A 134974-nucleotide genomic window follows, 5' to 3' on the forward strand; every position below is an offset into this window, starting at 1 on the left:
CCCCCCCCATTACTTTCCTGGAAAGGGGTTACAGTGGTACCTTGGTTCTCAAACATCTTGGTACTCAAACGCCTTGGTACTCAAATGCCTTGGTTCCCAAACGCTGAAAACCTGGAAGTAAGTGTTCCAGTTTTCAAACTTTTTTCGAAGCCAAATGTCCGGTCGGCTATTGTTTCCAGGTCACCTGCAGCAATCAGAAGCTGCACCTTGGTTTTCGAACATTTCAGAAGTCAAACGGACTTCCAGAAGGGATTAAGTTTGGTGCTTTTGTTTTTGCTATTTATTTTGCATTTTTGTTTTTCAGTTTTTTTCTGCTAATTTGTTTTTGTGACTGTGTGGAACCCAGTTCAGCTACTGGTTGGTTGGTTGGCTGAGGAAATAGATAAAAGCCCCCCATCCAAATAATTTCTTACCTGCAAACAGTTGATTTTTGTCATCTACAATACTGTCTTATTTATTTTATAGTACAGTACATTGATTACTGCTTTCATTTTATGGATCAGTGGTCTCGTTAGACAGTAAAATTCATGTTAAATTGCTGTTTTAGGGGTTGTTTTCAAAAGTCTGGAACGAATTAATCCGTTTTCCATTACTTTCTATGGGAAAGTGCGCCTTGGTTTTGGAACGCTTTTGTTTTGAAAAGGGGTTCCGGAACGGATTAAGTTTGAGAACCAAGGTACCACTGTATTTGCAACCAGGCAGTATTCTCATGAACCTCTGGGTCCAAGGCTTTTTCAAGAGCAGCCGTGCCATTGCCCATACCCCACAAGTGTCCCAGTAAAACTGGAACATTCCTTTTTTGTGAGAGAGTATGGCAACCATTTTAGATGCTGTGATTTTGCCCCAAAAACCCTTTTAGGGGGGCCGCAACCTCACACAGTGCCCCAAAACACACTTTTTGCTCTCATACTAGAGCACACCCCCCAAAAAAATGTATTTTTGTGAGCTCACGTGGGTCATGTGACTCATGGGGGATCATGGCCAATTAGACCCGCATCCTAGTTTTGGGACTCAATATATTGGCGGGTATGCGTTGCCTCTTTCAACATGGCAGGCATTGTTGCTCTATGCAAGGGGGCATTCACCACACTGCAGATCCAGTTGGGGAGAAATTCAATTCAGTTAGCATTTAAAGGCAAACCTACCTGATTTGCACTTCCTTCTTTTCTTGAATAGATTTTTATTGGGTTTTAGACACAGTAGTACAGGAACAGTTCTCACTTCTGAACATACAACTTAGAAGAACATATATTTAATAACAAAGAAAGAAGAGAAGAAAAGCATGAAGGAATATAACCAAAAAGGGTATCTTAAAGTAACATACCATTAAAATAATAAAATATCGGACTGGTGTAATAAAACGGGAAGGTTGAGTATGGTTGCAAGCATGAAATAAAACCATACCCATTACTGCCGTGGACAGATTTAATATTGGAGGGGAAATAATATAATAACACAGATTACTGATTTGCACTTCCTGAAAAAATACATGAGACCAAACACAGCCATTTTTTGAAATGTGCACTTCTCTAAGTTTTACAGTGCAGTTCACCAGCAAAGGAATGTGTACAAAAATAAAAATACATATACATACATCCATTGGTGAAAATGGCATTCAAGGATGCATTATTTTTAGTATAAATTGCGCACAAAAATATCTATATCAGGAGGCATTCACACACAAATGCTGATGAATTTTCAGGAGGACATTTTAAAGAAAAGAAAATCTCAAACTGATGTGGAAATGTAGAGAAGTGAATTTAAGATTGGACAAATGAGGAAGTGAAATTAATAGAGTCACCCATCCCTAAGGCTCATGATTTTCTGGCCAAAATAATTTCAGTGGTGCAATAGAGGAAGCAGACTTCTAAAAAGAACCAGCAAATACCCTAATTCGTGTGTGTGTACAGCATCATTACAAAGCGGTTATATTTATTCTAATTGTTGCTGACTTCACAAGTGCCTCATATGAAGATAGTGAACAAAAAGTCAGTCAGCTTTATTTGCTAAAAAGAAACCTCACTGATAATTGCAACAACTACAGCCAAGATACTATTTCTAAAATGGAGGATATTTTAAAATATGGCAATTTGAAGTGCTAAGGGAAGGCCAATTCAAATTTTAAAAATGGTGACATGGAAAGCCTGCCACGAATGGCCCACCCTTCAACATCTTCATAATTGCTAAATAAATAAACAATTGGGGACTGAAGTCCCGACATGTTCATGGTACTTCCTCTACCTGCCATATATGTCTCGAGCCAAGTTGGTTTTCCAGCTCATCAGTTTCATTTCAGCTGTGCGTCCCGCAAGGGCTACCTCAAATTCTTATGCCTGCCCCTGCCTCCATATCCAGTGTCTTGCAGGCTTCAGCCAAAACTTCCAAGTTTCTCTCCTCATCAACCGCTGCAGCTTGAATTCCCTCCAATTTTGACTAAGCATCTGTCTGGCTCATATTTGTGGTGTTCAACCAAGCGGGGTAGAAAATGGAGACAGATGGCAATGGATTAACTCTAACATTTCCTTACTACACGGCAACCATTATAGATTTCTCCATTATATTTGCACAGCGTATTTCTATTGACAGTTCCATTACGCAGATTGTGATAAAAGAACTGCTTCTTAACATTTATGAATGCCTTAATAAGGATTTGTTCATGCTGAGCTTGTTCCCCGGCCATGCTTGGCAAGTTCACCCACACAGTTGAACGTCTAAGGATCCTGCCTCCTGCCAATGGCACTGCAGAAGGCCGACTGCTTTTGTTGTTGCTGCTGCAGCGGCATTTTATATACCACTTGGAGATTTCTAAACAATGCCATTTTTTCTAGAAAACCATAAACACCTCCCTTGTTCTCTTATATAATGGCAATGGAGGCCACTTGAGAGGTTCCAGAGAGTTCCAGCTGGAAAAAAAGTCCTGCTTCTAAATACTAAGTAGTCGAGAAATGTTCTTAAATAAATAAATAAAATAATGGAAGCGCCACATGCCTGTAAGCTCCTAGAGGGGAGGACTTGGGACCAGCCCTCCACCAGACGGGCAGCTAGCAAGTTTGCCATCATCTTGAAATGGTTTGCACAATTAATTGTGGTTTCTCCTTTAGACTGTTGTCTTTCCTCTCTTTATCCCTTCTAAAATATGGATATGGGGATTTCACCATACAGTGGTACCTCGGATTACGTACAGTACTTAATTTGTTCCAGAGGTCCGTTAATTTGTTCTAGAGGTTAAGAACCTGAAACTGTTCTTAACCTGAAGCACCACTTTAGCTAATGGGGCCTCCTGCTGCTGCCCTGCCACCACCTCACGATTTCTGTTCTCATCCTGAAGCAAAGTTCTTAACCCGAGGTATTATTTCTGGGTTAGTGGAGTCTGTAACCTGAAGCGTATGTAACCTGAAGCGTATGTAACCCGAGGTACCACTGTACTCTGTTATTTCTGCCCATTGTCCAAAGACTGGAATGAAAACTGGGAAGGTTCAACTGGGAGAAAACAACCTGACTATCTCCAATGCCTAGCTATTTCTTAGATTTTGTTTTGTTTCATTCAACACTTTCTGAGACCAATACCTCATCAGTTCCATAGGAGAAGCTACTTAGGAGACACCCCTCTCCCAGAAATAGGGTTTTTTTTAATTACAATAGACTTGCAAGTTTTATGAGCATAACTTATGCACATGCAGCTTTCTGCACTTGGCAAAAAATAAAAAATAGAAAGCAGGAAATGAATAAAAGAACTACTATTATGCAGAGAGGAAGAAAACTGCTGCTTACTGGGAGAGAGAAGGCAAAGAGCGAGGCAGTGGGGAGGTCAGCACCTGCTGGTCCAATCTGGCACTCCTGCTGGTTTGCTTGCACCATGCTGATCTCTCTGCCACCTTGCCCCTCTCACCCCCAGCAAGCAACCCCAACTCAGCTGTCAGGAGGTCAGGTAAGTCCTGCTTCCTCAACGCTGAATCCAAACAAAACTGTGTGGCAGGTCCCACTTTTTGAAGGAATAAAGTAGTGTTGTCGATGAACGGGGACAAAAGTGATAAAAAAAGAAAACCGCGGACACCTCCTGGCTTCCATCCGCGCATTATCTTCCAACAAAACATTTTTTTCTGGCTTTTCAGTAAGCTGGTGGACCTCGAGTTCTTGAATGTCCAAAGTAGAAGATGCCCATTTATGGTCTGTTTCAGTCATTCCTTAAACTGGACATTATTTTTTTTCATATTCTCTTCGTTGTACACAGTTCCTTTGAGTAGTCATTGTTTGGGATACAAAATCCTTCAGTCACCTCCCCGGTAACCTATTTCATTTAGAACATAATAGATGTATGTTATAATTATCACTGGGTACGCGTTGGTTGTAAATTTGTAATGATTCCAAACTTTGGGAGGCTAACGCTTCATCATTCTCTGCAAAGCGTTTTTCTCTTTTGCAGAGCTGGGGTTCTGCCAGGAAGTCTCTCTCCCCTCTCCCAGCATCTGGTCCCCAGGTTCCCTAAACCAAAAAGCAGACAGGCAAAATTGAGACAAGGAGCCTGCAATATTTATGAAGTTCTTTGTGTGAAAGCATAACTTCCTCTGTCTGCCGGCCGCAATCTTCAGAAGTATCTGGTTGTCGGTTTATCAAAAACCGTGAAAGGAAATCAAACAGAGCACAAGAATGTTGTGCATGCCTACTTAGATCAGTATATCCCCCTGAATGGATCAGAGACTCAGCTGCTCCCATTGAGTAATTTAAACAGAGTCCCTGCTTTACATCCACAATATAATTTCAAGTGCTAATGTATGGGAAATTGTTTAATCCTTTGGGATTAAACAAACAGTGGCATTTCAGATCTGGAATATGGGAAGCTGCTATATACTGGGCAGAAACTTGGACCATCTATTTTTATCTATTTATTTATAAATTTCTATCCCACCCCTCAAATAAAATTTTCCAGCATTGATGGAATGTGGCTACAGCTTGGCTTCGTGTCATAGACAGGGTTCAATATTGCCTTATTTAACTGAGAGTGGCCCTCCAAGGTTTCAGGTCTTGCCCTCATTTGCCACCTGACCGTCAGGGACTGAACTTTCGGCACGCCCCGCCAAAAGAGGTCACCCTCTTCTACTATATATTTTGGGGGGGGGGATTGTCCAGTTGTTTCCTCTCTATGCATTTGGATGCCTCTTGAGATATCATTGCCTAACTCAACTCCAGAGTTCCTGATGTGGGGGCAGTTGTTTTCATTGATGTTGGGCCACCAACTGCCATTTTGAATCAGGTTGGTGGACCAAAATATCACTTTGGTGTGACTTGCCAGGTTTTGACCAGAAGCTCTGCTGCCTCTCAAGATATTGTCACCAAACTCAGCATTTTGGGATGAGGGTGGCAGTGCAGTTATATAATTATTATTATAATCACCATTATCATTTGTACAGTGGTACCTCGGGTTACATACACTTCAGGTTACAGACTCCGCTAACCCAGAAATATTACCTCAGGTTAAGAACTTTGCTTCAGGATGAGAACAGAAATTGTGCAGCGGTGGCGCAGCGGCAGCAGGAGGCCCCATTAGCTAAAGTGGTGCTTCAGGTTAAGAACAGATCTCCAGAAAAAATTTAGTTCTTAACCCAAGGTACTACTGTATACCACACTCCATCTGATGCTCACAGGGCAGTTTGCAACATAAAAATACAAAAGGAGAACACAAAATACATAACAAGCAAAAAACGATAACCTTTAAAAGGCCTGATTATATATAAACATTTTCACCTCCCTGGGGAGTCACTGCAGAAAGGTCCATTCTCATGTTGTCCCTGGTATGTACTGAAGTTCTCACCCTGGGCCAGCAGGGGGGTACTGTAGATAGTTATGCAAATGAAGGATCGAAAGTGATGTTCAGTGATTGGATAGTTTTAGAAAGTTGTTACAGTAACGTGGTACTGGAGCTCTATATAAGCAGGCTGACTGAGCCCTTCAGTTCAGTTCTGTTCTGGCCTCTGAATAAACAAGAGCTGTTTGAAGAATTGCTGTGTCGTCTGATATGTTCACCCACGACTTAACAGTCCCCCTCTAGACCCCTTGTGGAGAGCAAACGTGAAAAAGGGCCTCAGATGATGATCACAGGTTTGGGTTGGTTCATATGGAGAGAGGCAGTCCCTGAGGTATTGTGGTTCTGACCGATCTAAGCATTCTAGAGCAAAATATACACCAAGAGGCTTAGTTTGGTCACAATACACTTTGTCAATTGTAATTTCTCCTCACTCTAAATGTAAATAACTAAGCAGGAATAATTAGCCATGATGCCATAAAGTCCCCCCTTCTGCCAAAACATGTTCTGTATACCCAAAAGCTGGTTCGTCATCTGTGTTCTTGAGCATTCCCAACTTTTCTGAAGAAAGTTACCTCTGATTTGAAAATGTTCCTGTTTGTTCTCTGTCCAGCAAGAAAGAGGCATCTGGGTCCTTCCTTTACATCACCACTCGCACCGATAAGCTTAACTTGTCTTCCGAACCAATGATTTATAGTCTTGTTTCATGACATTGCAGCTCCCCAACTCTTATCTCACTTTCTACAAACAGACCACGGAAGGCTGGCCATGAGGCTGCTATCCCCAAAAAACACAAGCCCAGCAAACTTCTACAACGTAAGTAATTTGTTTCCTTTTTTCTTTTTACCAGACAGGCCAACAAACATATCATCAAAAACAAATTTGACCAGGGATGCGGGAGCAAAGAAGGCTCTCGATTCAGTCTCATATTATGGTGCACGTTTGTCAGCTGAAACTACACTAGTGACTAATTGCCTGCCATTCTCAGAGTGACTGACCTTCTCACTTTCAAGGGAATACAGCCACTTTGGAGTATCCATACTTCCGAATGTTTCCTAGCAAGAAGGAAACATCAGGCCAGGGCCCCATTCTAGTCAGTATAGGCTCATCTCTTTGGGTGAAAGGGGCACCTCAGTCTGCCCTCAGCCAACCCTGCCTGCCTGCTTCCTTACCTTCAACCAGTCTAGGGGGTAGCCCTGGCTGCCAGCTCCCTCTGGCTTAGTTGCCTTTGTAGAACTCCGAAGGGAGGAAGATGGCTTCCTTTGAATATATATATATATATATATATATATATATATATATATATATATATGGTTCTTCATGTTAAAATTTTACAATCACATATACAACATAAAAACAAGACTCCAAAGAATCTCCTGGACTTCCCTCCTCCCCTTTGTGGGTCCTATTATAAGTCATTTCCTCCTGCGTCTTTTATAAGAATCCAAATCTTTGACATTTCCATTATATCCAAAATTCACCATTAAACTACAAGTGTTATTCCAATCCTACTAACAATTTTACAACGATTTTTTACTAACAATTTTTCACAACGGTTTTATAAATTTCCCCCATTCCTTATTAAAATTTTGCTCTTCCTGATTTCTGATTCTTCCGGTCATTTTTGCCATTTCAGCATAATCCATCAACTTAATCTGCCATTCTTCTCGGGTCAGAACTTTGTCTTTTTTCTGGGCCAATAACATCTGGGCAGCCGCAGTCGCATATTGCTGTTGTTGTTGTTAATATTCTGTTGGGAGCCGCCCAGAGTGGCTGGGGAAACCCAGCCAGATGGGCAGGGTAGAAATTGTTGTTGTTGCTGCTGCTGCTGCTGCTGTTGCTGTTATATACTATATCAGGGGTGGGGAACCTGGTCTCCTCCCATTGTGGTTGGACTCCTGCTCTATTCATGGCCCATGACCCATGCTGGCGGGGCTGGTGGGAATCCAACAACATCTCAAGGAAGTGGGAACAGTGGTTCGGCCCCAGCACAACTACAAAGTGGGCCAAAAGAAGAGCGATCAAAGGGTGATAAAATTATGTGATGCACTGCTCTGGGTATTTTTAGAAGAGTGGGGAAATAGTAGTAATATAGTAGTAGTAGTAGTAGTAATTTCTCTTTTATTAAATGTATAACAAACAAGGCTAGGGACTCTTCCACCAGCCCTGTGCCTAGAATGCATGCGTCTGAACAGTTTTGCCTTTGGCATACCGCTTTCCCCCAGAAAACTCTCTCTTTAGCACTAAAGCAGAGCAAATGCCAATCTCCGGAAAACTCGACTGACACTTGCTCAGGTTTTCCCAGGGGGGAAGTGGAAGTGAGCCTTAACAAAGTATTCCAACAGTTCAAATTTTAAAAAGAAAACAAGAATAATAAATTTTATTTGTGCAAGAGAAATTAGCCTCCTTAAAAATACCATTTGTGGCTCTTACATAGCTTAAAATCAGATGCAAAATCTATCCTAATGTGGTTATGTCTGAGGATGGAAGGAGGTTAATAAATTAGAACGCACTATCCATCAGCATTGGCCATTTCTAAAACTCAGTCTTAACTCTTGCTGCTGCGGCTGTTTTGAGTCTTAAAGAACAGAGCCGCCCTGATCTCTCGTGCATTTCAAAATCTTTAAACCCCATTGGAAAAACGGTGATTAGGTGGTGCATGGGTGCCTTTAAGTGTGATCTGGATTTAGCGACTTTAACCAGCCACTCGACTCCGTGAGCTATCCATTACCAGTCAGCTTTATGTACTAACAATGTGGACCTTCAAATAGGCTGCAAATACATCACAGCAATAGTTCAATTTTTCCCAGACTGAGTCAACTTTTTTGTTTCTTTTGGTGAACCTATACACCATGGTGGTGAGGAACGTATCTCTCTTTACACAGATGGAAATGCCAAGGACATGTTGTGGGGAAAATATACTAATGAGGTGCGCCAACCAAAACTCATGTAAAAATGGGGCCTTGCAACTGGAGTCCTCAGGGCCAAATCGGACCACTTGAGAGAGGTCAACTGGTGGTGTCTGAGAGGCAGGCCACATTACTAAGAGTTAAGGTACTTGCCTACCAACCCTCACATTGCTGTCAAGGTGGCTGCTTAAGAGCCCTACATGCTAACTAGTCCTTCAGACTAGGATTGTAACCCATGTGCAGGTAAGGCCAGTTAGAGACCTGCCCCAAAGGAAGCATTGATTTTCTCCCACTTAGGTTTTAGGGATGAAACTGGCTTTTTTTCATTTGGGACATAATAGCCTCCATTTAATTATTATGATTGTTATTGTTATTATTTTATTATCTATACCTAGCCACTCTGAGCGGCTTACAACATATCTAAAAACATAATAAAAATATCAGTCCTTAAAGACTTCCCTAAACAGGGCTGCCTTCAGATGTCTTCTAAAAGTCATATAGTTGTTTTATTCCTTGACATCTGAAGTGAGGGTGTTCCACAGGGAGGGCGCCACTACCGAGAAGGCCCTTTAAAACAAGGCTTTACTTTAGAGATGCGCACACACACTATATGTTTTTAAGCACACACACACAATCATAGAGCTACAATTCCGATTAGGTAAAGGTAAAGGGATCCCTGAGCATTAAGTCCAGTCATGGACGACTCTGGGGTTGCGGCGCTCATCTCGCTTTATTGGCCAAGGGAGCCGGCGTACAGCTTCCGGGTCATGTGGCCAGCATGACTAAGCCGCTTCTGGTGAACCAGAGCAGCACACAGAAATGCCGTTTACCTTCCCGCCGGAGCGGTCCCTATTTATCTACTTGCACTTTGACATGCTTTCGAACTGCTAGGTTCGCAGGAGCAGGGACCGAGCAACGGGAGCTCACCCCATCCATCGCGGGGATTCAAACCGCCGACCTTCTGATCTGCAAGCTCTAGGCTCTGTGGTTTAGACCACAGCACCACCCGCATCCCACAATTCCAATTACCCATAACCAACTACATTTCCCAGGATTCCTTGGGAGAGGTTCTTTACTGCAAAGTGTGCATGCAGCCTAAAAGCAGGAACCATGCCCAGGTGGGCTGTATAGACAGATGATAGACAAATACAGCAGTGGTGGCAGCTCCTATTTCTTCTTTCCAGGGCTGGAAAATGGTACTGCTCCCTTTCCACCTGCTTGCCTAAGGAAAAGAGTGGAGGTAATAGAAACCCTGTTTTATAAAATGCCAACGGGTAATGAGGGTGATTTCAAGCTGCTCACAGGCAGACGTTCAGCCCCAGTAAAACTCAGGGACTTGTGCAGGTTGGAAGAAACAAATATTCATAAAGCCAGCATCCTGGCCTCTACAGTGATAAAGGTTTGTGCTCCGCACAGGTGCCAACAGAACAGAGAGAAAAACTAAGCAATTTGGTGGTGGCTAATCCAGAAAATGATGATAACAGAATTTACTGTGGTCCAAATTTGGTGACCACTTTCTGCACTCCAAAAATCTGCCATTTCCCTTTCCCTCATAGTGTGGCTCCTCTATGGAAGAAGAAGGAATTTAATCCACTTTTGTCTTACTCCTGGTGCAAGGCATGTGGAGAGAAGAGACGTGACCTTTCGGCAGTCCTAGAATATTTAAATGGTTCCTTTCTTCTTTTGAACGAGCCCCTTGCGTTTTTCATAGAACAATGATCTAATGCAGGGGTGGGGAACCTGGATTCCATTTCCCGTCAGTCCCAGCCAGCTTGGCCATTGATCAGGGATGAGTCCAGTAACATCTGGGGGGCCATTGGTTCCCCAGTCCTGATCTAGCTCAGTGCCTCCACTGAATGGACTGGAGAAACCGAGAATTGTCTTCCATAAAACAATGCAGATTTCAAGCCCCATCTCTTCGAAAGACGTTCGTATAACCCACAAATTTGTGGCGCAGATGGTCCGTGCTATATAGGAGGTCACAGAACATAACTATTGGGGTCCTTTCTGTCTTAAAAATCTATGAGCCCTTTTTTCTAGCCATTACAAACTTGGAAAGTTTAACTATTATAGCCTAACGATGTTGTAGGGAGAAAAACAATGTGCGAATTTTATTTCTGTTTCTTTTAAAACTGTAATAGTTATAAAGGACTGAAATGAAGACCAATTCAGACTAATAGGGAGTTAAATTATATGGGGGATCATCAAATGTTAGATTCCTTATCTGGTTTCGAAAGAGCTTCATGCTCCCATCTTTATTACACAGCAAATTGGCACTCTTAAATTATATTTGCATCCCCCCCCCCGCCGCCGCCTTGTTACAGGTTTTAACTTCACTCTGCTGCTAGGGTCATTTTTCTGAAGTGGAAAAGAACAGGGTTCAATTAGTGACTCCTGTGCCATAACTGAAAATTAATATTAGCGCTCTTCTTGTAAATAACATTTGGATCATTTCCACAGATCACAGAGCCGGCCCTTAATAGTTCCATTGTGAGATTCTCTAGGGTCAATACTGTAAAATCATCATCATCATCACAATCTACTGTAAAATGTAAAATATGAAATCATGAGCACTGTGACCAAAAGATGAGCCGAAAGATGAAATCCTTTAGATACAAAAGTAGCAGTGTGCAAATAGAGTATATTCTCACCTGCATCAGAGCACCCACGGAGCTTTCTATCAGGGTGCATTCTGTAATCTCATGAGTTCTGTAACTGAGCTTGTGTCACAATCCGTAAAACTAAAGTGTAAAATATCAGAAATAAGCACAGGAGTCTACTTAATTATGGTCTGGTTGCCTGTTTATTGCTTTTATATGCATTGCAGAATCCTACAAAATTACTGTTTTGGAACAAAACAAAACTATGTCCTCTCTTTTTTCTTGACTTGGTTTCTTGTCTCCCTCCTGCCATAGAAAATTACAACAATTTCAACTTTCAAATTTATATTTTAAAAAGCTTATTGGGTTTGCAGTTGTAGAGACAGAGACTGACATTATGCATTCTTAAAATGTGAAGCGCAACAAAGAAAGTTCAGCGGGCTTCAAAGCCCACCAAAATCAATGGGAATTGTGAATTTAATTTTGCATTATTTTTCCCAAAGGGATGCAAGTGAATTTAAATCTATCTGAACTGAATCGAGTATATGCGAAAACCAAACAAAAACACTGAAGCGCATGGTGAATTCTAGATTGCTTGTCCTTGTTTTTATGCTCAGTTTTGAGTGCCACTCTTCTTAGGATAAGTTGACAGGTGTAAGTAACAATAATAATATACAGCCATGTCAGTTAGATATGAACCTGATAAAAGCCCCTTCCACTGAAGTGAATGAGCACATCTAACTCAGCTTTTGTTCTGTTCACTCATTTGCAAGAATGGGTTTGTGCTTTTCCCCATTATTTTTTACAGCTAAAAGACAGGTCTGTTAAGCAACACATTTCTCATCCAGTCGTCCAGTGTACTTGATACATGGGGGCACCACAAACATGCCTAGCATAAAACTGAAACCAAAGTCCCAAACTACACATTATACTGGATGCATTATTGGATATAGTATAGTTTGGGGGAGCAGGTGTTAGAAGTGGGAGACCCAAATATCAGATGCTGTGGAAGCTCAGACATGGTGGGTGATCCTGGCAAAAATATATGCCCATGAGGACGGAAACCTCCCATCAGTGCCAATGGGTATGAATAACACATTTGAGATTGGCATGCCATTGGGACCAATAATCCCAATAATTCAGTGAAAAGAGCATTGGCCTTTTGCTGCCTGCAGTTCGTCAGGAGCGACTTGTCGTGTGAGATTATAGAGCCATCAATGGACAATCCAAGATAAACCATGCCATTTAATTGTCTACGTGCTGAGACAAATAGTGAGCTAGCCTTAAGAGGAAACCTGCATTTCTATGTTCATCTTTCTTTCCATATACTACTTCAGTGAGTTAATGGTGATTCAATCTATTCGGAGCTGGAAGCTACTTCTCTAAGCTGGAGCATTTGAATGAAAAATGGGCAACCCACCCAGCCAAATCTCCCTTGGCCAAATGATCCCATTTAATCAGTGTTATTGTTTATATCTAGACAGGGGCTTTTAATCTGAGTATCTATCTACTAATTCTAACTAAAGGAAAGGAAATGGCGGGCAGGGAGGAGGGAGACAGAGTGTAAGTATCATTGCTGAGTCAGTTTTTCCTTTATCTATCTATCATGACAAACACGGCAGCAGGCAGGTGCGGCCCTGACTCCAGAGGAGTCTTGCTTTCCCCCAGAGGATTCTCATGCTGGGTCAAGGAAACATCTGCTTCACAATTCTGAAAAGGATTCTCTCCCCCTCCCCGCCCGACTCTTCTTCTGTCTGTGTGTGTTCTCTTTTTTGCCACTTTTTCTTCGGTGTGTACATAATGTCTGGCAACCTAATCAAGCATGCACGGTAAATTCTGTACCTAACAATATCCACTCCTGGTGTCCTTTAGATCAGGAATAGCCAGTGAGGTGCCTTCTAGGACTACAACTCCCCATCAGCATCAGCCAGCATAGACAACGGTCAGGAACAACGGGAACCCTGGTCCAACAGCATCCTGCCTGTTGTCTGATAGTTGAGATGGATCTACACGCATGGTTTTTAACATTAAGGAAGGGTTAATGGATGGTTTTGATAGCACAGACAGACACATGACGTCCTGCTTTTTATGTTCCTAATGCGCTATTACCTTGTCTTTTTTATCACTTCATTTTAAATTGTTTTATGAGACTATATCGGTGAAGCACTGCTCGTATATCCCTATGTAGTGTTTTACCTCTTTTTACTGCGTTCAAACTGCAACCCCACCCCTCAAATGGTATCCAAAGGACAGTGTTCAGGGAGGAAGAATTCAAATGTTACACCAGAGGGCGGGGCAGAGCAACCAGCAACCAGTAGCAGAAAAGAAACAGCGTTTTGGAAAATGGCGTGGCCGGGTATTACTGTACCTACAAATGACGAAAAAAGCCAAGGTAAAAAAATGTTTTCATTAACAAGTATGCCCTGTGACATTTTAGAATGACATATCTAATATCATTCTAATAGCAGGAAATAACGTTAAACAGGTCAGTGTAGATCCAGCCTTGGAAAACTTTCCAAGGCCGCAGTCACATGGCAATTTATTTCATTTCATGTCATTTCCCTAACTGTTAATTTCTGCATTATAGTTGAGCTTTCACGGGAAGTAAAAGCAATTTCTGCAACTATAGTGGAAGTATAATGGATTAGAGCACAGCTTTGGAACACATTTCCATTATTATTTGCTAGTGAGTTTTTTTCTGGAAGCAAATAACACAGAAATGAGCACTAAAATTGCACTAAACGATCATCACAATAGGGGGAAAACCTTGCAGCTATAGGTATACGGAGAAGAAACGCTCACTAAAATCCTGACAAGCTTTCACAAGGACTTTTTTAAATATGAAAACTGCTGCAGAAAAGTAGAGAGCTGAACTTAAGGATGAGAAAAAGATGAGAAACCAACATTTGAGAGATTGGTCCATCCCTAGGTGTAAACAGGAATGAGCTGCTTACTACTGAGTCCTTGGTTTTCTAGAACTGTCTTCTGTGTTATTGAGTTGAGTGCGTTGTCTTCTACTCCCCAGTCAGTGAAGGGGTAGAATTCATTGTCATTCAGAGTCATTTTTCTTAAGAGGACCAAGCTCCTGAGGACTTAGGCTGCTATTTGTAATGTAATAATGGGGCCTCCATGCAGCCTACTGAGTGGAGCAGGCATCCCCAACCTGCGGCCCTCCAGATGTATTGGCCTACAACTCCCATGGCTCCTAGCTAACAGGACCAGTGGTCAGGGACGATGGGAATTGTAGTCCAAAACAACTGGAGGGCCGAAGGTTGGGGATGCCTGGACTAGCGCATACCCTCCAATATTCGTCAGATGAAAATAGGGACTTTTCTCATTCTCCCGCAACTGACCCTCCCATTTTTGGCCCCCTTCCTCTACTGTCACAGAGCATTTCCACTACCACTACACCAATGGGACACAGCACATACACCCTTCACTGTCCTGAGAAAACCCCTTAATCCCAGTTTTATTTTATTCTTTGGTAGATTCACAAAAAGAGAAACGCACACCAATAAATAAAGTTGAGAAAGGGGCAAGATTAGACACGGATGCACAAAACATTTCAAAAAAATAAACAGATAAATCAAGACTCCTTGCGCTCTGCTTCTCCTTTCTTCCTGCCCAGGGCAGCCCTGTCCTCTCCCTGCACCTCAGAGCCGGTGTGTCATGTGAGACTGGACCTTAGCAGTGGCAGCCAGTGTGGTGTAGTGGTTAAGAGCGGTAGACTCGTAATCTGGTGAACTGGGTTTGCTTCCCTGCTCCTCCACATGCAACTGCTGGGTGACCTTAGGCTAGTCACACTTCTCTGAAGTCTCTCAGCCTCACTCACCTCACAGAGTGTTTGTTGTGGGGGAGGAAGGGAAAAGGAGATTGTTAGCTGCTTTGAGACTCCTTAGGGTAGTAATTGTTATGTACTGAAGTTCTCACCCTGGGCCAGCAGGGGGATACTGTAGATAGTTCAGGTCCACATATGCAAATAAGGGATTGAAAGTGACGTTCAGTGATTGGATAGTTACAGAAAGTTGTTACAGTTACGTTGTACTGGAGCTCTATATAAGCAGGCTGGATGAACCCTTCAGTTCTGGCCTGTGAATAAACAAGAGCTGTTTGAAGAATCGCTGTGTCGTCTGATATGTTCACCCACAACTTAACAGTAATAAAGTGGGATATCAAATCCAAACTCTTCTTCTTCTTCTTCCTCCTCCTCCTCCTCTTCCTCCTTGCCCACTCTCCAGCAGCCACTATGAGCAGCGCAAGGGAGCAGGCTGGCAGCAGCAGCCATGGAGAGGCAACGGGATGCTCCCTCACAGCTGCCACTGCCGCTGCCTGCTCATCCCCCTCCCTAAACTTGGCTGCAGTGGTGCTGGAGGCAGGGGCAGAGCAAGGTGGATGCAGTGGGGGCGGTCCGCCCTGGGTGTCATCACCTGGGGGGGTGACATTCGGCGCGCCATCCACCCACGACTCCTGCCTACCCCAAGCCGTCGGGGGAATAGGGCGAGTTGCGCTGCTTTGCCAATGGCCTTCCCCCCTTCCTCCTTTGCTTTGTTTTTTTTTTTTATAAAATTTTTATTGGTTTTTTAACACTTAATAATAGACAATACAAAACAATACAAAAACAAACAAACATATAAACATGTATAATTTCTTCACATTTTTTCTTAAACCTTCTTTCATCGACTTCCTCATACCTCCCCTTTCTGCATCCCTGTTTTAAGGTTTTCCAGCAAGCCCCAATGTCAACTTATAACACTTTTTTTCCCTTTAAATCCTTTTTCTCATATCCAATTATTTGTCCCCGCAATTCTGTTTTACCTGACCCAAGACATTTTAGCACTCATTAATTTTGCAACAGTTCTTGAGATAAACTTTAAATTTCTTCCAATCTTCTTCCACCGTCTCTCTCCCTTGGTCGCGGATTCTGCCAGTCATCTCCGCCAGTCCCATGTAGTCAATCACCTTGATCTGCCATTCTTCCAGTGTGGGTAGTTCTTGTGTCTTCCAGTACTTTGCTAGAAGTACTCTTGCTGCTGTTGTAGCATACATAAAAAACATCCTATCTTTCCTTGATACCAATTGACCCACCATGCCCAGGAGAAAGGCTTCTGGTTTCTTCACAAATGTGCATTTAAGCACCTTCTTCATTTCATTATAAATCATTTCCCAGAAGACCTTAATCCTTGGGCACGTCCACCAAAGGTGGTAAAAGGTGCCTTCAGTTTCCTTACATTTCCAACATTTATTATTGGGCGTGTGATAAATTTTTGCAAGCTTGACTGGGGTCATGTACCCTCCTTTGCTTTGACAGTCCCACGCTCCTGGGCTGCTGTAGGAGGCAGGCAGGCAGGCAGGGAGATGACAGGAAGGAGGCTGGTGAGCAAACAAACGTAGGGTGGAGGGAAGGAGAGAAGCAGAAGCTCCCTCAAGTCAGGACCCAAACCCTGTAACTACCCAAAGCTCAAAAACTTTGGTGAACCCTCCCCTGAAAAAAGCTCAATGACTTTGGTCAATATCCTTCCCTGAAAAAATGCTTAACAGCTCCTGGCAAGGACAATGGGTAGATCACAGCCAGTATTTTTATACTGTGAGTAGATCGCAGTCTCTTGGGAGTCCAACTAGATTTCAATGTAGGGGATGACAAGAAAGTTTCTGCGCCGGGTACCACCTGACCTTGCTATGCCACTGGCTGGAGGAGGAAATAGGGACATTCAGGGATCAAATCAGAAGCCAGGATGGATTTTGTGATTCTGGGACTGTCCCTGTAAAAAAGGGACACTTAGATTTAGGGCAAGGAGTAAGATAGAGATGTAAGATGTCATTAATATTAGCGTATGGTGAAGTTCATCAGACATCAAAAACAGCTTTTAGTTCAAAGCAGTGATGGGAGAGTACAACATTGTTCCTGATCCTGTTAATAATGCTGCACGTGTAGAAATATGTCCTACGGATGCTTTGTAGGCCTTTGGGACATTCACTTCCACCTCTGTTTTTAAAAAGAGTTCCATGGACCAGAAAAGCGAATGCAAATTTTGCTGAGAAATTCTTCTGCTAAACGTTCAGCTTCTGGTTGCTGTGCTTAATGCTGCTACCTACCGTCAGCTTTTGTTCTCGTTGCTGCATTTTAAAATATTTATCGTTTAAGACCTGCTGCTTTTATTGGTATTATAGCCATGGTGTGCTGCCATGGGGGCTCGTATTCATAGGCAGAAAGGCAAGAGAGAACTGTAAGGAATAAGTAAAATAAATAAATGCAGACGGAGAAAACAAAAGGAGAAACCAAGAAAGCACTTCTGTTAAAAAGTCTGTATTTAAAGCTAATGAGTGCATCCCCCTAAATATATGGTACCGGTTTATCTTCCCCGAAACAAGACAGCAACCTAGTGATTTTTTTAATTTTTACTTTTTTATTATTTTGTTAATCTAATCACCAACTTCTGTGCTAGCATGTATCATCAAATAATAATCAGGCATGCCCCCTCCCTCAAAAAGAAAAAGGTTCTATTAGCACCAAAATTTGGCATTTTCTTCTTCTCTTTGCTTCTTGGAGGAGTGAGCATGTGAAGCACTGCCTGTGTGGATCACCTAAGTCAGGTCATTCATGATACAAAAGAGCTTTTTGAATCCATTAATAATAGCAAAGACAACTGGAAAAAGCTCAGGTAAATATGAACTCTGCCACTGGATGATGTCAGTTGTCCAATAATTATATGCTTAATCACTTTGCCTTGCTTTAGTGTCTTCGGAATCAGTTCCTGCGGTCAAAGGGGAAGAAATTAGCATCTTAACAGATAAGGGTACAATGCTAGGACAGCAGAGAGCTCTGAGGTCATATCGGATTTGAGCAAGAGTTGTTTTGCAGTGAAAGTGTGGTGATCTCTAGAGACCAGCCTTCAGCTGAAAATGATTTCCCTGTTTATAAATATGCATTGCCTGACTTTTCTCTCCCCAACCCCCAAGTTATTATGTTTTGACAACAGCCTCAGCTCCCAGGAGTCAATGGAGTTATTTAAAACGACAGGTCTCCTCTTGAAATTGTCTGCATTCGTGTGGCTTTCCCCCCTTTTCGTACCATCTACAATTAAAAATTAAAAGCTAGACATTTCATCGGGATAATTTAGAGATTTAATCCTTGGCTATCAAGGCTCTAAATTACTATCAAAAAATCTTATTACTGGATAATTGAGCGTTAATTGCAAGGAAACAGCCAATTTTCTTCTCAACTGTTGATGGTTTGCATTTTCAAAATAAAGCAACGAAAGCAAAACTGATCCTGATGTTCTTCTGTAGCTTTCCGTTAGCAATCATTAGAAGTAAAGATTCCACAATTTCATTGATCAGAGTCAGCTTGCAGATATGCTGAGACGCAACATGAAAACAAAAACAGATTTGCCAGATGTCTCCCTGTGGAGGTTCTGGCACACATGGGGCTGTGCGTAGGAAAATGTTACTAGCTTGTCCCAGCAGACTGGTTCTTTCATCATCTGTCATGCCACAAAGTCCCTGCCATTCCTCTAACTTCCTCAAACTCTCCATGACTATATGTGCATTAAGACTCATTTTGGTCTAGGCCCTCCAAGTTGCAAGGATCACCTCCTAACTACCAAGCCTTTATAGCTTGGGAGTACCTGGCCTGAATTTTACATTTTCCATCTCTAACACTAAATCAATGCATAGCTAAACTCATATGACATTGAATTCAGGTAGGTAGCCGTGTTGGTCTGACGCAGTCGAAATAAATTAAAAAATAGTCCAGTAGCACCTTAGAGACCAACTAAATTTGTTCTTGGTATAAGATTTCATGTGCATCTGAAGAAGTGTGCATGCACATGAAAGTTTATACCCAGAACAAACTTAGTTGATCTCTAAGGTGCTACTGGACAATTCTTTCATTTTTTTCATATGACTTTGGTTTGCCTATCATCTTCTCTATGCCTGAACTTATTTTCTGTTTCGTGCTCGCTTCAGCAGCACATATACTAAAATTGGAACAATACAGAGAAGATTAGCATGGCCCCTGCGCAAGGATGACACGCAAATTTGTGAAGCGTTCCATTAAAAAAACAACTTGTTTTCTGTTTCCTTTTCAAAAATATTTCAAAATTTTGCTTTGGTTATTGAGAAGTTCTGGTCCAATCCCATAGACACACCCATATACTTGACCTCATGTTACTGCTGAGATAGATGATAGATAGATATAGACAGAGATAGATAGATAGATGACAGATACATTAGATAGATAGATAGATGATAGATGATAGATAGATAGATAGATAGATAGATAGATAGATAGATAGATAGATGATAGATAGATAGATAGATAGATATAGATAGATGAGAGAGAGAGAGAGAGAGAGAGATGATAGATAGAGAGAGATGATAGATAGATGATAGATAGATAGAGATGAGAGCACATGCTCTGGAAACAGAAGATCCCAGGTTTGATCCCTAGTTGGACTTGGAAATACTTTGGACTGAAACTCTGGCAAGCCAATGCCAGTCAAAATAGGGCAGGAAAAGTGGGGGACCACTTTGATATGGTAGGCTGGATCCCAAAGTAGCCACCCTTCCATAGGTCACTTTTGACAGATGGGCAGGACTGCCTACCTGCCCATCACCTGACATCATGTTCCATGCCTGCTGGAAAGCTTGCGTCCTGTTCTCGGTTTAAATGCAGCACCAAATGCAAGCCCACTACCAAACAGAGCAGGTTCTAGTGTGGCTTTCCTTCTTGCTGAGAAAAAAAGTCTGATCTTTTGAGGAAGTGGTTTTCTTACACAAGAGCTCTCACTCAACTATAATTTCACAATCTGAGCTTGCTGGTATGTGAATGAATTTCCCCACCCACCCCGGAAAATAGTGACAGTCTGGAAACACCTTTTGGGTATGGTCATTGGTGCCAGAATCATTAAAAAACAATAATTTATATTTTATCAAGGTGACTTCAGTTGAAAAAAAAATAAAATGATACAGGGGAAAAAGAAGGAAAAGTGAGAGGGAGAAAAACAACAACAGAGATACATATAAAAGCAAAAATATAACCCCCAAAAAGGAATATACGATATTCCCATACATTCTTGTATCAATTGGTATAGTGTTATCGTCCTAGAGCTTTTGTAAATGTTAATAGCTTACTACATTTTGTATAAACACATGCCAAATATTATCGTATTTATCCATACAGAGCCTGCGTCTGTAAGCAGTCTGTTCATAAATTGCCAGTGATATCATATCATCAGTCCATTTACTGAAGGGTATCATTCTGACCCTGGCGCCAGACTCATATGACCATGAATGTTGCTGTGTTGTTGACTTGCACTTTGCAGACATAGCCTCTGCTCTACAACACTCTGTGTGTGTGTTTTATATGGCGAGAAAACGGTCTTTGAAGCTTGTGAGATATAAATAATATTTACTTTATTGCAGTGACTCTGCTGATCTGACCACCAGTGATGGGGCAAGGGTGGATAGGAGTATGGAGTTGAATTCCCTAAGCTCTTTTCCTGAAAAACAAAGTTGATTCCCTGCCCCCAAATACTAAATTTGGCCAGATGAACATTTGAAGCCTCCACCATGCTAAACCTTAATGCAATGACCTAAAAAGACACTTGCTTTGTCCCACCTACCCACAAGCCATCCGTACATTCTGCCAAGAGCCGAGGAGGATGGAGCTAATAGCTCCCCACCTCCACAATGGGCAGTAAAGAGACACACCCCAATATGTGTGTGTGCATGTACACACACACAGCCTGCTTGCCCAGAAAAACAGCAGCCTAGCTACGACCATCCAAGCAAGGGGCTAGGAAGGAAATGCACCCATTTAATTTACTGGCTCCGTGCCAATTAAGAGGATTGTTGATTTGCCTCTCTGTGCAAAAATCTGTTCTTTGCCCTGGTGCTCTTGCCCATCCTTCATTTTCCCAATGTATTTATTGAACATTTCATTGTTCTCATCACTGAATATTTTGTTTTTGTCAGCGAATTTTGACTGTTCTGACAAATCCCATTCATCAACTGATACTGAAACCAACTGAGGCTTAAAACTGTTTCCCAGTATTGCATCAGGCTTTCTGTTGGGGGAAAAGGAGTGGGGGGGTGTCTTTAAACAAAAACAAAATAAAATAATAATCCAAAACAGAAAATTCAAGCTAAATGAATACAGCCTAACAGTGCCTTTTTCCAATGAGTAAAAAAAAAAATTCTAAAAAGTGTGCCCTTGAAATATGGATGTGCAACAAGCTCACGACAAGTATATAGGATTCATTTTCTCTAGATAATAATGTATATTTAAGAGAGCCACTAAGAGATGTCAATGCTAATTTAGTACATCTATTCCATTACATGCTGTTAACTTTTGCTTCTTTGACAACCTCGTCCATTACGTTTGCTGCTTTGGTTCAAAATCTGATTTGTGAAAATACCCTAACTCCAATTTAATATAATATTATAAATCCAACTGCATCTAAGTGAATGCCTTATTACTTACTTTAGGCACATATCCTCCTTTTATAAATATAATCTTTAGAGTTCAATAACAAATACGTGACCCTTTTTCAAAAAAGGCTCAGAGAGTTGTAGGGTTTGCCCTGTAAAGGAACAAGGGATACTTACTGCAGGACGAGAATTGCTCTGCGCAAGCCAAGGGTGAGACAAACTAAACCGTCTTGAAAGCCTTATCCTCCGGGAATTGATCTAATCCTTTTTAAAAGGCATCCATGTTGGTGGCACTCATTACATCTTGTGAGAATGAGTTCCATAGTTTAACTTTGTGCAGTGAGAAGAAGTACTTTCTTTTGTCTGCCCTAAATCTCCCAACATCCAGCTCCATAGGATAGCTCTAGTTCTGGTATTATGGGCAGAAGGCTTCTCCCTCTTCGCTTTCTCTACATGGTATCAACAAGGTCATGACCAACAGATTGGGATGTTGGAAAATCAAAGGCTTTAGGTTCTAAAGAGGCCCTATGAAGGGACATGTCCCAGATTGTGCTTTGTGACTTCACAATGCTGGCTGTGAGGCTGTCCTGTAGATTCGCTATCCTCAACAGACAGGTGTCCACCATCAGGAAACTCAAAGGCCAGAAGGAGGCAGTCAATGATATCCTCTCCAAATATCATTGAACTCCACTGGTCCCAGCCAGAATGGACAATGATCAGGGATGGTGGTAGCTGTTATAGTCCCAACAAAATCTGGACGGCACCACATTGGCTACCCACATATTCAACAATGTGGGGGGGGAGGAAAAGAAAACTCAAGGGTGCACCCTGGAAAACACAGTGGTGTGCTCTTTAAGTGACTGTGAAGTAGAAATATATTTTAAAGACTGTGGGCCAACGGCGTTGTTTTTGTGCACCCTCAAGATTTTATTTCCCTCCTTTTTCTTTCCCCCTTGGTGCCTTCCTTCCTCTGATTCCCATCGTTTCCAGAAATGGCTACACTTCAGTGTCCACAAAAGCTTCCCAGAATGAGGCCTCTTTGGGAAGGAGGAAGGCAAAGCCTATTTGGGGAAGGGGAGAAACAAAGCAAGCCTCTCCAGATATTCTCCTTTTTTGTCAGACCAGCTCTTTTTCTTCTCTCTGGCAATAGATCTGTCTTTTTCGCACTGGAGAGGTTTCTACTGTAAGTCAGGGCCAAACCACATGTGAGGCAGGAGATTGATGATCAGATCGCCTAACCAGTTTCTTTCTTAACTGTAAAGCAGCTGTATGGGCTCTGGTTTTGATTGCACCAGTGGTGCTGGGGGAGGTGTATTTATTGAATCCCTCGCTACCGCCATGCCATTTCATTAATCTAAACCATCCCTTCTTTGCTTCTATTACTCATGCTGGGGTGGGGAAATACTGTATGTATATCATGCTGTATTTTTCCCCCACATCACAGGGTTAATAAAAAGCTTTGTGATGGTGATGATTAAGGCTGTAATAAGGCATTGTTTTTTATATTACCATTCACTGTATGCAGCATCAGTTCCATTCTGCTACAGTTCATTTTCTTTCCTAGTACTGAGAAAGAGCCAGTGTGGTGTAGTGGTTAAGAGCGGTGGACTCGTAATCTGGCGAACCGGGTTCGCTTCCCTGCTCCTCCACATGCAGCTGCTGGGTGACCTTGGGCTAGTCACATTTCTCTGAAGTCTCTCAGCCCCACTCACCTCACAGAGTGTTTGTTGTGGGGGAGGAAGGGAAAGGAGATTGTAAGCCGCTTTGAGACTCCTTCGGGTAGTGATAAAGCGGGATATCAAATCCAAACTCTTCTTCTTCTTCCCAAAATGACGTCAAAAGTAAAGGTAAAAGGTAAAGGCCCCTGAATTCAACTATGGGGTGTGGCACTCATCTCTGCTTTCAGGCCAAGGGAGCTGGCATTTGTCTGCAGACAACTTGTCAGTTCATGTAGCCTGCATGACTAAACCGCTTCTGGCGCAACAGGACACCGTGGTGAGTGCCAGAGTGCATGGAAACACCATTTAGCTTCCTGCCACAGCGGTATCTATTTAACTACTTGTGCTGGTATGCTTTAAAACTGCTAGATTGGCAGGGGCTAGGACAAAGCGACAGAAGCTCACCCCGTCACACGGACTCGAACTGCTGACCTCACGATTGGCAAGCCCAAGTGGCTCGGTGGTTTAGACCACAGCGCCACCCACGTCCCTCCAAAATGATGTTATTCATCACTGATCTCCTAATTATGGGTCGGTAATATAAGAAAGGAAGTTGCTCTGTGCCAGAGGGCAAAGGGGTGGGGTGGGGTGGGGTGGGGTGGGACGGGACCCCTCCCTCATCTGACTAGTACTGAGAAACACAATAGCCAGGGTGGTATGAGGGACCTCTTGTGGTGTTAATGCTGTCAGCCCCTCCATCGTAGGATCCAGTTGTATATATGTGACTCCGCTGTTCCTCATTCCACGAAAACCAGATCCTAGGTAAGAGCCTGGAACCCCTGGAACTAGGGAACCCCTAGTCAGAGACTAGGGCGGCGTTCAATAATATATATATATATATATATATATATATATATATATATATATATATGAATGAGAGTATGTGTGTCCTCTTTCCTCTCCACCACTGATCTCATACCACATATGGGCACATATTATCTTGTCTGCAAGTGCAAAAGCAGGCTGTACAAACCAACTTTGAGGTAGCCACCAACATATAGAGAGCCAATTATGAAGCCTTTTCCATTTTAGTTGTTCCACAGCAGCAACACGTTTTGGTTGACTCTAGCATCCCAATTCCACCGTCATATTTACCAGGGGTGTCCTCTAGGGGACAGTTGAGGAAACAGATGGTAGGAATCTCTGTACCCCTTTTGGTTCCTGAGAGAGGGGCTTGTGAGTCATTCCCCGTGCCCAGGCTCTGCTTTGTAGTTGACACATGCAGAGAAGGGTTGAATGAGGCTAATATTACTTTTGAATTCCACCATCTCCTTGCCAATTTCCTCAGACTTTCCACTGACGTCTTTTACTGCCTCACCAGCTTCATCCGAAGGGAATTTTTGTTGCAGGCTTCTCCTTCCAGAAGCTGCAGTGCACATTCTCAAACAAGGCAAAGTTAAATTTCTTGTTCCTTGAAATAATTTATTTCACTGCAATTTCCCCAATGCAAGCCAGATTAAAGAAAAAAAAGTGGGGGAAATCTGGGACTAAGTTAAAGCACATTTGTACCAGATGTCTCATTTGTGAGGAGAGGAATTCACCTCTGATCAGAAGAGAATGTATGTGTAGCAGGTAGAATGGGGGCTATAGGAGTTTGAGATAAGAGGCATGTTGGATTCATAGTTTCATCCCGTAAAAGGACAATACAGACTCCACTGCTTTTTATATTGCTTTTTATATTAGATGTTCAGATGTTTTTTAAAGGCAATCAAGTTGAAGCCCTAGGATTCAACCACCCTCGTGAAAAGACTGGCTGTTGTCACACATGAAACTTAAATTAGCTTTTGTTTCAAATTGTTTTCATCTAATATGAATGGAAGCCTGGGTTGTATGTGCATACAATTTTCTGCTGAAATCTCTCCTATATTAACAGCATCCATCATGCCACAAGTGCCCTTATGCATGTTTACTCACACATAGTTCTGTGGGACTTACTCTCAGGTAAGTGTACACAGGATCGAAGCCTTATAGCACAATTGTAGGCATATTTACTTGGAAGTAAGCCCTGCCCTGTCTAATGGGGCTTAGGCTAGAATCCTATGCATAATAACTTGGTAGTAGACAATTGAGCTCAGTGGAACTTCCTTCCAAATACACATGTATAAGATTGCACTGCGAGTGTCCTATAGAAAAACACCTCTGTAGTTTAATCCTCTACATACAGTACATACTTGGAAACAAGTCCTACTGAGATCAGTGGGACTTCCAGCACAATCTTCTAATGTCTACTCAGAATTAAATTCCACTTATTTCAATGGGGCTTACGCCCAAGTAATTGGATATAGGATTGCAGTCTTACTCCCATTTTAGAGTGCTTAGAACTGCAGCCTCAGTAAAGGGTTTTGAGTATATCTGGGGATTAACATATAAGGTTACCAATAAAAATAAGTAGTGCTATAATTGTTCCTCTGAAAGAAAGAGTTATCAGAATAAGTGATGAGGAAAACACACTCAAGCCAATCAATTTTTCTCAGGATATTAGCTGTTCCACAGCAGCCGAAGAAGGAAGATATCAGTCAATAGATGCTTGGATTAACTACTTTATGAGCAATAAGGCAAATCAAGATTGGCATTTTAACATTGCTTAAATCAACTGTGTTATGAGAATCAATGGAAGGATCGACTCAATAGGTGCCCGCGTTAATTCGCAGGTGGATATGACTTACATCTTTCAATTTTGAGCCACAACAGAGACAAAAATACTTTTGGCCACAATCCCACACAGAGCAAAGAATATTTGAAACTATTGAAATCAACAGGGTTAAGGATGCTTGACTATATGACCTTTGTCCATTAAAGGGCAGATGAGAATCTTCTTCCATTTGCCAGTTCATTATGTAATAGATTAGCTCTAGATCAAAGTCCATCATATTTCACACGGACATACTGCAAAAATTGTGTGTGTTGGAATCTTCAACCCAAACTAAACTTCCAGATGGTCAATGAGCAAGAGACAGTAAAACAGTGGCACCCAGAGGTGAATTTTTAATCACAGTTGAAATCAACAGCATTAATGATTATGTCACATTCTCTCTCCTGTGCTGCCCCCATAATAAACACAAATAGTAGAGACAACAGGGTTCAGAACGGCCCTCCTAATCCCTGTTGAAGGACTTGTTTATTATTATTTTCTCAGGCATTTTAAGTTGGCTATTCTGATTCTATGGTTAATTTTGACTGAGGAGACAGCCGCAGGTTTAAAGCAATCATTTCATTTTAACAGCCTTGGCTTCCCTCCAAGGAATCCTGGGCAGTGCAGTTTGTTAAGGGTGCTGACCTCTCACACAGCTACAATTCCCAGCACCCATAACAAACTATGGGGCAGATTCAACTGATGGGTCCCTCTATACACAAGAACTCTCGCCAGAGCAATGGGGCTTTCCCCCATCTCCTCCCAGCCCCCATGAGCTCCATGAGCCCCCCAGATTGGTTCACAAGAGTCAGGAAAACACCCATAACAGGGGGGGGGGCAGAAGACACGAGAGTGTTCCAACATGCAAGCAGTGGAGAGGAAGGGGTGGGGGGGTGCAGGCCACCCCGGGTGTCATTGGTGAGGGGGGGTGACAAAAAGACAAAAATACGAGTTTTTAAAAATCATTTTAAAAATTGGGCTCATGAAACTTTTTAGTTCAGTCAACAAATGTAATGAAATGTGGCTAGCACTGGGCACCACACCACGTGGGCCGGCACTTACCACACGGCCTGCAGCATGCCCGAGCCACACGTCTCTCCTGGGAGTGACATGGTGGCTTGGGCGCCTGAAATGGCAGCGCGGGACTTGCATCTGCCCACTGCCTCTCCCTCAGCCACCCTACAGCTGAGGGGGAGGCAGCAGCAGTGGCGTAGCGTGGGTTGTCAGCACCCGGGGCAAGGCGAGTAATTTGCGCCCCCTAACCCGTGGATTTGCGCCCCCTAACCTGTGGATTTGCGCCCCCTAACCCATGGATTTGCCCTAACCCCAGATGTTGCGCCCGGTGCGGCCCGCCCCCCCTGCACCCCCCACGCTACGCCACTGGGCAGCAGAGAGGCTTTGCGCAGTGTGCCCTGCCACCATGGGCGACTTGCCCCACCCCCAGCTGCAGGACGCACGCGCCACACTGCGCACCCGAGCGGCTAGCTACACTGCTGCCTCCAAGCAGAAACACACTCACAGAGCAATCTCCTTAGCGCTCCATTGAATTTCTCCATATAGTTCCCAGGTTTCTCCATGACTGTTAAAGTGGTAAGAGTATTTGAAACACATGGGCTGGTTTTATCCCTATTGTAACCTCCTTTAAAAAGGGGGGGGCCATTTTTTACAACAAAAATCAAATATAATTTTATAATAATGGTTTTGATTTTATAACAAAACCAAATACATATCCATCTAGAGAGATTTCTCTGAATCTCGAGATTTCCCCTCATGCCCTCCATGGGTCCTATTGTCAACATTTTCAACTGCATATTATTTCATAGTCTATATTTTATATCTGTCCATACTGTCCATAATATTTCTTACATTACAAGTGAGATTAAAATCCTGCTAATGTTTTCATCTGCTTACAATGGTCTCCTAAGTAAATTATAAATTTCCCCCATTCTTTCTTGAAGTTTTTGTCTGCTTGGTTCCTGAGCTTTCCAGTCAGATTTGCCATTTCCTATTGTAATCTCCTTGTACACCACACAGAAACTATGGTGTTAAGCTGTAAATCAAGAAATATTGCCCAGTGAATAAGTGTGCTTGAACTGGAAGGTTTTTTTTATAGAGAAAGAACAGCTTAGGGACCCGCCTGGAAATGCTGTCTGGGATACCCAAATAGTGGCTATGGATGGAAGCACATTTGACCAGCTCTGATTGACATACCAACGACACCCTTTCCTTGAAAGATCTAACCCAGTCAGGGTGACAAATACTTCAACCACCTTTGAGTTGGAGTCTTATAGCACACGCTACACAGGAGTGCCTGTTGATGTTTCCAGAAATTTCCACCGGTTCAGAATGAGGCATTCAGGATGCTAGTGGGGTGTTCATTTGCGGGAGCATATTACACCCATTGTTCAACAGCCGGTTCCCGTTTCTGAGTGTGCAATTTCTGAGCGTGCAATTCAAGGTACTGGTGATTGCTTTGAAAGCCGCAAGTGACTTGAGTTTGCAGCACCTGATATTAACAACCTGATCCAATACCAACGTGCCTGTTCCCTAAGATCTGAAGGGGCAGCTCTTCTCTGTGTTCTGATTATGGCCAAGGCAAAAGACTAGCTGAGACATGTGTTTGTGGGAAAGTTCAGGGTGGCAGGAGAGTATATATTGTTTATTAATATCCTTCCTAACTTGCGCCAGCAAGTTCCTTTACTTAGCAGAGTGTACATTCCCCTTTTATATGCATAGCAGATAGCTGGTTGCAGGCTTGTGTAAGCCTCTGACTATTATACATTTCAATCTGTCTTCAGATTGAATTGTACGTTCCTGGTAAATTCCCTTGATTCCCTCTTAAAAAAATAAAGACACCACAATCTCATTCAAAGTCAATACAAGAAGTTTACTTACATCATTCTAGATTCCTGAAGGCAGACTTAGTTACAAATATGTACATGTGGATCTACCCCATATGGGGGAATAATCCCAGTGCTTCTGCTAGCTGAGAGCTAGCAGAGCTGTCCTAGCTAGAAGCTGGTCAAACGAAGAAGGAAGTCAAAAAGAGGGAGGTCTGCTGCGTGACTTGTCCTTTTGTTACCTAGGCAGGTTAGGTCACGCCCGCCTTCTATCACATGCAAAAGGAAGGATGCTCCAGCCAGGAGGAACAGGAAGTTTCAACTGGCTGGACCAAACATTCCCTCGCATGTCTTCTCTAGCATTACAAGGAATGCTGTACTTGTCTGCCTCTCATGGATCACATCCCACATAAAGATCCTTTTTATAGTTTCCCCTGGATTATGAAACTCTCTTCCTCTGGACATAGCTGTCAACGTTTTCCCTTTTTTAAGGGAAATTCCCTTATTCCGAATAGGATTCCTCACAAAAAAAAAGGGGAAAGTTGACAGCTATGCCTCTGGAAGTGTGCTTGGTTTCTTCCTCCCCCCCTGTCTTCCACTGCCTAGTGAAGACTTAAAAAAAAAATTAACCTGCCTGGTTATGAAAGCTTTAACCACTGGTCCTATTATTTTATCGATTGATAGCCTCCAACGTTCCTCAGATGAAAATAGGGGGTTTTCATAAATAAATTTAAGACAGGAGCAAGAATAGACGCAGATGCACAAAGCATTTTCTTTTTAAATCCAGACTCTTTGTGCTCTGCTCCTCCTTTTCTCCCGGCCATGGGGGCCCTGCCCTCTGCCTGCACCTCAGAGCTAGGCCTTTCCGGTGGCAACCTCTCCTCCTCGCCTGCTCTCCAGCAGCCGCCACGAGCTGCCCAAGGGAGGCAGCTGGCAGCAGCGGCCATGGAGAGGGAAATAGGGACATTCCAGGATCAAATCAGAAGCCAGGATGGCTTTCGTAGTTCCGGGACTGTCCCTGGAAAATAGGGGCGCTTGGGGGATATGTGATTGCGCCTCTCTTTTACTGTTATTGAAGCTGTTGTGACAGTGTGTTACATTTGTTTTCAGTGATATAAATCTCCCTGGGTGCTGTTTTTGTTTTGTTTTGTTTTTACAATGGAACGATGTGATATAAATGGTATAATCCAAAGCAATTTGACGTGTTGTGGTTTATTGATCTTAAGGAAGGCTACTTTGGCTGATCAGCTTGCAATTCTCACTCTTGGTTTTTTTGCGGTGGGGTTAATAATTTTTATTAACTTTTAATTTTGCATTTCCAAATAAACATTTTACAAACTTTAAAATACCCAGTGACTTCCCTTCTTCTCCTTCCATGGTTCATTATACATATCATACATCCCTGCATATTTTACTATAACCATTCAAATCACCTTTCTACTTCTACAGCCATCAAAAATTATTTATTCTGTTGATTTTATCTTAGTGCTGCCAGCGTTTTCAGCTGTATACAGTTATTTGCCATATATTCAATAAATGTTTTCCACTCTTTAAATGTATGTTCTTCTTGCTCTCTTATTCTATGTGTTAAATCTGCAAGTTCTGCATATTCTGTCGACTTAAGTTGCCAATCCTCTTTAGTTGGGACATCGCTCACTTTCCATTTTTGGACTAACAAAACATGGGCTTCAGTTGTTGCATACATAAATAGGTAACGTAAAAGTAAAGGACCCCTGGACAGTTAAGTCCAGTCAAAGGCAACCATGGGGTGCAGCACTCATCTCGCTTCTCAGGCCAAGGGAGCTGGTGTTTGTCCACAGACAGCTTTCCGGGTCATGTGGCCAGCATGACTAAACCACTTCTGGCAGAACGAGACACCGTGATGGAAGCCAGAGCACACGGAAACACTGTTTACCTTCCCGCCGCAGGGGTACCTATTTATCTACTTGCATTGGTGTGCTTTCGAACTGCTAGGTTGGCATACATAAATAACCTTTTTGGACACGCAGGAGTTTCTGTCTGGTTTATTCCCAACAAAAAGGACTCTGGTTGTTGTTGTTGTTTTGGAAAGTAGTTTTAAACATTTTTTTTCAATTCATTATAAATCATTTCCCAATATACTTTTACCTTTTTACATGTCCACCACATGTGAAAAAGGTTCCTTCCATTTCTTTACACTTCCAACACGTATCTGAGTCTGTTTTTAAATCTTAGCCAACCTACTTGGAGTTAAATACCATCTATGAGCACTTCTCGCTTTTGGCCAGTAGTGGTGCAACAGCTAAATCCTTGCCTGAGATCTCTTAGCAGTCACCATTTCAAGATATACCCTGGGGCTGAGCCCTGCTGAGAAGCAGAGGACCTCTGTTACTATGTCATGTTGCTCACTACTGAGCACTGAAAACTGAGCACCAGATAAAGCAGAGGCAATCTCCTGCAGGCTGTTTCCACGTGCGTGGCGGATGCCGCAGTGTGTGCTGCCATTTCCTCCCAAACCATCATGTTAAAAGGGCAGGATAATTAGAACAACCCTGATGATCCCATCCTGGATACATTCTTGTGGCTTTAAGAGGAAGCTGGAAAGGACATGAGCAGATTTGTGATGACCGCAAATTGCCCAAAGACTGCAGAGGCTTCCTTGTAAGACAGCCCGGGATTTGCTCATCATCCCACTATTTTTTCTGACCAGAAAGAAAGAAAGAAAGAAAGAAGAGAAAGAGCTGCAACAACGAGGTGATATAAGCGCCAGTTATTTATCTCACCAAAAACTTTAATTAAATCCAAAGAAAGTGTGTGGCTCTCCTGCATCAATCTCGGAAAGGCACAATAAAATCAGGCTCATTGATTTTTAATTAAAAGGCTATACCTTTGCAATTAGCAAGGCGCGTGCCTGCACTGCAATCAAAGTAGGGCTTCGTGGCTGCGCTGAACTACAGAAAATGGCCAGGGCAGCAGTGTGCAGGCCTCCAGGAGACCCAGACGATGGCCGGATCCATGGTGAGGTTCCGCTTTAAAGCACTGCAGAAGCCTTAAATGGAGTTCCAGGCAGGAACAAGACTGTAGGGTAAGGAACTGGTTTGGTCAGTTTCCCTCGCAGACTGTTTCACAGTTGTATTCCTTTGGATCTTTATCCTCTCCTTCCCCCTAGCTGCTCGGAGTAGCCAGTATGCATGGTCGCCCTGCTTAATCATCACAACGACCCTGTGAAGTAGTAGGTTAGGCTGAGAGAGAACGACAGGCCCAAGGGCTGAGCAGGGATCTGAACTCAGATCTCCCTGGTCACCACATCACTTCTTTCTCAGCCTCAGTGTTAGGATAGCTGAAAGATCATCTTGCCTGCTTAGATTCCTGCATTGCAGGGTTTGTTTTGTTTTGCTTTGTTTGCTGTTTATGCGTTTTAAACAGAAAATCAAAGAAAACAGAAAGGATTGGAATCTCGCCAAAGCATCACAATTTGAATACAGGACTGAATCTGAGTTCATTGTCCTGGTCAACAGCACCAAGACTTGTTGTTCTCTGGAATTACTCTCACCCAAGAAACAAAAAAGAACAGAAAGAATGCCAGCGTGGCTGCAGGATCAGGCCAAAGGCCCATCTGGGCCAGCATCCTGCTCTCACAGTGGCCAACCAGCATCCTCCCCACCAGCAACCAGCATTTAGAGGCATATTTCCTCGAACAGTGGAGGCAGAAGATCAGACCCTCCAAGTGTCCCTGTTTTCTAGGGACAGACCCAGATTCACAGAAGTCGTCCCAGTTTCTGATTTGACCCTGGATTGTCCCGCTTTCCCTTAGGATATTCCTATTTTCATCAGAGAATTGTTGGAGGGTATGGAGTTATGCAACCTCCGAACCAAGGAGATAACTATACAACCTTTAGAAGACATCTCAAGGCAGCCCTGTAGAGGGATTTGTTTTATGTTTTATTATGTTTTTATATATGTTGGAAGCTGCCCAGAGTGGCTGGGGCAACCCAGTCAGATGGGCAGGGTATGGTTGTTGTTGTTGAATAGGGTGTCCCTATTTTCTTCGGACAAATGTTGGAGGGTATTATTATTATTATTATTATTATTATTATTATTCAAAGTGTTGGTGCTGACCTTTAAAGCCCTAAACGGCCTCGGCCCTCCATACCTGAAGGAGCGTCTCCACCCCCTGTTCAGCCTGGACACTGAGGTCCAGCTCCGAGGGCCTTCTGACAGTTCCCTCGCTGCGAGAAGTGAAGCTACAGGGAACCAGGCAGAGGGCCTTCTCAGTGGTGGCACCTGCCCTGTGGAATGCCCTCCCATCAGATGTCAAGGAAATAGACAACTATCTGACACCTAGAAGACATCTGAAGGCAGCCCTGTTTAGGGAAGTTTTTAATGTTTGATATTTTATTGCTTTTTTATTCAGTTGGGAGCCACCCAGAGTGGCTGGGGAAGCCCAGTGAGATGGGTGGGGTATAAATATTAAATTATTATTATTATTATTTATTATTATTATTATTATTTTGACATTGTGTCTAGTAGCCATATTGATCTGTGCTCAAGTGGAAGGCAAACCTTTCCCATCAGCTCCAGACAACCAGGCAGAAAAACTATAGTAGCAGAAGTTCCACTGTCTCTGCCCCTTGGATATCGCTTTCTCCGGTTCCTGGTGTTCCCCCCACCCCACCCTAAGATCTGGCATAAAGCAGGCTAAAAACAAGCCAATAAAGGCACTGGGCTTCTATGCAAGAGATCAGGATGTGCCTGGCTTCCCCCGCCCCTTCCCTACCCAATGATGGGGGTATTCAAAGCTCCACTGCAGCAATGCGCAAAGCCAGCAAATAAACGGCCAGCCTCATTATCAGCCCTGCACCGAAAGGCAGGGAGATCAGCTATGGCTGCAATATTGCTCTAATGATCTTCCTTTCCCTGCAATTGTATTGCTTATGAATAGGGTATCAGGCAACACCGAATTTATTGCAGGTTTTTAACAGGTCTTAAGGGCGAATATTACCCATCAGCAGCATTGATCTATTGAGCTGTTTCCGCAGCTTCCGAGGGGGGAGAGTCCTCTCCGTTGTCCACTTTTTCACAGGCGAGAGAAGGAGAAAGGTCAATACAGCAACCTGCAGCAAACAGCTAATGGTGCCACCCTGTGGCTAGAAAACGCACACGGCCTCGCCGGCTGGCCAATTGTTCTCTGCCTCGTGTCGTTATTGCACTGTAAACTGCAGAGCGCGTAAACCGAAAAATAAAATATCTAATCATACTCAGAAGTATAAGCCCCAAAATCAGCAGAAATCAGAGGACGGAAGCTATTAGGCTTCCACGTGGCTCATAAATTAATTGGCGCGGCAGAACGTCTTTTGCTGGGCCCAGCAAAGGAAGCCGCATAAAGGATGGAGACATGGAAATAATATCAGCAGAGCATCCCTGGTTATGAACCATGAAGCCTCTTAAACAGTTTTCAATCTCTCTTTTTAATGTTACCACATCCATAAAATATTGTATTTTATTATTGCAACTGATGAATGTGTGTGGCTGTTTATTGCTGGGCAAAGGGCTTAAGTTGTTGCAAGGCAAGTTGTCTGTGTGTTTTTAACAGTGGGAGTGGCGGAGAGGGGGGAGGCTTTGGTTCCCAGAAAATGTCATCGCTCCAGTGATCTACTCCTCTGGAAAGGAAAAGTTCCTCAGGTGCACAGTGGGAGGAGAGAACAGAGTTTGTGACCTGATTCCAAGAACTGCTGCATCAACCGGTGAGGTTGCGCTAGGCAGATCTGTGCAAAGCTGCCGTCACGAAACCTGACGAGAGGCCAGCTTACTCTGGGACAAGGACAAGGCTCTGTGTGAACATTGAGATGAACTGTGGAATGATTATCCATTTAAGTGAGATAATATTCATATGCATTAGATCCAAGAGAGGAAACCAGCCGTCTTTAAAGATGTTGTTGGGATTTTTTGTTGTTGTTGTTGTTTAGTCATTTAGTCGTGTCCGACTCTTCATGACCCCATGGACCAGAGCACGCCAGGCACTCCTGTCTTCCACTGCCTCCCACAGTTTGGTCAAACTCATGCTGGTAGCTTCGCGAATACTGTCCAACCATCTCGTCCTCTGTCGTCCCCTTCTCCTTGTGCCCTCAATCTTTCCCAACATCAGGGGCTTTTCCAGGGAGTCTTCTCTTCTCGTGAGGTGGCCAAAGTATTGGAGCCTCAGCTTCACAATCTGTCCTTCCAGTGAGCACTCAGGGCTGGTTTCCTTAAGAATGTATAGGTTTGATCTTCTTGCAGTCCATGGGACTCTCAAGAGTCTCCTCCAGCACCATAATTCAAAAGCATCAATTCTTCGTCGATCAGCCTTCTTTATGGTCCAGTTCTCACTTCCATACATCACTACTGGGAAAACCATAGCTTTAACTATACGGACCTTTGTTGGCAAGGTGATGTCTCTGCTTTTTAAGATGCAGTCTAGGTTTGTCATTGCATTTCTCCCAAGAAGCAGGCGTCTTTTAATTTTGTGGCTGCTGTCACCATCTGCAGTGATCATGGAGCCCAAGAAAGTAAAATCTCTCACTGCCTCCATTTCTTCCCCTTCTATTTGCCAGGAGGTGATGGGACCAGTGGCCATGATCTTCGTTTTTTTGATGTTGAGCTTCAGACCATATTTTGCACTCTCCTCTTTCACCCTCATTAAAAGGTTATTTAATTCCTCTTCACTTTCTGCCATCAAGGTTGTGTCATCTGCATATCTGAGGTTCTTGATATTTCTTCCAGCAGTCTTAATTCCGGCTCGGGATTCATCCAGTCCAGTCTTTTGCATGATGAATTCTGCATATAAGTTAAATAAGCAGGGAGACAATATACAGCCTTGTCGTACTCCTTTCCCAATTTTGAACCAATCAGTTGTTCCATATCCAGTTCTAACTGTAGCTTCTTGTCCCACATAGAGATTTGTTGGGATACAGCTCCTCTTATTTCCCAGCAGCCCATTGGCCACACTAGCAGCGGCTGATGCTGGTTCAAGTTCAACAACGTCTGGGAGACCTTGGGCTGTAAGAAGGCATCAATTTCTATTCTGACCTATGTTCACTGCATGCAGCAGTGTTTCCATTCCACTGCGGTTCAGCTTGCAACAGAACTACACTCTATATCTCGCTGCCGGCTGTGGATGAATTTTACATAATTATATAATTACATAATTAAGTATTCCACACCCTTCATCACAATGCAAAGGAAGCACAATGCAAATGGGGAGGACTCATCATTTGTGTATCATGTGTAGAATGAACAACAATAACAACAACAACAAATCATATTTGTTGGATTGATTTCTGTTCTGGACATGGGACCAACAAGTGAACAAAGGCAATTTCTGCTCAGAACTAGGTTTTAATGTGTGGAGGGATGGTAAATATTCATTCCTTCTTTCATCCAAGGAAATAAAGTTCATCTATGGGCGTGGGAGGGAGAGATATGACTTAGGACAGTGCCAGATTTAGGGTGGTGTGGGCTGTTCCCCTGCAAAGGGCACAGAGCTGAGATAGCACAAAACTGAGAAGATCCATAATTTAAAAGATCCATTTTGGCGTGCCAAATTTTGGCCTCACACGGGACGCCATATTGCAAAAGAATACCAAAGTCCACCCCTGCTTAGGGACAGTGCTGTAGGTCAGTGGCAGAGCATCCCCAAAGTCCCAGATTGAATCCCTGACATGTATCCTGCCCCTCATTTGAAGACTTCCAGCAGTATGGATGAGAATCATCCCATTTTATCCTCGTCACAATCCTTTGAGGTGGGAGGGAGTGACAAGGCCACCAGCCACTTAACGGGTATCATAACTAATCAGAGATTCGAACCCAGATTTCTTATATTCCAAGGGCAGCTCTAACATACAGAATAACCCCCATAATCTATAGCAGGGATGGGCGGAAGCTGTGGTCCTCTGGTTGACTGGCCATACATGGTGACCCAGCAGGGGATCAGTAAACATGCTTCTTTTGCTTGCTTGGGACTGCAAAACCAAGGGGTTGCCAAGCCACAGTGCATCTCTGGAAGTCAACAGTCACTTCCTGGAGGTCAGCGTTTCGTGGGAGAGATTCAAGCAAAAACCAGAAATTAAGGAAATTAATGTGGGTTAAAGTGCTCTGTGAACCAACAGAACTAATCCACTGAGGTAGGTTTGCCTTTAAATGCAAAGTATTCCCCCCCCCCCCCCGCAATCCTTTGACAGCAATGCTGGCGACTTCTTTTATAATAAAAACTTCTACGTTGGTACAAGTCTATGTAAGAGCCCAGTTACATATTACTTCCCCTCTGGCAAAAAAATGAATGGCATTGACAGCTAATTCAGCCATTACATTTTAATGATTTAATTTTTATAATCACTCCCATAATACAACACCTTAGTCACAAACCTGTAAAAGGGAAATAAAAATGGAAATGCCCTGCGTTGTAACATTCACCCCCTTTTTGCAGCCCACAGGATATTGCTGGATTCCAGTTTTCCCATCCACCCCAACCAACATGGCCACTCGTCAAGTGTGGTGGGATCTGAAGACCCACAACTTCTAGAAGGCCATAAGTTTCCCACCTATGAACTGTTGTATAGTCTTCTAACAAAGAGGCTGACTTATTTCTGACCTTCACACTCAAAGCAATATAAAGGCTACAAAGGGCCACATGTTGAATTTCAAGGTGCCCCATCTGTACTGGCCTTCCATCAACTTTTGAAAATGCACCCGTTTGCACAAGGGGTGGAGCTGTTGGCTAAACCACTGAGCCTCTTGGGCTTGCCAATCGGAAGGTCGGCAGTTCGAATCCCCGCAATGGAATGAGCTCCCATTACTCTGTCCCAGCTTCTGCCAACCTAGCAGTTCAAAAGCATGCCAGTGCAAGTAGATAAATAGGTACCGCTGCGGCGGGAAGGTAAACAGCGTTTCCGTGCACTCTGGTTTCCATCACAGTGTCCCGTTGCACCAGAAGCGGTTTAGTCATGCTAGCCACATGACCCAGAAAGCTGTCTGTGGACAAACGCCGGCTCCCTCAGCCTGAAGCGAGATGAGCGCCACAACCCCATAGTCGCCTTTGACTGGACTTAATTGTCCAGGGGTGCTTTACCTTTTTACCTGCTCTCTTTTTTAAAAAATAATTTTTTTATTAAGGATTTTCTTGAATTACAAAAGTGCATACAGCATCTCTGTTTTCTGTCCATAGAATCTTTTCTATTTGGTGTGGGACACTGATGTTATAGCCCAACAGGATAACAACAAGGACCCACCATCAGCATACGAATCAATATGGCTATCTTGACCCAACGAGCCCCTCCCTGCTCTCACGCATGCTTACAAAATTCCCTGCAGCCAAAGGAAATCAACCAACCAATTAACTTGGACTCGCCAACCTCTCTCACCACCAATGAAAACGTATAAACGAATAGAAAGAGAACTTACCCATGTGATGCTGACACAGAAACCTTGCACACACACTTTGTAAAAAATGAAATACTACCCCAACCTTCTCTCTCACAGGCACACTTTTGAACTCTCAACCTAAGTTCCCAGTTTTAATTGCTGTGATATTTTATTGTGCATTTTCATTACAGGTGTTCATATCTTAATGTCTGTCTAATCATTTGTAAACCACTTAGAAATCTCTTTTAGCATTTAGCAGTTTAGAAATTAAGAAGTAGTAGTAGTGGTGGTGGTAGTAGCAGTAATTCCCAAATTCCTAGTCACTTGCATCAGAGGGCATGTTTGTTATCAGAAATCCAGCATGTCCAGTAGATTAAGCGCTGCCTTTTAAATGTGTGTTCATGTCATGTGCTGATATCCTGCGATATATAAATTATCCCACCCAGCCGTTATAGGACACTATGTTCAGCATGGTGCAAATGCACCAATGGGAGCGCCAGGTTGGCTCTGCTGTCACATTTGCACCATGCCAACCTTTGTTGCCACCTGTCAGGGACTGGCTGGACGATGAGGAGTGGTGGGAGGTTCCAGCTGGAGAACCCCCTAGGGAAGCTTCAGAAGAGGAAGGCTCAGCGCCAGGGGAGTGGTGGTGGGACACAGAAGACACGTCAGAGGATGAAGAGGGTGGGCAGACTGGTTGGATGCTGAACAAGCAACAGGCTTGAGTGAAAGAGAGGAAGAAGAGGCAGAAAGCACTGCAGATGCAGGACAGGCCACTGAGAAGGAGGTGGGGGCTGAGGCTGCGACAGGTTCATAGGAGCCAGCTGGTCCTACTGTATTCAGCTTGCCTCCTCTCTTGTCTTCAAGGGCACAGAGCAAAGAGTATGTAGCAGAGCAAAGAGTACAGAGAGCCCCTCCCGGATGGAGTTTAAGACTGCTGGGAAAACAGGCCCAGATCATCAGTTCTGGCCACTACTTCACCAGGGTCAGTCTTGCCCATAGGTTTCTCTGTTTGTATTCTGTTTCCTTGAATAAAAATATCAACTTTACTGCTCCTCTCTGAGTCTCCATCCTGAGCTGCAGTTGAACCAGCCCTGACACCACCTCATTTCTACCTCCCGGTATGCAGCGCCAGTGACTTGACTGATGGGAGGTCAGAGGAATGCAACCCCCACACCATCCACTGTTGGTTAAGTCACATGTCATAGCTAACTTGTTGGAGTGGAAAACAAAATAAAGCTTCCCTTCTCTTATTTTCAGACATGGTCTATAGCAGGGGTCGGCAAGGTTAACCTTGCCTGGGCCAGTTCACTCCAGTGGAGATTCCTCCGTGGGCCAGATCACATGCACGCAGGGACTCACTGAGCGGGCGCCTCAGTTCTGCGGTGGCTCACGGGCCAGTTAAACAACCCCTGTGGGCCACTTGTGGCCCATAGGCCTTAGGTTGCCGACCCCTGGTCTATCGCTTCCTATATGCAGCCACCTTTCAGTAATGCAAACACTGGTTCCGATCACTCCCGAAATTAGAAACCAAAAGGCAAAGGGAAATATTCCCAAACCCTACCAAAGCTGGGGAAGTTTTTGAACCCCAGTCTCCTCAAGTGACCTTCCCATGCATATGCCATTTGTTCTCCCTGACAGAACTCAGGATATACAAAATGGAAATATTTTCGCTTCCGCTTGTTGCAAGCTGGAAATAAATAGTGCAGCAGGTCAGCCAACCCACTAAAGCAGAATAATAGCTGATTGAGCTCTATTAAAGTCAATGACACTTAGACTGGTTTAAACCCAAGTACTTCAGCTTAATTGGGTTGCGAACTGGACTGATAGTTGTTTGGCATGCGTGTTCCTAGTGATGTGATATCATCACCGGCCTGTGAAATGTCGAAAAAGCGGCTGCTTCTGGGTTTGGACCCCCGTCTCATGGCCTGAAAGCAGGATATGGCGAAAATACGGCAGGTGGGTACCAGAATGGGTCACAGAGAAATGATGCAGGATAGATTTCCCAGTCATTCAAGCCAGCACCACTACATGCTCAAAGCTGAATTTAAGTCAAGAAGCACCTTTGCTCACATAAGGAATTAAAAGCAGGGTTTTTAAGGAATAGCTGCCTATTTTCCCCCTCAAGACTTTTCTTTTGATGGCTGTTAGAGGAAGGGTTGTCATATTAAAAACGCATTAACTAAACCAGCTAAAATCATAAGGCTTTGTATTTGATGGGACTCCATAAGAATACACGCACACATACAATGAAAACTTATTAGGCATCAGAAGAAATCTGTCAAGCCTTCCCCTCCTGCTGCACAGGGCCATGTACATCAGTTATACGGCACATGTAAATTAATTCTAGTTCTATTACAGCTTTCGAAAAGGAAGGAAGACTCCGTTCTCACTTCTTTGCTTTCTAGCTCTACATAACATTTCTTGCTTCTTAATGCAGGTTTTGCTGAAAAATACTGTGCCATCTTTACAGAGAACGGGTGCTTTTTCAAATCCTATTTAACATAACATTCAGTGCTCTTTTTCAGCTCAACAAGGTGGCAGAGAGGAGGAAACGCTATTGTCCAAGAAATTTGGGATTTCCTTAAAAAACAAAATGCACCAGGGCAATGTGGAATTCTGGGAGGGAACATGTGGCGTTCTCTCAGTTGAGACTTTGTTACCAATTTGGAAGCATCCATTGTATTACTACAGCCGTGTTATTGAGCTAGTTTTATTAAGGCAAATTTATAGCAATGTTAGAAATTAATACCACTCTTATTTCCACCACAGCCTGGCTTTATTGAATGCCATGGGGCATATTAATCAGTAAAGCCAAGCAGTGCATGAAATAAAAGTATAAATTAACCTGTAACATGAATGTAAAAATGGGGTTTAATAAAAGAGAAATAAATAACACTTTAATGATAATCAAGCAGCCTGGCCTAACCATGCGTAGAGTGTAATAATGCTGAAAACAACCCACTGATACACATTTAAAATGAAGTTTAAAGCCATGACACAAACAAAAAAATAATAAGAATGAAATCCAAAGTTCAGAAAAAGGTTTGAATCATTTCACATTCAACCGCTGAGGCATATAAAAGAAAATATGCCCTCCGTGTTCAGGAGCAACATGTATGATAGTACTTCGTATTGCGGGTCTTCCTTCTATGACTACTGGTCAATAACAGAATTGACCGGTAGTATTCTGAGCTATTCCCACAAATAAAAGAACAATCATGGAATATTTCCTCATGGCTTTCTTAAGGCACCTCTATCCCGCTTTTCATCTGCAGCTCACAAAATACGTTTTTTAAAGCATCATCCTATATAAACCTGCCTCGGATGGTGCTTTATGGATCTTTTTCAAAGGCCCTTTTACGTATTCTTCCACCATTGGAAGTAAAAGAAGACCAGGTAAGAGACTAAGGAAATACCTTTCCCTGTAGCAGCATCTTAGCTATGGAACACCATCCTCAGAAATGTTTACCTGGCACCAGGTTTGCGCACTAAGTGGAAGCACTTCTTTCCCCAGTTTTAGTGCTCCTGCTGCTTTTATGGAATTTTATTAATCTGCAGAGGTTTGTTTGTTTATTTATTTATTAAGAACTTTTATAATCCACCCTTCATCTGAAGGTCCCAGGGTGGAGAATACATACACATTAAAACTAATTAATTCACTGAAAAGGATATTTCAACGACAGTATAACCAGTGCTATTTTCTAGGGAACGAGGTGCCAGAACTCACCATGACTGCCCTCCCTTGTTCTCTTAGAATGTCAAAGGTGCTGGAACCAAGTTCTGGTGAGTTCCTCCTAAAAAAAAAAAAGCACATCATAAAAATCACAAAATATATTGTAAATATTTACTTGAATCTGATTTTAGAGTGCCTTAACTGTTTTCCAGATGGGTAGCCACTTTAGTCTGTTCAAGGAAAAACAAAAGGTCTTGTGGCACCTTAACTACTAAGAAATGCACTATGCTCTCCAGATGATTTTGGCCTACAACTCCCATGATCCCTAGCTAGCAGGACCAGTGGTCAGGGATGATGGGAATTGTAGTCTCAAAACATCTGGAGGGCCGAGGTTGAGGAAGCTTGGCTGTGATCCACAAACTCTTATGCCATAGTTAATTTGGGCACTTCCAGAGATTGGGACTTAATATTTCAGACAGGACGTTCTAGATAGTGCAAGCAAGTTGTTGGCAACAGTTTGCCTGGGCGTGAGATATGAACCATGAAAAGGGTTGCCATATTTCAAGAAGTAAAAATCCGGACACCCCCAATTTTAGGGAAAGCCTGAAATTCTATGGACGTATGACGTATATTGGTTTCTTCAGCATTTTCACAATATGCACACAGTCGGAATATTCTGGACAAATTTAAAATAAGTTGGGATGGGCCTGGGAGCTGCTGAGTGACTGTCCATGTGTGTGCAAATTGGGGTGGAGTGGGGTTCCTTTATACCCTGCAGAGATCTCTCCACCTGTCATATGGTGCTTGTGAAGAGAAGAATCACGCTCTACATTTTTAATGGCTTCTATCTGTTTCTTAAATTTATCAGGTGCAAAAACATGTATGCCAAGCACACAGGATATAAAGGGATGTGTGTGTGTGTAGCAATAACTACGATCTCTTCTAAGCCATTTGTACCTATAACTGAGATACATTTTTTTAAAGCACATTTTGTTTGTTTGGATCAGCTCTTTTAGATAAATGCCTATTTATTTCTATGGCCCCGTTGAAACTAATTAAAGTATCACCTTCGTAATTCTTAATAAGGCAATCAGGGCCTAAATTTCAAGGCTTGCCTTTAGGTACGGGTTGTAAAGTTGCTGCTGACAGGTATCTTAAGGCTTGTTTTTAAAATGCAGCCGTCATATATTCCAAGCCTGAACGCAAACAAAAGCCCAGTGCATGAACATTTGACCCAAACCTTCCGTTATAAAACAACATGTGAGCTCCCTCTTCTGGACTCCCAGGAGAAGTTGAGTGACAAAAATCCCAACAAAACAATTTTCACTTGCCTGCTCATCGCAAACAAAAAGTGTAGTGTAAAGATGATGAGCAACCAGTACCTGCTGAATTCTGGCTGTATTAAAAAGCTTGAAGTCTTCCTCTAAAAAAAGAAGCTAAAATGCTACTCCGAAACAACCATACAATTATTAATGGCACTATTGTGAGGGGAAAAGTATATACGCTTTTAAAAAGGGAATTAAAAGATAGTGCGGCAAGTTGTATTTCGGGCTTTTATAAAGGTAACGTACTCTTGCTGTTTAAGTTCGCCATGTCTGCTACTTTTGATGGAGCAGTGTTACCTCATGACTGCCTTTTCAAAGTACGTCTTGGGTTCCATCGAAGCCGTTCAGGATCTGACTCCAGAGAAAATGTAATGATACTAAACAGGAGGCAGCCTTCACATTTAGTCAAGTGAGGTCCCAGTACTCTTTGATGCTGTTCACTGGGAGTTCTGTCAGCTAATGAGTCAAGCCATCTGCAGCTATTTCCTGACAGATGTGGCAAACCATACTGAGTTGCATCTCTTAATGGGGAACGCCGCAAAAAACCTCCAGCTCTTCCCTCCAGATTATAGGGCAGGCTATTTAACCATCAGATGAAGCAGTTTTCCCTAGTGCACAGTTTATTAGGCTTTTTGTGTGTGTCACAAAGTCTTCCCCACTCAGAATTCCTGGTACCATCACTGTGAGGGCCATCCACCGAGTGGTGGAAGGATCAAAGGATCAGAATGTGTGTTTTACCTGTGTGTGGCACCAAACCTACCATCCACCAACAACAGACAACAAACTGGTCTAGGAAGCTGAAATATACGAAGAGTCGAGTAGTAATTCCATGTTCTTTATTTCAGCTCATAGGAACTGTGATTACATTTCCCCCGAACCTCAGGCTTTATATACATTATTTACACAATGAGTACCATCTGATTGGTTGATTATGTTTCCCTCCTGGAGCCTGATTGGGCTGCCAGTTGTTGAATCCTAGTATCCTACCAGCCTAATAGGCTGATTAACTTCCTCCTGGGGTCTGATGGGGCTGCTCCTGCAGGCCAATCAGGTTGTTGCATTCTAGGATCCTCCCTGCCTATTGTTCTAGGATCCAAGCTTAGTACATAACAGAAGTACTCCTCAGCTGGGATCTGGATGAGCAAACTGCTACCTGCCATCCGCAGTCTGTGAAATGGGAATAATGCAGGCTAACACAGGTTTCATTGTTGTTTATGAAAATAAAAGCAACACTGTCTGAAAAGCGCTTAAGCTGCCATTCACATCTTCACGGAAGCCAATGTGAAAATGCTTATTTTCATGGCTGCAAAATGAGTGCTTTGCACACCCAAGGAGTTAGGGCTATCATGAATGATAACCAGCATCAGTCATTCTCATAGCAGACCCACTGAAATCAATGGTCACACTATAATTATAGTAGGTGATGCTCTCTGGAACGTTGCTTAGGCAGTGTTCGTGTGACCATTTTTTGAATACATGTCATGAGCTACAATCCATATCTATCCTGTAGTTTCTTGAGAGACACCGCTGTTCACTGTTCACTGTTTCTCCAACCAGCTTCCATCCGTTTGAGAAACATCAGATGCATTCACTTTGCTGTTAAACTGAGGAGTGTGCTTTTGAGGCAGCCATTGCGCATGTGTAGACGACAGCACATGCGCAGATGACAGCTTTGTGAATAGGAGTTGAGAGGGTTGCAGATGCAGAGAAACCGAACAGGCAAGGTGCATCCGGTGTGTACAATATGAGTTGAAACACAGTGGGGGGAATGAAACTGCTTCATTTTAAGTTGTGTGCCTCCTCCATGTGCGGTCTGGAGGGTGGGAACACAAGGGCCTTCTCTGTAGTGACTGCCTGTTTGTGGAATGAAGAAGAAGAATTTGGATTTGATATCCCGCTTTATCACTACCCTAAGGACTCTCAAAGTCTCCTTTCCCTTCCTCCCCCACAGCAAACACTCTGTGAGGTGAGTGGGGCTGAGAGACTTCAGAGAAGTGTGACTGGCCCAAGGTCACCCAGCAGCTGCATGTGGAGGAGCGGAGACGCGAACCCGGTTCCCCAGATTACAAATCTACCGCTCTTAACCACTACACCACACTGATTCTCCCCAGGAAGTTTCGGCCTGCTGCCTTCACTCTTTGTTTTTAGGCGCCAGGCAAAAAAGTTCCCCTTCAACCAGGCTTTGGGCTGATTAATATTTTACAGCCTTTTAAATGTGTCTGTGGGAAGGGGGAGGGGGTATTGCTTTCCTGTTTTGTTTTACTTATATACTTGCTTTTTTCCTGTATTTTATTCAGTGAACCGCCCTGAGGTCTTATGAGGAAGGGCAGCAGGGCAGTATATAAAACCAACCAACAAACAAATAGATTGTACATCGTCTTATCTTGCTTTACCAACCATAGCAAGATGTTTAAAACATTTAAAAACGTCGTGTGAAAACTCCAAACAATGCGATGTGCAGTGTAAACGACCGGACTTCCTTCAGCGCAAAGAATTTTATCCCTTACAAATATCTATCTCCTGGTATCTGAAATCTCATCAAGGGCTCTAGGGGTTCCCCCCCCAAAGGGGGAAAAAAACCCTCAACAGCAACCATTGTTTTATTCTTCTTCTTTTTTTAATACCCCGGAATAATGCCACGCATCCTCGTGTGTTTTCTCTTCGTCTCATTGAACCATCGAAAGGACTGCGCCAGCTCTGCTTGCTGCTGGTAGCTGTCACTAACACTCAATCTGTCTTCACAAAATGTTATTGCAAGTGCGTTCATCTGGGGTGTCCTTATTCGCGACAGCTGACCTTCATAGGTACATGTGACATTTAAAGAAAAGTTCTGCTTTACAGCCTTCCCTGTGCTTTTGGTTATAAATTATTTGTAGAGTATCAGTAATAATAATTGATTCCAGCCAGTAAGTAATAGAGTTATAAACAGCTCCCACTATTTAACGAAAGTAATGCCTCAGTCCCTGGCCTTATTTATTAGTATTCGAGAGCTCACCACAGCTCCTCTAAAATCAGTTATTGCTTAATTAAACTAGAAAAGATGACCTGCCGATGACTCTTTGTTCTTTCCGCAAAATACCAGCAGTGTAATTTCAGTTTTTCCTGCATGTTTATTTTTCAAGCACGACCCAAATACAGTACTGAAGTGTAAACAAACGTCAGGTAGATGAGAAAAGTGCGTATTTTCCCCCTTTGAAGCATTAGATCTTTATTTCCACTCAATGTACTATCTGTTTAAAAAAAAAAATAGCCACTGCAGACATTTCCATTTTATTAGCTACTTTATAGCTCTCCTTATGTTCACAAGTGAATCAGTTCGAGAGATGGGATAGATACACTCTCAAAGAGGAAATATTCTCAATGACTTTTTAAAAAGCACCATGTTAAAACTTACTGCATTTCACCGGAAATGCAATATATCTCGTGAAGTGCTACAGTAGTTACATGTTTGGAATATACAGCAAGCAATGTCCACAGACATAAAACCAGAAATGAAAAGACCTCACCAGTAAATGCTCTGATGTATGAGGCAATCTCTCCATCAAATAACAGCATGAAGATTTCAAATAAATAATCCCCAATTAAATCCTATCACAAGAGAAAAAGGAAAAGGATGGCAGGCACCAGATTTCACTCCACTCTCCCCCACTCCACCCTCTGGTACAATGTAGTGATAACTGACAAATAAAACTTAATGCCACATTATCATGATGCAAATAAAATCGTACTGTATTCTTATATAAATGTCAAGGTTATGATTGTAGCTCTGTATATCATTTCTCTGCCACTAGCTGGCACCCTAGCTTTAGAAATGCCATACACTTCCTTGAATCCGCATTTGGATTTTACTAATTGGGAAGCAAGAGACAGTGTTTTGTGGAGGCAACAGACAGTCAAGAAAACATCTGGGGTGAAACAAGCTGAAAGTTTATATTCGTGGGGTTGACTGCTAAGCAAAGGGGCCTAGTGTCTAATGGGCCGTGTTCATTAATCAGAATCCAAGTGTTCTGGAAAATATTAGGACTAAATCCTTGGTGAATCAGGAAGCCATGCATATAGCAACCAGGGAACGTAGACAATACTGATATGGAATCAAATTATTACTATCACAAATTATACACAGACAGTGAATGTTTTATATTTACTGAAAGGGGGGGGGATGCTCCAGTGTGCCAGCTGATTTAACAAACATTCTCTCTCTCTCTCTCTCTCTCTCTCTCTCTCTCTGTGTGTGTGTGTGTGTGTGAGAGAGAGAGAGAGAGAGAGAGAGAGAGAGAGAGAGAGATTTTGCTCTGCTAATTGCTACCTGGCTACCTTTGTTCCCTGGAGCCCAGGTGACAGCTGCCCCAAGAGGCTATTCTGTTGCTCTTCTTTCTCCCAGGCTACATTATGTTGCCATCAACCGGCTCTGGTAGGATTGCACAGCTGTGCTTCCCAATGCTTGTTCCAGAACCTTCTCTAAAGCACAAGCCATGTAGGGTTCAGAGAAATCAGCCAGAGCGAGGACATCATTCGGCCATTCCCTTAAAAGAGTCATCGACAAAATAGATCCAAATCGTGACAAATTGCACGTTGATCATGTTGGGACAATGAAAGCACAAGAAATGACACCGACTGGCCCAAAATTCCACTGAAACAAAATTGTTGTGCATTTAAGGGCAAAATCACTCCGTCCTGTGTGGCAACGTCAAGATTTCTGCATTGTGTTGTAAGGACAGCAATACACCTTGAAATGCTCTTTTGGTACCTAGGAGTTATTTATTAATCTAAAAACTTTTTGTAGAATGTTCCAAAGCAGAATTTAAAACTTATTTTGGTCATCATGCAATATAAACAACATACATTTAAATAATACTTGCTTTTTCTCATATTGCCTATGTCTGCAGCCACTAATTAGTGCATGAAGATATTGAGTTGGATCCAGACCTCCCACGACTCAAGTTTGGAAAAAGCTGCTTTCTTTCTTCTTCTTTTTTCAAGTTAGCTTTCTTCACAGTTTGGTCTTGACCTGTCAGCTGCATAGAGAACTGCTGGCCCTAAAAAGGTTGCTTGAGATACAAGTGTGGGGCTCTCTGTTTTTCCTTTGCTTCAGTTCAGATTCCAGGCACTGTACCCATTTTGTTTCCAATACAAACTGCCCATTTAATTGCACTGTGAGTTTTACGATATGTGCCCCAGGCAACATTCTTTATAGAAAGTGCCTCCGTGTTTATATAGACATGCAGGGTGTGCTCACACAAAGCAAAGCCAGAAAAATCTTCCTTGAAGAGCGATAAGTTTTTTCACAGCTATATCATTTCAGAAATGCTGATAGGCCAGAGGAGCAGAGGTGTGGTTGTCTTTTTGTTTCAATCAAATCAATATACAGTGGTACCTCAGGTTAAGAACTTAATTCATTCCGGAGGTCCGTTCTTAACCTGAAACTGTTCTTAACCTGAGGTACCACTTTAGCTAATGGGGCCTCCCGCTGCCGCCAGCGCACAATTTCTGTGGTAAAGTTCTTAACCCGAGGCACTACTTCTGAGTTAGCGGAGTTTGTAACCTGAAGCGTCTGTAACCTGAAGCATCTGTAACCCGAGGTACCACTGTAGCTCGGTTGGTTAGAGCATGGCGCTGATAACGCCAAGGTTGAAGGTTTGATCCCCGTATGGGACAACGGCATATTCCTGCATTGCAGAGGGTTGGACTAGATGATCCTCAGGGTCCCTTCCAACTCGACAATCCTACACAAGGTTTTTCCCCCTTTAGGCTCCTTGAGTTCCCCTTCCCTCCTTTCGTACTACAAATGTGTACACAGTGCCAACTTAAAAGGCTGGTGGGTCGTTCTTCTACTCAATTTGGATTGAAGCTGGGGAGGGTGGGGTGGGACGTGCACTGAAACACACTATTTCCTAATAAAGAATGGGGGAAATCTATAAGTTACCTTGGAGACCACTTAGCAGGATTTAAATAACACTTGTAATGTAACAAGAACTAGGAGTAAATGGGGTATTTTTAAAAAATTGTTGTTGTTTAGTCGTTTAGTCGTGTCCGACTCTTCGTGACCCCGTGGACCAGAGCACGCCAGGCACTCCTGTCTTCCACTGCCTCCTGCAGTTTGGTCAAACTCATGCTGGTAGCTTCAAGAACACTGTCCAACCATCTCCTCTGTCGTCCCCTTCTCCTTGTGCCCTCAATCTTTCCCAACATCAGGGTCTTTTCCAGGGAGTCTTCTCTTCTCATGAAGTGGCCAAAGTACTGGAGCCTCAGCTTCAGGATCTGTCCTTCCAGGGCTGAAAGTAAAATCTCTCACTGCCTCCATTTCTTCCCCTTCTATTTGCCAGGAGGTGATGGGACCAGTGGCCCTGATTGGAGTGACTTAAAATATGCAGCAGAAAAGGATTAGTGACGGAACCCGTGGAGGGGTGGGGCGAAGTCCAGAGATTTGGTTGATTCTTTGCTTGTTTATATTTTTATTATTGATGATTTTGAATGCAAATTTTAATTTGTAAAACTAGATAAAAATTATTTTTAAAAAAACACCTCTGGAGAACTGCCACTATTCGTTATCAACAGGACTGGACTAAATTAGGGTTGCCATATTTCAAAAAGTGAAAATCTGGCCACAAAAATTGTTGAGCTTCTCGGGGGGGGGGGGGGCTTGTTTAGCTTTTTCATTTTACAATTTGCCAGAAAAATCTACACTTCTGACATGGGTTGCCATACACCCGGGTTTTCCCGGACATCTTTGCTAATTTCCGGAAATTCCGCCTGGATTCTATTTCCGGCGGACGAATCCCGGCTATGTCCAGGGAATTCCAGATGCATGCCAGCCCTAGTTAAATGAACCGCCATGGCTCTGATTCCATTTAAAGCAGCTGCCTGTGTTCTTAGGCCTAGGAGGCTTTGGGAGGCTTTGAGTAGATTCAATATCAGGAAATACTGGTGGCGCTAGAGGTCTCCCTAATCTGAATTAAAGGACTGAGGGAGATCCCAGGTAGGAGGAGCGTGTTCCAACTGGACTTCATTCAGTGCTAAAGTTCCAGTGATGCTGATAAACCACAACAAAGGGGTGAGAAGACAGGAGACTCCTGAGCACACAGGAGAGGATGGTGACAAGTTCTGGTCTGATGCCACATCTCACAGCAGCATCACAAATAGCTCCAAGGGAGCATCTGATTGGCCACTGTGTGAGAACAGGATGCTGGACTAGCTGGGCCACTGGAGAGATCCAGTGTGGTGTAGTGGTTAAGAGCGGTGGACTTGTAATCTGGTGAACCAGGTTCACTTCTCTTCTCCTCCGCATGCTGGGTGACTTTGGGCTAGTCACACTTCTTAGAAGTCTCTCAGCCCCACTCACCTCACAGAGTGTTTGTTGTGGGGAAGGAAGGGAAAGGAGAATGTTAGCCGCTTTGAGACTCCTTCAGATAGTGATAAAGCAGGATATCAAATCCAAACTACTCTTCTTCTTCTTCTTCTTCTTCTCCTCCTCCTCCTCCTCCTCCTCCTCCTCCTCCTCCTCCTCCTCCTCCTCCTGTTCTGGCGTTCTTAGCTTGCTCCAAACAAAGGTTGTGCAAGGCTGCGCATGGAACAGTTGTGGGTTGTTTCTTCTGCCAAGGAACCTGGGCTGAACTTTTCAGGGCAACAGATAAGAACTCATTCATTCATTAACTAGCTACTTGTTTGAGCCTTTCTTCATCGAGTAGCCTTTACATGTCAGGTAAAAGGTAAAGGATGCCTGGGCGGTTAAGTCCTGTCAAAGGCAACTGTGGGGTTGTGGCGCTCATCTTGCTTTCAGGCCGAGGGAGCCAGCGTTTGTCCACAGACAGCATTCCGGGTCATGTGGTCATGCTTCTGGCGTGACGGAAACCAGAGCGCACGGAAATGCCGTTTACCTTCCCACCACTGCAGTGCCCATTTATCTACTTGCATGGTGTGCTTTCAAACTGCTAGGTTGGTAAAAGCTGGGACAGTGCAACGGTTGCTCACCCCTTGCGTGCGCATATTCAAACCGCCAACCTTTGGATCGGCAAGCCCAAGAGGCTCAGTGGTTTAGACCACAGTGTCATCCGCGTCAATGTCTCCTCTTAAGCAATAAGGTTCACACAATATTCAGAGTTAAAACCACGGCGTATCAGTTGCATTAACCTTGCAGTTCAGCTCTCCTACAGAAAGGCAAATTAAAATGAACTTCCCAAAATGGAAAACAATTTTTAAAATGGGAAAAAAAACACCTTTGTTTTGCTTCCTGCTTTGTGGCTCCCATTGGCAGTGTCGGACTTTGGGCTTTAAAATTTCAGTGGCGCCCTGTGTGACACCCAAACTCAGACTCCCACCCAGCCTCTCACCTTCATTGTTACAGCACCCTCTGCAGCACCCTCTTGGCTTGACGCCTAGTGCAGGCAAACCAATCATGCTCCCCTAAATCCACCTCTGTTGTTGATGGAGCAATGCCAACAGTCACGAGTTCAACTTTATTCACTGGTGCAATTGGCAAACACAGTTGAGGATCAATTGGTTGGACTCATTGTTAATGAAGGGTTACAACTCTGTTTGCTTCTAAAACAAGCAAGGCTGATGCTCATTGGAACTGATAGGGTGGGAGGCAGGGAGCCCAACAGTAGGTGGCGCCAGAGCCAATGATAGGCAGCGCCAGCTAACTCTAGCTTTGTCTCCAACCTACTCCCAACAGCGTGACAACACTGAGACTAAGGAGGAGGAAGCTGACAGGCTGTGCTGTCCCATGACCTGTTTGTAAGAAATGGAGCAGGCAGGTGGTGTGGGGCTGAGAGAGGGCAGACTGGGGTTGGGGGGCAGTGCCCCATTTGTCCCAATGCACCAGGCCCCTTTTACTCCAACTGATGTAGCTGGAGAAAGACGATACTTTTAAAGAGAGCTGGAGGAAGTATGAGAGGGACTTCATATTGCATGGGGAGCCCACAGGTTTCTTTTGCCCCACTGTTACTTCTAGCCTTTTCCTGAAATACCAAGAAAAACATCCAAGAAATTTTAGCAGAAGGGAACGTAGGGTGAATGTACACACTGCGCATGACATTCCAGTGTGGTGTAGTGGTTAAGAGCAGTAGGCTCGTAATCTGGGGAACCAGGTTCACTTCCCCGCTCCTCCACATGCAGCTGCTGGGTGACCTTGGGCCAGTCACACTTCTCTGAAGTCTCTCAGCCCCACTCACCTCACAGAGTGTTTGTTGTGGGGGAGGAAGGGAAAGGAGAGTGTTGGCCACTTTGAGACTCCTTCAGGTCTCAAAGCGGGATATCAAATCCAAACTCTTCTTCTTCATTCAAACCACTTTCAAGACACAGGGTGAGGGGAAAATGGGTTGGATCCACAGGTGGAAGTGGTTTTTATTCAGCAGAAGTACCTATGAAGGTGAGAAAGGAGGAGAGACCATGGGGTTGCGGCACTCATCTCACTTTCAGGCCAAGGGTGCAGGCGTTTGTCCACAGACAGCTTTCCGGGTCATGTGGCCAGCATGACTAAACTGATTCTGTCGCAACAGGACGCCGTGACGGAAACCAGAGCGCATGGAAACGCCATTTACCTTCCCACTGCAGCGATACCTATTTATCTACTTGCACTGGTGTGCTTTCGAACTGCTAAGAGCTGAGACAGAACGACGGAAGCTCACCACCATCGAGCAGATTCAAACTGCTGACCTTCTGATCAGCAAGTCCAAGAGACTCAGTGGTTTAGACCACAGTGCCACCCACGTCCCCATGTATACCTAAGTGGACTTTTTGCTGGTATGCTTCAGCCCCTGGCTGACCACCAAAGTGACTCTCGGACCCCCAAAGGCTAGCCTTCAACAAAGGATTAACTTTCATTACAGATCTGTAGTTTGAATCAAGCAAAGCTTACCTTGAACCTGAACTTTTCAGGGGTATTTTCACTTTCTCCAAGATCCCTTCCAACTCAAACACTATGTGATTGCAATGGAACTCTTTATCCTGGGTTTCCCCATGTTCGGCAGACACTTTTGAGAGGTTTCATTTGGTATGGGACCACTATGTTTGACAGCACTTCAACAAGGATTGTCATGCCAGTCAAAGGACACAATTCAGCCATGGATTCAGTTCCATCTAAAACAGCCAATGCTTTTGGTCCCATTGATTTCAGTGGGAGAGTCCAAGGTTGGCTGGGTCATCATGACCCATATTGAAATACATATTTGATATTCAGTGTGTTTTCTACACTTAAAAACTCTCATCACTGCATGGCACCTGAATTACAAGCGTATTTTGATTGTTTTGCTTAACTTCACATGTTTAAGAACACGTAGAAAACTATTCCACAGCTTCAGTTGCTCAACCTTTTCCTTCCCAAACAAAAGAATCTGTTTTATCTGTTTCTTCTAGCTAAAGTTGATCTGCACTTGTTTACCACGAAAGGTGAATGTTACCTCTATAAGGCAGCACCAATCTGAAGGCTATTTCGGCTCCATGAAAGCACATCTCAAAATTAATCATTCAGGTATTATTCCATTTTGTGTGTTATACAGTTGACCTTAACTTAGATGTTTGTTTGTGTAAACTGCTTATATTACTATCCTCCTTATTAGTGTAAGAATATGATTAATCATACGGTCTATGAAAGCAGGAGAACTCAAATCATGTGTGTCCTGAAGGCAGGAAATGTCATCAGGTTATATATTGCCATAAATATTTGTAGTACTCAGCAGTTTCCAACTGTGCCTGTTGCAATGTGACCTACGATATTAAGCACTCGGGTGTGCGTTACTGAGCAGAAACATGAATGTATCAATGACACACCAGTGAATATCCCTTTTAACATGCACATCACTGATCAGACTACCGTCAGTGTCTGTATTTAATGAATTTAGCTCTTGACAGAAGTGCTTCTCATTTACTCCTACAAAGGTATTATGTTTTATGCTTAAATTCTCACTTCTCATTTGACACAATCTCAAGTAGAGCTCAACTGTGTGAGGCATGTCACACGTTAGTGGCAAATGGGCCATTAATTTGAGTATTATATTTTTACCCCTGGAGGATTACTGAGGCCTTTTTTTATGTATTTATAATTTTGTTCCATCGCGCCTTATTTTACCTGATTTAATATTTGATTATTTGATTTGTGTTGAGCATCCCTTAGAGGACCAGGTTAACAGGAAACTAATCCATGTAAATAATAATCACAATGCTTTCAGTTAAACAGTGGTGAGAACAAATCATTTGTCAGCACAGCGGTAAGTCCTCTTAATTCTCTTCCAGCCCCACCAGCAACAAGCAGTGATTGTTGAGACCCTATGGCAGCATGGGGTGCTGGTTAGAACAGTCTTCTCCAGCTTAGTCCCCGCCAGATATTTAAGACTACATCTTCCATCTGCCCCAACCAGCATGGTCAATAGTCAGGGATGATAGTTCAATCCAAAACACCTGGAGGTCACCAGACAAAGGAAGGCTAGATCTGAGTGTTGGACAGAAGAGACCTGGGTTCAAATCCCCACCCAGTCATGAAGTCCATTGGGTGCCCATAAACCAGTCACCATCTATCTCAGCCTAGCTAACTTCATAGGTTGCTGTGAGGATGGGAGAGAGAATCACTGATATCACCTGAAGTTCTTTGGAGGAATGGCTGTGTGTGTGATCATGGAGGAAGATATGGTGCATGAAATATATCTGAACATGACTTTTCAGTTATGCTCCCTACATCTAACAGGCCTACTGACTCTCTTATTTGATTTAGAACTGTATATCTATCATCCAAGTCATGCTGGACATAGATATGAACAGGTTTCCCCCAGCATCTAGGTGTATAATATATTGACCAGGTACTGGATAATGTAGTTCTATATTTTCAGTTTGCTTTTCCAGCAGGGCAGGCTGAACATCTCTTAACTTCTTCCAATCTTTTTCTGCAAGTATATTTTTGAAGTGGTTGCAATGAGTCTCACTGTGTCCTCAAAAAAATAGGTGGATTAACTGGGCTACTTTTTGAACTGAATATGCACAACTTTGTCATGAATACCAGTTTGTGTTCAAGGGAGATATAGCGTGCTAAACATAATCCCATTCCGTGGGCGATGAAGAGTTTGTGTCACCAGCACTCAGAATGGTAGGGCAAATGCCTTGGAGGCATCAATCAAAGTTGATGCCAGGATTGCGGTCTTCTAATTTTAAGAGTCCATGTTTTTAAGGGCCAGCACTGCAACTACCATTGCCTCCTCTGAAATGCCTTGCTAGATCAGGGTGCGGTGCTGGCTTGGTTATGGTAGCTGAGCTGCCTTTTATTCCCCCCCCCCCCAAAAAAAAAGGGTGCAGAGCTGAGACCCACACCAAGCTAGGAGGCTATAGCACACATTTCCTCTGCTGCCAGCCACCCCATCACAGAGCAAGCTCATGGACACGGGGAGCTGCCTATCAGAAGGATACTGTGATGGAGAGAGCAGCTTGCCTGAGACTCCCTCAAACCTGCCCTATAGGGATTATCATCATTGTAATCATGGACCAAAATTTCTGAAGGCTCTCACAGTGCTCTCGCTGCTTGCACACTTCAGCATCTTATATAGTGCAGGGAGCTGTGATGTCAGTATCTGGTAGGATGTGCAGTGGGCTGATGTGATGTGATGTTTTCTTGTCCCTATGTGCAGATTAACTCAATCTATACATTGTTAACATGGGCAAGCATCGTCTTTTCAGTGATTTGTGTGTGCCGATGGTATTGCCATGGATACTCAGGAAGCAGCTGTTAGGGCTGCTACGCTCTCTTGTTTTGTGTTTCTGTCATTTTCTTCTCCTCCGCTTTCCTGCTCAGTGAAAGCCAGCCATCACCATGGCAGAACTCGAAAGCTGCCTGTCTAGTCCTACTGGACTGGCATAAATCATAGTACTCCGGTTTAAAGGGGCTATATAGCTTGCAATTGTATAATCTGACCAAAGAATTAGCAGTGTTTACAAGTAATCATTGCTGGTTGTTCGATGAATGCCTGCCAGTGTGCTTAAGAAATTGCTGGGGCTAATAGAAAAAGTGGTATTTGTTCTGTTTAGAAGCCAGAAAATGGCAACTCAGACCAACAACATATATTTAAATTCAGCCTGAGAGAGTTGGCTGTTATTGGCTGAAGACAGACCCCATGGTGTTTGCTAGCAACCACTCCCACAATCAGATCTGCATTGCAGTCATGGAAGGAAAACGATCTATTTTTTTTTCTACCTTGCTCATCAGGGGTTCTAAGAAGCAAGTCAGAAAGGACACATTCACATCTCTCTAGTTTTGATCTTCAGAGCAAATAATTTAAAAATTAAATATGCATCAAATAATGCAGCTATGTCTCATTAAAATTCTGAAATTAATAATCACAGGAAACCTTACATTCACATTGCAGATTTATTCATCAAACAAAGGGACTTCAAAGGGAAAGAGTGACTGTAGAATTAGAAGTCATTATCACAAAGAGCAACAAACTGAATTAGTTATCCTTAAATAAAATATGGAAACATCTCAACTCCTTCCATTCTCTGCTTCCTCTAGCCAAACAGAGATGGATATTTTATGGTCCTAAAATTTCTTCCGTCTGTAACTGAGTGCACAGGATGGGTTGAACCAAATCACAACAGCAAAACAAACAAAACAGAAAACAAAATAAACACACCATCCTGCATACTGATGTTCTGGTTATGTTTTGACAGCTCAAATATTTGGAATTTAATGTCTTGTCTCCTTGCCTTCACTTACATATATCTGAAAATTAAAACACAGTTATGAGAAAAGAGAAGCAATCTCATTTATATTTGCTAATCTTGCATATTATTGAAGAATTAAAGCAACCACATCAGGTTTTTTGCAGGCACACATGTCATGTGTGAAATTACTGCAATGCAATTACTGCACATGCAACCATCATTTATTAGTTTCCTTTTTAAGATAATTACATACTGCCCTTCACTATATTTACAAACAAGAAAAAAACAACTACGTAATAAACAAAAGCATTAACATCATTCTCACAAGTTACATAACTTAAAGCATAACTTAAAAACACCGTTAAAATGGCTTAACCTATTAGCCACTAAAAGCCTGGTGGAAAAGGTGGGATTTCAACAGGCATATGAAAGAACAGAGTTGTGGGAAGGTAATTCCAAAGATGCGAAACCAGCACTGAAAAAGACCTTCCACAGGTCGCTGCACTCGACAGGTCCTTTAATACAAGAATCACTAGGAAAGTCTCTTCCACTGATTTTAGTATGTGGGCAGGTGGATATAGGAGAAAGTGTTTTCTCAGATATTTGGGATCCAGCCCATTCAGGGCTTTAGATATCAACTTAAGTCCTTCAGTTAGACCCAGAAGATAGCTGGCAACCAGTTGCTTCTGTCTGAGAATGGGTGTTCTATACACAACAACCCCGCTACTCGCATCAATATTCTTGCCACCGCATTCTGCATTAGTTGCAAATTCTGGAGAGCCTTCAAGCATTGGAAGATCCATAGAAAGTGTATTATAAAAGTCCACTCTGGAGGTTATCAGGGTGTGGATAACTGTAGTCAGACTACTCCTGCCCAGAGAAAGCTGTAGCTGATGGACCAACCTAAGCAGCTGCTGAGGTCGCCTTAGCTTCAAGTGACAATGATCGCTCTAGATTGAACTCCCAGTTCACACCCTTGCTCTTCAGTAAGTGCAATACCATCCAGAACATGTTGTCTGACCAAATCCCAGACATGGTAACCCCCGAAGCACAGAGCTTTACAAAGAAGGAAGCTCCACCCAAATCATTTTTTAAAATTAATTATCATATTTGCATACTGTCCTTTATCTGAAGATCACAGGGTGATTCACCACATAAAAATACGTTGAATTGGGCTAGATGAAACACATTTGAGCCCTTTTTTTTGCTTTTGCCATTTTTGCCACGTCAGTACAGATGAGAATTCAAATGGAATTGTTACTGTGCATGAAAGCCAATGCAGATTTAGATGGAGGTTCCACTCACAAGGTGTCACCAGGGCTGTCTTACCCATAGGCAGTAGGGGTGCGGGGCACCCGGGCGCGGGCTCTCAGGGGCGCCAGGCCGAGAGTCCGGGGCCCGAGAGTTGAGTCTGGGGAAGAGCCCACCTGTCAGTTGGGCTCTCCTGCTGCGGGTGGCTCTGTGCCATGAGTTCGGGGGCAACCAAGCCAGTGAGATGCTGAGGCGGCCGGCCAGCTCCACCCTCCTGCATGCCTGGGACTGGGCAACCAGGATGGGGGCGCACCAGGTGGATCTTTGCACCCCGGCACTGCATATGCTTAAGACAGCCCTGGGTGTCACAAGACCTTTGGGACAACCATGCTTATTTAGCTATGGGATTTGAAGTGTTTGTGTTCCTACCTCTCCACTCTAACAACCCTTAGGAGAATTAGATCAAAGCTACAAAGTATTAAGCATGGAGATTGGGGAAAAATTATCTATTTTGAGAGAATATGAATTGGATGATACATTTTAACGCCATGTAATTTTGTACATGGGCATAGCCAGGATTTTTGTTTGTGGGGAGCAGGCTATTGTTAAGGGGGGACAGAACCTCATTTGTATTGATTTAGGGGAGGCAGCTGCACACCCACAGCTACGCCCCTTGATTTTGTACATCTCGAAATTGTGGTGGTTTTTTTTTTTTGTATAAAGTTTACAGGTTTCTAGTCCAGACAGCATTGCAGAGGAACCGGCCAGGCCCAGCGACTCAGGAGGGCCCCCCGGCCAGCTGAAGCACCCCAAGGAGATGGTAGCATCTCTTGGGTGGTGGGAGACCCTCCTCCGCGCTGCAACCGCCTGCCTTCTCCTCAAGACAACTCCGGGGCAAAAGCGGCGCAACAAAGCAGCTGCTGCTGCTCGCGTGCCCACGAAAAACAGGCAAGTTAGCGGCTGCAAAACACTTACAAGTAAACAGCTGCCGCTGCTTCGAATTAGTACTCTGGGAAGCGCCATGGCTGGGTCTCCAACGCAGCGCAGGGGGAAATGGAAGCGGCGGCGGCCTCTTGCTGAGCTGCGCTTATTATGTTATTATAGTGTTCTCGAAGCTACCAGCAAGAGTTTGACCAAACTGCGGGAGGCAGCGGAAGACAGGAGTGCATGGCGTGCTCTGACCCATGGGGTCACGACGAGTCGGACGCGACTAAACAACTACAACCATTATATTATGATTTTATTTGTGGGGAGCCGTCAGGGACGCACGAAGCGGTAGCTCCAACTCGGTTGAGCGATCTTCCTCCTCTCTATAAATTGTATTTAATAAAGGTGTGTGGGTTTTTTGTTTGTTACAAAAGCGCATCCATCGCCGATATTTCCAGACCTTTCTACAGATCAATTATATATTCGAAGTGAGTGGCATTAATGCAGCGTCCCCGTCGCCGCTTCAGACGTTGTTGAACTACAACTCCCATCATCCCTGGCCGCTGGGCCAAATCTGGCGGGAACGGGCGAGTTCAACAACTGGCGCCCCCACCGCGAGGCTCCTGCGTCCCTGAGGTAAAGAGGCAAGAGAGGCTATGCGGGTGCGCGCGCGCACCCCTGCCTGCCTACGCGCGCTTTCCCTCGCAGCCACGTCAACTGTCATCCCCCCCCCCGCCACACACGTCAGCCCTCCCTTTCCCACTCGCCGTGGCCGCGCGCGCGCGCGATCCCGTCCCGCGTGCCAGCGCGCTCTTTGTCTTGGCCGCGGCGGCGTCGTTGGGGAGGACTGGGCTGAGGCAAAGGGAAGGTGGGTGGTGGTGATGATAGTGGTGGTGAGGGACCTTACCTCCCACCCACAACCCGGAATCGGCCCTCACTCGTGGCCAGGCACGAGCACGAAACACGGCTTTCACCTCCCCTCCCCCCGCGTCTCGAGCGCCCTCATTAAACGCTCCGCGCTCGTGCACGCGCGCCCGCCTCCCCTCCCACTCCCGCTAAACGCCCGTTTATTTGCTGTTCTCCCTCCCTCCCCCGCGAGCCCGCCTTCCTCTCACGTGCCCCACTTTTCCTCTGACCCGCCCCGCCCACCCTCTTCCTCTCGGCTCCATATTGAGGCTGAAGGAGGCTAAATCCAGTCACAAAATGGAGGTAACGTTTGTCGGCGCCGCCGCCGCGCGGGAAGGCAGGCAGGCAGGGAGAGGGTCCTGCAACGGCGGTTGCGGAGCGGGCGTGAGAGTGGCTGGGTGGGGGTTGCAGAGGGAGCGGGCGCGTGGCGCGGCGCATGAGGGGCTCGCGGGAGGGAGAGTGATTGGCTGGCTCGGCTCCTGGCCTTCTCCCCATCCACCCCCCCCCCCACCAACCACCTCGGTTCTTGCTTTATCCCGCTGCAAACAGCTAATTATCCGAAATGGCGCGAGAGGGCGGCGGCAGTTGGGCGGGAGAGGCTTCTGTTGGGCGCCATTGTAACCCTGTGGAGAAAGAGGCTCGAGTTTGAGCGAGAGCAGCCGCAGGAGGCCCTTTCCTAAGTTGAACCCAAACCAAAATCCATCCCTCAACTCTGTATTAGGCTTGAATATATATATATATATATATATATATATATATATATATATGCAAATTACAACCCGTGACTTGATCCAAGTGCCTATCACTCGATGGTCTCGCCGGTTCTCATTCGACTTCCCGAGCCACTTGTGCAGCTTTCGCCTTTTTAAAGTTTAAAAGTATAACCTTTCGAGTAAAACCCCACTGACGAGCGCGACGACGAAACACATCCTGAGAACCTGGCTGAGGACAACCCCCCCCCAAAAAAAAGTATTAGAATTTGCTATATCTTTTAGCTGCATAACCTGTGTGGGGTTTTTTTTAAAATGAAAATAAAATAGTTAACAAATAAAAGCACCCAGTTCCTCCTGCACAGCAGCAGAACAACTAAGACTAACTGCCTCCCATAAATCAATTCTTCGGGTGCTTTCAGTTCTAATAATGTTATGGGATATCTTGCACTTGTCCACGTGGCCCAATGGTGCTTGAGATGAAAACACGTTCTCTCCCCCACCCCCCAATAGTTCTGAATAACTGGTGGTTTGACGTTGATTTTGAATTGTAGCTGTTCCTAATTCTGTCTGTCTTGGTGGGTATTTTGGTGGCTGTCACTAAAGCCAGTGACTGGAGTTTTCTGGTTCATGCAAACAACCAGGCCTTCGAATGCCTCTTTAATAACATTATCTAGCTAATTATCTTTCTCTGGCAGTATGATCAAAAACCTGGCAGCTGAATTCTGAACGAAAGTAATGGATTCAACGCCCCATTGAGTGATTACAGTTTTGTAGATGAGTCCCCCCCTTTATAAATTCATTCTATCCTATGCTTTTTGATAGAATTACTTGCAAGAAAGCTCCATAAGGTTCCAATTTAATTTTTATTATATCCATTCTGTAACCAAAAAATCAACATAAGGATGTGAATAAAATATCTTTTTAAGATTGGATGTGAGAAGACTTTCCAGACCTTGAAATCTTAAATTAGATTTAATTAAAACTGAACCCGATTGTGTTGCTTCAATGAAAGTCCTCCTCAAACCAATGCTGAACTAAAGTATAACAAGCATTTTTGTATGATGACATGCCAAATAATATTTTGCAAGTCTGGAGACAACTATCCATGATTAAAACCTGTGTACATGTAGACTTGAAATGTCAAACACATGTTGCTTCAAAAAAACTAACAATGTTGTGCTCTACATTGCATTCTGGTTTTTGTTTTTTAAAATTTCTAGCTGACATACAGATTTTATCTGTTATCCAATTAAGCTTCAGAAACACTTGATCAGGCACCCCCAACCTTCGGCCCTCCAGATGTTTTGGACTATAGTTCCCATCATCCCTGACCACTGGTCCTGTTAGATAGGGATCATGGGAGTTGTAGGCCAAAATATCTGGAGGGCCGCAGGTTGGGGATGCCTGCACTTGAAGGTATAACACTTGCTGTTTTGTACATGAAAATTAGAAATAACCTTCGGAAACATCTAAGTATTGTTTATGTGACTTAGCAGTCTTGCCTAATCCTGTTTACCTGTAGCAGGAAAAGGGCTTTGTATTGTACCTGTAACAAGAACTATATGCTGTTCATGATACTAATGTTCTCCTTGGCCTTCTTGCTGAAACCAGCTATGCAGGGTGTATTGGGGCTTGCTTTTTTGCACTGTTTCAGGGTTTGCATTCTCTCTATAGCTTTGCTTATCTAAGCTGAGTGTTAGGGACCTGGGTCATAGAATTGTAGAGTTAGAAGGGACCCCAGGTGTGAGGTGTTGAACCCCTTCAGTAGAAGCTACTGTCTGTCTTGAGTTATAAAAGGATTCAGAGAAGGCCTCTTGAATTTCTTGCTTTAATTGGCCATTTCTTTCTTCCATTATTTTAATGTAACTCTGGTTTGGCAACAGCTGTTCCCTACAAAAAAGCAAAATTTTGAAGGTTAAATGTCCCTGCTCAGCATAACAGGTGGCGGCTGATATTTTTGACCAAAACTACACCCCTTCTGCATACAAATAAATGGAGTAAGAATCTTCAGGACATAATTGCTAGATTTGACCTAATAGCACAGCCCTACAACTTGCAATAGTAACATAATTGCAATGAACTACATTGCAGGGTTGTTGTAAGCCACTTCTTCTGTCCAACCTGGGCTGTATGCACCACCCTTACCCACCCTGTTTTGCAACACCACCAGACCACACTGCAGGGTTGCTGAAAACTATGCAGCCTGCAATTATGAGGAGTGAAACACTGGAGGGTTGTCCTAAATCACTCTCCCAGCCAGCCCCTCTCCAACCTGAATTATGGGGAGAATTGCATTGGCAGGGCTATTTATTTAAATGTGGTGTTTCACAGGAGATAGGACATGAGGCTAGAAAGATAAGCAGTGCCTCTGTTTGATGGCACTTTGTAAGGCAATGCACATGCTAGTGCCCAAAACTGGGGGCTTCTCTGTTGAGTTGTTATGGGCACCTTTATCCTGTTGAGGGATTTTTTAATTATTGCTTCTCCGTGGGAAGCAGGAAATGGCGCATCTAGGCAACGACATGGCCATCGCTGTGAGATAGATATCTGAATCTGTATCGAGGATCAGAACTGCTGGTTCAGTGATACCCCAGCTGTAAGCAGGGAAACAAGGACCTCAGTCTCTCCCACCTCTTTCTTTAAGCCGCTGGCCTAGTAAGAAAGGCCGCCTCTGCTTCAAGGACCCGGATGTCTCGCAGGAACGAGAGGCGCCAGATTTGAAGGCAGAGTAGCTGTGACGTAAGCCTTGCATGGAAAGGCAGGTTTGGTGGACTCGAACAACACATTGAGGGGGAGAGGTAGAAGAGCGGAGTCGCTGGCATAGGGGTGAGAGAAAGGGCGCTGGCTGGCTGTTAAAGGGAGACTGGGCTCTTGATTTCTTCCCGCTCCTCCACCAGGCCTTCCTTCAGTCAGTGGACTATAGGGGTTGAAGCACAGAGACCTGCCTTTAAACTAATCTCGGGTACTCTAAAGCATGTTTACACACATCTGAACAGTGTCTGATTGGCTTGCTATTGAATTGGCTTCCACAATAAATAAAGATACTGTCACATTTTAAAATAGTAATATATTTCCAGTGATACTGTCAGGTTATATGCCTGGCTGACCTATTCAGGCATTTGTTCCCCTTTTTTGCTAGCTACTGCTTTGCAATTCAGGGTGCAAACAGATGAGTTCCATATTTCAGGATAAATGGCTTGAGATTAAAGACATTGTTTCATTCTCTCATACAGTACCATCCCTTTAAAGTGGCTCCCATATGCTTGCTTCACTAAAATAAGCCATTTATTTGTATGAGAGTAAGAAAGTAAAAACTTTTAGGAACGGGTAAATTACTCGTGCTACTTGTTATCTAGGTTAAAAGGAGCAACTGAGTCAGAACGCTCTCCAAAAATGGCGTGTAAAGATGAGAGAGAGGCTGAAGATTACAAGAGGAGGGGAAGAAGATCTTCACAGGTGGAATACTTTATTTTTTCCTAGTTCTGTTACATGGGTAAACAGAGAATTCTTGCTTTCTGCTGCTTTGGTAACACTGTGTTTGCTCAGATGCTACATTGCATTCTTCTCTTCTGCTTGGCTCTTACGCATGTATTATGCTTTTCATTCGCCACACTAGTTGGTGATTTCTATAATAGCTTGTAACTTAATACTTATGCATATTGAGAGTGTTACTATGAAGTCTTGAACTGGAAAACCAGCAGTGCTGTGTCTGTAATGGTATAAAAGTGATCAAATTCTATGAACAGGCATTTTACTAAGCTTTTAATGGTTCTCCAGAAATACAATATACAGAAATGAGCAAGGACTGATATTGCCTGTTGATTAGGATCTAGAAATTTCGGACTGCATCCATTGTTGGATACGTCTTCATAAAAAGATACTCAGTATAGAAAACTAGTGTGTTCGGGGTAAGGTGTTCAATAGTCTTCAAAGCAGAGGAGCATTACGTCATAGAAGGTCATGTCTGCAATCTTTAGGTGTGTCAGACCTAACATAAGTTTACTGTATGACTGATAACAAGGCCGGATGCTGCCAGGAGTGGGGATGATCAATTTCTGAACCAGTTGTAGTGGGCAATATTTTAGAGCTCTTTAGCAATAAAGCTGTTTTTGAGAATCCATATATTTCCCTGTTCCAATGCCCCCCATGACTTCTTACAAACTCTGAATGGTGGCTTGTAACGGGTTATGGTTTTAGTTTTGTGTTGTATAATTGTAGAGTTCCAAAAAACCACAAGATCTTACTGTGAGGCAGCACCATCCACCAACTGCCCACAGATGAATGGAATGCATAAGATCTAAAGACATCCTGTTTGTGGAAGGCAGGAGGAACAAGGGAGAGCTAGCTGCCATTTTGCAATGAGTCCATCATGACAAAGGTCCTGCTTTATGGGAACTTACCAGAAGTTTAGGGTTTTTTTAGCTGCCCTCACCTTTTGGCAAGGGAGATGTGGAGCCCGTTCCTTGCTCTCTAGCTTGGATCTGGGCTGGGTATCATCCCCATAAGAGTTCTGAACATAAGAAGAAGGAAGATCCCAACGTTGCTCTCCCAACTCCAAGCATGAATGTTTGGCTGTGGGTGACTTAGATGTAAGGAACACCTTGGATGCTTGCTGTCAAAGCAGCTCTGAAGAGAAATGTTGGGATGGGACACTTCAGTAGTAGAAATCAAGAGCTGCAAAGAGCCTCAAGACCCCACCCAAATAAGGAGGTTGAGGGTGGCCATTTTGTCAAATCTTGCATCTGGAGGTCCAGCAGGAGATCAGAGACAAAGGCTGTAGTCCTGCACAATTTAAGCCCCACTAAAAACATTGGGACTTGCTTCCTGGTAAACATGCATGTTTCACGGGAAAGGAGAGACTGGATGACCACAAAGCTTCAGCTTGGCCACCAAAGACAACCAAAATTTGTGACCTTCTGTCTTCCGGTTTGGACCAATTTATACCATGTCCATTTGGCAACCAGCTTCCATAATTCAGGTTGTACCTAGAAGCCCCCTAGTATTCCAGAATAGTTGCCATTAAAAACCATGATGGGAAAGATTAAAGTCTTGTAGAATTGGTGATGTGAGCTATGCTTTTCTGCTCAACTGTGTTAGCTAGGCATACATTTCTCCACTAATAATAAGGAATGCTGTGGGCGTCTGTTAAGAAGGCTGTTGCAGAACATTGTATTTGTTTCTCTGAAAACATGTGGCTGTTAAGCCTCTTGTGTAGGGACAAAATAAAATATAATTTAGGGAAATCTGTTACTTAGTTTGGAGTCTCCCCAGAAGAATCAGTAGCTTAATTCAGAGAAATGTACTACTTTCAAGGAGCAATGGTTAAAAATACAATGGTTGATATTGGGGAGTTCCTGCAGCATCTAACCTGCTTCTGAGGGAGAAAGTAAACACATTGTGAAGTGAGAGTGTAGTATATAAAAAAGAAAAGGAAACATTTATATTTTTCTGTTCCTTGGAATTATAGCTCCTCCGTTTGAAGACTTTAACATTAGGCTTTCATTTAGTCTCTCATATACATCACCTGTAATAAAACATGTAATTTCTACCTGCAAACTAAGGCACCTGAGGTTGCAGCTTAAAAGAGGAACCATAGGCAAATGAACCACCATTACCAGTGCCCTGCTGGAATTGTATGAGCAGGGGAGACGTGAGGGCAGAGCAGCATTCTTGTGCTTCTTCATCCTTCCCTGAGGTTTTATTTTCATGCCCCATAAAATTCATTACACCAGTTCCAGAGCTGTCAGTCACCTCCCTGGTTTGGGTGTGTGTGTAGTGGAACTGGGAAGGGTATGGAACTGTTGGATCTATAGCCTTCCCCCAGCAGGGACATAATTTTATAAATAATAGCTCTCAACACATTATTTATGCAACCTTAATGCGAAGTTCCTTGGGTGCTCGTCACGAAACGGTTCCCATGGGGGCGCGACATAGCAAAACTGATACAATGGAGTTTGCAGCATAACACAAAATGGTTGCCACATCTGAAAGAGCAGGAAAAAGATGACCACAGAATGGGGCAGGCATGCCCCTCATCAGTCTCTGCTGTGCTCAGTCACGGAGAGAAACTCTTGTTAGAAAGGGAGGGGAGGGGTGAGTGTCCAGCCTTGGCATCTAATGAAATGTGTGATGGCAGTGGGGGGGTGTTCAATGTAGGAGAGACTGAGCCAGTGTAAAGAGGAACTGAGCAGAAAGAACAAAGAGTCTCTTGGGCATTGTGGATTTTTTAGAGGATGTTTCTTGAGACCTCTTGCGGGTGCCGTTGGAAATACTGGAAGGCACCCTAGGTTCCATGAGTACCACATTGATGGTCCCTGCCTTGGTACATGAAGTGTAAACGAGAAAGTGATATCATAAAATGGGTAAGAACATCTTGTTCCTTATGTTTCTTAAAATTGAAATACTTCATCTACTCTTTGGAATGATGAGTATTCCATTATGATTCATCTATATGGGGACAAATCCTGTGTCTCCTGAAACTTTTTCAGTTATGCCATGCACAGAGGACACCTTTGTTTTGTAGTGCAATGGTGTGTTTCTGAGCCATAAGCAATGCAGTTGGCTATTTAAAAAATGCAGCAACATTCTTAATCCGTTGTGTGCAGATTATTCTGAACTTTACAAAGTTAAGTAGGACTGGATGCTGCTCTCTCGTGTTGTGTAGCCTAAAGTTTAGTTCTTCCTGCAAAAAACAAATAAATCTGGGGGTTGAGATGTTAGGCTTGGTAAGTAGAAAATTATAAGTACCATTAGTTGATGTGTTTAGTGATTAGCCAACTTTTGCTAGAGTTGTCTATCCTCTGAAGTTCACAACATGGCATTAAAGGTTTTTTGTTTGTTACTGCTTTTAACTTAACTTGAAATAGTCAACATTTCTTTATATGCACAGACCAAAGACATCAGTTGATGAAAGTGTTAGATTCTTAGTTGAAGTTTATGTCCTTATCCTAGCTGCCTCTAGCACACTAACAGCACAGACCTTTGCATGCCTGCTCCAAAATCCCATTGAATCTAGTGGGACTTAATTTCATGTAAATGTGTAGAGGGTTGTACTTAAGATAGACTTGAGAGTAAGCACTGTTGAACATAATGGGATTCCTTTTCCATAAACTTGCCTAGGACGCATTGGATGGCTACTTTACTGAGTAAACATGCACTGAATGAGGCTGTAAGAACTGTTTATACACTATGTAACAAAATCCTGGATTTGCACCCTTTAAACTTGTTTATGTAGAAGTAAGTGTACCGAGAGAGGAACCATGAGCCAATTGAGTTTATTATTTATTTAAATATTTACAGACCTCACTTTTCATTAAAAAATACAGCAAAGCAGTATAATAGTACCTAATTGTAGTGAAGTGTGATAAAGACAGTAAGTTACTGTGAATTGTGTGGGTGGACTTCGCTGCAATAACACAAATCTCGTACAGCATATTGAAACTTATCTTCTTTCAGGGCTACGATCCTAAAGAACCCGAACAGTTGAGAAAACTGTTTATTGGTGGCCTGAGCTTTGAAACTACAGATGATAGTTTAAGAGAACATTTTGAAAAATGGGGCACACTTACAGATTGTGTGGTAAGTGATCATAACAATCAGTTAACTGTTAACAATGTTATGTGTGCTTACTTGGAAGAAAGTCTCACTGTTTCCAGTGGGGCTTACTCCTCGGTAAGTATGCACAGGTTTGCAGCATTCACAAAAGTCAGTGCCTAAATTATTGTTATATGCTTTAACTTTCTTGAAGGTGATGAGAGACCCACAGACGAAACGTTCCCGAGGCTTTGGCTTTGTGACCTATTCTTGTGTGGAAGAAGTAGATGCTGCTATGGCAGCCCGACCACATAAGGTTGATGGGCGTGTGGTGGAACCAAAGAGAGCCGTTTCTAGAGAAGTAAGTGAATATTTAAGTATATATACTGAATTTGTCACACCTTAATTGTAGGAACTTTTAATCATTTGCAAATCTTTTTGTAAGACAATTGTAAATATGTAGGCATGGCACCATCTTGGAAGGTTGAGATACTAAATGTAACTTGTTACTTTGTAGGATTCTGTGAAACCTGGTGCTCATTTAACAGTGAAAAAAATATTTGTGGGAGGAATTAAAGAAGACACAGAAGACTATAATTTAAGAGATTACTTTGAAAAATACGGCAAAATTGAAACCATAGAAGTAATGGAAGACAGACAAAGTGGAAAGAAAAGAGGGTTTGCCTTTGTAACGTTTGATGATCATGATACAGTCGACAAAATTGTTGGTATGTAATGCTTTCCTTTTGTGCAGCCTTTTTATATTTCTTTCAAGCTACTGATGCATGGAACTTTCTCCTAGTGAACAAAAAAATTACTGTAAGAACTAGACTTCCTGTTTGCTTTCTTACTAAATTGAATATATTTTAAAAGATTACCCTTTAAAAGTTCAATATAGTGCTGGGGGGGGGGGCGGATGCTTTTCTCTCCTGAACTTTTTTGTGTGGTGGCTTTCCTACAATTTTTGACCATGAGGAGCATGATTTGCCCCCAGCCTCTCTTCAATCCCCCTCCCCTGCCTGAATCTTTCTAACATGTCTTTGTAGTTACGTGCCTAGCTGAGAAAGACAGTCCAGTTTCCAGCTTGTACTGTTTGTTGTTGTTTTACTCAATCAATCCAGTTCCCTTGCTGGGACCCTTGTAAGGATCTAGCTGGCTGTCTACCTGTCCCTATTCCTCCCCCCTCCCACTTGGTTTGGTCACATGCTCTCTCTCCTGCAAGTAAGAATTTCATGCTACACCCCCAGGTTTCAAACATCCTTCACACTAATTGAGTATACTTAAGAGCCAGGTACAACAGACTTGCTAACTGCTTTAAAATATAGCCTGGACAATGCTAGGATCCTAAAGAACCTTGGGTCCAAAGCAATCACATTCTTGGAAATCCAGCAGGAAAATGAGCGCACCTGGGTTGAGTGGGAAGAGTCCAACGCAAATGACCATCAGGTACCGCACAATGGAGGTCTATGGAGGACATGATCGGCTAAAATTGGAAAGGGGAAGCTTTTTTATTTCATTATGGTCTTTCCTACTGTTTCCCTATCATTCAAGCACTGCTTGGATTCCATGAGTCATTTGTTCTCTGAGGAGCTCTTTTCCCCTTGAATTTTTCCTTCTCCCACTCCCCCCAAATAATTTCTAGGCTCCAGAGATGTTCCTTCCTTATGAGGAGGTGAGATGAGAGGGATGTTGAGCATCCATTTTATGATATATCTGTCTTTTGTTTTATGGTATTTTTAGAGTTTCCTCTCCTGATTATAAGGAGGAAATAAAACTAAATAATACTGCTGCTGCTGCTGTGAAAATATCTTCTCAATAATATGGCATAAGTGCTTATTCAATTGTGTGCATTTTTATAATAAGGATCATTTCAAAACTTCTTTTAGTTCAGAAATACCACACTATAAATGGACATAACTGTGAAGTGAAGAAAGCGCTCTCCAAGCAAGAAATGCAGACGGCAACTGCACAGAGAAGTGAGTTTGTTACATAATAGCACAGCCTGTGGCGATAATTGCCTACAAGCATTTTAATAATTCACTCTCTTTATTCTTTAGGTCGTGGAAGCAGTTCAGGCAACTTCATGGGCCGTGGGAACTTTGGAGGCAGTGGTGGCAGTTATGGCAGAGGAGGAAGTTTTGGTGGCAGAGGTAAACATCTGTTCTTGCTTCTCCACCCCCTTCCAAAAATACTACCCTGAATTGCAGTGCATCACTGTATCTTACACATTTTGTTCTGATTTTAGGTGGTTACGGTGGCGGAAGTGGTGGTGGTGGTGGCAGCAGAGGAAGTTACGGGAGTGGTGATGGATACAATGGCTTTGGTGATGGTAAGAATAACATTGCTAATACCAGTTCAATTATACTTGTGAGGGAGGGGTGTCAGTCGCTTAGATCTGCCTGATGTATCTTAATGTGAGAAATGTGAAAGGGAAGCTGACAACTTGTGGACAATCTAGGTATTACAAGAAATTGGGTTCTCTTAAGTCATGATTAACGTATCCCATGGGACTAAAAAAACCACCCTTATATCAAACTGGGTGATCACCAAACTTGTCCAGGGCAGCTGATGGCAGGCTGTCCATCATTTAGATTCAGGCAGGTAGCCATGTTGGTCTGACACAGTCGAAATAAATAAAAAAATTGTCCAGTAGAACCTTAGAGACCAACTAAGTTTGTTCTGAGTATAAGCTTTCATGTGCATGCACACTTCTTCAGATACATCATTTAATTAGCCAGTGGTAGGTCTTGGAATGCGGCATTCTAATAAAGGCAATAAGACTGAGACAAGCCAGGATCCACTGATCCCAAACTGGTCTCACTGCTGTCATGTGATGCTGTCAGGCCCAATTGCCTTTCCAGCCTTGAATGTCTCCCCTCCCCACCTTCCACTTTGGCCACAAAGAGTGGCAGGGCTGCAGATGCATTTTCCCTGTCATTCCACAAAGCCCTGCCATCTGGAAGGACAGTTGATTGTGCCCCAGTCTGGATCTAATCCAGTGTCATGAATCCTATGTTCCTGTGAACAAAATTCTGCTCATGGGAGTGCCTCCACCCCTGGGGGCAGGGAAGGAAGTCCCCTAAAAAAGTGCTCCAGGTAGTTGGGGAATCTCCAATAAAAGTTGCATAGGGGTGGCACAGAGGGCTACTGGTGAAATTGGCAAACACTTCCCCCTTCCGCTCGCTCTTTCTATTAGTAAGAGCTTCCACTGGATCAGATTCTCTTCTGTAAATGGACAGACAGCTCAGGATCTAAACATTATTTTTAGATTTGTGAAATGTATGTAACCTATTAAGAGACTTTGGAATTGCGTTATCGACTGCAGCCAAAATATAGTTGGGTATGCACAAAGCCTTTTCAGAGCAGGATAAATAACCAAAATATGGGTGATCCTCAAGCTGCTTGAATGACCCATGACAGATAGAGCCTCTGGTCCTCGCACTTGGAATACTTGGCAGTTTCCAGTAATCAAGTGATGAATCATGCTTAGTGGCAACCAGTCTTCATCTATGGACATGAAATGGTTTCCATTGATTGTAAACAGCAAATTGTGACTACAAATCCTTAGACAGTCGTGGCTAGGTCATTGATTTTATTTGGACTTCTCCATTGGGTTGACTTGATTGGTAGTTATTACCAAGTCGTAATACGCCTTTCGTAATAGTTGGTCTCCATGCAGTATTGGTGATTTTTTGGATACTGCTTTACAGTTCCCAGTTACTTTTGTGTTTAGATCATGTCGTTTCATAACAAAACATTCACATTCCTGTCCTTTTTATTGATCTTTCTCAAGGTGGGAACTATGGAGGTAGTCCTGGGTACGGCGGCAGAGGAGGTTATGGTGGCAGCCCAACCTATGGAACCCCAGGTGGTGGATATGGCGGAGGAGGTGGAGGCTATGATGGTTACAATGAAGGGGGGAGCTTCGGTGGTAAGAATCCTGAAGTACATTGTGTTGATCCATCTGTTCTGCTCATGTTTGATAACAAGCTTGAGGCCTTTAGCTTGTCACTGTTTTTAAAATGTTGTGCAGTGTAAACTTCAGCCGAAAATGAAAACTACTTCCAAGTTCTAAACCCTTGAAATCACCGTGGTATGAAAGATATATGGGAAAGCTTCATGGTTCCCCGCCCCCCAGGCCAGGTTTATAGGATGTCTTCTTTAAACTATAGAGTTGCACTGGTAACAAGACTCCAGAGCAGGGGATCTATAGAACGAGGGCTTGCTTTCCCACCTGAGCAACCTTCCAGTGGCTACATGTCAGTGGTGGACAGAGCCCAAGGCAAAAGTGTGCAAAGGAAAGTACCCCTGTAGTTTTCTGCACATGCCCTTCTCTATCCCCCAGCCAGGGGCAAAGAGCTCATTGACACATTCCAGCCAGGCAGAACCCTCAAGAAAGGTAGAAAGGAGGGCTAGTGAGCAGTGTGACCTGGGCTGAGTCCCAAGAGCTGGATAGAGAGGCCTGAAGGCCCAGGTATGAGGTTCCCCACCATTGCTTCATACAAACATTCATTAAGCCTTAAACCTAATAAGGGAACAACTTCAACTTTCTAGCCAGCTAGTTCCATTGCCCAGAATTTATTTAAGAATCTTTATGTTAATGTATTCTACAAACTTTCCCTCACTTACCTGAAACTCCTTGTGAATCATTTACTGTTGTTGTTTTCTCTTTGCCTCTGCATTTTGTGCTGGCATTGGAGTGTAGAGGAAAGAGTCCAATCCATCTGTTCAGTGCTCGGATCTGGGGAACTTTGGATCTGTGCTAGTGAATGCCTTTCAGTGTGGATTGGAATACAGTGGTGCCTCGCAAGACGAAAAGAATCCATTCCGCGAGTCTCTTCGTCTTGCGGTTTTTTCGTCTTGCGAAGCAAGCCGCTTAGCGGATTAGCGCTATTAGCGGCTTAGCGGGATTAGTGGATCAGCTGATAAGCGGCTTAGCGGATCAGCTGATAAGCGGCTTAACGGATCAGCTGATAAGCGGCTTAGCTATCAGCTGTTAAGCGGCTTAGCGGATCAGCTGTTAAGCGGCTTAGCGGATCAGCTGATAAGCGGCTTAGCGGCTTGGGAAAAAGGGGAAAAAGGAAAAAAAAACCGCAGGAACTCGCAAGACATTTTCGTCTTGCGAAGCAAGCCCATAGGAAATTCGTTTTGCGAAGCACCTCCAAAACGGAAAACCCTTTCGTCTAGCGGGTTTTCCGTCTTGCGAGGCATTCGTCTTGCGGGGCACCACTGTACTAGTCTCATTTTCTGGGACTGGACTACTGTCCGATAATCATTTTTTGAAAAAGAATAATGATCTTATTCATACTTCTCTCAAGAAACTTTGAGCTTGGTTAAGTTAACACAGGAGAATTTTAAGTATCTAAAGTTATTAATGCGGTTAATTAAAAGAACAGGAACCCTTAATGATTTAGCAAAGGAGTGAGCATTTTTTATTTCTCTAATATAACAAAGGTTGGCAAGAACTGAACAGGAAATAAATTTTTGCATGTGTATTTTGAATGTTCTTGGGAACAATTGCAGTTACTCAGCTTAGCCATGATTATGTCCAGTTAGCTGAAATCCCATTATGTGCATACAGTAAATCTGGTGTTCTTAAACACGTGTTGTATACTAAAGTGTATTTTGTACTGGGTAGGTGAGTTAATGTGAATGAATTGTAGTGCACTTGAAATGTACTTCTCAAATAATTCTTGATCTGATAAACACAAACCTTACATTTTATTATTCTCAGGTAACTACGGTGGAAGTGGAAACTATAATGACTTTGGCAATTATAGTGGACAACAGGCCTCAAGCTATGGACCCATGAAAGGAGGTAGCAGTTTCAGTGGCAGAAGCTCAGGCAGTCCCTATGGTGGTAAGTACAACTTACTAAAGTACATATGTGTCTGTTACGCTCCTAAAGAATATTTATTTCAACAGTCCGTGTTCCCATTTTTAGGTGGCTATGGATCAGGAGGAGGAGGTGGTGGTGGCTATGGTGGAAGAAGATTCTAAAAATTGTAGCAGAATAATGGTAGGTATGCTACAAATACTTGTTGTATATGAAGACTATACAACGTTTCACTGAGAGTAATCCTTTTCTTATCCTGTATTCAACAGGCTACACAGTTCTTAGGAGAGAGCGAGGAGTTGTCAGGAAAGCTGCAGGTTACTTTGAGACAGTCGTCCCAAATGCATTAGAGGAACTGTAAAATCTGCCACAGAAGGAGCGATGAACCATAGTCAGAAAAAGTTACTGCAGCTTAAACAGGAAACCCTTCTTAAGGACTGTCATAGCCACAGTTTGCAAAGAGTGCAGCTATTGATTTAATGCAATGTAGTGTTTAGATGTACATTCCTGACTTTTTTTTTAATTTGTTGTTTGTAGCTTTGTCTTTTCTTCATAAATCAGGTATATTGCCCTGTAAATTTGTGGTAGTGGTGGTAGTGGTACCAGGAATTAAAAATAATTAAGGAACTTTTAATTTTTTCCAATATTTGTGTAGTTCAGTTTTTTCTTACTGAAACTTCTTTAAATAAAGAAATGTAGTTTTAGGGTATATTCTTGCTAGGAAAAAAATCAGTGCATTATAATCTGTATTAATTTAAACTATAGAAATGCTGAATCGTTTAAGAACCTTAGTTTCTGCATATGTAACCGAACGAAATGAGTTGCACATGCAAAGGGAGAGAAGAGATGTTTGCATTAAAGCTTGTTTAGCTGTATAACTAGGAGTGAGTCATTTAAACTAGTGCTTGTGAATGATAAAAAGCTTTACTTTCAAATGAAAATTCCAGATACTTCTGGCTTGTGCATATCTTAATTTGTAGCCTTTGTTTCTTAGCCTAAGACTTATAAGTAAATAAGCATTGAAAGAGATATTTTAAAGCTTTATTCAGTTTGCCTCCCATTTCATTGGTATATACAGGAACTACATTAAGCATTGGCAGAACAGGTTTATTACTGTTGAGGCTTAACACCCCACCCCCAACCTCAAACAGATTTAAGTGTGTGTGCGCACACTCTTTTGAATTAAAACTTTGAAACCAATGACCTGGGTCTGTTACTTAGCTTAATTGTATAACTTCATTTGTATATATTTCTTCCCTCAAAACATGGATTCTTTTGTAATGGTCAATACTTCCTACTTTGTGTGTTTCTGCATGCTCTCTTATCTGAAACAAACTTACAGCACAGGCACAATCCCTTCAAGTTCCTTGCAATTGGGTATAAATATTCTGACCTATGAACAAACCCAACACATTTCACACACTTTCTAATGCCTTGATTGTAGGCCTTGAAGGTGGTGTGAAAACCAAATGGTTCACAATCTAGCAGCAGGAAATATCTGGGCTGAACATGATACGTATTTGTCACTAACAGGAGTATTGTGGGCTATAAATCCATACTTTTATGCATCAGAATCGTGTGGTCAAAACTTGATAAATTCATAAGCAGGGGTGTGTGGTCTACTCCTTCACTTATCCAAATTTGTGTACAGCCATGTTCCCAGGCTATCCTTCTCAACCTCATCAGACTTCTCTTTTAACTATTGCCAGAGCAGTGCTTTCTGTCAGTACACATCCAGAAGAGTAGGGCACAGTGAGTAGAAGAAACTCAGACACTTGCCAGTATGATGCTGGATATTTTCTTCTGTTACTACTTCTCTAGGCCAATGAACAGTATCAGGTAAACAATTCCAGTATAGGAATGGATATCAGACACTATAAAATTTTGCTCTAAAATTGTTGTAGGTTCAACCAAATGTGTATGTTGGGTTTGTACAAGGCATACAGTGGTGGTGGTGGTTGTATAGAATTCTATGGTTTAATCTCAAAAAGTACAAGTGTGCTTAAACAAGGGTCAAGCACTGATACAGCCCCGAAGTGCTATACAGTGGTACCTCGAGTTACAAGCACTTCAGGTTACAAACTCTGCTAACCTGGAAGAGTTAACCTGAGAACTTTGCCCCAGGATGAGAACGGAAATCGTGTGCCGGCGGCGCAGTGGCAGCAAGAGGCCCCATTAGCGAAAGCACGCCTCTAGTTAAGAACACTTTAAGGTTAAGAATGGACCTTGGAACGAATTAAGTTCGTAACTAGAGGTACCACTGTAATATCATAATAGCATATATTAAGGGGGGAATTGGGTAGTTGGCCAACAGGAAACAAGTGTTCTATAATCCAATAGGCAAAACGTGTAGAAGGGCATCATGTTGGTATTGTGAAATGGAATCCTCCCATTACTAAGCTGCATATGCAGATTTCATCTTAGAAGAGTAGAGTAGATGTAAACCACCCCTTTAGGCCTACTGTTGATTGTAGGGGCAGAACCTAGAGGATGAGTTTTTCTGTTCTTGTGGGAGAGGGTGGGACCTTGATGGCACACAGTGGGGGGAGGGGGAACCAATTTTATAGTGTGTTAATCTGTTCTGCTATTCTTAATCATGCAATCTGTAAGTTGCCAGTTGTTGGTGCCAGTGACTTAGACCTAGTTCTCTGATGTGGAGAAGTGTAAGCAGAGGACAGCAATTAACCAGCTCTAAAGACTTTAGGATGTACCTCTTAGCCAAAGTGTGGATCAAAGGAGACTCAGACAGGACTTCCAGCAGCCTATTGTGTATGTGGACCAGTCAGCATATTTAAAGAATGACAAGGCAGCGACAGCACCAGCTTCAACTTCCAGAAAAGTGAAAGCATAAAATACTATGCTGATAGTGAGCAGCTTTCCAAAAGCTAGTTAAAACTGCCTATCACTGCTGAAATATCGAAGAAAGTCTAGCAAGAGTTCTTCACCAGTTGGAACCTCCTTGAGTCATAGCTACTTGAGTTCACCCAGTCATAGGTCTAGCATTTAGACCTGAAAGGAAGGGGAATGAGAATAGGTAAGGTTTGTCTCTAACACTTTTAACGAATTAAAAGAGCTCCTCTTTCCTGAACAAGGTAAGAAAAATCTCTTTGACTTGCAGATTGAAGAAACTTCTGCTTGACCAGATGTGGATTTCTTGCCTGCTAGAAAACCTGTGACTTGGTAAGACTCTAGTACAATATAAAGCATTGATGTGCCCATGACTGTATTCTTGGCTTTGAAAATCCAGCTTCTGTGATAAGAAGGAATTATGCAAAAACAAGGTGAGTGCCAGTACTTAATCATTGTACTTCCATACTATGAAATGTGAGCAGTGCAGCATTAAAATTTAAATTCTCATCTGACTGATGTATAGGGAAGCTATAACTGGTGACTTTTAGCACAGATACAGCTTTAGAAAATGTTTCATGTTATTTTAGTAACACAAGAATCCTAAAAGGTAGGTCAGTGTTATCCAGATTGCTTAAAGGTGGCTGAAGTATAGTAGCTTGTCTGATGAACTGCTTGCTGAAGCAAGATTTTATCCGGGATTTAGCCTTGCACATAGTGAAATGGTTTCTACTAGATTACATCTTTTGGTAATAATTTCCCACAACTTAAATGATAAGTAGATTTTTAAAATAAAAACTGTATTTCATGTTCATTAGTACACAGGTAACTCCCCATTTCTGCAGGGGTTGCGTTCTGGGTCAAATCACACGTTGGTGGAGTGTGTATAAGCCTGCCCCCAGCCCTCCTTTTTCCAGGTCCAAAAGGATTTGTGCATCAGTTGGATGTGCCTACAATGACCACTGCCTATAATGGGATTTGGGGAAATCCAATGCATAAAGTCAACCTGAATTCTGTCCACCTTTGCACACCTGTTGGAACTGCAGATTTTCTGTTGGTAATATTATTAATTACTGAATTTCAGACAAGAAAATAATTTCCTCTGGAAGTTGAGTACCTGATGTCCCTACCAAATAATTGGTTTTCAGGTAACCTAAATCTTTAAGAATGGCTTCTTAGTACTGTATCTTGGTTGGGTTTTTCCTGCATAATGTCCCATTAGTCTTGAATTTGACATATCTCGATAAATACATAGAATTCTGTCCTGCCTTATTCTCCGTCTGTGCTAGGTCTGCATGCTAATGAATGTTTGTCATGGTTCCATATCTTCTTGCCCTGTTGGGCACCCAGGCTTTTGTCAGCATCACATTCTCACTCCTATTCAACCATGAACTTTGGCAGGGAACATTTATAATTGTTGACTTCTCCCGTCTTCAGACACATGTGTCAAATGTAGTGCAAATGTTTAATGGGAGAGCACACAGTACTACAAGGCCACGTCTCTTAATTTGCCTCTCCTGCTGCACTAGGCATTGCAGTTTGCTGCTGCCGTTGCCCAGCACCGGAGTGGCAAACAGCAGCTCTGCTCATTTTCTCTTTTCTAAAATAGGGACTCAGCCAAGCTGCTTGTGTGCTCATTTTGCACCTTTCCACCCAACACACAACAGAACGTAGATTTGGGGTGAGTGTATGTGCTTCTGTTTTCTTCCTCTAGTAGGAGGGTGCCAGCTCTGTACATAGGAAAGGAAGTCCTGAATCATAGGTGAACCTGCTTACGTACAGTCCCAAAGCAGTCTCAGCTGCATATTTGGTGAGGTGTTTAGAAGATTTGGGGAAAGAGGAAGTGCTAGCAGAGCAGTGTTCTTCAATAACTAGTTGGTGAAGCTGGCATACTCCTTAGCCTTAACATTCTTAATGTGCTAAACTTGCATTTTCTCTTATACTCTGCAGGGTAGAAGAAAGACAACCATCTCCACAAGTTGAAAGATGATGTGAAATACGCCGATAGCCTATGATAGGTGAAAGTGATTGAAGTGTGTCATCTCCCACTCACCTTGTTCAAACACTTACAATAAAGTGTCATAAATTATGAGAGTTGGCCAATCTTTCCAATTGTATGTGGCTATTAGGCCTTCATTTCTACATCACTGCCCGTCCATTTACTAAAGATTTCACACAACGTTAAAATCGAAGAGTTTTGAATTACTCAAGTGAATATTGGTAACCTTCCTTTAGTTGTATGGACTTCACATCCCTGGATAAGTTACAGCAGATTTGGCTCACCTGATTTAACTCTAAATAAATCTCAGCCTTTGAAAGAGAAGAGGAGGAAAAAATCCATGACAAAATTTTATGAAATCTTTTTTCACATAATAAAAAGGTAATTCAGGGCTCAGCAAGGCAGTGTCCTGATGGGGGTTGCTGTAAGCAGATCTACATGTATTATCTTGTGTAGCTGGAAATGTTCTGGAATACAATATTGCATGTTTATAATAGGAATGACATGCATTTGTGTCACTCATGCTTTCCCCTGCAAAAATGTGTGTAGCAACCGGGAAAGACTTTGTGTAGGGTGAGTAGGCAATACAATGAACAGCCATCATAACTAATTAGTAACAGGTTCCTGAATACAAAATGGCCCTGAAGCTAAAGAAATTTCAGCACTACTTTTAAAGGTTTAAAAGGGTGCTTGAAATCCATGAAACCGAAATACACCATTGCCTTGTATTTGAATAATAATAATCATGAGTAGCTATAGCTGTAATTTGAAATTTGAATGCTTATAAAGTCATCCTACGTGTACTTTGGCTTCTTCAAAACTACTTTGGTCTTCAGTTAGTGTTTTTTATTCTAACACAGTATCAAACCAGAGGTAATAGCTGGATATTAGGTAAGGAATGTTATTTCCGGTGAGATTAACTAACTACTGTCATTTCCAATGATAGTTTGAGCTGCTGCACTGTTTGTTCTTCTTAATAAAATCTGTGTCCTGTACTCCATTTCATAATGGGTGACCAACTTTCAGTGTAGGGATATTGCCCAACATGGCCAAACCCATGACTTTTGAGATTTAAGAGTCTTGTGCCATACCAACAAAACTGTTTGACATTTTCTTCTTACCACTTAGACTCATTGTAGCAGTGGTCTCTTCCAACTCTATGATTGTGTAAGTAGGCTTCCCTTTCCTAAAAACTGCTCCAAAGGGTTGACAAACCCTCTGGAACAGATTTAGGGGGCATGCAATAGTCAATAAGGGCAAGAAGGAAAAAGTAAAAAGTTGTTGCGCGGTGAGGCATGTTGGATGTCTTGCCCATTAGATTTACAGCAGGGATGTCCAACAGGTCGATCACGATCTACTGGTAGATAGATTCCCTGTGAGGTTTTGGTAGATCTCCCTAAAAAAAGCTCAACAACTGAACCCACCCAGTCCAGGGGGTAGATCATTGCCAGATTTTAATTCTGAAAGTAGATTGTAGTCTCTCGGGAGTTGGCCACCCCTGCTCTACAGGTATATTAGCCCAAGTGGAAACCCTTGTGGTAAGGCCACATTCTAATGAAACAATCTAGGCCAAGAGTATATGCCGTTTATTTTTTAATGTACAAAATCTAAAAATTAGCATTACTTGGAGCATACATTTGTATGCAAAGCAAAATTTCAGCTTTAAGGACACAATCCAGCCCCAAATTAAGCATATTGATACTCCATTCCTTTCAATGAAAGAACAGTTTTAATTCTTGTAATGAGTGTTCAGTTATTTTGGCTGGGCTGAGCCCTAACAATACTCGTTTAATATGTGTGTTTACTAACACTACATTCAATCTCATATTAAAGCAAAGCAAGTAAAAATTTTCAAGGAACTGCAAACATTTCATTCATATTTTATCAAACAATGTTCATGAAAACAAGATTGGTCTTGTAAGTAATTAGGATTAAAAGTCTTAAATCACCCTTGATATACAGTTAGGTAAAACAAATTATAGGAACAGTATATAAATAAGAAATTTTGAAATATTTACACTAGAGCAGGAACTAGTCGAGTTGCTACTATATAAAAAAAGGAACTAGTGTCTTATAAAAGTACTACCCATTGTGTATACATTTGCCTTACACCGATTTTAAGTGTATTCATATAGTTTACTCTAAAGAGACATTTGTGTAAAGTCACTTGGGGAGGAAGGGAAATATTTTGCATCCTAGGAAGTCCTAGGAGTAGAAAATACAAATTGAAAAAATAGTTGTTGAGAGAACATTAGCCTCCCTGATCTTCATATTTTAGTCTCTGGCTTCTTGCTCTTAGGAATAAGAAAGATGGTGCCATCTCTTGTTTGCTGCAGTGAGTAATCATTAAGTGAATAAGGCTTGCCATCTTCATCCCGAAGCATGCGGAAGACCTCGATGTACAGGGTGCTCAGCTGCTTTTTCAGCAGTTGCAAGCTCTTGTCGTTTTCTGCTTTCTCTTTGAGGAGCTTCTCTTTCTCATCCTTGAGATAACCTAAGTCATGCTCCAGCTCAGTTATGTTTTCCAGTTTCCTTTTGCGGCAGTTCTGAGCAGCCACTTTGTTCTTGCCTCGCCTTCGTATGTCACGAATCAGAGTCAGCTGTGCCTCATTGAACTGCTCCTTGGACATCATTTCGTTGAAGTCATCCACAGGGAGATTGATTATTTTTTCAACGGGGAAAGGGATACACAGAGCCTTTGCCCTAAGCTCATCTCTGCTGAAATGAGCATCAAGTTGGCTGGAGGACTTGTCCTTCACAAACGGAGCTTCAGCATGACCAGGGTTTTCAGGCAATTCTTTTTTGGGTACGCTTGTGAGCTGCAATTCAGGATTTGAGACACTCTGTCCTGGGGATGGAGACAGCGGAGCATAGAACTGAAATGAATGCATTTTAGCATTACTCTGTGGCACGCTTCCATGAGCACTATCCATCTCTTCCATTTCAGAATCACTGTATCCAAATCCTGTATCTCTAGAGATGGAAGATGACCCAACAGAATGAGTGGGAGATGTTGTGCTGGGACTCGCATTCAGCGAAATGCCAGAATCGGAATCATTGCATTCTGGGGCATTTCCTGAAAGGTCACGGTTAAAAGCTTTGCACTGAGCAAACTCTGAAAGATCGATAGGTTCGTTTAAAAAGCCAGCAATTGCCTGGTCCACAAAATTTGGCGGTGGGGGAGACGTGTTCATATTCACACCGACAAAGGAAGAGTAGAAATCCTCAGAAAAATCAGTGCTTGTGCATGGTGTGTTGTTTTGGCTAAGATCTTCTGGCAGTAGCATGCTGGAAAAGGAAGCTTCCAGAGGGCTCAGGTACTCTGGACTGCAGTTAGCAACTTCTTTCTCCATAGCAGGTAATGAATCATAAAAGCTAAAGTTCATATCGGCCTCTGCTGATGCGTTTTCCAAGCATGCGTTTGGGGTTACTTCAACCAGGTTATCATTCTGAATGTTAAGGCACTATAAGGAAATAGGAGAGGGAAGTTCAGCAATGATATATAGACATGATGAAGTTTTACCGTGTGACAGTTAACATTGTGCACCTAGCAAACTCTAGTCAGTCGATGCATTTCTTGTGCTTTGGAGGTGACGCATTTGGCTGTCGTCCCTTTTTTGTATTGCTTCTGTATACCCGACAGGGCCAGAAGAGCTGGCCATACAAAGCAGGAATTAGGACAGAAATGCAGGCAACTGCAAACACTCCCTTTTAGCCTGTGTAAACTTCTACGATGTGAATAATTGGGATAAGGGGAAAGGGAGGGGCATCTGAGACGTCGGAAACTAGCTTGCAGCATTTTGCTTTTTCAGTCACCTGTTACCTTTCACTATACAGAAGTAGCGTTCTACAAAGATGCCTGCTATATATTTAAAAGAGGGAGAATGTGCCTAGTCCCTTGGCTGGTTTGGATGCACTTATATCTGATGAGTATGACAAATTAATTGTTGCAGGCAATCTTCCCTCAAGTAAACACTTCTGTATTAGGAATTTGCATCTTCCTGGCATTCACACTTAAGTTTTTTGCCTTTTGTAAAATGCTGCAATTCCCCCCCCCCCCCCAGCTACCGTGCATAGGATACCTATGAAATATAACTGTTCATGTGTCTTGGACAGTTAAAAGACCCAGCCTCTGTGCCATTTACATTCCTGCCCCCACCTTTAAAAAAGTTCTTTAATTTCCTTGGTAGTTGTGGAAGTCACTTCGGAGTACTCAATCGACACAATGTTTTTTAAAGGTTGCATGCTTTCTCTTCCATGTCTACTGTCTTAACATTCCATGGGCTGGATAAAGCTGAGAAAGGGCTTCAGAGAAGTCTTCAGCTGTTTATCCAAAGAGGTACATGGAAACAGAAGCATAGCTATACCTTGGCAGAAATGCTAATCACTCCATTCATTGTGCAAATTGCATGTTCGTAGAGAAAAGTGCTACATATTGAACTGGGGTTTCTGTTCAGCTTCTTGGAAGTGAAAAACAAATGCTATTCCCCTCCTTGCTGTACAGACCCTAGGAAAACCAGTAAAGCAAGCCTTACTAGGGGAGAGTAAGCCCCAAGCTCGGTGGAGCTAAATTTACATGAACTCACTAGGCCCGGCACCTCCAGTCAACAACACAGCTGTCAACTTTTCCCTTTTCTTGCGAGGAATCCTATTCAGAATAAGGGAATTTCCCTTTTAAAAAGGGAAACATTGACAGCTATCTTAAGTCAGGTGCTTTGAAGACCCAGCCATGCCACTATTCACCATTCTCCCTGCCAGGCTCCCAGATGCTTTTCAGCAATGGGCAGCAGTGCTGCTTTTAATCAGTCACAAGTTTTCCATCAGGCAGCGGCTGCCCACCATCTTGGTTACACAATATGTAAGACCCCAGCCTACTGAGCTATAAAATTTAGATCTATTGGCCAGGGCATTGCATTTTGGGTAACACAAAATGGTGGCCTGCTAGAATGGATCAGTCAAGCCTAGGCACAATTCAAAAAAAGTAGCACAGCCCCACGGAAGCATGTTTCGGAGGCCTGCCAGAAGTACTACTTGGTCCTGGTTAGTTGGGTTGGGGGCATCAGCATAACAAGAAAAGACCCCACCCCAAGTCTGGTGCCAGCCCTGAGACTCAAGATTAGATTTGTATTGTGAGGCTAGAAACTCAACAGAAACGTCTTGAGCAGAGCAGGCGTTGCTTTTGAATAAAAAGCATGCAAAGGTTTGGACTGAAAGGGAAACTGCCTACACGGGCAAACATTTTGCTTTTCATGTTCTAAAATATACAGATTGATGAGTAAACGTAACTGAACCTTTCAAGCCGCTACCTTCAACCTCATAAACACAAAATTTTGTAAATATACAGTAGTTGCAAGACGACAGGAGGACCCGCTGTCCAAGGGCAAAAATGTCAAAAGTGTGGCCTTTTTTAGTATACAGTGGTACCTCGGGTTACATACGCTTCAGGTTACAGACTCCGCTAACCCAGAAATAGTGCTTCAGGTTAAGAACTTTGCTTCAGGATGAGAAAAGAAATTGTGCTTCAGCGGCGCGGCGGCAGCAGGAGGCCCCATTAGCTAAAGTGGTGCTTCAGGTTAAGAACAGTTTCAGGTTAAGAATGGACCATCGGAACAAATTAAGTACTTAACCCGAGGTACCACTGTAAATATTTTTCCCCAGTATCTGGCTACTTATTGAAGTGTTATTTAATAGTAGTAATAAATTTGATTATTTAGTATTTCGTTCAAGTGCTGACTGCTGCTGTTACCTGCAGCTCTGGAATAGACAGCAGTTCTTCCCAAACTTGTTCTATATCTTGTGTGGTCTCAGCATCTACCGCTGTCGACTCTGGAATGGTAGACTGAAGGAGAGCCGGGTCAAGTGGGATCATCCGATCAGATTCAACAAAGACCTGGTTGCTGTCCATCTCAGAAGGTGCCGCTGGCAGAAATTCAGCAGAGGGAACCTGGAATACCAGGCAACAGATTTATTTTTTGGTCCGATATGCTTGAAACTCATTGGTTCTTAGGTTGGCTGTTGGCAATGAAAGAGGTATTTCGTAGTAGGGACATAAAAGGTAAAGGGACCCCTGACCATTAGGTCCAGTCGTGACCGACTCTGGGGTTGCGGCGCTCATCTCGCTTTATTGGCAGAGGGAGCCAGCGTACAGCTTCCGGGTCATGTGGCCAGCATGACTAAGCCGCTTCTGGCGAACCGGAGCAGCGCACAGAAACGCTGTTTACCTTCCCGCTGGAGCGATACCTATTTATCTACTTGCACTTTGACGTGCTTTCAAACTGCTAGGTTGGCAGGAGCAGGGACCGAGCAACAGGAGCTCACCCCGTCGTGGGGATTCGAACCGCCGACCTTCTGATCAGCAAGTCCTAGGCTCTGTGGTTTAACCCACAGCGCCACCCGTGTCCCTTAGTAGGGACATAGGCAGCTGCTTTATAGCAAGTCCTGTCCTTGTCCATCTAGCACAGTATTGTATACACTGGCTTGCAGCAGCTTTCCAGGGTTTCAGACCACAATTTGCCTAGGCCAACCTGGATGTGCCATGGATGGAACTAGAGACCCACCTGCAAAGCAGTATGTTGGTATGACAATCTACATTCAAATGTGTTTGTTGCATAATGCATGCTATTAATCAGGACACTGCAATCACAGAATTGTAGAGGTGGAAGCTCCCTCAAGGATACCTAGTCCCAAATCCCCTGCAATGCAGGAACCTTTTCCCCCAGGGTGGGGGCTGAAGCCACAACCCTGAGATTAAGAGTCTCGTGCTCCACCATCTGAGCTATCCCAGCACCCGATAAAGAGACAGAAAAGGGATTTTAATTGTTGTAAAGGAGAGGCCAGATTAAAAACATCAGACTTGGGAGATTTACCTGGTCATCGGCAAACAAGAAAGTTTCTGCCAAAAGCTGCATGCAGTCATCAAAGAACAGGTCATCTGCATCTTGTTTGGAGATGTGAACGCTCTGTAGATTGAAGATAAAGAATAGCAAATATGTAATACTTCTACTAAGTTCAGACAACCTGTTTCTTTATAGATTTAAAGAGAGAGAGAGATCTCTATAGAATTTTATTTTGAAATAAAAAAGGCACAAAAAAGCACACCACAATGCAACAAGATCATTAAAGAAACAAACTCGCTGGTTGCAATCATTAAGATCTCCTGGGTGTGCTTGCGGGAGGATTAGAATAAAGGACAATGTAATCTAAGAAGACTCTCATTAAGTATTGAAAGACTGGCTATACAAGTTCTATGCTGGACAGATAGTAATCAGTAAATCTATAGGCATCTGTACTTTCTGGAATTTCATCAGACGTTTCAAGAGAACCCATGGAGCAATAAATGGAAACCGTAGCACTATGATAAAAACAAAATGGGATTCCTCACTTCCTGAATAAGTTTGTATATAACCATAGTCTCACAAATTGTATCAATCCCCTGCTGTTCAGATAGTTTGCTCTGGAGACTTGCAATAACATTCTTTAGGAAAGTGGGGGGGACCCAAAATATAGATCACATGATAAAAAGTCAGGGAGGTTTTTTTACCTGTGAATAATTATTGGATGTGATGGTATTTCCTGATTCAATGGCTTGAGCAGGCTGAATAGGAACAAATTCTCCTGTTTCCTCATCCAGCTGCAGCTGGTCTAGGAAGGCTTTTTCTTGCTCTTTCTGAAGCTGCTCTTGTCTCTCCCTCTCAAGCTTCTTCTGTTTTTCATACTCGTATTCCTTCCGTCTTTGGCTACAATCAAAAACTTCACGCCTTGCTCCAAGATCTATATCTTGCCTCCAGAGAATGTCGATCAGGTTCATATCCTGCGTGTGTAAAAAAAACCAAACAGTATAGATAATAATATTGGATCTTCAAACTTTTTTTATTTTACACAGTTTTCAAAACAGGTGCCGTCTCATTTAAGTTGATTTAAATCAGGGTTTTCCAATCTTGGGTCTCCAGCTGTTTTTGGAGTACAAATCCCATCATCCCTAGCTAGCAGGACCAGTGGTCAGGGATGGTAGGAACTGTAGTCCAAAAACAGCTGGAGAAACCCAAATTTGGGAAACTCTGCTTTAAATGGAATCAAAGGACTGTAAACTGGTGGTCTGAGACCTCCAACTGCACTCTGGATATTCTCCATTGCATGCTGATACAAAATTTGTGATATATTTTTACTTCCTCCCCACCCCCACCCCCCAAAAAAGGTTAAGATGTGACTTAATGGCATCATAATAGAGTTTCAGTCCTGAGCACTAGCTTCAGATTAATGTGGCAGTCCCCACACTGGTAGGATTTGTGAGTAAACATGCACAGTAGCAACTTCTTGGCTGTAAGCACTAGCGATTGTCCCATTAAACCTAATGGGACTTCCTTGTAAGTGAAACCCAGGTTGCCTGCGTTGTAAATATGCATTACAAATTCGAAGTAATGGACCAGGGACATGCATTAATTAGCACTGACATACAGTTTCCAAAACACAATTACAGGATTCTGTTACAGACGAAGAATATTACAGAATATTACAGAAGGCTGTAAATAAAACGTAAACCTCTTAATGTGTCACGTTTCTCCTCCCCCTCCCCCCCCCGAAAAAACTCATTCTTTTAGAGGTGCTGTTCATACACAATTGCAATGGGAAAGCTGTCTTTGAAACCTGATATTTTTTGAGCGCCTCCGTTTATTGAGCTTTTATCAGGAGATTTGTTTGCAGGGGGTTAGACAAACATCTCAAAGCTACCAACGTGAGTTTGACCAAACTGTGGGAGGCAATGGAAGACAGGAGTGCCTGGCGTGCTCTGGTCCATGGGGTCACGAAGAGTCGGACATGACTAAACGACTAAACAACAACAAGAGACAACATCGGCTATTTAAATGAGCATTCATCCTTATTTGTTGGGAACCTAGTCCTAGATGGTAAAGGTAAAAAGGTAAAGGACCCCTGGACGGTTAAGTCCAGTCAAAGGTTGCAGCGCTCATCTCCTTGCATCAAAGCACATTCCAGTGCGCAGTCCTGCAAAAGTCTGGTCTTTGGGGAACACACGTTCATTGCACAAGACCTCTTAATCAACTATAGTGGCACAAGCTGAATTGGTCAGTAAGCAACTGAAACCCACCCAGAAATAGCAACAATCTGGAAACACCCTGGGCCTTAACAGGTTTTTTAAAAAGCAGGAAAAGAGGAAGATCCTTTATATCATACCATTTGGTCCATCTAGCTCAGTATTGGCCATGCTGACGGGCAAGTGGTTCTCTAGAGCAGGGGTCAGCAAACTTTTTCAGCAGGGGGCTGGTCCACTGTCCTTCAGACCTTGTGGGAGGCCGGACTATATTGGGGGGCGGGGAATGAACGAATTCCTATGCCCCTCAAATAACCCTGAGATGCATTTTAAATAAAAGGACACATTCTACTCATGTAAAAACATGCTGATTCCCGGACCGTCTGTGGGCTGGATTTAGAAGGCTATTGGGCCGGATCCAGCCCCCGGGCCTTAGGTTGCCTACCCCTGCTCTAGAGTTTCACTGACAAGTCATTATCCCCATACTGGAAGTTGCAAGGGGTTATGGCTGGGAAGCAGTAGTCTTGCAGTTTTCATACTGCAGATCAGGTTCTGAGTAGGGTACAACAACTCTGCAATGTTGTCTGGGTGAATTAGACCCCCTGTTGCAGGTTGAAAGCTGGGCTGAAGTTGAGATTAACTAACAACAAAACTGCATTGTTATTCACTGCTTTTACCTCTGTACTGCATGGTGGGCAATGACAGTAGTGCACGACAGCCCTGCAGTGTTCTACTCTTATTGCTTAATCCGCAGTCCAGTGAAGCTTGCTCCCTATTCTGTAACACTGGTTGACCCTAACAAAAGTCTTTATTAAACTGTGAATTTCCCCCGATTTGTGAATGGTCCGACACAACTTAATTTTCTTGTATGACTTGGAGAACATTTAAACAGGGCGTAAGGGTGAGCTTAGGGCAAATTACCTGGTCATAAAAGTAAGCCATAAAATGCTCTTAACGTGCATAAGACCAGCAGGATCAAAGCAGTAACTGCAGCAATATATTGCTCCCCGTACTAGCAGTTAAAGCTTCAAACACAAAGTCCATGTTGTAGGCACAGGGCAACAATGGAGTGGGGGGGGGGGAGAGATAAGCAGTTTTAACTTATTCCTTCTGCAGATTGCTGTGCACCCCCTGCCTAAAAAAAACAGCTGTTCCAGAAAGTCAGGGGACCCTCTTGCTGAACACAGGAGGTAGCACTGGCGGCTGCAGGGGGAATTGGCAAAAATCACCTCTACTGCATCTTGGTCCATTTCACAAATAAAAACCTTTCCATTTGCAGAAGGGCAAGTCTGGACCTGACCCACTGAATCTAAGTTTTCAGATAATGTATTCGCCAAATAACATCTGGACTGGGATTCACATGAAGAAGAATTTGGGTGGAGAAAAGTTTCTCACGAGTAAGAATAGAGTTCAGGCTTGCCCAAGGTAAAGCGGGAGCCCCAAGAGGTTCGTGACACAAAAGGAAAGACTTGTGGACAACACAGAACGAACTTCTGCAATTCACCATTACACAATATGGCAATGAATGCTGGCTTACGATGGCTACAGCCACAATAGCTAGATGGGACGTTCCCATTCAGAGGCAGCATTCCTTTGGATACCTGGCGCTGGGGACAAACAGGGAAGGGTTATTGCTTTCCTGTCCTGCATTTGGACGGACACTACAGGAAACAGAATTCTGGACCAGATGGGCCGTTGATCTGCTCCAACAAAGTGATTGTAATGTTCCTGCATGCCCATGGCTATATTCACCAAATTCCAGGCTTTCCCTCTAACGTCTATCTTTCTAATTAAAGTATATTTTAAACCTCTTCCACGGAGATGCCAAATTTCACTAGGAAAGGGGTAAAAACAAAGAGAAGCGGAAAGAGTTATTACGGTTGTCCACAGTAAGGGTTTGGTCCCTCCAGACTGCCGTGGTAGAACGAACTAATTAAGTCTGGCAATAATGGAGGATGCTGCAATATGGCAGGGCTTCATTAAAGGCCAGTAGTTTACCAGCTGCTCACCCTCTTCTCTCATGGCAGATTTGAAAACGGCTCCTTCATCTCTGAGCATTTGCAATATGTTCTGGATAAAAACGGCAGGATCTGGATTTTAGATTCCGTTTCTAAGTTGCTCGTCGTTTTCAGAGTGCCATTGTCTGGGCTGCTGCCTCTGCCAAAGCGAGATGCGCGGTTCAAGTGCCTATCCGCGGTCCTCAGCATGTCAGATTAACTACATGTCTTTCCCAAGTTTGCTTTGAGCTGCGACCAGAGCCGTCTTTCCCATAGGGCTTAGTGGTGCGTCGCGCCAGGGCGCCGGCCTCTCAGGGGCGTCCCAGCGAGTGGGGGAGCTGCGCGGCTTTGCCGGTGGCATAGGGGAGAGTTGCGCTCCCCCTCAGATGGCTGGCAGTGTGCAGCTACGGCCACCCAAACACTATCCATGGTAATTTGGGGGCGCTGGGTGGATCTTTGCACCCCAGCGCCACATCTGCTAAAGACAGCCCTGACTGCGACAGTAGAAATGAATAGAAAACAATCGTACTGAAAACAGCATTCACAAAGCAGCGTGGCTTTAAAGCCGTAGCCACGACGACAGCTGCTTTTGAAATAGAGGGGACTTGTTGGCATGAAAGTTATTGCACAGCCTGTTTAGAGTAGTTGGGAGGGCGGGGAATAAGCCAAATCTATGCAAAATGAGATGAGAGCAACTCCCTTTTAAATGCTTTATATCTTACATTACATTACATGGCAGGGAGTTGGACTAGGTGACTCTCGGGGTCTCTTCCAAGTGGACGATTCTACGATTCTGGTTTTATGATGCAATGACTTTTTCATTAACTGGAATATGCTTAATATGATAATTTGCAGGCGCTCTGTTTCATTAATTTTAAATAAAGCTTCCACACACACGCCATCAAAAAAGTATTTAAGGCTACGTTCCAATTAGATTGATTTCTACAAATTTATGTTCATAAATATTTCTTAGGGTTCCTGTAAATGCTTGCATCGACTGCCAAGTTCAGATGAATGTCAAAATGTGGCTGAATGTGTTGATAATTCTACACAAGATTAATAAATGGTACATAACACATAACACATGTCTCGCTAACCACATCCTTCAGAAAAATTTACTGCTGATAAAAAACAACGCAATGGTCTATCATGTGACTTGCTCCATAAGAAGACTTTTGTTCTCTTTTTTCGTTGTGCAAGTTCCCACATTATGTCAGAGGAAATAGCTGTTTGGGCAGATCCAAGAAAGGGGAATGCCCAAGGAAAAGGACTAGGCTTTCAACACCTGTGAAAGCAAGTGTTTAGGAGGGTTTTCAACTAAAACCTGCTTTTCCCCCTGTAACTCGGGAACACCCCTTATGCAAGACATTCACTACTGTCCAACCAACACTGGTAATCGAAATGTACGTTGTTTTTAATCGTGATGGGAACCAACTAACACTTGCAGTGAACAATAATTTGGTTATTAAGTAGTTTAACGATAGTCTCAGCGGGGCTTGATTAATAAGTATTACTATTTTACATTTTTATCCTGCCCTTGTTCCAAGGAGCTCAGGGTGGTGACCGCAGGTGGTATTCACCTAAACAATGGTGCAAGCAAAACAATTTCTGCTTGCACAATGAGTCTTTCCTCCCATCCTACTCTGCCACCCCAAATCTGGACCAAAAGCTTAGGGGAAGCACAACTATTTGACGTTTAGAAGACATCTGAAGGCAGCCCTGTTTAGGGAAGTTTTTAATGACTGATGTTTAAATGTATTTTTAATCTTTTGTTGGAAGCCGCCCAGGGTGGCTGGTGAGCCCCAGCCGGATGGGTGGGGTATTAAATTATTATTATTATTATTATTATTATGATGATGATGATGATGATGATTAGGATTAGGATTAGGATTATTATTAGGAAGGGGGGAGTCCCCTTGTGCATGCAGAAATCAGTTTGCTAACTCAGTTATTCAGTTGGTCGGGGATGATGGGAACTGTAGTCCAAAAAACAACTGGAGACCAAAGTCTGGGAAACGTTGGTCTAACTCAGGCATCCCCAAACTCGGTCCTCCAGATGTTTTGGAACTACAACTCCCACCATCCCTAGCTAGCAGGACCAGTGGTCAGGGTTGATGGGAATTGTAGTCCCAAAACATCTGGAGGGCCGAGTTTGGAGATGCCTGGTCTAACTATTATACCACCCCGAGTCTCCATAATGGCCTGTGCAGGACTGGGAATTGGTGGGCTCAGGTGTTTATTCCTCAGAGCACAGATATTAATGTGCTTAAAACAACTACAGTGGAACCTCGGTTCTCGAACGTAATCCCTTCCGGAAGACCATTCGAGTTCTGAAACGTTCGAGAACCGAAAACTCACTTTGGAAGCCTCAATTCAATTGAGAACATTGAAAAACACGCAGCAGAAACTGCTCGACTTCTGAGGCACGTTCAAAAACAGAAGCATTCACTTCCGGGTTTTCGGCGTTCGGCTTCCGAGATGCTTGAAAACCGAGGTACCACTGTATAAGGTCCGTTCAAGTACAGGTAGGAAACGCAGGCATTTATGCTAGTATCAGGGGTTAGTTTGTCTGAGCGCTCAGGCTTGGAAGCTGTCCTCGGCACCAGCCTGAGCCCAGGAATCTTTGAAACAGCAAGAAATAAACTTGCCCCATGGCATGCACAGAGTGCCTTTGCCTCACCACTGAGTAATCGCTACCTCTCCCCCCACACTCACGCTTACAAGACCACAGCTACCTAGGCAAATGATATGGCTTCCCAGCAGGCTTAGGAATGAAACCCTCTCTTTTTCGAAATCAAATGCTGACTGGCATTTGGTGTTTTTACTCATTTACTGATACGCTTTTCCAGAGCCTGTTCCGAGCCACATTGCTAAGCCTAGTCTGGACTTATAAAAGGCAGTTTTAATAAGATAAACATAAATGTTAAACAATTCACATTAAGCAGCCATCTGGACCCCAACGGAAAATTTCATGTTTTAGGTTTACATATCAGCATTTGCCATCTGGGTAGTCAGTTATAGATTTTATGTGAAACTCTCCGTGTGCGTTGTAAAGTTTGGCTGTTAACTCTTATTGCGCTTTAGCAAACATATTTGCATCAGGATAAACAAAAGGACCAAAGCAAGGGCCCCATATTTAGAATTTTATATTAGGTGTATATAACAAAAGCGTTCTGTGGTCCAAATAGGTTTTAAATCCCTGCCAGGAGGCCTTAAAAATAAATTAATTATAAAAGATATTTACAGGAAAGCTTGCAATGAAATTGGGGGGGGGGGGGGAGGAAAACAGGGTTTTTCAAACTGAGTGCCACCAACTCTCTAGCTCGAACGAGTTTATCTTAATAATAGTGATGATGATGATGTTGATGATACACGTTCTAGTGCATTGTGACCCTAATGAAACCCAGCTGACCAAAGTGGGGCAGAAGCAGCTCCTTCAAATTTAAAACAAAAATGAAGTAAGCATATATATTTATCTCATGCCTATGAAGGAAGGCATGTAAGATCTTGAGGTGAGTGGAAGAATCCCTCAGAATCATATGTCTTAAAACAGCCTCAAAAGCCGCCCACACCGTTTACCTCAGAAAGAAGGTAACTGAGCCAAGTCAGAAGGGTTCCTCACTTTTTAAAAAAATAAACAGGTCTTGTTTTAGTGGCACCGGATGAGCTGTATGGTTCTGGCAATAAGTGTTGCTGTCACTACCCATGATTTGGACTGTCATTATGCCTCAGTTTTATTTAAGAGCAAAGCCGATAGCTTCTTTCCCCCTTGTTCTCTTTCTAATTCTTTCCCACTTTGCTAGCCAGAACCCAGAGGCATCTGCCCATGCAGCCATTTCGAAACTATCCAAACAAAAGGCTTCAGGGAAAAGGGGTAACTGAAGAATATATGCTTTTATACCATCGTGGGATGAAGTTTGCTTTTCACCAGACTGAATACCACCCCCCTCCCCTGAATATTTTAAATTCCACGTGACCTACTTTCCTTATAATAAACAAATTTTTGAAAAACTGCCTACGGTTTTCATTCTGCCGTACTTGAACACTATTTTGCTACATCTGCTAGCAAATGGCATATTTTTGGATGCAAACCGACGCCCTCGAGCTTAAAATCAGCGAGTCCGTGCATATCTAACATTCTGTTTATATGCAAAAATGGAAATGAAGTATCCCAGCATTCACATCTAAACATTGTGGGAGTCAGAAGCGTACATGCATGCAAGGAACCTATAAACGCAAGTATTCCGGTTTACCTTACATAGTACACGGTCCTTGCCTCTCTCTAAGCGCACCCTACAATTAAAGAGACTGATCTGCAAACCTTCCCACCCAATCTTGCATCAGTTGTGAGTAAAAGCTCAAAACTACAAGGATGAGGAAGGGGCAGCTTTGCTCCTCGATAAAAGTCATTTTGATCGTGTTATTTTATTCATCAAAACAAGTTTACATGGCTGGCTTGGCCCTCGCTATCATATTCCTTGAGTGGTTTTTAGCCCATAATGCTCAATAGGCCTCATTACAAATTATATATGCAATGTTCTCAATTGGAAGTTATGTATCACGACCAGCTCTGGATTACACAACAATTTTGAGCGCTTCAATTTTTTTTAAAAAAAGGGGGGAGCATAAGACACATGCTCCAATGGTTTTAACTCAAGTATTTTCTGAGAATTCAAGAGGCACATAACAAAATTATAACTAGGTGGCTAAGATAATTTTCATCTGGTGGGAATGCTTCCATAAAACATTCACGAAAGAGCCTTTCTCACTGAAACCGCCAGCTTTTTTGAAATGCCAGTTTTTAACTGTACCTGGTGTAAGTGTTCCATTAAAAAGCTATCACTCAATTCAGAATGGGAAGCTTGGAAACCTAAACATTTTATCGGAAGAGAATCGGTTTAATACCCAACTACTGGCATTTTTCCAAGTTGCTGTGTGTTTTATAAAAAACAGAGTTTTTGAAGCACCCTTATTTTCTCCATCATCACTGCTGCTGCTGCTGAAGACGACTATCAGCTGTAGCAGGGAAGCCAAAACTTGCTCCTAAATTTTCCATCACTGTTGGTCTTTCCCTGAAAGACCTTTAACTTACAGGAGCAAAAGAGAGAGGTCAAATCTCTCAAGCTGCAATGAAGAATTGTTTTGTACGGCAATTCTTCTATTTGTACTAAACTGTCGTAACGGTCTGACACAATGATAACTTCTTTAAACACTTGAGCATGCCAATGGAAAGGTGGGACAATTCAACAAATGTCTACATGCGTAGACCAGTGATACATACATTTTGGGTTACAGTAGCATCACCAGGATGTGGAAAAATATTTAGAAATATTTATTTATGGCGATACAGTTTACCTTTCTAAAAGTAGCATATGATATGTGTGATATTTAGACAGACTGTACTTGGGTGCAGTGCTAAACTGTGACAAGTTTGTGATCACATTTGGGTATCACTACACTGTAGTTTAGCGTGACATGAATGAGACCAAGGCAAAGCTTGGGCACACTTGGATGATGGGAGTTGTAGTCCGTCAGAGGGACCCAAGCTTGCCGAACATTGGTACTGAGGACTGCAAAAGATTGGGGACTTGGTGAAAGTTGGGTGCTCCACCATACGCAAATGCAAGGCCCCCACTGGATACAACCCCATGTTCTTTCTCATTTCAGATGTTTGCAATGTCTGTCCTTGGCACAGACAACCCCAGTATTTGCTGTTCAGCCATGGTCTTCCACACGCCCTTATATATGACCCATTTCCTTCCTGCACGCCTTAAAATGAGCTTCTGAAACCTGCAGAGCTAGCCTGGCCAGAGGCAATAAATAAAAGGAAGTGCTTTCTTCACAGGCAATAAGGGGTCTATCATCTCGCCTTTAACTGTATTTAAAACCGCCATTTACTGACTGGGTCCAGACAGCAGCTTCCCATATACCTGAGCGTTCCAAACTTTTCATGTCCGTGACACATTTTTTAGACATGCATCGTTTCACGACACAGTAATTCAGTTTTACTAGCAAACCAGAAGTTACACTAACCTCTTTCCAGCCCCAGGAGGAACACACCTACATACTGCAGCACAACACACTAACGTGTCGCGACACACTGTTTGGAAAGCTCTGCCATATACCAATTTACTGCGAGGTGTGTTAGTAAGGAAGCAGTATCGAGCTGCACAAGGTTCTTCCACAACAGCCACATTTAGGGACAGCGATCCGGCAAGACCCCAAGTTCATTTGGACCAGCAGCAAATACCTATTATTCTGCCCGGGCGCTGAGGTCCAGCGCCGAGGGCCTTCTGGCGGTTCCCTCATTGCGAGAAGCAAAGCTACAGGGAACCAGGCAGAGGGCCTTCTCGGTGGCACCCATCCTGTGGAACGCCCTCCCATCAGATGTCAAAGAGATAAACAACTACTTAACATTTAGAAGACACCTGAAGGCAGCGCTGTTCAGGGAAGTTCTTAATGTGTGACATTTTAATGTATTTTTGGTCTTTGTGGAAGTCGCCCAGAATTGTTATTATTATTATTAATTATTATTATTTGCACACACACACCCCATGTAGCTTGTCAATGTCAAGCATACAGAACAAGCCTGTTCAACACTGAGAAACCCTGGTTTCAGTCAACAAAGCAGATCTGCAGAAACAAAAGAAAGTGTGTTTGAATTAGCTGTCGGTGTTTAAACTAAACAGAGACCCATATCAGAGGTGACTGCGATATGATAGTCCAAATGTGGTGATTTGCGTCAGGTGTTGCCTGAGCATCCTTTGGGTTTCCGGCTTGATTTTTAGCACGTTTTCAAACTTTCTTCCATTTTAGAAAACTGGGATGCTGTAATCAGGCTCTGTATGCTCCAGGATCGAAGTCAGGGCTGTCTTAAGCATATCTGGCGCCATGGTGCAAATATCCCGCCCGCCCGCCCCACCCCGTTTCCCAGAGTTGTTGACCTTTTCCCAAGCCTCTGCGGGGACCGCTCTCCTCCTGCGAAGGTTTGGGAAGGAAGCTGCATGCCCGCCAGCCATATAGTTGACGGAGCACAGCTGGTAGGCGTGGAGGGAAAGGGGAGGCCGCCGGCAAAGCCGCGCAGCTCCCCCACTCGCTGGGGCACCCCTGAGAGGCCAGCGCCCTGGCATGACGCGCCAGTAAGCCCAATACTGTAGTAAAGACGGCTCTGATCGAAGTACACTACAATTGCCTTAAAACTATGAACTGTGTCGGAATGAAATTTCATAACATTATGGATTTTTCTCTATTCTTATACTACACAAGGTTCTATTTTCTTTCTTGTAAGCCAATTCAATTGCTTATCTTATTAAAACAATCATGTAATAAAACTATTAAGCTGTGCAGTTCTGTTTTCTCGGCTATCTGGACTCCAAAGTCTGGCTTTCTAGGTCCTGTTAGCAATTTTTTTCTACGTGCAGGCAACGCTTGCCTGATTATTCTCTGCTATAAAACCGGTCAGTTGCATAAACAGTGCAGAAAATGTTTCCAAGAGACTGTTAATCTTGCTGCACTTTTAGTGCTCCTAACTACAATTCAAACATTTCAGTATACGTTCTTGTGCAAAAATGAAAAATTATTATGCAGTCATTCCAAGTTTTCAAAGGGCCTTCTAAACTCAAGAAATAGGCTGCTTTGGGATGGAATGCGATAACTGGGGCCAAAACAAAGTTTAACTAGGCTGTTAATCTGTGGTCTACTTTTTCATTTTGGCTGAAGTGCAAAACACGCCTACAGAAGATTAATGTCTAATCAGTGCCAACAGACTGTTGGTCAGGCCTGCATATCACGAAGGTCCTGCATATACACTGCATGGCCATTTTCTTTATGGCAAAGCAGTATGGAGAGGAAGAGATTTCAAAAAGAGAAGCAGCAATGGCTGCTTTAACCTTTATCTCTCCCCTGCTTCTCCTGCAGGACTACAAACATTGCAAACCCATGTCTGGAACCCAGGGGATAAGAGGGGCAATTGAGAACGGAGGGGAAAGGGGCTGAAAAACAGGTAATCTCTATCCCAAATCATTCTCTGCCCCGTATTGCTTTGGGGAAGTTCATATTGTCTGCTACAGTGCTTCAAACTTTGTTCTGAAGGCTGTAATCATATATATATATAATTTTTTTTATTTATTAAATTTGAAAACCACCCCTCATCCAAAGATCTCAAAGCGGTTCACAGCATAAAAACACAAAGCTGTAACACAAAATAACCCTCATACTATTCTTCCTGGTAACTGAGGTGCCCCATTGAAATCCTTATGCTATATAAAAAAGCAAAAAGAGTTTCCCCACAAGGTCAATATGGGAAATATCCAAAATAGGATATTGCCTAACGAGTGAACAGCAATACTTTATGCTATTATTTTAAAATATGTTGTTGTTGTTTTTAAGAAAAGGAAAATAAATTAGTTTATTTCCTCATTGCACAAGCTGCTGAAAGAGCTGAATATTTCTGTGTCTTGGGGGAGAAACTTCCTGCAAGGAGAATTGCTGGTAATATTTACAGTTAGACTGTTAGAAGAGGCAAAAATTAACAGCAAAATCAATTTTTTAAAATAAGTCAATTTTAAACAGTTACACCCCTCAGTCCCTTTACCCTTGGTACCCAGTGGATCCTGACTTCAAGAAAAGTCTCATTCCAAAACTGAAGCAGCTGCCTTGAGGGGAAATAAATGATTGCACAACTCCCAACTTCTTTCTGGCTTTCAGAGCACTGAAGTTTGCACGCTATAAAGAACAGAAAGGGCCCGTTTAGGGAAACTATGACAGGCAACTGCCACCTTTCGTTAACTCCAAAAGGAGAATGCAGACAGTATCCTTCAAAGATAAGTAGTTCCATGTTACAGACACCCAACAAATTACTCACATTTGCAATTTGATCAGGTGTTGTCAAAACCGTAATGAATACGAACACAATTTTTCTAAATCTATTCAAGTATTTCATTTCCTCGGTCAAGATCTCCAAAGCTGCAGTAGGCATGCCATTTCTACATGTGCCTTAGAAACGGGGGGAAATAATATACTCTCATTTTTTTTTGCACAGAGCACCAAATGATCTAATTTAATGTGTTACACCTCCTCCATATACCACCTTAAACTATTACAAACAAAAGGTTTGAACTTTCAATCATACTCTGCAATGTCTCTTATTTCCTACACCCCATATTTTACTAGCCTGGTTAAGAGCTTTGCTGAAAGAATGCTCATTTCTTTCAGAATTTTTTAGATAGATCAAAAATAGTAATGGTATGATGCCACAGTTGCTTTTGGATTCTGTCTTCCCCCACCCTCCCAAAAAAGGAAGAAGTTTCTAGGCCAACACTGATACCTGCACTTCTGCTTGAGGGGGGGAGGATTAAGACTGGTTTTGAAATTAGACATGCCTTACCAAGTTTGCTTTTGGCATTATATCAGATTGCCTTATGAGTGTTGGGGACGGGAAACGAAGGGGTAAGATAAAGTAAATGGGACTTGTTCCTCAAGATGAAATCATTTTCCTTATTGTGCCAACAAAACAGGGTTGCAACATTAACACAGCAATCCTATGTTTCTACTCAGGAGGAGCCACAGTGAGTTCAATGGGACTTACTCCCAGGTAAATAGGTACAGTATACGACTGCTCCCGTAATCAGTGAATTGGTTAATTTCAGAACTTTTACTCAAATACAGAGACGCCTCAAATAATCAGGGAGCAGACTTAATGATTTTCGACAAACAGTATATTTTTTTTAACATAAACTTTTACAAAATCTTAAGATGGCTGCTTCCCATCTGCAAAGAGCCATTCTCCCTGCTCTGATACAGGAAATGCTCTCCTGCTACATTGAGCGAGTGCATTACCGAAAAAAATACAGAAAATATACTTCATGCATGAACCATCCACTGATTGAGAGAGGAAAAACCAGGAGAATTAATCAATTAAATCGACTTTAATCAGGTTGCAGCTCTCATCACTGACTTACAACAACATTTCAGATTTGAGTGCTGAGCCAAGGTACTAACTAACTTTCCCAACATCACCCTGCGATAGTAAGGCTTAAAGCTGAATCTCATGCTACTGAACGTTCTTGTCTTTTTCTCTCCTCCACAGCAGTTGGCATGCATTCATGCTTCCCAAACCTCTGTTATGTATCTCCCTTTGAAACCACTTCTAACAGCACTGTGCCCCCAGCAGCCCAATACCAGATTTTGCGAGGTTAAACTAGTGCGGCAGTAGTTATCCGAAGCTTACAGAGGTTGTGTTGGCGATGATGATGATGTAGCAAACACGCCGTAAAAATAAACATAAAACACACACACCCAAAACAGATTTCACTTAATTTTGATAAAGCTAGAACGACCAGAAGCAAAGGAGAACAGGACTCCTGAACCTTCATCAATATTTTTGTTGCAGTGGCATGCAAAATTGCAAAGGGGGAGGGGAGCCTTCAAAGCAAAGTAGCCTGACAAATTGTCTGCTTGGTGCAGCCACTGCCGAAACACCTTTTCCAAAGTGGCCCCCTTCAGCAGGGAATCATGTACACTGGCCCTTTTTTTTTTTTTGCAAGAGGCACTTGAGAGCAAGTACAGTACAGTACTGACATTTAAGTTTGAACTTAATGGAGATTAAAGGCTGGAGGTGCCCACAGAAAGCCTCACACACCTTTGCCAGAGACCCCCTTTTGGAGCCTTCCAAAACCTCAAAAGGACACTTGTTTTCTTGTAGTTGTGATATCTGCATGCCAGATCCTCCATTCTGCCTAGAGCACTGACTTCCAAAATGCCTTAAAAATACTTAGATGGCGATATAGATCCGTTTGTGCCTGTACAGTGCCCCAAAGCCACAGAACCCTACACAAGCGTTGCAACCTTTGCACTTGTAGATATGCAGATAATTAACAGTCCTGTAAAATGTAAGGCCGAGCCCTGACAGACCAGAAGAAGGTGGGGGAAGAGGGCGATTATGAAAGAGATGTCGAGAGATGCCAAGGGAATTTTTTTTTTTTTATGCTCTCGTCTTTCGCCCTCTCCTGCATCAGATGTTAGTCTGAAGTTGTCTGCTCCTGGAAACAGTTAAGTTGCATCAGTAACCATACATTTCAAGCTTTCTTGGACCGCTCCACACAGTCCTGGAGAATGCTGGAACTGTATTTTGTGGAAGGTGATGGGAACTGTAACCCTTGACGGTTCCCAGGATTCTTTGGGCAGAATCCATAACTGTTAAAAAGTGGTGCAAGAGTGCTTTTTAATGTACGGTGTGCATGTGGCTTTAGAAAAAAACAAACACAGTGCAAACCTATACATATCTACTCAGAAACCAGTCCTACGGAGTTCAGTGAGGCTTACTCCCAAGGCCTAGTGATATTATACAAGTCCAAACCTGCCACAACTTTCACTCCATGAATGAAGAATTATGTAACATCATGCATTGTGTGTATGGAAACCAGGGAGAGGTATGCGTGCACTTTTCCTTTTGTTACCGTCAACAGGAGAGTCTCGAAAATAGAAATAAATTTCCAAGACTCGGGACAGCTTTGAACGTGTGTAAAAAAACCCCAAGAAACAACTATTTTGGGTGTGGTGCAGTGCTTGGCAAAACTGCAAGTTTTGTTGCATACGCACTATTACACTTAAAAGTATGTTGCTTCCCCCCAACGATTCTCAGGAACGGTAGTTTCTTGGGGGCTCTGCGGATTGTGGTTCTGTAAACTACAGTTCCCGTGATGATTCGAGTGGGGGTGCTTTGAATTTGTGGTGTATATGCAGCCAGTTTGAGGTCTCATCCAGGAATCTATTATCAGCAGAAGTGAAATGGTGGGTTTTAACTAGGGAGAGGAGCTTTTCAGAGATGGTACTTGTGCATCCCAGAGGAAAGAGTCGCCAACACTTTCCTCATTTTGATGGCAGATTAAGACATTTTCATTTCCCAAGGCTTTATGCCATTAGACTGTATTGCTGTTTGCATGGAACTCTGCTGTTTAAATATTTCTTCTACATAAGGTGGTTGGGTTTTTTTTGAAAAATGTTTCTAGATGACCCTCATGGTCCCTTCCACCTTTACAATTCCAAATTTAACTTGATTTTTGTGTGCACGTGCAAAATTGTTTGTTTTATTTGTTGCAAGTGGATTTTGGTATTTTAACAATTAAGTAGCACTGAAGTACGTTAAATAAATGCCCAAAGCATTTGCTAACGGTTATTTTGAGTACTAGCACTGGTAGCTCTGGTATGGGCTACAATCCCGTAACCAGTGTGCAAGTCCCATGGAACACAGTGAGGCTTACTTTTGAGTAAACAAGCATAGGATTGTGCTGCTAAGTTAATTCGCCACTGAAAAGCAGCTTACAGCTTCCTTTTTTCGTGGCATGATGTTAAGTCTAAACATGTTCCTAGAAACTACCAAAAACGCACACATACACTATGGCCAAACACCACACAAAGAACCAGATCCCAAGATGGGAAGCCATGTTTTAATAGAAAACATCTGAAAACACCACAGCACACGCCTCCTTCCAGACCCATGTCACCACAGCAAAATAAACAAGTGACTTGTATTCATAGGTGACAATTTACACATTCCCCTTCCACATTGAAAAAATCCTTATAATTAGTTATACCATCAGCAACAGTCCACTTTTAAATGGCTCAGGACTGCAGTATCTCAAGGACCCCCTCCCCCCATACGAATCAACCCGAACCCTGTGATCAGCATCTGAGGCCCTTCTTCATGTGCCCCCTCCATGAGAGATCAAAAAGGCAGCAACACAAGAATGGGCCTTTTCTGCATTGGCTCCCCGCTTGTGGAATGCTCGCCCCTGGGAAACTCGCCTGGGCCCTTCATTATATATCTTTAGGTGCCAGGCAAAAACATTCCTCTTCTCACAGGCCTTTGCCTCATTAAATAATCTATGGTGCTTTAAATTGCGGGGGGGGGGGGGCCAGGAACGTTTTTTACTATGGAGGGTTTTATACTGTAAATCACCTTGTGATCCTCAGATGAAGGGAGGTATAGAAATTTTAATAATAATTTTAAAATAGTAATAATAGGCCAGTAAAGCAAGATGAGCGCCGCAACCCCAGAGTCGTCCGCGACTGGACCTAATGGTCAGGGGTCCCTTTACCTTTAAAGGGGGCCAAGATGATCATAGGCACCAGAGTGGGGGGGCCTCCAGTCAACTCAAGTGTTTCCTCCTCTCCTCCCTTCTTCTTCATAGATCTCCTTCAAATAATTTAGGAATCAAAGCTTTCAGCCCAAGCCTCCAAAAGTGTTCTTGTTTTCAAGATTTCAAGACTCAAGCCGTTTCAGAACCCATCATAGCTGTCAACTTTTCCCTTTTCTTATGAGGAATCCTATTCGGAATAAGGGAATTTCTCTTAAAAAACGAGAAACCTTGACAGCTATGGAACCCATCGGGGTGCGCTATCTCCTAATCCCAAATTCGCAGGGCCCGTGGTGCGCGCACACACACACACATCGCCGACGAGAGCAGCACTCTGCACATGCCCAGAAGCACTCCTTTCTTTTTACAAATTTGCACTCTGCCCCAGGTGGTCCAGGTTTCGTTTTTGATTTTTGGACGGGTCCCAGGCTCAGGGGGAGAAGAAACCAAGCCCCCGGGTGAGTCCTGTGGGTCTTTCCAACTTAAAGCACCTGTCTGCCCGCCAGCAGCTGCCCCGGCCTGGCCGTCGGGGATGGCTGCGCCCGCCGGTGAGTCAGCGCGCTCGTGTGCGCTGCGTCACGGAGGACGGGGCGGGCCGGCGCCGAAGCGAAGCCGGCAGCTGGCAGCCGCCCTCGCAAGCGGGGAAGTGGGTGGCGCCGGCTGCCCTCGCCCCGCCCCGAGCCGACGGGAGGAGAAGGCTCAACGAAGCCTGGCTCGCCCCTCCCACGCCCCTTAGGGACCTGCGGTGGGGAAGGGGCTGCCCCTTAGGGACCCTCTCCTTGCTCAGCCCGGTGCCGTCGCAAGGAAAGCGCGCGCGGGGAGGGGGGCGCTGCGGGTCTCACCTGCGGCGCCTCCACCTCCATAGTGCCGGGAAGGAGGTTGGCGCAGCGGGCCAGGCTCCCGGGGCGGCTGGGTTGGGCAGCGCTCGGCTTCTTCCGCGACGGACGGGCGCGCTGGGAAGCTTCTGCTGGCTCGGCCGTCCGCTCCGTCTCGCTTCCCCGCTGTCCCCTTCTCTGCCCGCCCCGCGCTGCCGGGAAAGTCTCCGCCGCCTGTCCTGCTCCGCCCCGCCTTCTCCCGAGCCACTCCCGGGGCCCGGGAGGAGCAGGAGGAAGGAGGGCGGAGAGGACGGCCCCTTCTGCTCCGTGGAGCGCAGCCAGGCTTGGGGGAAGGCAGGCGGGCGCGCCGGTGGCGAGATAAGCTCAGCAGGCGCGGCGGGAGGAAAACAAACCTCAAGGACAGGAAAGGTCCTTCCTTGCTCTCCAGTGCCGGATTGACGTATAAGCTAAACAAACTGTAGCTTAGGGCCTCACTCTCTTGGGGGCCCCCAAAAAATTTAAAGGAAGAAAAAAACTGGATGTAATTTCCAAAATGTAAGATAAAAAACAAATAAAATAGAACCTACATACAGCAACAGTGATTTGTGTTTACAGGCTCCTGTGATGTAAGCAATGGGCTACGCCTGCTAGCCAGCTCCCTAAAATATCACTGGTTTGCTCATTTCTTTATATAGGGTGCCTACATTCTGCATGTGCAAATGGCTTTAGAAACCTATTAGTTCCATATATTACCATATAGCATATATTCAACACAAAAAACACCGACTATTTGTTGTTGACAAAGGACAGCTGGACATAGAAAGGGCCCCATTACCTTCAGTAGCTTAGGGCCTCATCAAACCTAAATCCAGCCCTGTCCATGACGGCTGGGCTGCTGCCCGGTCCCTCCCTGCTTTTGCGTCCTTCAGAGTCGTGGAGGGGGATGTTCTTGCCTTGGCAAGTTCTGGGGTGGGCAGGAAACGCTACAAATTAGATGGATAAATAATGGTGAATTGGTATATTGGTGGAATGCCAAACCAGAGGATGACATGCACAAAATATCTAGGATGCCTTTTTATTTCATCATGGCACAAATAGCGTTCTTGACGTGAATCCAGTTATTTTGGCACTTTACAAATTTACTGCTTTCACATCCCACTAAGACTTGCGAGACCAGGGTTCAAAGCCTGTCATGAAGTTCACCGGGAGACATTGGGCCAGTCTCTGCCTCTCAGCCTAACCCAACTTCACAGGGTTCTTGTGAGGATTAAATGGGGGGGGGGGAGTGCATGCCACCTTGGGCTTCTTGCAAAAAAAAAGGTGGGATACAAATCCAGTAACTTATATTGACGTCTGCAACCCCTGCTTGCCAGCCCCACCTTTCCCCTTGTCGCCACCCCTCCATATCCCCATAGATCCTCTTTGTGTGTCTATCCCTGCTTTATTCAAACTTCTACTGTTGTTTAAAAAAACATTTTAAAACCTGTCTTCAGCAGTATAAAGCCTTTAACTTATTTGGAACTAGTTTACTTGGAGAATTGGATTACCCAATACAGTGGTACCTCTGGTTAAGAACTTAATTCGTTCTGGAGGTCCGTTCTTAACCTGAAACTGTTCTTAACCTGAGGTACCACTGTAGCTAATGGGGCCTCCCGCTGCTGCTCTCGATTTCTTTTTTTTTTTTTTTTTTTAAATAATATTTATTGAAGTTTCCAAAATACAGAAAGGGAAGAAAAGAAATTATGAAGATACATTCAGAGCCTTATTTTCAAACATCCACTTTCTGGGACTCCCCCCTTCCCCCACCCCTACCGTATTCCCCTTTCATATTGTTGTTTCCACAAGTTCTATTTCTGATTTAAAGCACAATTTATATACCCCATTGTTCAAATTTAAATTTATACAAACCTTATGCAACACCCTTAATAAAAAAAAAGCAAAAGATCTCTCCCCATAGCCCGCCCCCTTTTCTTTCCACAATGTCCCCCTTTTTTCCCATTAAAGTAAAAGCACACAGAATAAAAGTATAAAAAAAAATAAGAAATATATTAGAAAAAAGAAAACCAATTCAGAAAATAGTTGCAAGCCTTTGGATTCTAATTCTCCCTCCCCTTCCCCGGTTTAATTTCCCTTATCCTCCAATCTATGTTTCCAGCCTGGAAATCTTAAGTCCATCAATCCCATTTTTCCCCCAACTCCTTGCAGAATTATTTCCCATTTTTAGGATTACTTTTTAAAAATTAATTCCTAAATCTTTAAAAATGTCAAATTATAAAATTCCCCCCATTGTTCTTTCAAGGTTATAGTCCAGCTTCCTCTTGTTCCGCTGCTAAAACTTTCTTATTCAGAAGTTTAGTAACTCTACATGGGTTGTTGTTATTCAGGAACAAAAACTTGCGTTCAATCCCTTCCTTCTTCAGTAAAGTATTCTGTTGTCTCCTTTTAGTCTAAACACCCTGTAGACGAGATTCAGTTTCAGTTTTGCAGCTTTCCCAGGAGATAACCAGTTCTGTGAAATTCCGAAGTGTTGTATTTTTCCCGGCTTACGCCCATCTTTGTAATGTCCCGAAGCTCCTCTAGGGGGGTTGTTGTAACTTTGTTTCCAAAAATCCGATTGTTCTCCGTATTTTCGCCATTTTGTATTCAAGTCTTAACAAATTATATCAAGTTGTAACAAATTTGACCAGCAAGGTCCTTGTATTAAAATCCTCTTTAAAATTCCGACTTTGACAGCTACTTTGACAGCTGTCAAAATCACCGGCTCTTTTCACCAGGCTCACTCCTCAATCGCCCCGGTTCCCAGGGAGGGGGGTGCATTTTCCTTCTCCTTCAATTCTTCCTCCAGCACAATTCTTGTACTTTCCCATCATGGAATTCTTGATTTTAGCAAAGATACCGTTCTTTTTGGGCCTTGGCTTCCCAATCCTTGTTTTAAAATGTCTACAATAGGGAGGGGGACTGACTTCCTTTTTAGATCCCCCCCCGCTCGTCTCAAATCCAAAAAATTTTTCTTCTTTTAAACCCGATTTCCAATTTACTCACGGGTTGTTGTTAAAAGTCCAAATTCTCAATGGAAGAAGTCAGCGCTCTCCGCCGGATGGCATGCGGCTTCGCTCGGCAGGGATGGCAGAGGACTCAAAGCACCACGCTTCTCCCCGGCACCCGATCCGTAGCCTTTAAAAAGGCTCCTTCACGAGTCGGGAGGGCGCTAGCGGTGCTAGCCGAGTCTCCAAGTCCACGGCCCCCGTGGCCGTGGTTTCTAAGGGTCCCCGCATCGCCGGTGCGGTAAAACCCAGCCCCTGCCGAGCCGGCTCCCTCCGGAGCTCGGAGGGAGTCCGCCATTCGGCGATGGCGCCAACCCGGAAGTCCCCCGCTGCTGCTCTCGATTTCTTAACCCAAAGTTCTTAACCCGAGGTACTACTTCTGGATTAGTGGAGTCTGTAACCTGAAGCGTCTGTAACCCGAGGTACCACTGTACAGTATGTGCCTATTCAACTGTTTTGATTTGTTGAACTGGCCCTGTTACAAGCACAGTACTCGTTCTGCAATTGTAAGAAATCAAGCTTTTAGTGTGGCAGCACCCCACTTTGGAACTCACTGCCTATTGATATCAGCCTTCGCTGTGCTTTTTTCAGCACCGTCTGCAAACATTTTTTTTCTGCCGTGCCTATTCAGAAATGTAGGCATCGACATAAGTTTTTAGTTTGACTGTTGGTATATATATAGAGAGAGAGAGCTTTGTTTTTGTGAACTGCTTATAGAGCATAGCTGTCAACTTACAGATTTGAAAATAAGGGACCAGCAGCCTCAAAAATAAGGGATCAGCAGCCAAAATAAGGGATTTTCAGAGCACAGGTATGTTCAACTTCTGAGCCAAAGGCAGAAAGCCCAGCCAGCAGCCAAACAAAGCCTGAAGCAGTGCTTCCCACAGCGCAGCAACCCGGCAAAGGGGATGCAGCAAGGAAAACCACTGTCACCTCTCCGCTGGAGTTCCCAGGCAATGCGGCCAATTTGATTGGCACAAGGCATGCAAGCTCCACCCCCCAGTCATTCTTAGACTCCTTATTGGGTGAGCAATGCAGTCAAGCAACACAGTTGGAGCTTCGCTCCTCCCTGACCGGGAGGGAGGGAGGGAGAGGAGCTGCTTCCTTTGATACCCGGGAAATTTAAGGGACATCATCAGTAAGGGACAGCAGTGGGACGCAGCACTGGGATAGGGGACTTTCCCGCCAAATAAGGGACGGTTGACAGCTATGTTATAGAGCCTGTTTTCAATCATAAGATATATCCATTTCCTTAAATATGAGTAGCTACTCCTTGCAGGACAGCTGGAGAGGTGGCAAGAAGCAACTGGCCCTGCCTCTGCAAGCTTGTTCTCTCTCACTTGCCAGTGTGGGGCTTGTTGGGACTGAGCCTGCTGCGCTTCCCAAGCGGAAACAAGTGAGTTGGGGCAGTGGCTGTGACTAGCCACTTCCCTCAATACACCACCTTCCAAGCCACACCCCTTTCCCCAGGCCCCAACTTAAGCAGCCCTGTCCCCCCCCCCCTTGAGTAACTTTGCCCAGCTGGAATGTGCCCTTGTACTCTTGATAATGCCAGTTGGTTGCCAGGATAGAAGAAAGAGAGGGGTGTGCAGGAAACCAGCCAACCCAAAGAAGGTAACATTTACATTCATTGTTCTGCCCACTTTGGCCCTGCCCACCTGTGGCATTTGCCCCCCAATCCCACCCAATATTCCCCAGATGGAAATTCAGTCCTCGGTCTGGATAAAGGCTCTCCACCCAGTTTACGAGGGAGTTCTCACCATTGTAAACTTATCTGTAGACTGCTGAGCAACCCTCATTCTGCTTGACCCATTAACCCAGAAGAACGGGATTTGCAGTTTAAAAGTCAATGTGAAGAGCACTTTCTATATCTCTGTGAAGGGCAAAGTCTCTTAATTTCGGTATTTAGTAACACAATTTGCCCACCACTTAATATATGAAATATTTCTATGGCAGCTAGTATAGTTTTGGTATAACTCATGATCATAGGAATTGTAGACCGGAAGTCCAGCCCCCCGGCAATGCAGGAAAATATAGCTGTCCCATATGGGGGATCGAACCTGCAACCTAGTGCCAGCTCAGCTGCAACACAAACTTAGGAAACAACCATAATTGATGTGTGCTGGATGATTGGGGAAAGGGCTTGTTTAAAAACAACAACAACAACAATTTGATTATTGACATCTATGACTGGTTGGTTAAAATGAGTTAATCTTTGGTTAATCTGAGTTACTTCTGGGAGGCTTACAAGGTCCCTGAAATTACTCTTGGCATGAATTAGTACTCTTTCAGCCAGCCTGTTTTATCCTCTGGATGCACACCTGGGATTTTAATTTGCCATTAAATGCATGAACCAATGTGCTCTTTTTGTATACATGGTGGTGTAAAACACAGGCTTATAGCACTATTATATCGCTTTTAACACCTTCAGTTCCTGGTCTCATCCTGCCCGGAACATCCTCAGTGAGGCATCCCACCAGACTCGACGCAAGTAAAGCATATCCCACAGAGCGTTTGAACTGGGTAATTGTTCTTTGATATTGCCACATGTCGTCACTTGACCAGCATGGACATCTCTATGGCGTGGTCCTACTACGATGCTGGCAAGCACTTAGCCCCCTATCACACATGCCAATATGACAGAGTTGCTTCTCCCCTAATGCTATTTGCCACAGAGGGGATTTTCATTGGGATCACAGCTAAGGAGCCCAGCGTTAAACCTGTGTGCTGTGATCCTGATAAGACATGGAAGAACCCTACTGAGTGTGCATTATAGAAAACAAAAACAGGCATGGTTGCTAATCATGCAGTAAAAATAGCTCCTGACTTAATTCCCTAACTTATCAGTAGCTTACGCATAATTGGAATAGTGGGTTGCTTCTCTCACCACCATGTGTTAATAAACAAGCTGAGTCTCTTTACTCCCACAAAGTTGCATAAGAATAAACCTCATTTAGGGAACCAGACAGGGAACCAGACAGAGGGCCTTTTCGGTAGTGGCGCCCACCCTGTGGAACACCCTCCCTTCAGATGTGAAGGAAATAAGCAGCTATCCTATCTTCAAAAGACATCTGAAGGCAGCCCTGTTTAGGGAAGTTTTTAATATTTAATGCTGTCTTGTTTTTAACATTTGATTGGGAGCCGCCCAGAGTGGCTGGAGAAACTCAGCCAGATGGGCGGGGTATAAATAATAAATTATTATTATATTATTATTATAAAGTGGTGGGACTTGCTTCCGATAAAAGGTACAAGTTTGCGCTGTAAAAGCAGCTGTGGTTGCCTTCCTCTCTTTTGACCCCAGTCTTGCCCTAGCTTCACCTCTCAGTACAGGTTGCCTGGATTTTCTGGTTCTTCAGAACCTCAGGCTGGGCAAGAGAGAGAGAAAAGGTTTATTGCCCAGCCAGATGTAGAGAGACTTCGGTAAGTGCCTGTGAGTTCCCGCTCTCCTTTGCAGATATCTTGCAGTTTTTCAGAGATGCTGAAGGGATATGGGTGGGGAGGCAAGGCAGTTCACAGTATCCCAGAGGGCTAGAGCAGTTGGATATGTTGCAACAGATAATGGCACTTCCTGTTTTCTGGGAAATCTCCTTTCCAGATCTGTTGCCCATTTGTTTAAGCAAAATTGCACTAATTATTTAATTAAAAAAAAAAACACCTCAGGAAGTGCCCCTGCTCTAATTCCCTGTAAAAGGAGGTTTAAGCCTATGTTGCAGTGCATAAGGAAAACAGCACTCTCTCTGGTTGTGTAAAATCATTTTAATGCCACTTCACATAGCTGTCAACCGTCCCTTATTTGGCGGGAAAGTCCCTTATCCCAGCGCCATGTCCCGCTGCTGTCCCCTAATTGATGATGTTCCTAAAATTTCCCAGGTTTCAAAGGAAGCAGCTCCTCTCCCTCCCTCTCTGCCAGCCAGGGAAGAGGGAGGCTCCAACTGTGTTGCTTGGCTGCGTTGCTCACCCAATAAGGAGTCTAAGAACGACTGGGGGGTGGTGCTTGCATGCCTTGTGCCGATAAAATCGGCCACGTTGCCTGGGGACTCGCCTTTGCTCAGCGCTTCCCAGCGGAGAGGTGACAGTGGTTTTCCTTGCTGCATCCCCTTTGCTGGGTTGCTGCACTGTGGGAACCACTGCTTGAGGCTTCGTTTGGCTGCTGGCTGGGCTTTCTGCCTGTGATGGCCTGGAAATCCGATTCAGAGGCTGAACCGGAGGAATCCCAGCCTGCACAGGAGTCCCCGCCTCCAGGGCCAGCTGAACTGGGGCAGGGCCTTGATTCTGAAGCGCCTGCACCTGTGCCGGATCCTCAGGAGCAGGCACCAGGTGAATCCACTCTGGCTCCAGAGGTGGTTGAGGACTCAGTGCCTACAGGTGAGTCTCCCCCTGGGCCCAGTAACCCTTCAGCCTCTCCTGAACTGCAGAGGCTCAGGGCAGAGAGGCGAAGGGAACTGGTTTCTCCCAGGAGGAGTGCTCGCCTTAAGGCCAGGAGAGGCGGGTCTCCTGGGGGCCGGGACCACCCCTGGCCTCAGAGAAGATAAAGGCCAGTCAGCCCGGTCCCAGGTTGCAGGAGCAACGTCGTTGATGAGCTGTTTCGGCCAGCATCCAGTCCTGTTTCCCCCAGAGTTCCTGTCCTTGCCCGGCTTCCCGCTGTGGACCCCGCTTCGCCCGAGGAGGACTGTCTGCTGACCCTCAACTCAGGTCCTGGACCTCGCCCCACGGTAACCTTCCCCCTGGACCAGCACACTGCCTTTGGCTCGGAGGGGCTCAGAAATTGAACATAGCTTTGCTGGGAAAATCCCTTATTTTGGCTGCTGATCCCTTATTTTCGAGGCTGCTGGTCCCTTATTTTCAAACCTGTAAGTTGACAGCTATGCACTTCATTTTTGCAGTATTAAAAGGCTCAAGTGTCATGTGGATGCCCCCTAAGAAGCATCTAGCTTTTCTGGAGTAAATGCCTTGTCTGGACACATCCAGGAGTCATTCTGTTTCCAGAAGTAGCCAGCCAGGGTGCTTCCAAGAAGCGTACATGCAGGGCTTGAAGATAACGCCACTCCCCTGTTTCTACTCCCCCCCCCCCCCGCAACTGCTATTACAGGACATAACTCATCTGAAAATGAAGGTACCACATAGCTATTGCGACTAATAGCCACCGATACACCTGTCTTCCATAAACCTGCCTAAAATTGAGAAGCTTTATTTGTCTATGGACTTTTTGCATGGACTGCAAAAAGATCAAACTGATCCATCCTGAAGGAAATCAGCCCTGAGTGCTCACTGGAAGGACAGTTCCTGAAGTTGAGGCTCCAATACTTTGGCCACCTCATGAGAAGAGAAGACTCCCTGGAAAAGACCCTGATGCTGGGAAAGATTGAGGGCACAAGGAGAAGGGGACGACAGAGGACGAGATGGTTGGACAGTGTTCTCGAAGCTACCAGCATGAGTTTGACCAAACTGCAGGAGGCAGTAGTAGACAGGAGTGCCTGGCGTGCTCTGGTCCATGGGGTCACGAAGAGTCGGACACGACTAAATGACTCAACAAAACAACAACAACAACAACAACAACAACAAGTTCAGAATTCTCTTTTGCTAATGAAATATACTCAGAGTCGCAAAGTGATTTCATGCTCTTTATTCAGCTCATAGTGGTGAGGAGGAATGAATGGAAGTCCCCTCAAAGTATCTGCTTTATATACATTATTTACACAATGGGCTGCACATGATTGGCTAATTCCGGAATTCTACTGTAAGCCAATCAGGTTGTGGATTCACTTCTATCTGGAGCATGATTGGGTGGTTCCTGCCAACCAATCATACTGCTGCATTGTTCTAGGACCAATCAGACTGCTGCATTCTGAATCCTATTGTTCTAGGACCAATCAGACTGCTGCAGTTTGGATCCTATTCAACTCAGTACATAACAGCTAATACCAGCACTTTTGTAGGTAACAAATTGATTGCTAACGTTAGAGGGAAATGGAGTGGGTGGGATCTGTGCAGTTCTTTTAGTATAGTTTCAAGCAGTTCCGCTGCAACCTCCAGGCTGCCTGCTTAACAACAGCATACAAACATCTGCCTAAAAATGATTTTTCATGTGCTTACATGACGCAGCTGTGCAGTTTTTTGAACGCTGAAATCAGCTGAGTTGGTTGTACGCTAAGATAGGCAACATAGCTCCCTTTATTTGTTTGTAGTTACATATACAGTGCAAAATTAATTAGAGCAATAAGCAAATCATGGGATGAAACGCTATTTTAACAACATTCCCATTGCCTTCAGGAAGGCCTGTGGTTTTTAATCTGAAATTTGAAAATCCTGCTTGCTTCTGAGTTTGGCCCTGACAGGCTTAAGATTTTGCTTACATGTGAGCAAACAGACCCCACTGATCCCAAATCAGAACATATCACTGCAAGACAGTCTTTGTCCTCTTACTTTGATAAGCAGTAATATAAGTGGTGCATCGTTTGATTTCTTTAAATTTTTTAGTAAGAGCTTGGAATACCAGAGCAATTAAATCTGTCAGGAAGTATTTCATTTTGGGCACTGCATATTATCAGTGAAGAAATAGCTCCCACTTGGCAGGTAAAGGAATAAAAAACGGCAGGTTGGTCTATAGGAAAATATCCCCTATGTTAGGTGCACAGTGGAACGAAATTGGTTCCCTGGTGCTCTGTTCCTTGATATTTTAGTCCCCTTTATGATGAAAGAAGCCTCGTGATGTTTTTCCATATCCATACCTCTAGCTATATCAAAGCCATTTTATTTTCTGTAATCCTAAACTCTGTCAACCCCCACATCTTGTGTTGCCTGAAGAGAAAAGATGTGGCTGGGATGAAAAAGGATAGATTAAAATTGTGTGTGTGTGTGTCTGTCTGTCTGTCTGTCTGTCTGTCTGTCTGTCTCCCATACTCAACACGAAGCCACATGAAACTGCTTTTCAATATTAAAAGAAAGGCATGGGTAAAATAACGACAGAACTTAAAACAATTACAGAACTACCCAGAATGTGTTGTTTGTTCTGCCCAAACAGAGTTCAATTGAGTACAATAAACTCAGGTACAATGTAAGCAAACAACCTAGCCTAGGTTATTTCACAGAAATAGAAGATGAAGTATTGAGGCCATAAATCATGTTTGCGTTGATTTTGAGGTGTGTTTTAAAAGGAGTCAAAGATTTATTTAAAACGGAGGTGGTATTGTGTAAGGAAGAGAGAATGTGTGAGGGGGCACTGCATGATGGGGAATAAGTTTCAGAACAATTCAGCATCGGATGAAAATACTTTATCGTTACATTCATCCAATATGAAAAGAAATACAGAGAAACTAGTTGGCAAAAACAAACACCAAGGCATTAGGTTAAGAAAACGTTAAGCATGGAAACCAAGGGACTTCTATAAAGGAAGTTCAGGCTCTTGCAAAACTGAGAGGAAGTGTGAAAGCTTGTGAAATAGGGAAGCCTGAAAATGAGGAAGGCTGAGGTAAAATCCACCCAAGTAGTGTTTTTAGTTGAACACAGAAACTACCACCGCTAATTACGTAAATATTACTGTACTTTTGTGCACTTTGTTTTCCCCTGACCTGACCTGACTGTTTATACCCTCCCACTGTATGTTTGCATACCTGAAAACTGAGGATCACTCCATGCAGCTGAAAAGAGCAGCTCCAGACTGCAAGGGTTTTGCAGGAGTTAGGTACTAGTTTGAGCATTTAAAGTGGATCAAAGCACTTGTGTCGCCCTGGTGCAACAATTCTAGTCTTAAAATACCAAAGGGGTATAGGGTGTGCTTTGGAAAATAATGGGAAAATGCATTAAAAAGTATTGTGTGAACAAATAACGGAAAGATATGTAAACAGCAAACAAACTGTATTGAATGCAGAATGAATGCCCATTATATAACCACAATAAATTAGAACAAGTGCTTATTAAACACTAGATATAATTTAACCACAGAGTAAACTTTGTGCAAACAAATCAGGGTAGGTCTTCAATCAATTGGTGAACTGGAGGTCACCAAACTGAAGTGGACTGTACTCCAGGAAAGTTATGTCACAATAAATTTATGTATGCACACAACCTATTTAAAGCACATTTCCCCCACCCCAAAGAATCATGGGAATTGTAGTTTACTCCTCCCAGAACTACATTTACCAGCACTCGTAACAAACTACGGTTCCTACTATACTTGGTGTTTGTGTGCTTTAAATGTATGGCATGTATGCAGCCACTATCTGTAAGGTGTCACAAGGCCCTTTTGCATTACAGTGGTACCTCGGGTTACATAAGCTTCAGGTTACACACCCTTATGGTTACAGACTCCGCTAACCCAAAAATAGTGCCTCAGGTTAAGAACTTTGCTTCAGGATGAGAACAGAAATTGCATGGCAGCACAGCAGCGGGAGGCCCCGTTAGCAAAAGTGGTGCTTCAGGTTAAGAACAGTTTCAGGTTAAGAACGGACCTCCGGAACGAATTAAGTACTTAACCCGAGGTACCACTGTATAACAAGTTTGTTTTCAGTGCATTGCCCTTCTAATACATGCTTCATGTATCTTGCTGTAAAGGCTTCTTTGTGCTGCCAAGCAGACTTAAGTATGATTGCCGTATTTCAAACAGTAAAAAAGTTGTTGAGCTTTGTTTTGTTTTTTCTAAGGGACGTTTTTTAAGGGAAATCATTGGTTGCCAGATTTCCCGAACATTTAGACGGTTTCCACCCACACACTGCTTCCGACTGCTGTATTCTGCATATGTCCGGGAAATTCCAGATGTATGGCAAACGTAATTCGAGACTACTGTTGTGTAATCATACAAGACAGGACAGTTTTGCTTTTCCATTGGATTTCTGATGGATATTGCCACCTCGTGGTAAACAAAGAGCATGACCCTTATCATCCCCAGCTTTGTTGTTGGCACCCGTCTGTCTCTAGAGACAATGGAGTGTGCTTCTAGGGGTCAAACCACTGCACCAAAGTGACCTCCTCGGGGTGGTAGAACACACACTTTGAGAACACACACTTTCCTGGCGCTTTCATTATACAGTGGTACCTCGGGTTAAGAACTTAATTCGTTCCAGAGATCTGTTCTTAACCTGAAACTGTTCGTAACCTGAGGTACCACTTTAACTAATGGGGCCTCCCGTGGCCACTGCACGATTTCTGTTCTCATCCTGAAGCAAAGCTCTTAACCTGGGGTACTATTTCTGGGTTAGCGGAGTCTGTAACCTGAAGCGTCTGTAACCCGAGGTACCACTGTAGAGGCGTGCTTTCGCTAATGGGGCCTCTTGCTGCCACTGTGCCACCAGCACACGATTTCGGTTCTCATCCTGGGGCAAAATTCTCAACTTGAGGTAACTCCTCCAGGTTAGCAGAGTTTGTAACCTGAAGCGTTTGTAACTCGAGGTACCGCTGTACACCTTTAGGCGCTAGGCAAAAATGTTCCTTTTTAGCCAGGCCTTTGGTTGACCTGACTGACACCCTATACCCTTTTAAAATGCGGCTCTTTTTTGGGGGGGTGTTATTGGGTTATTGTTTTTATTTTGATTTTATATATTGTGATCTTTTCTGTGAACCGCCCTGAGACCTCCAGGTATAGGGCGGTATATAAATGCAATAAGTACCGGTAAATAAAAATAAATAGAAGGTGTCAGGTTCAACTCCTGGCACGTCTCCTTTTTCCCCCCTTCAAAAACTGGTAAGGTAACAGGTGATGTGCAATAAGGCTCACAGGATAGAGCACAGTTGTACCTTGGTTCTCGAACGGAACCCATTCCGGAAGTCCACTCAACTTCCGAAAATGTTCAAAAATCAAGGCGCAGCTTCCGATTGGCTGCAGGAGCTTTCCTATACTCAATCGGAAGCCGTGTCGGACGTTCGGCTTCCAAAAAGCATTCGCAAACTGGAACACTTCTGGGTTTGCGGTGTTCAGGAGCTAAAAAGTACGCATACCAAGGCATTCGAGAACCAAGGTACAACTGTAGTTCAAAGGAAAGCAGAGCAATACATTTGGCACCAGCATGGCTGTAGGAGTTGCTGGAAATATGTGTAAAAGACACCACCCAGCCACCTTAGGGACTCCACTCTGGATTTGTGTAGGGTTTACCCCTCAGCCATTTCTTCTCCCAGAGATATCAGAACAAGAGGGTGGGTGGCTTTGTGAATCTCTTCACTGCATCAAGAAAACGGATCATTTCAGAGGCGTCTTAGATGGCTGAATATGAATCAAGGTGAGGGTTATTGTGAGCAGGAAAAGGGTTAAAGCAGGTTTTTTATTCTTCTTCTTCTTGTTGTTGTTGTTGTTGTTATTATTATTATTATTATTATTATTATTATTATTATTATTATGGATTCCTGGAATCTTGAGGTTTCATGAGCATCACTGCCTGGTCTCAAGCAGCTGATTGCTTATACATTAACAGTATTTCTAATCTCTTCACCCAAAGGCCCCAGGGCAAAAATATGCACAATCTAAATAAAAATTAAACAGGGAAATCAAAACACCAGTAAACAAATTACAGACTTCAGCTACAAATATAACCAGTAGTAGTGACAGGAATTCAAATTGTGGAAAAAGCCTGCCCAAAGGCTTCCACTCCAGAAACCTCATTATTATTATATAATACATTGCTACTCTGTTGTATTTTTCTTGCTGGGATGTGGGGAGATGCACTTGTGTGATTTAGTGCCTAAGGTGCCAAAATGACCGGCATGGGGTATGTTAAGTTGTGGATGAACATATCAGACGACACAGCGATTCTTCAAACAGCTCTTGTTTGTTCACAGGCCAGAACAGAACTAAACTGAAGGGTTCAGCCAGCCTGCTTATATAGAGCTCCACTAGAACGCAACAGTAACCATTTTCTGTAACTATCCAATCACTGAACGTCACTTTCAATCCCTTATTTGCATATGTGGACCTGAGTGAAAACTATCTACAGTATCCCCCTGCTGGCCCAGGGTGAGAACTTCAGTACATAACAGGGTACTATACCATCTGACTGGGAATGAATTCGGATGTTGTGTGAAATTTTCTCAAGTTCCTCAGATTTATTTTATTTTATCCCTTTATTTTTGGGCTTATGGTGGTTTATCAGACGATCTCTGAATGGTGGAACTTCAATGTTCTCTGTATCAGATGCTGTGTATGCCTGCATATTCACAATTGTTCACAAAAATAAGAGACACGCAAGCGCCCATTCTCTCCTTCTCCTCCTACTTCATCAACACCCAGCCTTAACCAGATGTGCTGATTTCAGGACAGGTGTTGGAAGGAAGCTACAAAGGCTTCCTTACAGTGACAACGATTAAAAGATCAAGCCCTGCTATCTAGAGTTCATTTTCAAATTATATTTTGAGCTTTTCCATTTACGTACTGATCAGGCCCACCCCAGGGCATTTTTTTTCAGCCAGAACTTGCCAGAGCTCAGTTCCAGCACCTCTCAGGTGGGCTCCATTACCACTATAAGAGAACCAGGGAGGCGTTCATGGTGAGTGTTATGTACTAAAGTTCTCACCCTGGGTCAGCAGGGGGATACTGTACATAGTTCAGGTCCACATATGCAAATAAGGGATCGAAAGTGACGTTCAGTGATTGGATAGTTACAGAAAGTTGTTACAGTTACGTTGTACTGGAGCTCTATATAAACAGGCTGGCTGAACCCTTCAGTTCAGTTCTGTTCTGACTTGTGAATAAACAAGAGCTTTTTGGAGAATCGCTGTATCGTCTGATATGTTCACCCACAACTTAACACTGGTTCTGGCACCTCTTTTTCTAGAAAAATATCACTGCCCACACCCAGCATCTTTTCAGCAATCATACAGCCTGTTTCCAGACAACTCACTGGGTCCTTTAAGGAAGCTAAACACTAGTCATGGTTATTCCATCTTTGCTGTGTATATGGGGGCTTTAGTTCATGCATTATTATTATTTTCTCCCATATGACTTCCAGTTATGCGGTATGCACTGCAAAAATGTGTTCTTTCCATATCTGCTCGGAATAAGGCTGCAGTTCACCAACTGTACAAGCTGTGTACTTAGCAATGCCAAGGGACAAGTATAAATAAGTGGTTTGTGAACTGTGGCCCAGATAATTAACAGGATTTCAGCCAGTCCCCTTGGCGATTTGAAAGGGCTTCATGTATTCCTTTGTTAAACCATACACATGCAAATCAGAATCAACTAGGAAATGAATAACCCATCTGGCAGTACAATGTACAAACGGAATAGCGCAATAAAGATGAAATTTTTAAAATTAATATTCAAATCATACAGTCATCCTTGATTTAACTTTCAATTATACAGAGGTAATTGTATTAAGGAATTACTTCATTTCACTGGTTGGTGGGGGGAAAATAGCTTGAGTGTTTTAATATCCTAGTGTCTGTAGGTAATATATGACCTGGTCTGCAGTCCTGAGCTGACTAGAATCCTAATTCTTTTTGCGCTGAGCATATATGAGTGTGCGACTATGGCTAGCCTCTGAGCAAAACCCTCTGGACCTACATTCCACAGTCTATAGAATTTGCCGGAATATCTTTAACAGATTTCTCTGTACAAATGGTACTCCTTGCTAGAATGGAGCTCCATGTCTGGAAGGAAATACACAGCAGATTTAACAGCTAAGGGCTGAGTCTGTGTACAGGCTATTGTATAAAATATGGTAATGGAATTGTATGAAGGCTGTGTTCCTATGATCAAGTCACTTCCATAGATCTTTTAGAATTCGGAACTGCTCAGGCCTCTGTCAGATCCACTTTACATTCTTTTCTTTTCAAATGCAACCAGCTTAAGCCACATTTAGTGATGAGCATTCACTGGCAACCCGATTCTTTACTCTCCCCCGTCTCTTTAGTAAAGAAAACCAGGTTTCTTCTGAAAATCTGCTTACAGGAATGTTGTTTGCATTTCTTGGGAACATTTTAACTCTAAATTGTGCCAAGTTCAAGTAAGTTTATGATGTAAGGGGAGTGCGGAGAGAGGAAAAGAAGAAAAAGTAAACTGAACTTAAGTTCGCTCTGATTAAAAGAGGTCAGGAATGCTGTGGTAAGGAAAGCAAAGGCATACAGAAACTGGAACAGCGCCCTGAATTACCGTATTTTTCGCTCTATAGGACGCACCTTTTCCCCTCCAAAAATGAAGGGGAAATGCGTGTGCGTCCTATGGAGTGAATGCAGGCTCCCTGGCTTCAGCGATAGCAACGCGAAGCCTCCAAAGCGCAGAGGGAGCGCACCGACCCCTCTCATTCTCCAGGCTTCAGGGATAGCCGCCTGAAGCCTTTGGATCGCAGCGGGAACTCGCGCTGCGCTCCGAAGGCTTCGGGTTCCTTTTGCTGAAGCCGGGAGAGCAAGATTCTCCTGGCTTCAGCAGAGAGGGAGAGCTGCGCAGCGCTCCTTCAGCGAAACGGGAGGACGAATGGAAGGGGCTCCTTTTCTCCTGCCACTTCGCTGAAGGGGCGCTGAGCAGAGAAGGGGAGATTTTTTTTTTCTTGTTCTCTCCCTCTAAAACAAGGTGCATCCTATGGTCGGGTTCGTCCTATAGAGTGAAAAATACGGTAAATGAAACTGCACTAGCAGCCCTGTGACCCAACGTAAGTGTCAAACATATGCTATGGAGAAAGTAAAATAATAATAATAATAGCAATGAAAATATTTAAGAAAAACGCCTCAGTACTTTGATGGGAATGTTCTTCTTCTTTACCATTAATGATCAGCCACTGGTTTGCATCATGAGAGTTCATGTCTGTCCTGAATTTATGGAGCCCCATAATCGTAGGTGCACTCATTATCCATACATTTCTCAGCGCAGCAAACTACGTATTGGCCTCACCAAGGATGATCCCTGGGTCATTCTCCAATATATTACATATATTGTGTCTGTGAGGGTGAGTGATAATTTTGAATGACCCTTCACATTTACAAAGGGAGGGAGGAAACTCTGCATGTAGTTCACCAGGGAGCAAGATTTAACTCAACCCTTAACACATCTTATGCAGAATGGCTTTTATATGTTGGTGCATTAAAAAATATACATACTGCACTTGCATGCTGCATTTTTGAAGTGGCTTAGTCTACAATTCTACCACCTTGTGCTTCTGTTGGAAGTGTCAAGGTGTGACTCGGCTGATGTATCTGCATGAGAAAGGGTAGATAGTGAGAGGAACCTCCAAGCTTCCTAGATTGTCCTCCTTGCGTTGATCTGTGTTGAACTTTTTTTAGCCATGCTCTTAGGCAGTGCTGGATTACCCAATAGGCAGACTTGGCATATGCTTAGGGCACTAGCAAAATAGGAGTGCAAAAAACTGAGAATTCTTTTTTTGAAAGGAACTTACTTTTGACTTTTTTAAAAGCATTGAATAAGTCAACATGGGGGAAAATAAAACCTTATTAGACTTACTTGCCTTCCACTACACACTCTTGCCCCTTTCTGTTCTGTTCTCTTTTTGTTATTTATTTTGAATTTCATTGGAAGGGTACCATAATCCTTCCAGTGCTCAGGGCCTCTAAAGCAGCCTTTTTCAACCTGTGGGTCCCCAGATGTTGTTGGACTACAACTCCCATCACCCCTAGCTAGCAAGGCCACTTCTTCAGTGGCAGGGTGGGGTGGGGTTTTCCTCAGAAACCCATTTCTCCGATGGGTGATCTCCTACCCTTCTGAGAAAAACCCAACCCCACCCTGCCAATATATATAAGGGTCTGGTGACTTCTGTTTCAGTGTATCTGAAGAAGTGTGCATGCATACAAAAGCTTATACCCAGAAAAAACCTAGTTGGTCTCTAAGGTGCTACTGGACAATTTTTTTATTTTTTATTTTGACTGCATCAGACCAACACGGCTACCTGAATGTTGGATTATTATTTGTTGATGTTTAGTTTTGCTGTTGAGTATTGGATCCTAATGGATTGTTGAGTATTGCTTTGTTTGATGTGGGTTGTTTATTTTAGGATTATTGCGACTTTTTATATAGGATCTGATTGCTACTATCAATGCTTGAAGTTTTATTATTCTTTTATGTGTGTTGGAAGCCACCCAGAGTGGTTGGGGCAACCCAGCCAGATGGGTGGGGTATAAATATAAATTATTATTATTTGATTTCCCCACCCTTGTTCCTGATGTAGATCTTCACTCACCCTGAGTTCTTGATGTAGATCTTTATTCACTCCTTGTTCCTGATGTAGATCTTCACTGAATCCTCCTTCTCTGGCTGGGGAAGTGCCATTGTGTGCTACAAAAAATGTCTTGGGCTAGCCCGGCACAAACCTCTGTCATTACTCAAAATCACAATTTTCCTCTCAGTTCCCTCCATCCCTGATTTACTTAAACTTCTGTTACCATTTCAAACCATTACTTTTCCCCTTTCCGTGTCCTTCCCTTCTTGCTCCCATGTCATGGCCACTGCTGTTGTGCAAATGGCCTTCCCTTTTGCTCCCCTAACCTAATCTTTACTTCATGCAAAATCCTCCTATGGGGCTTTGCAATGACATTCTTATAGCTCTTTCTCTCTCTCTGTCTCTCTCTGTGTGTTAGTCTACGTAATTGTACAGGGCAAGAGTCCCTGATCTAAAAACTTACTAAAAGTTTATTTTATATTTTAAAATTTAAGTGTGGAGAACCAGAGGGAGACTGGGCTACAACCAAAGCACATTTCACTTACAACCACAGTCTGCAATGCATTGTATCTAAACAAGCCCTCTCTTTTAGGAAAACAAGAATGAAATTTCCCCTGGGGAGGGGGAAGTACCAAAGAAATTCGTTTTTAAAATTCAAATTAGTGCTGTTTTGTAAACAAAGCTGTCTTTCCTATTAGTATTCTCATCTGTGGGGCTATAAACTGTTAGCAAGCAAGCTTCTGCTTATATTTTATTGTCTTGTTATCAGAATTAAGTTGGCCTTCTGAATACATTTAAAATGAAAGCACTGTGATTGTTCTCCCCCTCCCTTGGAAAACTATTGGATGAGAAATGCTAATTACTGTTCTTAACAAGCTGAAATATCTATAAAACTTTTTGATCTACATTTGCTTTTCTGCAACCTTCCAGGGGCCACATAAAAAGGTGGGTGAGGACAGAGACTAAAGAGGGCAGAGCAATTCTCCCACACAGTGGCGTAGTGTTGGGGGGGGGGGGCAAAGTGGCGGTTGCCCCGGATGCAAAATTGTTAGGGGGCACAAAATTTCAACCCCCAGTGTTGCCTTGATACAGCTGCCTGCTTCTGTCACTGGGCTACATTGAAAGCAGCTTCTCCATGCGAACCAGGAAGTGACGTCTCCAGACAATGGAATAACTCATATAATAATAATGTTATTATTTACACTTCGCCCATCTGGCTGGGTTGCCTCAGCCACTCATGTTTTCTTATCTCTGCAGCTGTGATCTTCTGGGTGAAATGGACGCCATTAGGCAGTTGAATGTGCATGCACATTCCCCCTTCCTCTGTACGGCCACGGGGCACAGGCAACCCACGCTGCAGCTCCCACAGCGCACGAAGCACTTGCCTAAATTAATGGGCAGCTTCATTTCTTGTTGCTTGAAATCTGGGCATGATGATATCTTTGCAACATTAAAGCATATAATCTTTTAGCATATGCGGAAGTGTTAACTTCATTTCAGACTTGGAAGACTATACTTTTCAAAGCCACTAACAGTTGAGAAAGAAGTTTAAGAGCCAATATCTAAAATTGAAGTAGGGTACTTTGCTGTACTACCTATTAGTACTGTTGCAAGCCGCCCTAATCTCCACTGAGCAGTGCACAAGATTCCAGGGGTCTTGGCCTTCAACCAGGGTCTATGTCTCTTTGGGGAGAAATAAGGTGTGGCAGAATCTGCAGCATCTTTGAAATATGATTTATTAGCATAAATGTGCAATCTGGGTGTAGATGAAGGGAGTGCACAGTTTGCAGCTTTCTTATCGCGGGAGCATCTTGTCCTCCGCAAACCAGCATTGCGCTCTGAGACATCCTACATACCATGTATTTGTTCTTCCTTTTTGCCTCCACAGCAGCCCATGGAATTCTGCCCCACTCCTTCCCAGCAAACATTTAAGGTTTCAAAAAAGACAAATTTTCCCATGACGTTATGTCTCCATCATCTTGGCAACTTGCCAATTCTCCTGTCCCTGCCAACTCCTGTGGGGACAGTTGTTTTGCATTGCCAATGGCCCATAATGGTTCAGTATTTGGTTCCCCATCTTGCCAGTGTGGTGTAGTGGTTAAGAGCGGTAGTCTCGTAATCTGGTGAACCGGGTTCGCGTCTCCGCTCCTCCACATGCAGCTGCTGGGTGACCTTGGGCCAGTCACACTTCTCTGAAGTCTCTCAGCCCCACTCACCTCACAGAGTGTTTGTTGTGGGGAAGGAAGGGAAAGGAGAATGTTAGCCGCTTTGAGACTCCTTCGGGTAGTGATAAAGCGGGATATCAAATCCAAACTCCTCCTCCTCCTCCTCTACAATTCTGTGACTCTATTAGAAAAAGAAAACATCATGAACACAAATCATAATGAATGCACAATAAAAATGATGTCTGGAAGCGCCCTCAGGTGGTTTTTGTATATTGCAGAATTCCCCCAACCCCTACACACACACACACACACACACACACACACACACAACTCTTCTATATTGGAATTAACATGCATAAATCACAGCAAGGATATATCTGCACCGGGAAGTCACTTCCAGTTTTCATTATGTGGAAAACAGCCTTTAGGTTGGAAACATTATGATGCAGTTAGTGGACAATGGCCTTGCAAACCTTTTGAATGTTCCTTTTTCAGAGCTGTAATGGCTTTTCCCCAGTAGCATCTGAAGCTTGGTACAGCCTTCCTCTATCTATTCATTTATTTTCAAGTGTTCTGCCTGTGTTTCTGATACTGCAGTGCCCAGCAGACAAAAGGAGCTGTCTTCCCCTTTTCTCTGCAGCCTGCAAAAGCAATAGTACTGCTATCCAATGTCAGGGCTTCTGTTTTAACCCTTCCCTTTATCAACACACAAGGGAGCCATATCACTACATAACGAGGCACTGTAAATTAGCTTGCAAGTAAAATGATGGGATTGTCAGAGATGATGACCCACATTTTGATGAGCTATGCAGTTTGCCCATTTGTGATCTGCATCCACCGTGCCTTTTATTCTGCAGTCCTGCGTACATTTTAAGTAAGTCCAACGAAAGCAGTGAGTGTTATTTCTGAATAAACAGGCAGAGGAGTGTGCTAGAAGGCATTGGCCATCCCTTTTTAGGGCCCCTGGGGTGTGGAACCTGTTGCATCTCCTGATCTTGGTTACAACTCCCATCTTCTTTGATCACTGTCCATGGTGGTAGAGCTATTGGGAGTTAAGAGTCCAACAACATCTGGAGGATGAAAGTTTATCCACCCCTGGACCAGGGCTACCATAAATCTTGTTGCATTTGTCAGAAACGAGCTACCGTTGTCTAAGAAGTGGGATTGGTTCATGCAAAATGTGATCCCAATAAGGAGAATGAGAAACTTTCTTCTTGGAATAATAGGTTTGGAATTGCCCAAAAAAAGATGTTAGATTGTTTTTGTATGCCACAACCGCTGCTAGAACTTTGCTGGCCAAAAATTGGAAATCACAAGAAGTACCAACAGTGGAGGAATGGCAGATGGTGGATTTTTCGAAGCTAGCCGACCTGACCGGAAGAGTCCGTGACCAGAAGGAGGAGGAGTACCAGGAGGATTGGAAGAAATTTAAAAACTATTTAGCTAAATATGCTAAGATAATTTAAATAGAAATACTTGCAAGTACCAGATTGGCCTAGGATTTAAATAAGGGATGTTACAGAATAATATGTTTAAAGTAAAATTGAAAAGAAAGAAAGATGTTAATCGATTAAGTAAATTACACGTGAAAATAGTTTTGGAAAACTGTTACAATGATACACATTGAAATTCAGCCTGGGGGAGTCGAGGAAGTCATCCAACAATGTAAAGAAAAAATGGAATTATTATACTTATGATTTATGTTTGTTTGTTTGTATATATATATATATGGAAAATCTATAAAAAAGGAGAAAAAAAGGAGAATGAGAAACTTGCTCTGCTCTTCAGCTTTTAGTATCATCCTCCACAGTCACTCAAAATACACTCAAAACCCTTGGTAGATCATAGAATTGTAGAGTTGGAGGGGACCACAAGGGTCATCTAGTCTAACTCTCCTGCAATGCAGAAATCTTTTTGCCCAACATGGGGCTTAAATCTGTGTCCCTGAAATTAAGAGCCTCATTCTCTACCAACCGAGCTATCCTACAGATGTTGTGTTACATTGCACAATGGCACTCCTAAGTTACAGTGATCTGCTTGCACATAATAGTCGTGTCACGGGTAGATCATCTTTCCATGGGGATTTCAAAATGATTTGCTCCTAGGCACAAAGATTTGTTTTTAAAAACAAGTTATGAAAATTAAGTCAGAATAATTTCACACATACACAAACAAACACACACAAGGGCACTGGCATGCAGGTGATGGCTGGGCTGCTCAGTTCATCATTCATGACGTCTCTGACATTTGCACAAACCCATTGCTTGTGACAACTGCAAAAGCAATGAAAACAGTATCGGGGGGGGGGCAATTAATTGTTACAGAAAATAACCTGGGTGCAAACTTGTGTGAACTTTATGAATCTGAGAAAGTGGGACTTAAGTGTTATCTTCAGATATATATTTTGATGCAGCGCCAGATTCAACAAGGAGTGTGCACAAGGGTTTCCTCTAGCGCAAATGTGAGAGCAAGGTCGATGGTTCTATCTGGAAAGCTTAAATGTTTGTGTTGACAAAATGCTAGCAAAATCTGCTATATATTTTGAAAAGTGGTTTGTCCAGCCATCTATCCACCTGTTCTCTATAGGTTGAGACACCTCTTGAGACATCATTGCCAATCCTGACCCTAGGGTTCAGAAGATGGGGGTGGCAATTTTCTGCAATGTTGGGGATTATGCTCATCCATAAATATATGTAAAAGGGCAGAGTGGGCAGATCCAAACCCAACACGCTAAAAAATATGGTCACAAAAAGAGGCCACAAACACTCCTAATAAACCTGGCAGAATAAGGGCCAAAAGAATGGGTAGATTAAAATGGTTTTGGCCAGCATTTAGAAACAGACAGGGATGGTGACAGCTGTGTCTCCCTGGTCAGAGCGTTCCACAAACAGGGAGCCACCACTGAGAAGGCCCATTCTTGTGTCACCAGCTGCAGCACCTCCCTCAGAGGAGGCATACAAAGTAGGGCCTCAGATGACAAATGCAAGGTCTGAGTTGGTTCATGTGGGGATAGGTGGTCTTTGAGGTAATCCGGTTCTGAGCTGCATAAGGCTTTATAGATCATAAAGACTTTTTCGAAGGTAGGGGCTATAACTCAGTGGTAGACCACACACTTTGCCTGTAGGATGTGTAAGGTTCAACTCCTGGCATCTCCTCTCCCCTCCCCCCTTTCAAAAACTGGTAAGGTAACAGGTGATGTGCAATATGGCTGTTGCTACCAATCAGAGGACACAGTACTGAGATACAGTGGTAACCTCGGGTTAAGTACTTAATTCGTTCTGGAGGTCCGTTCTTAACCTGAAACTGTTCTTAATCTGAAGCACCACTTTAGCTAATGGGGCCTCCCGCTGCCACCGCGCCGCCAGAGCACGATTTCTGTTCTCATCCTGAAGCAAAGTTCTTAACCTGAAGCACTATTTCTGGGTTAGCGGAGTCTGTAACCTGAAGCGTATGTAACCTGAAGCGTATGTAACCCAAGGTACCACTGTATATGGACAAATGTTTTGACTTGGTATAAGGTGACATCACTGGATAGTGTAATTATCGTCTTCTACCAATAGGTGACACTCAGTTATTCGTTTTGTAAGCCAAATAGACTATGTGGTTGGTGTACACCAGGGGTCCTCAAACTTTTAAAACAGGGCCAGTTCACTGTCCCTCAGACACTGTTAGGGTGTCTGCAGCGCGGCGGGGTTCTGCAATGGCCAGGTGGGCTGGATTTAGGACCTTGACGGGCCATAGTTTGAGGACCCCTGCTCTACTGCCACAGCACTGCGGGGTGCCATACCATCCAAGAATCACTGATCCAAGTCATGATACACAGTTGTCACTAAGTGACAGCAGAAGGAGAGCCAAAGATCTCTGAAGACCAGTTGAAGGAGAGCCAAAGACAAGGGAGCCGGTGAAAAAGCCTTGCTTGCTTCTCTCCTTTGCTGCCTTCCATCTGTTTCTGACTTAATCCAGCCACCCCACTGCGCTCTGCCTACTGCAAGCAGTCCCTGTCGCCATCATTGCATGCTGAAGGCGGCCTAGCATCACACAGACCCCAAGCACAGCCTCTGGACAATTTTGAATGTGTCTTTCTGAGAATCACAATCCTGTAGTTTGGCCAGTTCCATTTGGTGAATCGAATCAGCAATTTCTTCCTCGGTCTCCTTTCTCCCTGCCCCGATGTGTCCTGGCCTTGGGCCTCCACCTCCCCCAGGCTCCGTGGTAAACAAGAGCCCCCTTGTTTCCCCACCCCAGGTTTCCTGACCCCTTCGCTTCTCTGGGGGGGCCTTTCTCTCCATGGCAGCTCGGCTCTTCCCACCCCCGCCCCCCATCCCTCTGGCCCCGGGGCTCCTGTCCAGATGGGTTTGTGTCCGTCATTCAAGCGGGGGGGGGGCCTTCCACGGAACCTCCCCTGCTGCCGCTGCCACCCCAGTTTCCCCCTTCAGAGCCTCTCTTACTAGGCTGACCCCAGGCCAAACTGAACTCCAAGTCGAGGTCGATGTGCCTCTAGGCCTCCCTGTTCTCCTGCTTCAGTTTTTCCTCCAAGTGGGACAGTTTATTCTCCAGTGAGGATGCCGCCATCTTCCCCTCCTCCCCTAGAGCCACTGGCGCTGCCGCCACCTTGCAGCCAGAATACACAAACACCGCAGTGCGCACGCACCGAAAGGACCAACCAGGCCACCATATTCTCCTCCTCCTCTTCCCACCGCAAAGGCTCAGCTCCACTTTTGCCCAATGTGCCTGTTTTGCCTCGCGGCTTTTCCTCGCTTTATGCATGCGCAAGGGCACTAAAGCGCTGCCCGAGCTCAGTAACAACACGGCCGCGCCATCAGTAATATTTTGGACGTTCTCCTTGCCAGTACTTGTGCATTTTGGGTGGGCCGCGTTTAGGAGGCTGGCGGGCCGGATCCAGCCCGCGGACCATAGTTTGAGGACCCCTGGTGTACACTGTACAAATATCTCAACCCCCCCTGCCACACCAAACCCTTTCATTTTGAAATAATCACCCTTATGTTTAAAATGAGATTGAAAACCAAAAATGGACTGGAGTTTTTCAAAGTGTACCCAAGAACAAATGAAATCCTAATAATAATGTATAGGGTCATTACTAGATAGGCATATGAATATTTAAATAGCGATGTAGAGGAGAGGAAGGAGTGTTTGATAAATATTTCCGTTCTCATTTGGAAAGAGGGAGAGTAATGCATTCATAATGCCATATAATGATGATTAACTACTTTGTGATCCAGGCGTAATTAGGGAGGGTACTTATTGGCGCCCGCTAAGAAACATTTTCAGTCGGTATATCTCGCACTGAAGAGTTCTCAAAAGAACTTCCCTAGGAAGGATCTGGTCTGCTGACATTAATCATGCAGTATGGAAGAAATTAGCTAGCAGGATGGACCCAAGTAATTATGCTCCAATTAGCACTGTATTGATCCAAGGGCAATTAGTTGAATGACTCAGGCTGCAATCCTAAACACTCTTACAAGGGAGTAAACTTGTCCTCCTATAGGTGGAAAAAGTCAAAATTACAGATATACAACTAAAATGCAGTGGATGGACTGGGAAGCTGGGTTCATTCTATCAGTTCCACTGAAAGGCTAGTTCCATCCAGCCTCCTCGATGGGATAACTCTGTTGGTAGAGCATGAGACTCTTGATCTCAGGCTTGTGGGTCTGAGCCCCACATTGGGAGAGGATTAATTGTCATCTGGTAGCTACAATTCAGGCTGCCTCCTGGGAAGGAGTCATTATAACAACACCAGCTCCATCAGGTACCTTCTCCTTCAGCTGATTTCATTTGAGATGGTCATTGTAAGAACTGTTCTTTCAGAAGAACAGAAGCATAACCATCTGAACCCATCCCACTTACCATTCCCCTCTCCCCCTCTTTCCCTCTTTTCTTCCTAACAAAAAATAAATAAAAATAAATGCTTGATGAATTAAAAAAACCCTCTGTTCTATCCTGTTCCCCCTTTGTTTAAACCAATTCATGAACCAAGAACTTATACACTGACCACTAATAATAAACCATATGTTGTAGATATTACTCCACATTTATTATGCTATTTTTGTGATATACAAATGACATGAGAAAACCTGGTATACTTATTTGTATAACATTATTCTTGTGTATAAAACCCAATAAAAAGTTATTTTTTTAAAAAATCTGTTATTTAAGGATTGACACCTGAGTTTGCTTATCCCCCCCCTTCCCTCCTCCCCCCCACCGCTTTTGTGCCTTTTTTTTTTTTAGTTTGTAAAAGACATCTAATTGTTTGTATGTAAGCTGCTCTTTGAGACTTTGGGCTGAAGAGTGAGGTAGAAATGCTTTTAAAAAATATTTGATTGAGTTGAACTACACGTACCTCTCTGTGTGCGTGTGGCAGTGAGGTAATGGACAATCAAAGACCCAGAACTATTTTTGCAGTGGTTCTATTTCATACCCAATCAGCATGTGAAAGGGGGGGCTTTTTAAGCCACTGCATTCTCCAAAGCTAGACTTTTAGGAACTCTGAAAACGCAAGGTGCTTCAATAGAGGAGTGTGCAAGTTGTTGCGTACCATGGAACTTTGTGGAAAACACAGCGCAAGTCACTCGGAATGGAAACAATGGAGCGCTCCAAATCATTGGCCCATGGATGCACACGGAAAATACGGTAACAGATCTAGCTGAAAGGCAACGTGCGGAGATTTGCAGTGATTGTTGCAATGGATCCCTAATTAGAAGTATTGTGCAATTGTAAGACAGTTGTATAATCTAAGGTTGTATAATTATATGTTTGCGGCATAATCTAAATTGTATAATCTAAGAAGGGGCATGGCTGAGAGGGATGTGGTCATGACTTTCATGAAAGGGCCCCTCACTTCTGAACTTGCCACTACACTAATGATGTGTGGGTGTGTTAAGGTAGATGGCCACATACGGGAGGGTATACACAAACCTATTGCGGGAGGCCCAGATTTAAGAAAAGGTTACAGTCTGGCACACTCCATGCATAGGATGGGCCTTAATTTCCTTGTGAAAGCAACTTCATACATTATAGCACCTGAAGGGACCAATTGCTGAAGGGACTTTTGTTGAGGTGAACAAGTGTAATAACTTACCTGAACCAGCTTGGGGCAACAGACAGAAAGGCAAGCTATTCTTCCCTTACTGATTCCTTATTAGCTGCCTGTAGATTGTCCTCTCTCAGGCTTCCTTCCTGCTTCTTCTCCAAGGCCCCCTCCAGACAGCACTTTTTCTTGTGACTTTCCACTTTTCAGCCTCCGGAAAGGAAAAACCATACATAAACTTGCACAGGCATACACAAAGGTATAATTTTTGCTGTGTAGTCGCTAATATATTTTCCTGGCTTAACTTGGAACTGTTATCTTCAAGGTTGGAACAAACCGCTTAAAGCTTCTTTATTACACTAACAGCTTAGGTTTTTAAAATAAAACCTTTCAAAATGGAAGGACAGAACAGGATTTGATGCCTTTGGTTCCTCCCTACACATTGTGTCTCACTCGCTGGATCATCACCTTGTCGTGGTGAGTGGGCTTGCACGTTCCTATGACCCTTGTGAGCAAAGCCACCAGGAATCTCGTACTCCCAGCAGGGTCACCCAAGGCAATAAGGTCAAAGGGAAGGAGCTAGACAAAGAATGATCCAAGAAGTCCACAGCGGCAGAACAGGCAGATGATAACAAGCGGTATGTTACAATGGCTGTGAAGGCGGATGAAGGCTGCAACAGATAAGAATCTACCGGTCGTCGTGACTTCTCATGGCATCGGACCATAGCCCTACTGCGAAGAATCTGTGTTGGTCAGCGTGCACTGATCTACACACATAAAACAAATTCACACACAGGCATCTTCCAAAAACCCATCCCAAACCCCAAAAGTCCCATGGCGATCAACAAATGACAATGGGGGCAGGATCGTGAAATCTGGAAGCCCCTAGTCATGAACCGGCACATGGGCAGCTGATACAGATTCAGTTGTTCTGACTCAAGGAACGAGGCAGTTGAGCAGCTTGGCAGCTGTATCCATGACTGAGCAGCCCTTTTTAGGATCCACTCTGCTCACTCTGAAAAGGGGAGGGGCTAGAAAAGGTGCCCTAAACATAGTCTGCCTCCCTTTTTCCCTGAATGGATTACCGCACCCAGTGGGGTCACCACCCAGTGGCCGTAAAAGACAACTGAACTTGTGGAACATGGAATATACGGACTTTGTCAGATAACGAGTGTCCTGAATGCAGAATTGCCGTCATTGCAAGAGAGCTGTGACGTTTTAACATCGATATTGCTGCGCTTCAAGAGACTCAAAGAGCAGGCGAGGGACAACAGAAGGAAGAAAAAGGAGGCTACACATTCTTCTGGAAAGGTCAAAACACACCCGTGCAAGTAGATAAATAGGTACTGCCGTGGCAGGAAGGTAAACGACATTTCCGTATGCTCTGGTTTACGCCACAGTGTTCCGTTGCACCAGAAGTGGCTTAGTCATGCTGGCCACATGACCTGAAAAGCTGTCTGTGAACAAACACCAGCTCCCTTGGCCTGAAAGCAAGATGAGCACCACAACCCCATAGTCACCTTTGACTGGACTTAACTGTCCAGGTATCCTTTTCCTTTTGCCTTTTTTACCTTTTACATTGTGTTCCAGTGAAAGCATGTCGTTGGTGATCCAGATTGTTAATCTCTGTTCCTCTCAAAATATTACTGTGTAGCCTTCTCCAAATCAGAAGTGTGAGAGAACAGCTTTTATAGAAATAATAATAATAAGGAACAAATAAGTGTAAATGTCACAAACAAGCATTGACTTACTAGGTTGTGAAATACAGAAGTTTGTCTTTCATGCTTTTGCTTTATTAGGGTTGTCTACTTATATTGTCTCCCTGCTTATTTAACTTATATGCAGAATTCATCATGCGAAAGGCTGGGCTGGATGAATCCCAAGCCGGAATTAAGATCGCTGGAAGAAATATCAACAACCTCAGATATGCAGATGACACAACCTTGATGGCAGAAAGTGAGGAGGAATTAAAGAACCTTTTAATGAGGGTGAAAGAGGAGAGCGCAAAATATGGTCTGAAGCTCAACATCAAAAAAACGAAGATCATGGCCACTGAGCCCATCACCTCCTGGCAAACAGAAGGGGAAGAAATGGAGGCAGTGAGAGATTTTACTTTCTTGGGCTCCATGATCACTGCAGATGGTGACAGCAGTCACAGAATTAAAAGACGCCTGCTCCTTGGGAGAAAGGCGATGGCAAACCTAGACAGCATCTTAAAAAGCAGAGACATCACCTTGCCAACAAAGGTCCATATAGTTAAAGCCATGGTTTTCCCGGTAGTGATGTATGGAAGTGAGAGCTGGACCATAAAGAAGGCTGATCGCTGAAGAATTGATGCTTTTGAATTATGGTGCTGGAGGAGACTCTTGAGAGTCCCATGGACTGCAAGAAGATCAAACGCATCGATTCTTAAGGAAATTAGCCCTGAGTGCTCACTGGAAGGACAGATTGTGAAGCTGAGGCTCCAATACTTTGGCCACCTCATGAGAAGAGAAGACTCCCTGGAAAAGACCCTGATGTTGGGAAAGATGGAGGGCACAAGGAGAAGGGGACGACAGAGGACGAGATGGTTGGACAGTGTTCTCGAAGCTACAAACATGAGTCTGACCAAACTGCGGGAGGCAGTGGAAGACAGAAGTGCCTGGCGTGCTCTGGTCCATGGGGTCACAAAGAGTCGGACATGACTAAACGACTAAACAACAACACCACTTACTAGAACCATTTTTAGATAATACTGTTTCATCGTGACCCCACCCTTGAGCCAAGATTTTATGGCCTTTGCGTCCTCACTACATCCAGTGAAAACAAATGTTCTTGGTGATCCAGATTGCTGATTTCTGTTCTTCTCAAAATGTCCCCCAAGGCAAACGATGAAGTTGGTAAACAAACTTAGATTATAACTTATTAGAATTCAGGATGGGTTCCTGGTAGCATTCTGAACTCTTATTTGCAACATCATATTTCAAAAAGGACACTTCTGCTTTGAAACTCTGATAAACTTTTTTTAAAAAAACAAGAAACTTCTAATAGCTTTGTGAGAAGTTTATATTTTGAGGAAATCTGCAGAAGACCAATGAATTCAAGACAACAAAAGAAAATCCCCAAGTAAATAAATAAGTGAAAGGTTTGAGAGAATGGATAGCCCTTGAGTCCTTTTTAGAAAAAGTTAAGAAACTAACAGTGGAATCCAACTACACGTACTCAGAAATATATCCTACTGGTAAATACTGATGAGTGTAGGATTGCAGCCTAACTAACCAGCCAACCATTATGAGACTAAGTAGTTATTCAAAGTAGTATGTGCCCATCTGGATGAAAATACAAGCTTTATCTTCATCCCAAGGTGTTGGCTGTACAATTTCTTACAATCCTCATTCAAATGAACTCTCCGCCTAATTTCACCATAAGGATTATATTTACATCAAGTCATTGCATCACTATGTAAATACAGTTTGTGGGTATTGTTTATTGTACTTTCATGTCCATTCTGACAATCCTTCTGTGGGTTTAAGAATGTTTTCATTCAGGGAGAGGGCAATGGTTTTAATTAAGGATTACTACATGGAAATTTCATAACACTTTGTTTAGCAAGGTAGTTAGAAGTGGAAATGAAATCTTTTAATAATAATTGTGTGTGTGTGCGCGCGTGTGCTTTAATTTCTCAAGAGAGCTAGGCAC

At 43.4% G+C, this 134974-nt stretch overlaps 2 protein-coding genes and 1 long non-coding RNA gene across 15 annotated transcripts; 1 reads left to right on the plus strand and 2 right to left on the minus strand.

Moving 5' to 3' along the window:
• Window positions 1-56637: 56637 nt before the first annotated feature.
• Window positions 56638-59717, minus strand: LOC310743646. The gene is made up of 2 exons (XR_014539137.1): window positions 59586-59717; window positions 56638-57005 (listed from the first exon to the last, which is right to left on the minus strand). It is a non-coding gene; the product is annotated as an uncharacterized lncRNA (long non-coding RNA).
• Window positions 59718-59766: 49 nt separating this feature from the next.
• On the plus strand, window positions 59767-79052 carry HNRNPA3 (heterogeneous nuclear ribonucleoprotein A3). Of its 13 annotated transcripts, none has more exons than XM_083631279.1 (15): window positions 59767-59993; window positions 64101-64200; window positions 68200-68322; window positions 68492-68638; window positions 68795-69005; window positions 70164-70253; window positions 70335-70427; window positions 70523-70604; window positions 72057-72208; window positions 74012-74137; window positions 74222-74296; window positions 74383-77394; window positions 78045-78108; window positions 78570-78641; window positions 78911-79052. In XM_083631279.1, exons 1-11 carry the CDS (start codon window positions 59782-59784, stop codon window positions 74275-74277), a joined length of 1392 nt encoding a protein of 463 aa, XP_083487405.1. In that variant the 5' UTR covers window positions 59767-59781; the 3' UTR covers window positions 74278-74296; window positions 74383-77394; window positions 78045-78108; window positions 78570-78641; window positions 78911-79052. The 13 variants fall into 13 exon arrangements, with proteins under 13 accessions (XP_083487405.1, XP_083487404.1, XP_083487398.1 ...); XM_083631278.1 differs by having other exon boundaries at window positions 74383-77293; XM_083631274.1 differs by having other exon boundaries at window positions 59806-60334; window positions 70523-70606; window positions 72071-72208; window positions 74383-77293.
• A 1477-nt stretch (window positions 79053-80529) lies between these two features.
• Window positions 80530-104412, minus strand: NFE2L2 (NFE2 like bZIP transcription factor 2). Its single transcript, XM_083629751.1, has 5 exons — window positions 103981-104412; window positions 86500-86769; window positions 85826-85918; window positions 84706-84903; window positions 80530-82423 (listed from the first exon to the last, which is right to left on the minus strand). The coding sequence occupies exons 1-5, from the start codon at window positions 103999-104001 to the stop codon at window positions 81227-81229; spliced, it is 1779 nt and encodes a 592-aa protein (XP_083485877.1). The 5' UTR covers window positions 104002-104412; the 3' UTR covers window positions 80530-81226.
• Window positions 104413-134974: the final 30562 nt, after the last annotated feature.

This window comes from Podarcis filfolensis, assembly GCF_964270895.1.
Source record: "Podarcis filfolensis genome assembly, chromosome: 1".
Lineage (NCBI taxonomy): Eukaryota > Metazoa > Chordata > Lepidosauria > Squamata > Lacertidae > Podarcis > Podarcis filfolensis.

Coding starts and splice junctions, on each gene's coding strand:
- HNRNPA3 (XM_083631272.1), top strand. CDS start 59,782: ATGCGGGTGCGCGCGCGCACCCCTGCCTGCCTACGCGCGCTTTCCCTC. Junction 68,323..68,491: donor GCACACTTACAGATTGTGTG/GTAAGTGATCAT, acceptor ACTTTCTTGAAG/GTGATGAGAGACCCACAGAC. Junction 70,254..70,334: donor GACGGCAACTGCACAGAGAA/GTGAGTTTGTTA, acceptor TTTATTCTTTAG/GTCGTGGAAGCAGTTCAGGC.
- NFE2L2 (XM_083629751.1), bottom strand. CDS start 104,001: ATGGAGGTGGAGGCGCCGCAG. Junction 86,770..103,980: donor TGGAGGTGGAGGCGCCGCAG/GTGAGACCCGCA, acceptor TTACACACGCAG/GATATGAACCTGATCGACAT. Junction 82,424..84,705: donor TGTCTATTCCAGAGCTGCAG/GTAACAGCAGCA, acceptor ATTTCCTTATAG/TGCCTTAACATTCAGAATGA.